Source organism: Tursiops truncatus, chromosome 12 (assembly GCF_011762595.2).
Source record: "Tursiops truncatus isolate mTurTru1 chromosome 12, mTurTru1.mat.Y, whole genome shotgun sequence".
NCBI lineage: Eukaryota > Metazoa > Chordata > Mammalia > Artiodactyla > Delphinidae > Tursiops > Tursiops truncatus.
The window spans coordinates 14,793,520-14,937,698 of NC_047045.1; the positions used below are offsets into that span (position 1 = coordinate 14,793,520).

At 38.3% G+C, this 144,179-nt stretch overlaps 1 protein-coding gene and 1 long non-coding RNA gene across 3 annotated transcripts; both read right to left on the reverse strand.

Annotated features, from left to right (window-relative positions):
- Window positions 1-5,007: 5,007 nt before the first annotated feature.
- LCA5 (lebercilin LCA5) lies at window positions 5,008-81,339 on the reverse strand. Of its 2 annotated transcripts, XM_019929332.3 has the most exons (9): window positions 81,166-81,339; window positions 72,172-72,203; window positions 70,331-70,720; window positions 65,584-66,113; window positions 20,089-20,226; window positions 19,072-19,168; window positions 18,219-18,361; window positions 15,534-15,666; window positions 5,008-7,791 (listed from the first exon to the last, which is right to left on the reverse strand). In XM_019929332.3, the coding sequence occupies exons 3-9, from the start codon at window positions 70,527-70,529 to the stop codon at window positions 6,932-6,934; spliced, it is 2,100 nt and encodes a 699-aa protein (XP_019784891.2). In that variant the 5' UTR covers window positions 70,530-70,720; window positions 72,172-72,203; window positions 81,166-81,339; the 3' UTR covers window positions 5,008-6,931. The 2 variants fall into 2 exon arrangements, with proteins under 2 accessions (XP_019784891.2, XP_019784890.2); XM_019929331.3 differs by lacking the exon at window positions 72,172-72,203.
- Window positions 81,340-83,740: 2,401 nt separating this feature from the next.
- On the reverse strand, window positions 83,741-94,426 carry LOC141275983 (uncharacterized). Its single transcript, XR_012324703.1, has 3 exons — window positions 92,378-94,426; window positions 88,618-88,693; window positions 83,741-87,222 (listed from the first exon to the last, which is right to left on the reverse strand). It is a non-coding gene; the product is annotated as an uncharacterized lncRNA (long non-coding RNA).
- Window positions 94,427-144,179: the final 49,753 nt, after the last annotated feature.

The following is a 144,179-nucleotide window of genomic DNA, read 5'->3' on the forward strand; positions in this document are numbered from 1 at the left end:
TAAGCCCTGGAGAAACATGTTTCTCTGGAGCACACATTTGGAAACAGAGCTAATTTCATCACCGCTACGTCCTACGTCCTTCAACCACCAGTCCAAACTCCCCATAATCACCACCGTTATTCTACATGGCCTGATATTCGGCCCCATCTTTCTCTCTTTATATCTATATATGTTTATAACAGATTACACAGAAACAGGTCTGTCCGAGATGAGGTAGGGGATTTTTGGGTAACAGATGCATAAATCAAGGAAGCCAGAGAAAGACAGATGGAGACTTTGTACAGCAAACAAAATCCAAACTTGTGAAAACATGGCCTACTTTGTCTAGAAATAAAAACTTCCCCTGGATGTATATAGGCATTCTTGTTTATATACATGTCTTCAGCAATGCTAAGGAGTGGACATGAGAAATCTGAATACTTAGTTCTAATTTTTCTTTTATTTAACATATTCCCTGTATATAGGCTAATTTAGATAATTTTAATATTTCTTAAACCTCAGGCACAGAAAGCTACTTGCCTGGATCATCAGGTACACACACACACATACACACACACAAACACACACACACACACACACACATCTCAAACTCTGAGAAAGCTGAACTTTTAGATGTAATGTCAAATTTAAACCACATTGATTAGTTTTCCTTCAGGGAGTGCTGGAGGATGTTTGGAAAGTTTTTCTGGAAGCTTGGGGGTTATAGGCTGTGATGGAGGAATGACATATGAACTAACTAATCTTTTTGGTGCTGGTTGTTCCAAAGGCGTTTCTCTTTCCTGACTAGTTCAAATCTTCTGATATATTAGCCACAGAGAGCTAACAGACCATATCTGGTTATAGCCGTAAAGAAGTGGCTTATTTCTAGTCTAGGTGGCACGCAGTGTGAGGGGCAAAGGTGAGTCCAGATCCAGCACCTGCACACTGTAACCCCAAGCCCTCCGTGCTAAGATTCGAATTTGCAAAAACTTGCAGGCAGCCACTTCTGTCTCTGTAGGAACGTTTCCCCTCACCACCACCTCCTATTGTTAGCTTAGAGCAATAGTTCTCAAACTTCAGCTGCAGTGCGATCCCCTGGAGGGCCTCTTCAAATACAGACTGACCCACCCCTGGACTTTCTAATTCCAGAGGTCTGGAGTGGAGCCCGGGAACTAGCATTTCTAACAAGTTCCTCAGGGGACACTGCTGCAGCTCTGGGTGGGTTTGGGGACACACTTTGAGAACTACTGCCTCAAGTTTAAAGCAAATGTGTCTATTTAAATGATGCTGAATCTGTTCTTCAAGAGAAAAACCATGGTTATTGTTCAGAGAGATGCCATTATTTCCTGTTTAGAACCAAGGACTGCGTATTTATGATAAAGCTCGACTTCAGAGTTACGCGTGCCGTTGTTTCTGGACCCCGGTGATAATGTTTGAGGTGATAACATGACAGATGTTCCTGGCCCCTGTTCTTTGGTTCTACTGATTCTAGCTTTTACTGAAAATATTTTAAATAAAGAACAGATACGTGCTGATTAAGTCAAGGAGGTCCTCTGTAAGTGCTTAGGAGAGTAAATAGTACAGATATCATTTAAATTAGAAGCAAATATTGAAGTGGAATTTAAGATCTGGGGGTAAGTTCTTATAGAAGGACAAAAGGACTTCAATAAACCTTTGTTCCCAGGTGTACCCAGAAATTTTCAGTATCCACGATTGCCTAGGTAGGGTAACTCTTGGGTTCTTTTTATCAGGATAAAAAAAAAAAAGATGTGAAATCTATGATGTCCTGTTATATATATAGATTGTATGAAAAGTATGCCTAGCCAGGATCAATACCCACTGGGACAGGAGTTCTGAAATTTGATATTTAGGTCAGTTACACAGAGAGAGGCAAGGCAGCTGCTTTCGGCCATGCTATTCAGGGCAATCCTCGCTCTGTGGCAGGGAGGCTTCACCCTGAATTTCAATGCCCTGTCTTCAGAACACAATGTGGGCTCCGGATTTCCATCTATTCCTCCTCCATGGAAACGGCTAGTGAAGCAAAACTATGTGTGTAAAACTGCTTCTCCCACAGGCGGCTTGTTCGCAGAAGCAGCAAAGTGCCTTCTGTGGAAAAACTGTAACCTCCGCGTGGCTCTGTAAAGACAAGAGCCATTTCAAAGATGGCAGATTATAGGGTGAAATAGCATGTTTAGTTTTTAAAATTCCATATTAACAAGCATCTGCTATTAAACAAAAGTTTGGGGCGTTGATACGGAAGTAAAGTACTGACGAGGTGATGCTCTCCCTATGCTGACATGCCACTGTTTTACTTATTCTCTTCTCTCAAGAATACATCCTTTTATTAATCCTCACAATAACCCTTGTAAGATATGATCTGCCCTACTCCCCATCCGAGGAAGCTTAAGTCAAATAATTATAAGGTTGTAATTAGCAAGTGACAAACCCCAAAGCCTGTGTTCTTTCTACCCTACCCTGGCTACCTATTTCTAATTTTTGTTTTGTGCTGGACTGAGACAGAATGTCTTCATTTATATACAGATATAGATTTCGCAAATGTAGCATTTAGTATGGGAAAATATGTATCTGGATCTCTAAGCCTTTTCTATGAACGTAGAAAAGCGTAGTTTAAATGTCTTGCAGACTCACCTACCGCTGAAATTGCTCACCTTTAACAACAAAGTGAACTTCATAACACAAGCATGGTGAAATCCTATCTTATCACAGAAATGGCCTGTTCCTAGGAATAAGGCGTATGGAGTAAGCAGCTAAAGCTTATTCCATTAAGAGCCTTTCAATGTTTTTTTCTGTTAAGAGCCATTCATTTTTTTAATTAATTGGGAAATACAGTAAATATGGTTTTCTTTTTTATGCCCAAAGTGTCTTCATCAGGGAAAAATGCCTCCCCCACGCCACAGAAATACCAATCATTCCAGGAAGAGGGCTGAGTAGGGAGTCCACGCCTCCCATGCACATGCCACCAGCCCTACAGGCGAGCACGTAATGTAAACTAGCCAAGCAGACCTTTGCCAGAACTACAGGAAAGATTTTCTCTTTTTGAGGTGGGTGCCAGCTGAAGGGATGCTAGGGCTTGGGGCTGCCAATTGCAATACTGTCAGCAAATGCAGAAGTTATCTGGAAATGATACCCAGCAAATGATATGCTAAGAGGTGGACAGAGAAAGCACTACTGTTTTAACCTCCAGAGCAAACCACATTTTCTTGAGCTTTCCAGATTCAAGGCAAAATTAATTTCCTTGCTCTGCTTCAGCTAGTCTTATTTGGGTTTCTGTCACTTACCACTTAAAGAGCACTACTGCAAAACTCTTCCTAAAATACTTTATTTCTTTGGACTTCTTAAATTGAGACTATTGAATGCAGCCTGTTACCTGTGTAATCTATCATATATTACAACCCGTTAGTCTCAACTGTCAAATGGGAGCAGTAGTAAGTGCCTTCTTTAGAGAAAGCTTTGGGAGGACCACGCGGAAAAAAACACCAACCGCCAATTCTATATATAGAATTCAACAATACCACTTCATCCCCACTTTTCTCCGTTACCTTTCCAGAACATCAACAATTTGAGCATCAAATGGTTCTAAGTTTTTTCACGTAGGAACTCATTTACTGTATGCAACTACCATGAGGTAGGTACTGTCATTAGCCCCACCTCGTAGAGGGGAGGGGCGGTGTGGAGAGGCTTTGAACATATCCAAGGACACACGCAGACATTGAGGGGGGAAGGAGCTGGGCTACAAATGGTCACATTCTGCAATCCAAGTCCAGTGTTTTCTGGATTTCATTGTCTTTTTGCTATGAGGCTAACTCTCTACCTCTCCTTACGTCACTAAAACTGTCTTCGGAAAAGCTTTCCAAACCTTAGCTGTTCTACTTATTCTTTTGTAGATTAGGAAGCCAGCTCATCAGTCATACACAGTTAGTGCCGAATAAAGGGACATTCTAAGTGCAGACCTAAGAGGCACAATATATTCAGTACAGATATTGTATGTTAATTTGGAGGTTTAGAAGCTCTTTTTGCTTGTATCTTACTCAAAGTATAATGTCAATGTATTTTGTATACATTACCTATGCTCTATTTTTTCCAAGTAGTCCCTAAAGGAAACTCATAACAACTGTGATAACAACAGCTGATGTTTACTGAGTGCTTATAATGTATCATGCACTCTGCCAAACATTAACCTAAGTATTTAAGGTACTCCTCATAGCCACCCTAGGAAGCATTATAAAAGACTAGTGATTGCTAAGTAGCCCAAGGACGCCCAGGGAGTGGATGGAAGGGCAGGGATGCAGCCCGGCTGGCTCGTGTCCACACTGAGGGAGAGGCAGGGCCTTACTCTCCCGGCAAGGTAGTGCCGCGCACCCCGCGGGGAGCACGCAAACAAGCAGTCGGTGAATGAATACATGATGTGCTCTTTGCTCAAAACCCAGAACAGAAAAACACTTTCAAGTGATACGAAAGGGGACTTGAAGGTGAAAGGGGCATTTACTGTGTAGAAAGGAAAAAGCTTTAAAAGCAGATCCTTTCTTGACAATTTATGGTAACTTCTTTAATCCTAAAAAATCCACACTGTCACCGTAATACAAGTTTCCCATCCCCTTTTCACCAGGCCGACTTGCAGGCTCTACCCAGGTTAACACCCAGCCAGGGACAGCAGAAGTTTCAGCGTGTCTGAAAGTGAGGTGGGGATGAGCATCAGAAAGCCAGTGCGTCAGCCCTGAAGTGTTTATTTTGATTCAATCTAGTCCCCCTTACCGCCGCCTTTTAATATTATAAGCAACATATGCCATTATGACAGCTATTAAGCGTGAAAGAATTCATTAAGACTATAATTATCTGATAAGGCTAAGCATACTGTCTAACCCGACTGAGGGCAGATTCATCTACTTCAACTAAAAATACTGAATAGGAAAATTTAAAAAGGTGAATAATGAAATAAAAACCCTGCAGGTCCTATTTCCACTATATATTTCCCAAGTGACCTTAAGGAAGGTACCATTCAAACAAAGAGTCAGTGTGTTTTACATTTTTATTAATAAGAGTTCTGAGTGCAAATAAATTTAACTTGACATTTAGAAAAAAAAAGTTATTCACTAAGGTTTGTTCATAAAGAAAAACTTGTTCTGTATAATCTCCAATTTTAATGCTTAACACTATAATGCTAAGTCTATAACTTAATTTTAGGTTTAATTTAATAATTCTGCCTTATTGCATCTGGTTAGAAAGACTAGAAAATATCAGGTAGAAAAAAGCAAGAGACTAACTAAAATGACCTGAATATAAAACTTTACTAAAGGACTTTTTACAAAAGCCTTTAGAACCAAAAACCCCCTAAAAATTAGAATACTTTTGGCTGAAAAATTAGCAGCTATGAACAAAATTAACATTACATAATAATATTTTATCAAGAACTGCACTACAATATTGTGGTTTACATATATTAGAATGATTTACAATATACTAAATGCTTATTTATATCAGTCATAGAAAACTCTTTATTAAAAAATTTTTAATATACTTTAGCACTTTTGAGAGATTCAGTTCCCAGACAGGAACACAATTTAGAAGATGCTAGGTGGTAACATCTTTTAATTAGAGACCTAACCAGGTCAGTCTTGTCAAAGAATTATGAAATTATATTCAATAATAAGCATTTATAAGAACTCAAGATAAAACAGTAACTCTAGTCCCCTCATCAGTATGTATGCTTGGCATGAGAAATCATACTATGAGCAAATATGTAGTAAATTCTTGAAAACAACAGTTCACTTTAGAATTAGTGCCAATCAACATTATTTATTCTTCCCCTGATGCACTATTTCCACCACTCTTCATCTGAACTGTGTTTTCTCCTTGCTTGGTGGTGTATTACTGCTTCTTAAAGACCAATCATGCCCAACCCAATCAGCATAACCCAAGGTCATCAGCTCCTTTGCAGCTGAAGTGAGCTACAAACAGCAAAAGGCCAAACACTTTTCAACAGAAAATCAACCACCCTACTCCGCGAGGCAGGAGCCCCATCTCTTAAACAATTTTTACCAAGGTTGCTTTAAAATTAGCCCTGTAAGTCCAATAGTATCACACTATCGTTGTCTCTTTGGTTTGACAGTAAGTTCAAATCTTAAAAGTACGTATTAAAATTTCCTAGTTATGTTACTCTGGAAACATAATTGAGTTGAAAATCTTGCTATTTTGGGATGAAATTTCTTCTATTCCGTGTATTTGGTATGAACTCTCACATCTAGTCACTGAGATATAAAAAGCGTAGGAGATCAAGAAGACGAATTACTGATTACACTGCACCCAAGCCTCTGGGAGCCATGACAGGGAACTGTCCACCCAAACAAACATCTTCTGAATCCAACCTAGTGTATTAGCACAGTTGTAGGTAAGTGATTTAACGAGACTCTGTAATTGGGAAATGAGTAGCATTTAACTGTGGTTGCTTCCAGAGGAATGGGAAGTCCCCATGTTGTCACTGTTCCACTTAAGAGTACCCTCAGCCTTGCCACACTTCCCAACAGAGTCTCTCACTCTTCATTTCCATTCGACAATCAGCAGGAAGACTGTATTTAGCTCAGAGAGGATAGGGCCAAAAATAAAATAAATAAATAAATAGGGATAAAATAGAAAATGAATACGTACGCCAATGGAGTAAAACTCCCCACTGAGCTGATTCAGAGGTAAAACCTATTTGTAAAAAGAAAGTAAGATGCATCTCTATTTTCGGTTTCAGTCAAAAGAGCATGCTTCATTCTTGGCAAACTAGCTATGCGGTGTGATATGATCTACTTTCTATTTCCGCTGTATTTATACTTTAAAAACTATTGCTTAATAAGGACTTCTTAATATTTATTAAAAACTCTGTTTATAATAAATACTGTATTAAAACATTTTAATATTTACAATTGGAAAAAATATATACTCTAGTCAGTCATCTCAGTGCTACTTCTTCAATTTCATCTTCTACAGAATCACCTTTTACTGCTGGTTTAGTGTTTGCATGTTTTAATTGGTGTCTATTTGGATTAAAACTTCTTCCTTCGCTGAAGAAAAAGTCATTGTCATCATCATATTCCCTACCCCTGCTGCTTTTATCCCCAGGGAGAAAATTTAGAGGGTCAAAGTCTCCATTGGTGGCAGCCAGAGAATGTGGGTCACTGCTTTTAGAGGAAATGCTGCTGCCACCACTGGCACCAAATAGCTGTTCCATCAGATTAGCTTTTTTCTCTTTTCTTGTAATTAAATCGCCACTGTCTTTACTAAATTTCTCTATATTGTTTCTTTGGAAATCCAAAAGGCTACTCTTGTGGCTAACTGGACTTGACTTGCCTAATGTTTTCGCAAATGAAGGCACATAGCTACCAAATGCAAGCCCATCTGGAGAGGCTGGTTTTCTGATACTGCCCGGATTCTGACCATCGCCTTTTGTACTGAAAAGACTGATGTCTTGCAAATGATGCCCATTAAATAATCTCTCCGAGGATTCAAAGAATGTGTGTGTTTTGGGGTTTCTCTCTGGGGAGCGCAGTTTTGATTCCAAATCACGAAGCAATGGCAGAGAAGGATATTTTAGATTCCGAGAACCTTGGAGTTCTCTGCTGATTTCATTCAGTTTAGCAAGTAGCATTTCTCTCTTTAGCCTTTCTTCTTCCTCTTCTTCCAGTTTATCAGTATTTTGGATTTGGTACGTTTCCATTCGGTATCTTCCAGTTTCCAACACTGGCTTTTCTTCTCTCTCCAACAAAGATGTCTTTTCCTTTTGCTTTTTAGCAAGTTCTTCTCTTTCCCGCTCTGTATAAAATCAAATTTTAAAAATGGGATTTTACAGTAGTCAGTATTTTCAAATAAGAAAACTCAACTCTCATCTTTTACAAAACAATAGCTTTATCTAATTTGTGTATGATCAGTACATCGAGGGTGGACACCATAAATTTCATTTTTATACTTGATATTTAGGGTTTCAAAAAATAATATATACTTAACATATATTTAAGATTCACAATTATAGAAAAAATTTTGTTCTTCAAGTTAGGGGTGAGAAAGAAGGTTCTCTGCCTATTTTTTATACCTAATAGTGTGCTGTACACTGAATGGAGGATGGTGGGAATGGGTGGAGCAAAAACTTTTAAATTTAAAAATAAATTGAACCTTTGGATGTCATACCCTGAGAGGGACACAACATCACTTATGTAGTGTTCTGACAGAAGATGCAATAACCTGAATTTAATTAACAGAAAACTTCAGATAAAACCCAAACAAGAAACATTTTATTAAAAAAAGGGGTCGGTGTTCATGAAAAATGTTAATCTCACAAAATATTTTTAAAAGGCTGAGAAGCTGTTTTAGATGAAAGGAGACTGAAAAGATATGAGAACTAAATGCAATTCATGATCACATCCTAAAGGGAAGAAAATGCAGAGACGGCGAGGAAGATGGCAGACAAGTAAGACACGGAAATCACCTTCCTCCCCACAAATACATCAGAAATACATCTACACGTGGAACAACTCCTACAGAACACCTACTGAACGCTGGCAGAAGACCTCAGACCTCCCAAAAGACTCGACTGGTGATTGGTGTCTGAAGCAGGAGGGAGGGCAGTCGCAAAGGACCGAGCCCTGGACCCGTGGAATCTGATGCCATCTCCAGCCGTGTGGATGAAAGGCTCTTGGTGCTGCAGCCAGGAATCAGTGCTGTGCCTCTGAGGTGGGAGAGCCAACTTCAGGACACTGGTCCACAAGAGACCTCCCAGCTCCACATAATATCAAACAGCGAAAATCTCCCAGAGATCTCCATCTCAACACCAACACACAGCTTCACTCAACGACCAGCAAGCTACAGTGCTGGACACCCTATGCTAAACAACTAGCAGAAGAGGAACACAACCCCGCCCATTAGCAGAGAGGCTGCCTAAAATCATAATAAGTCCCCAGACACCCCAAAACACACCACCAGACGTGGACCTGCCCACAGAGAGACAAGATCCAGCCTCATCCACCAGAACACAGGCACTAGTCCCCTCCACCAGGAAGCCTACACAACACACTAAACCAACCTTAGCCACTGGGGACAGACACCAAAAACAACGGGAACTACGAACCTGCAGCCTGCAGAAAGGAGACCCCAAACACAGTAAGATAAGTAAAATGAGAAGACAGAAAATCACACTGCAGATGAAGGAGCAACATAAAAACCCACCAGACCTAACAAATGAAGAGGAAATAGGCAGTTTACCTGAAAAAGAATTCAGAATAATTATAGTAAAGATGATCCAAAATCTAGAATAGAGAAAATGCAAGAAACATTTAACAAGGACCTAGAAGAACTAAAGATGAAACAAACAACGATGAACAACACAATAAATTAAATGAAAAATACTCAAGATGGGATCAATAGCAGAATAACTGAGGCAGAAGAACGGATAAGTGACCTGGAAGATAAAATAGTGGAAATAACTACTGCAGAGCAGAATAAAGAAAAAAGAATGCAAAGAACTGAGGACAGTCTCAGAGACCTCTGGGACAACATCAAACGCACCAACATTCGATAATTTATAGGGGATCCAGAAGAAGAAGAGAAAAAGAAAGGGACTGAGAAAATATTTGAAGAGATTACAGTTGAAAACTTCCCTAATATGGGAAAGGAAATAGTTAATCAAGTCCATGAAGCACAGAGAGTCCCATACAAGATAAATCCAAGGAGAAATACACCAAGACACATATTAATCAAACTGTCAAAAATTAAATACAAAGAAAGCATCTTAAAAGCAGCAAGGGAAAAACAACAAATAACACACAAGGGAATCCCCATAAGGTTAACAGCTGATCTTTCAGCAGAAACTCTGCAAACCGGAAGGGACTGGCAGGACATATTTAAAGTGATGAAGGAGAAAAACCTGCAACCAAGATTACTCTACCCAGCAAGGATCTCATTCAGATTTGATGGAGAAATTAAAACCTTTACAGACAAGCAAAAGCTGAGAGAGTTCAGCACCACCAAACCAGCTTTAAAACAACTGCTAAAGGAACTTCTCTAGACAAGAAACACAAGAGAAGGAAAAGACCTACAATAATGAACCCAAAACAATTAGGAAAATGGGAATAGGAACATACATATTAATAATTACCTTAAATGTAAATGGCCTAAATGCTCCCACCAAAAGACACAGATTGGCTGAATGGATACAAAAACAAGACCCATATATATGCTGTCTACAAGAGACCCACTTCAGACCTAGAGACACATACAGACTGAAAGTGAGGAGATGGAAAAAGATATGCCATGCAAATGGAGACCAAAAGAAAGCTGGAGTAGCAGTTCTAATATCAGACAAAATAGACTTTAAAATAAAGACTATTAGAAGAGACAAAGAAGGACACTACATAATGATCAAGGGATCGATCCAAGAAGAAGATATAACAATTCTAAATATTTATGCACCCAACATAGGAGCACCTCAATACATAAGGCAAATACTAACAGCCATAAAAGGGGAAATCGACAGTAACACATTCATAGTAGGGGACTTTAACACCCCACTTTCACCAAAGAACAGATCATCCAAAATGAAAATAAATAAGGAAACACAAGCTTTAAATGCTACATTAAACCAGATGGGCTTAATTGATATTTATAGGACATTCCATCCAAAAACAACAGAATACACATTTTTCTCAAGTGCCCATGGAACATTCTCCAGGATAGATCATATCTTGGGTCACAAATCAAGCCTTGGTAAATTTAAGAAAATTGAAATTGTATCAAGTATCTTTGCTGACTACAACGCTATGAGACTAGATATCAATTACAGGAAAAGATCTGTAAAAAATACAAACACACGGAGGCTAAACAATATACTACTTAATAACCAAGTGATCACTGAAGAAATCAAAGAGGAAATAAAAAAATACCTAGAAACAAATGACAATGGAGACACGACGACCCAAAACCTATGGGATGCAGGAAAAGCAGTTCTAAAAGGGAAGTTTATAGCAATACAAGCCCAACTTAAGCAACAGGAAACATCTCGAATAAACAACCTAACCTTGCACCTAAAGCAATTAGAGAAAGAAGAACAAAAAACCCCCAAAGTTAGCAGAAGGAAAGAAATCATAAAAATCAGATTAGAAATAAATGAAAAAGAAATGAAGGAAACAATAGCAAAGATCAATAAAACTAAAAGCTGGTTCTTTGAGAAGATAAAATAGATAAACCATTAGCCAGACTCATCAAGAAAAAAAGGGAGAAGACTCAAATCAGTAGAATTAGAAATGAAAAAGGAGAAGTAACAACTGACACTGCAGAAATACAAAAGATCATGAGAGATTACTACAAGTAACTCTATGCCAATAAAATGGACAACCTGGAAGAAATGGACAAATTCTTAGAAATGCACAACCTGCCAAGACTGAATCAGGAAGAAATAGAAAATATGAACAGACCAATCACAAGCAATGAAATTGAAACTGTGATTAAAAATCTTCCAACAAACAAAAGCCCAGGACCAGATGGCTTCACAGGAGAATTCTATCAAACATTTAGAGAAGAGCTAACACCTATCCTTCTCAAACTCTTCCAAAATATAGCAGAGAGAGGAACACTCCCAAAGTCATTCTACAAGGCCACCATCACCTTGATACCAAAACCAGACAAGGATGTCACAAAGAGAGAAAACTACAGGCCAATATCACTGATGAACATAGATGCAAAAACCCTCAACAAAATACTAGCAAACAGAATCCAACAGCACATTAAAAGGATCATACACCATGATCAAGTGGGGTTTATTCCAGAAATGCAAGGATTCTTCAATATACGCAAATCAATCAATGTGATACACTACATTAACAAATTGAAGGAGAAAAACCATATGATCATCTCAATCGATGCAGAGAAAGCTTTCGACAAAATTCAACACCGATTTATGATAAAAACCCTGCAGAAAGTAGCCATAGAGGGAACTTTCCTCAACATAATAAAGGCCATATATGACAAACCCATAGCCAACATCATCCTCAATGGTGAAAAACTGAAAGCATTTCCACTAAGATCAGGAACAAGACAAGGTTGCTCACTCTCACCACTCTTATTCAACATAGTTTTGGAAGTTTTAGCCACAGCAATCAGAGAAGAAAAGGAAATAAAAGGAATCCAAATCGGAAAAGAAGAAGTAAAGCTGTCACTGCTCGCAGATGACATGATCCTATACATAGAGAATCCTAAAGATGCTACAAGAAAACTACTAGAGCTAATCAACGATTTTGGTAAAGTAGCAGGATACAAAATTAATGCACAGAAATCTCTGGCATTCCTATACACTAATGATGAAAAATCTGAAAGTGAAATCAAGAAAACACTCCCATTTACCACTGCAACAAAAAGAATAAAATATCTAGGGATAAACCTACCTAAGGAGACAAAAGACCTGTATGCAGAAAATTATAAGACACACTGATGAAAGAAATTAAAGATGATACAAATAGATGGAGAGATATACCATGTTCTTGGATTGGAAGAATCAACATTGTGAAAATGACTCTACTACCCAAAGCAATCTACAGATTCAATGCAATCCCTATCAAACTACCACTGGCATTTTTCACAGAACTAGAACAAAAAATTTCACAATTTGTATGGAAACACAAAAGACCCCGAATAGCCAAAGCAATCTTGAGAACGAAAAACAGAGCTGGAGGAATCAGGCTCCCTGACTTCAGACTATACTACAAAGCTACAGTAATCAAGACAGTATGGTACTGGCACAGAAACAGAAATATAGATCAATGGAACAGGATAGAAAGTCCAGAGATAAACCCACGCACATATGGTCACCTTATCTTTGATAAAGGAGGCAGGAATGTACAGTGGAGAAAGGACAGCCTCTTCAGTAAGTGGTGCTGGGAAAACTGGACAGGTACATATAAAAGTATGAGATTAGATCACTCCCTAACACCATACACAAAAATAAGCTCAAAATGGATTAAAGACCTAAATGTAAGGCCAGAAACTATCAAACTCTTAGAGGAAAACATAGGCAGAACACTCTATGACATAAATCACAGCAAGGTCCTTTTTGACCCACCTCCTAGAGAAATGGAAATAAAAACAAAAATAAACAAATGGGACCTAATGAAACTTCAAAGCTTTTGCACAGCAAAGGAAACCATAAACAAGACCAAAAGACAACCCTCAGAATGGGAGAAAATATTTGCAAATGAAGTAACTGACAAAGGATTAATTTCCAAAATTTACAAGCAGCTCAATAACAAAAAAACAAACAACCCAATCCAAAAATGGGCAGAAGACCTAAATAGACATTTCTCCAAAGAAGATATACAGACTGCCAACAAACACATGAAAGAATGCTCAACATCATTAATCAGTAGAGAAATGCAAATCAAAACTACAATGAGATATCATCTCACACCAGTCAGAATGGCCATCATCAAAAAATCTAGAAACAATAAATGCTGGAGAGGGTGTGGAGAAAAGGGAACACTCTTGCACTGCTGGTGGGAATGTGAATTGGTTCAGCCACTATGGAGAACAGTATGGAGGTTCCTTAAAAAACTACAAATAGAACTACCATATGATCCAGCAATCCCACTACTGGGCATATACCCTGAGAAAACCATAATTCAAAAAGAGTCATGTACCAAAATGTTCATTGCAGCTCTATTTACAATAGCCCGGAGATGGAGACAACCTAAGTGCCCATCATCGGATGAGTGGATAAAGAAGATGTGGCACATACATACAATGGAATATTACTCAGCCATAAAAAGAAACGAAATTGAGCTATTTGTAATGAGGTGGATAGACCTAGAGTCTGTCATACAGAGTGAAGTAAGTTAGAAAGAGAAAGACAAATACCGTATGCTAACACATATATATGGAATTTAAGAGGAAAAAAATGTCATGAAGAACCTAGGGGTAAGACAGGAATAAAGACACAGACCTACTGGAGAACGGACTTGAGGATATGGGGAGGGGGAAGGGTGAGCTGTGACAAAGCGAGAGAGAGGCATGGACATATATATACTACCAAACGTAAGGTAGATAGCTAGTGGGAAGCAGCCGCACAGCACAGGGAGATCAGCTCGGTGCTTTGTGACCGCCTGGAGGGGTGGGATAGGGAGGGAGATGCAAGAGGGAAGAGATATGGGAACATATGTATATGTATAACTGATTCACTTTGTTATAAAGCAGAAACTAAGACACCATTGTAAAGCAATTATACCCCAATAAAGATGTTAAAAAAAAAAGGGAAGAAAATGCTATAAAGGACAATACTGTGTCAACTGACAAAACAGTACTGTGGACTGCAGATTGAAGAAATGTGTTGTATCAAAGTTAAATTTCCTGAAGTTAAACTATACTGGAATGATAGAAGAGAATGTCCTTATTTTGGAGAAATACATATGAAAGTATTTTAGGATATGGCCATGAAGTATACAACTTACTCTTACGTGGTTCTCTGGCTATTATTGCCACTTTACTATAATTTTGAAAGGATTTCTAAAAGAAAAAACTAAAAATATTAAACATGTAAGAACACTATGCATTTGGTAACTTTATAAATGGCACCTATTCTCACTGATAATCAGATCATTCCACACAGACTCCAGGAAAAAAAAAATCAGTCAAAAATGACTAAGAAGTGACAGTCTTCTGCTACTTTATTCCTTTTCCTGGTTCCTAGACAGAACTGACCATAATACCTATTTTCTACTCTATAGTTTAATATGTTGCAAGCGTGTCTTCCTTTGTGGTTTAGCCAACATTGATATAAATGTGGCTTCTATTTCAACTGTTAGATTGTTTTAAATACACACACAAAAATATACATACTCTAAGCAATAATTAGGTCATGATTTTTTGTTAACTTTAAGGGAAAAACAGTATTTCTCTGTAAGCAGCTAATACATAATTAATAAAATACATGCAAAGGATTAGAGTCTGGGATCCTTCTCCCTTATACCTTTAAGACATTTTATCCAAATGGAAATGAATTTATTCCTGAACTTCATTTCCAGTATCTGAAACTATGTGAATTGGTTCACTAAACTTCCACATTAATGGTTGAATATGTTAAAGATTTATTTTATATATTAAAACTGAAGAAAAATTATAGGAATATATTCAAGGCCTCACAATTCATTGATTTTAATGTTTGGGCTGGTCTACAGACTAGACAGGCTCAAGGTCAAGCCAATAAACAGGGTTGTCTTTCAGTTATCTCTTCATCAGGCTTTAGTTATACATAAAGAATTTTTTCCCCTTTCAAATGAATTCTACTTTATCTGAATTTTCTGAAGGTAACTTGTTTCTATCCCCTAATCCCAAATAGCAACTGACTTACAGTCTTCATTCTTTTTCTTTCCTTAGTAACTTCATTCAAAGGTTTGTGACTGCTTGATAGACTCCCCCCACCACTGTATCAACCTTTTCTTGTTCTGTATAACCAATTCACTGTTCAGCTGGAAGATATTAGGGGATATTAACCCTTTCTTTTCCAAGGCATGCTGACTTACCATCCTCCAGCTTCTCAGCCTCCTGTTTCACAGCATGGAGTCCTTGATCTTTAACAAATTTGTCTTCTCTTTCCACAATTGGGTTTAGAATCCCTGCTTCTTCATGATCACCTCTCTCTTGAGATTCCAGATGCTATTATACATTTTTTTTAAAATGCAAGTTCACATGCAGGAAAAGGGGGAAAAAGCAATTTAAATATCATAGATTTATCTCCCATTAAGCACAATCCCAACTGTTAGAAATTAAAGCAAATTTTCCATTTCTAAAGCAGCAAGCTACAAGTTACCACCTTTGAAAGATTTTCAAAAGCACACAAGATCATTTCTTACTTTAGTTAAAATTTTTAAAGAGGCATTTGGAAAACATATCAGAACCAATATAATGGAAGCAAAGCCAATGCCCTACATAAAATTCTTAAGAGATAAGTATCAGAAGTATCCTTACTGGGCTTCCTTGGTGTCACAGTGGTTAAGAATCCACCAGCTAATGCAGGGGACACAGGTTCGAGCCCTGGTCTGGGAGGATCTCACATGCCACAGAGCAACTAGGCCTGTGCGCCACAGCTACTGAGCCTGCACTCTAGAGCCCACGAGCCACAACTACCGAAGCCCACGCACCTAGAGCCCATGCTCCGCAACAAGAGAAGACACCGCAATGAGAAGCCTGCGACCGCAACAAAGAGTAGCCCCCACTCGCTGCAAGTAGAGAAAGCCTGCACGCAGCAACGAAGACCCAACACAGCCAAAAATAAATAAAATAAATGTTTATTAAAAAAAAAAAGAGGTATCCTTACTTTGCATATTTTACAACAAAATCTGATGAATTCAGTTAACCAATAAAGGCTATTCATCAACTATTAAAGGCCAAGTGTTATGGTGCTGAGCTGTAACACCGACAGTGACAATGGCATAGAATCTTTCAAGTTTATACTATGCCCAAGGTCTCCAATTAATAAATCTTATAATATTTAAATCAAATAAAAATGTAAACTTAAAATTTATTGTTTCTTATGGTCCCTTTCACGTGTGTGTGTGATTTTTCTTAATAAAAGTAAAATTTATTACTAGTGGATTTGTAGAGAATTGTCTCCTAGTATCCATTTTCCCCTTCTTCCTCTTTGTTACAGAATCCCTTAAGTTTTAGCAGAGCACAGGGTTGCCTAACTGGAGACCACATTTGCTAGCCTCCCCTGCAGCTAGACAGGACCAATGGAATGTGAGTGGACGTATGTATGCAACTTCTGATCACATTTATAAAAACAAAAGCTGCTTGCCCTCCACTTCCTCATTCCTCCTTCTCCCAGGTATGATAAGACAATTGCAACCACACAGATGTGGTTACACGCTTCATGAGAAAAACAATGAGATAGAGAATGGCTACCATGGAACAAAGGTGTCTACCTATCCTGGGGACTACCCACTGACCTTCAGTTTATTACAAGAGAAAGAATCTTATCTCTTACTTGAGCCACTGTATTCTGGGTCTCTTTTCCAATAGCAACAGCCTATACTTTTACTAACAGAGCTCCCATTTGCTGGGACCCCTCAAAGTGACAGGATTAGTCTTAAGGGCTTTATAAACTTCGTGATTAGTTATTACCACAACCCTGAAGGGTAAGCCACCCTTGTTTTATAGATTAGGAAACTGAGGCTCCAACAAGTCACACAAGTCACTAAAATGTTAGAACTGTAATTTAATTAAAACGCAGTGCTAACTCCAGAGCTATATCCTCTTTCACTATATCAGGTTGCTGCTTCTGCTGAATCTTATAAAGGGCAAATTTTTTAACCCTTCTAAAATTAAGAATTACTTTGCTATTCCACAATTTGCCTTTTCAAAAAAAAAAAAAATTAACATGATCTAGTCTCAAGGATTTGTAAATATAGGAAGAAACACACTTAGCAGATACAGCTAACGTATCTAAATTGTAAAACAAAAACAAAATAAAGGAAAAAAACAAAACAAAACTAGAGTACACACAGGAATCAATTCAGTCCACACACAGGTGATCTCAGGATCCCTGGGATACTTACAAGTAGTATCAAAAATACAGCATTATATGAAATATGCAGGATCCCTCGTATATTGTTTTCTTTAGAGTTTCAACTGTAAACACTAAAGATAAAACCCTATTAGAGAAAAGGACCTTCCAGTACTCAGTATGAGTCCTTTTAAATGAAGATGCAACACAGACCTCCTGAATTCCACTCTAATTTGAATGATATAAAGTCAGATTCCACTGCAATTACTTTGCTCGACATTCAGCTAAACTATAAAATTCTCTTACATAGGAAGCCAAAAAAATTAAATGTAGTCAAATTCTAACAAATCATTTGAAAGCTACTATAACTTGCTATTAAACATAAAAGCCAGAAGGATTTTTAGAGACTATCTGGTAAGAGACATAAAAGGTAAGAAACTTAGATAATTTTTTCTTCTTCCTCCAACCTAGAGAGTACAATTGACATTTCTGAAGCATCTGAAAGATGCAGTGTTAACTAAGTCAATCCAAAGGAGTTTAATAAAATGCACAGATGTTATCTCTCTCCCTGTAAAAGGCTAGTTGCGTATTTATACAGCTATGGCACTAGCTTCATTGCTGAAATTTTAAAATGTTTGATATTGTGCATTTAGGAATAACTTCAAACCTAGAGTTTCGTACCTAATCATATTGCTAAACTCACCAAAGAAAGACGTTCAGGTTCTTTCCATTTGTTTTCATAACACATAACTGTTTGTGGTGTTATAGGATATTCCTCCAGCTCGAAGTCTTCACTGGTTTGTACTTCTTTTGTACACTGGTTTGTAAAATCACTCTGGCATGCAGCTACCATGAAAATTATAAAAGAATTTTTCTAATCGTATTGAACAGTGCTAAGATATATGGAATTCAATTGGTATATGTTCACCCTCTAAATGAGAAAATGCATGTTTCTCAGCTCCATGACTACTCACTATTACTGTTTTTAGTTCTAGGATTTACTGGCAATTTTGTCATTTGAGGACAACTCTGAGGGATAAATCTATTAAACTTTTACAAAGTTTATGTTTTTAACTTTTTGCAAACCAGAGAAGAAGGAAATTATACTTTTGTTTTTTGAAAAAGTAAGAATATGCATAAAAATAGCAAAGTATTTATGAGTGAAATGAAATGACAGCTGGGATTTGCTTTAAAGTACTCCAGAAAAAAAGTAGAAAAAATAGGTGAAATAAAATTAGTAAAATGTATAACTGTTAAAGGTGGTGATACCTAAATAAAGGTTTATCATACTATCATCTCCTGTTTAGGGTATGCTTATAGTTTTTCATAAAAGTTTAGAAAAATAAGTTATAATTAGAAAAAACATTTCAATTATGTAAAACATAACTGTAATGACCTCAAGGGAAAAAACTGAGAAAGTGAAAGGATTTCTGAAAAGTACCTATAAGGAAATCTATTTCAATAAAGTTCTTTCCCTTCATCTTCCTTCTACTTCAAAATTAATTTATTTTATTATTAATAACTACAATATTTTTCAACAATAATAACTACTATACCATTTTTTTTTGATGTAATTTCTTTTTCTTTCTTTGGAGAAGACTTTGGCAGACGATTAGAATATATGTTTTTTAAGTCCAGTTCTCTCTCCTTTTCCTGAAAACAAACCCAACACAATTAAGAATGTAGAGTCTCAGTTTAAAATAAAAAAAAAATCCTCATCTTTTCAACTGGTATTTTCCTCACCAAATTGGAATATACCTAAGTTCAGCTTCCCTTTGTAACTACCAATTATAGAAAGGAATGTCTTTAGGACATTTAGGTTACGGTAGAGCAATGATTCTCCATTGAAAGTCCAATATGCACTAGCAGTCATGAAAATCAGAATAAGGCCAAATTCATTTTCTACCCACTCCTACATGATATAGTAATGTCTTCAACTGACTTCCAGGCTTAGCCACACAAAGAATTTAATTAGCATCTCTCAAATGTGGGTTCCAAATTAATGGCGAGTTAAAAATTAGACCATTTTTTAAAACACAAGTGTTCTTCACCATTTTGCGGCTATGGCTTTCTCTGAGAATTTGATTAACAAAATGAAAATTCTATGCAAGATAATGCATAAACACTTAATGTTGCACAAAATTTCAACCCATCAATGACCTCTGGATAGAATTAAGAAACACCTACTTTAACAGAATTAATTAATTCTAATGCTTCTTCTAGACACTGTGAAAAGGAAGGGCATTATTTGGAACAACTTTAAAAATAATCAATCATGGGGTTATCTGAGGAAGAACACTGAACTATTCAACCATGCAACACAGAAAAACTCTAGTTCCCATAACTTTCTTGCAGGATTTTATAACTTTTTTCAGTTATATCATTCCTATTAGTGTATCTAATGTCTCATTTTAACAAATATTTTCTTTATAAGTGCCAAAGAAAATATTAGAATTTTGTAAATGATATTGTACCAAAGTTCCAAATATAAATGATAACAATGTTTTAAAATAGAGTCTTCATCTAATATATAACATAGGGAGAAATGATGCCATTTAAAATAAAGTGCTTACCTTTAATTTGTGATGTAGTTGTTGTAGCTCATTTTGAAGAATTTTATTTTCATCATGAGCCTCATATGCCCTTTTCCTTTCAGCAAGCAACTGTCGCTGGAAACTGTTAGTACTTAGCTCAAGGTTTCTTGATAGTTCCTATGATATGTGTATAAATACATTAAAAAATAGTATTTAAAAAATAATTCAACAGTAAAATACTGCACTTAGTGTCAGAATGACATTTTCAGTGGTACTAAACAAGACATACAAATCAGGTTGGCCTTAGTGTTCATAAACATACAATAAAACGGAATATAGATTTACCAACAATTTAGTAAGATACTTCACCTATTATTCCTCTCTGTTTTCCACAATGATTTGTAGATAAATTCTTAAGCAGTTGCATCCAGAGCACATGGATAGTCATTTAAGTTGGGAGCAAGAGACAGCCAAAGGATGTGATGAGAAGCACTGGCTTTTGGGAATCATTGTTTGGGCAAACAGAACCTGAGGCAGCCGTGTAAAATTACACAGCACTATTCAAGGTGCAGCGACCATCATCCCAGTTTTTACTTATTTCAGCTCTAAAGACACACAGGATCAAAGTGAAAGGATGGAAGATGATATTTTAAGCAAATAGAAACCAGAAGAAGGTGGGCATAGTCATACTTAGATAAAATAGACTTCAAGGCAAAAAGGGTAACAAAAGAAAAAGAAGGTCATTATCTAATGATAAAGTGGTCAACACATAAAGAAGACAACAATCATAACACATACACTCCTGGGACTTCCCTGGTGGTCCAGTGGGTAAGACTCTGCGTTCCCAATGCAGGGGGCCCTGGTTTGGTCCCCGCATGCATGCCACAACTGAAGTCTGCATGTCGCAACTAAGAAGTCCACATGTCACAACCAAGAGTTTGCATGCCACAACTAAGAAGTCCTTATGCCACAAGTAAAAGATTGCACATGCTGCAACTAAGACCCAGCGCAGCAAAAATAATAAATAAATAAATAAATATTTTTTAAAAAACACATACACTCCCAACACCCAAGCACTGAAACATATTAAGCAAATACTGATAGATCGTAAGGGAGAAATAGACAATAATACAATAATAGTAGGGAACTTCAATACCACACTATTAGCAATGGAAAGACTGTCCAGATGGAAAATCAGCAAGCAAATGTTGGAACCACACTTTAAAACAAATGGACTAACAGACATATACAGAACACTACATCCAACAGCAGCAGAATACACATTCTTCGCAAGTGCACATGGAACAGTCTCCAAGATTGATCATACTGACCACAAAACAAATCTTAGCAAATTTAAGAAGAATAAAATCATACCAACTATCTTTTCTGACCACAATGGTATGAAAATAGAAATCAACAACAAGAAGAAAGTGAAAAGATTTATAAATATGTGGAAATTAAACAACACACTTCTAAACAACCATTAGGTCAAAACAGAAATCAAAAGGGAAATTTAAAAATTATCTCAAAACAAATGAAAATGGAAATACAACATACCAAATCTTGTGGGATGCAGTAAAAGCTGGAAGTTTAGAGCATTAATGCATATATTAAGAAATTAGAAAGATCTCAAATAAACAACCTAACTTTACACTTCAAGAACTCGAACAAGTTAAGCCCAAAGTTAGCAGAAGGAAGGAAATAATAAAGATCAGAGTGGAAATAAATGAAATAGAGACCAGGAAAGCAATAGAAAGGATCAACGAAACTAAGAGCTGGTTCTTTGAAAAGATAAAATTGACAAACCTTTACTTGGACTAAGGAAAAAAGAGAGAATTAGAAGTGAAAGAGGAGACATTACAGCTGAACTACAGAAATGCACTGAATCATAAGCAACTAGTATGAAAGATTATATGCCAAAAAGCTATGTAACCTAGAAGAAATGGATACATTTTTAGAAACACACAACCTACCAAGACTGAATCAGAAAGAAACAGAAAATCTGAACAGACTAATGAGTAATGAGATTGAATCAGTAATCAAAAAACTCCCAACACGGAAGAGAAACACGGTGGAGGTAAGGGGACGTGGTGCTCACCTCCCCCCATGGACACATCAAAAATACACCTACAGGTGGAACAATTCTCACTGAAAACTAACTGGAAACTGGAAAAAGGACTGAATAAGGCTGTAAGGAAGAGGTAATCACACAGGAATGGAAGAAAAGCGATCAGGTAGGGACCTGTGCTCCTGGGAGGGAACTCAGAGGAAATAAGAAATTGCAAAGGTGGATACCCACCCTGGGTATCCAGGAGTGAGTGGGTCAAGCCACAGACTGGGTGTCCCGGTCCTGGGGTCCTATGTGGAGGAGACAAGCCTCCTGGACTGCTTGGACAGATAGAAAGGCTGGAGAAGCCTGGACTCTATTCATGAGGTGTGAGCACTGGCCTGCCTCTGAAGCAGGGTGAAGAGAGGTCTGCTCTAGCAGCTGCCGGATTTCCCACAACCGTGCCACTCTGGGCCCCACTGTACCACACCTCAACACCTCCCTACCCCATAAACGCAGAGAAACCATTCAGGCTCCCCTCCCCTGTAGAGCACAGTGGAGGCTGGGAACAGCAACCAGCTGTGAGGGGAAAAGGGGTCTTGCCTCTGAGGAGAGGTCTGGGTGGTTGCTGGGTTTCCCACAGCCACCTCACCGTGCACCAGTGAATGCTTTGGCTCTACTCAGTCTGTGCCACAGTGCGGCACTGGATGTGGGACAGCCACGACCAGGAAAAAGACTCTACCATGGGTTGCATCTGAAGGAGCCACAGACACCTACACAAGCAGTGCGTTGAACCTTTGTATGTGAAAGGCCCCACTTGCTTCAGCACTCCCTACTCTGGGGCAAAGGTCTTGGTGCTGGGAGAGAGAAAAACACACACGTAAAGGGAACAGAGGCAGCTTGAGCCTGACACAAAGGGCTTCTGCTTCAGCAACTTGGGATCAGACCCCGCCCCTGACAGAGAGGTGACAGCCACTGAACAGAGAGAAAGTCCCATCTCACACCAGGAGCCAGCTCTAGCCCCTCCATCCCCAGTCACACCCCACTACCAAGGTAAGAGCAGCCAGCACAACATCAGGAAAGATGTGACTGGCATCCACATCAAATCCAGCCCTCCCACCAAAGGCACTGGGCATGTGCAGTCTGCATAGGGACACTCCCAAATAAGAACACCCCTTCAAGTCCACAAAAGGTCACTGCTTCACCTTAGTTCATAGAAGCAGAGAAAAGTAAAATTAGGGCTTCCCTGGTGGCGCAGTGGTTGAGAGTCCGCCTGCCGATGCAGGGGACACGGGTTTGTGCCCCAGTCCGGGAAGATCCCACATGCCGAGGAGCGGATGGGCCCGTGAGCCATGGCCGCTGAGCCTGTGCGTCCGGAGCCTGTGCTCCGCAACGGGAGAGGCCACAACAGTGAGAGGCCCACATATTGCAAAAAAAAAAAGAAAAGTAAAATTAAAAGGCAGAGGAACTATTCTCAATTCAAAGAGCAAGAGAAACACCCTGAAAAAATAATGAAATGGAAATAAACAACAGATAAGTAATTCAAAGCAATTGGTAATAAAAAGCTTAACTGAATTAGGTAAAACAATTGATCTAAACACTGAACATTTTAACAAGGAATTAGAAACATAAAAAAAAACCCACCAATCAGAAGTGAAGAACTCAACAGCTGAAAAAAAACACACTGAAAGGAATGAATAGCAGGTTAATACGGATAATTGCATAATTGACCTGGAAAATATAATCATGGAAATCACCAAATCAGAACAGCAGAGAGAAAAACACATTTTATAAAGTGAAAGCAATCTAAGAGATCTCTCCAATAACATTAGGTGTTCCAACATTTGCATTATAGGGGTTCCAGAAGGAGAGAGAGAGAAGGGGATCAAAAATGGATTTGAAGAAATTATGGCTGAATACTTCCCAAACCTGAAGGAGGAAACAGATATCCAGATACAGGAAGCAGAGAGGGTTCCAAACAAGATGAACCCAAACAGACCCACACCAAGACATACAATTAAAATGGCACAAGTTAATGAGAATTCTAAAGGCATCAAGAGAAAAACAAAGTGTCATATATAAAGGAATCCCCATAAGGCTATCAGCTGATTTCTCTGCAGAAACTTTGCAGGCCAAAAGGGATAGGCATGATATATTCAAAATCCTGAAAGGGAAAAACCTGCAACCTATGATACTCTGCCCAGCAAGATTATCATTTAGAATAGGAGAGATAAAGAACTTCTGAGACAAGCAAAAACTAAAAGAATTCAGCATACTAAACCTACCCTAAAAGAAATGTTGAAGGGTCTTCTCTAAATGGAAAAGAGGTAAGAATCTGTAGGAAAGGGAAAATCCCAGTAGGAAAGTCAAATACACAGTAAGGATTGAAGATCACTTAAATAAGCCAGTATGTAGATTAAGACAAAAAAACTATAAAAGCAACTATAACTAAAATTAAATAGTTAAGGGATAATCAAGAAGATGTAAAATATGATATCAAATACACAAAATGTGGGTTACGAAGGTAAAACATGTAGATCTTTTAGAATGTGTTTGAATTTAAATGATTACCAGTTTAAAACAAGTAGATATAATTATGAGTCAACATATATGAACCCCATGGTAAGCACAACTGGAAAACAAGTAATAAAGTGGCAATAAGTATGTACCTATTAATAATTACTTTAAATGTCAATGGACTAAATGCTCTGATCAAAAGACATAAGGTGGCGGACTGGATTTAAAAAAAAAAACAAGACTCTTGAATATGCTGCCTACAAGAGACTCACTTCAGGGGTGAAGACACACAGAGTGTGAGAGAATGGAAAAAGATGTTTCATGCAAACAAAAATGACAAAGTGTGGGTAGCAATACTCATATCAGACAAAATCATATCAGACTTTAAAATAAAGACTACAATGAAAGACAAAGAAGGCCTTATACAATGATAAAGGGATCAATACAAGAGGGTATTACACTTGTTAACATAAACATACCCAGTACAAGAGCACCTAAACATATAATGCAAATACAGACATAAAGAGAGAAGTTGATAACAATACAACAATAGTATGAGATGTTAACACTCCACTGACATCAATGGACAGATCATCAAGACAGAAAATCAATAAGGCACAGAGGCCTTAAATGACACAACAGACCAGTTAGACTTAATTGATATCTATATGAGACTACATGCAAAAAAAGAATGCACATTCATATCAAGCACACATGGAACGTTCTCCAGTAGAGATCACATACAAAGTCACAAAACAAGCCTCAACAAATTTAAGAGGACAGAAATTATTTCAAGCATCTTTTCCAACCATAGCAATATAAAACTAGAAAATCAACTACAGAAAGAAAAGTGGATAAAGAACAAACGTGGAGATTAAACAACATATTACTAAAAAAACAATGGTCACTGACAAAATCAAAGAGGAAATAAGAAAATACCTCAAGACAAATGAAAATGAAAGCACAACTTTCCAAAATCTATGAGATGCAGCAAAAGCAATTCTAAGATGGAAGTTCATAGCAATACAGGACTTCCTCAAGAGCAAGAAAAATCTCAAACAACCTAACCTACCACCTTAAAGAATTAGAAAAAGAGCAAAGCCCAAAGTCAGCAGAAGGAAATAATAAAAATCAGAGGAAATAAAGATTTAAAAAACATAGAAAAAGATCAATGAAACCAGGAGCTGCTTTTTTATAAAGATAAACAAAATTGATAAATGTTTAGCCAGGCTCACCAAGAAGAAAAGGGAGAGGACCCAAATGAACAAAATAAGAAATGAAAGATGATAAATAACAACCAATACCACAGAGATACAAAAAATCCTAAGAGAACACTGAACAGTTATATGCAAACAAACTGGACAATCTAGAGGAAATGGACAAACTTCTAGAAACATAAAGCCTGCCAAGACTGAGTCAAGCAGTTTTTTTGTAATAAAAAAAAAAAAAACAGCAAACAAAAGTCCAGGACCAGATGGCTTTACAGGGAAATTCTACCAAGCATTTAAAGAACTTATACCTATCCTTCTCAAACCATTCCAAAAAACTGAAGAGGAGATAACACTGCCATATTTATTCCACAAGGACACCATTACCCTGATGCCAAAACCAAAAGAAGACACTACAGTAAAAGAAAGTTACAGACCAATATCTTTGATGAATATAGATGCAAAAATCCTCAGGCAAAGTACACGCAAACTGAATCCAGCAATATGTAAAAAGGACTACACAACATGATCAAGCTGGATTTATTCCAGGGTCACAAGGATGGTTCAATATTTGAAATCAATGTGAACACCACATTAACAAAAGGAAAGATAAAAATCATATAATCATCTCAAAAGACACACACAAAAAGCATTAAATAAAATTCAACATGCATTCATGATAAAAACTCTCAACATAATAATGGCCATTTATGACAAACCCAGAGCCAGCATACTCAATAGTGAAAAGCTGAAAGCCTTTCCACTAAATTTAGGAACAAGACAAGGATGCCCACTCATACCACTTCTATTTAACACAGTATTGGAAGTTCTAGCCACAGCAATCAGACAAGAAAAATAAATAAAAGGCATCCAGATTGGAAGAGAAGAAGTAAAACTGCCACTATTTGCAGATGACATGATACATTACATAGAAAACCCTGAAGTCTCCAACCCAGAACTATTAGAATTAATGAATTCAGCAAAGTTGTGGGATACAGGATACGTATACAAAAATACATTGCGTTTCTATACACTAATATTAAACTATCAAAAAGAGAAAGTAAAAAAAAATCCTGCTTAAAATTGCATCAAAAATAATAAAGTACCTAGTAATGAACTTAACCAAAAAGGTGAAAGACCTACACTCTGAAAACTATAAAACACGAATTGAAGATAAAAAAAGAAATGGAAAGATATCCCATACTCTTGGACTGGAATAATTAATATTGTTAAATGACCATACTACCCGAAGCAATCTACAGATTTAATACAATCCATGACATTTTTCACAGAACTAGAACAAGTAATCCTAAAATTCATATGGAACCACAAAAGACCCCAAATTGTCAAAGTAATCTTGAGAAAAAAGAACAAAGCTGGAGGTATTACCCTACGAGATTTCAGATTATATTACAAAGCTACAGTAATCAAAACAGCATGGTACTGGCACAGAAACAGACACATAAATCAATGGAACAGAATAGAGAGCCCAGAATTAAACCCATGCGCCTTTGGTCAATTAATCTATGAGAAAGGAGGCAAGAATATACAATGGAGAAAAGACGGTCTCTTCAATAAGCTGTGCTGGGAAAACTACATGTAAAATAATGAGATTAAAACATTTCCTTACAACATATACAAAAATAAACTCAAATGGATTAAAGATCTAAATGTAAGACCTGAAACCACAAAACTCCTAGAAGAGAACATAGGTGGAAGCCTCTTTGACATAAATCCTAGCAATATTTTTTTGGATCTGTCTCTTACGGTAAAAGAAATAAAAGCAAGAGTAAACAAATGAGATGTAATTAAACTTCAAAGTTTAAAACTTAGAACCCATTCCATAGGTTGTCTTTTCATTTCAACAGAAATGAAACCACCAAAACCAAACAATCTGATCAAAAAATTGGCAGAATACCTGAACAGACATTTTCCTAAAGAAGACATACAGATGGCCAACAGGCACATAAAGAGATGCTCAACATCACTAATTACTGGAGAAATGCAAATCAAAACCAAAATAAGATATTGCCTCACACTTCTCAGAATAGCTATCATCAAAAAGAATACAAATAATAAATGTTGAAAAGGATGTGGAGAAAAGAGAACCCTTGGTGGGAATGTAACTTGGTGCAGCCACTATGGAAACCAGTATGGAGTTTCCTCAAAAAACTAAAAACAGAACTACCACATGATCCAGCAATTCCACTCCTGGGTGTATGTCCATAAACAAAAACACTAATTTAAAAAGATACATGCACCCAATGTTCATAGCAACACTTTTTACAATAGTCAAGACATGGAAACAACCCAAGTGCCCATCAACAGATGAATGGATAAAGAAGAAGTGGTATGTGTATATGTATGTATGTATGTGTGTGTGTATACATGCACACACATAATGGAATATTCCTGTCATAAAAAAGAATGAAATTCTTCCAACTGCAGCCATGTGAATGGACCTAGAGGATATTATGCTCAGTGAAAGAAGTCAGAGAGAGAAAGACAAATACAGTATGATACCACTTATATGTGGAATCTAAAAAACAATACAAATGAATGTATATGCAAAACAGAAACAAACTCACAGATCTAGAAAGCAAATTAGTGGTTACCAAAGGGGAAATGGAAGGGGAGAGGGCAAATTAGGGGTACAGGATTAAGAGATATAACCTACCATGGGTAAAATAGACAACCAACAAGGACATATTATATAGCATAGAGAATTATAGCCATTATCTTATAACAACTTTTAATGGAATGTAAACTGTAGAAATACTGAATTACTATGCTGTACACCTGAAACTAATATTGTAAATCAACCATACTTTAGTTTTAAAATTTTTAATTAAAACAAACCAGGGCTTCCCTGGTGGCGCAGTGGTTGAGAGTCCGCCTGCCGATGCAGGGGACACGGGTTCATGCCCCGGTCCGGGAGGATCCCACATGCCGTGGAACGGCTGGGCCCATGGGCCATGGCCACTGGGCCTGCACATCCGGAGCCTGTGCTCCGCAGCGGGGGGAGGCCACGGCAGTGAGAGGTCCACATACGGCAAAAAACAAAAAACAAAAAAACCCAAAAAACCTCCCAACACGGAAAACTCCATGACCACACGATTTCACCAGAGAATTCTACCAAACATTTAAAGAATTAACACCAATCCTCCTCAAACTGTTCCAAAATATCGAGGAGAATGGAACACTTCTGAACTCGGAAATTCTAAGAAGCCAGAAATATCTTGATACCAAAATTAGATAAGGATACCATATAAAAAAAGAGAAAACTATAGACCAATATCCCTCATGAATATAGATGCAAAAATTCTCAACGAAATATTAGCAAACTGAATTCAAGAACACATTAAAAGGATTATACACCATGGCTTAGTGAGATTTATCCCTGGGATGCAAAGATGCAAATACAAAGATGCAAATACATCACATCAATAAAATGAAAACTAAAATTCATGTGATCATCTCAAAAGATGCAGATAAAGTATTTGGCTACAATATCCTTTTATGACTAAAACCCTTAACAGATTGGGCATAGAGAGAATGAATGCATCTCAACATAATAAAGGACATATACAACAAAACCACAGCTAACAATATACTCAGTGTAGAAAAACTGAAAGCATTTCCTTTAAATCAGGATCAAGAGACAAGGTTGTACACTCTCACCCCTACTATTCAATATACTACCAGAAGTCCTAGCTAGAGCAATTAGGCAAGACAAAGAAATAAAAGGCTTCCAAATCAAAAAAGAAAAAATAAAACTGTCACTATCTCCTGATAATATAATCATTTATATAGAAGACCCTGAAGAGTTAATCAAAAAACTGCTGGATCTAATTAATGACTTCAGTAAAATGGTAGGATATAAAATCAATATACAGAAGTCAATTGTGTTCCTTTACACTTAAAATGAAGCAACTGAAAAAGAAATAAAACTATTCCATTCATAATAGCATCAAAAACAATAAAATACTTAGGAAAAAATTTAACAAAGGATGTGAAAGATCTGTACAATGAAAACTACAAGATTTTGCTGAAACCAAAAAACACACAAACAAATGCAAACATATAACATATTCATAGATTAGAAGAATATTGTTAAAATGGCTATACTACCCAAAGCCATCTAAAAATTCAATGCAACCCCCATCAAAACACCAAAGACATTCTTCACAGAAGCAGAAGAAACAATCCTAAAATTTATGTACAACCAAAAAAGAATCCAAAAAGGCAAAGCAATGCTGAGAAAAAAGGACAAAGCCAGAGATATCACACTTCCTGATTTCAAACTATACTACAAAGCCAAAGTAATAAGAACGGTATGGTACTGGCACAAAAACAGATACCAGGATCAATGGAACGGAACAGAGAGCCCAGAATTAAGTCCCAGCACATACGGTCAACTAATATTTGACAAGACAGCCAAGAACACACAATGGGGAAAGGATACTGTTTTGAACAAATGGTACTGGGAAAACCGGAAAAAAGACATGCAGAACAATGAAGCTGGACCTTTATCTTACACTGCTCACAAAAATTAAACTGAAACGGACTAAAGACTTAAATATAAGACCTGATACCATAAAACTCCTAGAAGAAAATGCAAAGAAGCTCATTGTTACTAATCTTGGCAATTATTTTTTGCAAATGACCTCAAAAGCGCAAACAACTAAAGCAAGAAATCAACAAATGGAACTACATTAAATTCAAAAGCTTCTGAAGAGCAAAAGGAACAATTTACAAATTGAATAGACAACATACAGGATGAGAGAAAATTCTGGCAAACCATATATAGGATAAGAGGTCAATATCCAAAATATATAAAAAACTCAGTCAACTCACTAACAAAAATACAAACAATCCAATTTTTAAAATGGGCAGAAGAACTAAATAGACATTTTTCTAAAGAAGGCATCAAAATGGCCAACAGGTACATGGAAAGATGATCAATAAGGGAAATACAAATCAAAACCACAGTGAGATATCACCTCACACCTGTTAGAATGGCTCTCAAGAAGGCAAGAGACAATAGGTGCTGGCAAGGATGTGATGAAAAGAGAACCCTTATACACTGTGGGTGGGAATGTAAACTGGTCCAACCACTATGGAAAATGATAGGGAGGATCCTCAAGAATTTAAAAATAGACTTACCATACAAACCAGCAATTCCACTTCTGGGTATATACCCAAAGGAAATAAAAACAGGATTTTCATGAAATACATGCACTCCAATGTTTATCACTGCATTATTCACAATAACCAAGATGTGGAAACAACCCAAATGTCCATCAGTGGATGAATGGATAAAAAGATGTGAATATATATACACATAACAAAATTTTTTTAGCCATGAAAAAGGAGGATATCCTGCCATTTGTGACAACATGGATGGACCTTGAACACAATATAGTAAGCAAGATAACTGAGACAGAGAAAGACAAGTACTGCACAATATCACTTATGTGTGGAATCTAAAAAAGTCAAACCTGTAAAAACAGAGTGTAAAATGGTGGTTACCAGGGGATGAGGGCTGGGGGGATAACTGACGGTGTTTAAGGGTACAAACTCGTAATGAGGAGTAAATAAGCCACAGAGATCTAATACATCATATAATGAATGTAGACAATAATACTGCACTATAATTATGTAACACTGATAAACATCACTACAGTGAGTCATATTACAATATTTAAGTGTATCAAAGTAACACACTATACACCTTAAATTTATTTAAATTTATTATACAATGTTACATGTCAAATTTATTCAATTAAAAAATTTTCTTTTAAATAACTTGTCAAGATACCATTTCTAACATCTGGATGAAAAAATGCCTTTTATTGATATAATTATAAAATTTTACTACAAATGTAATAAGTGTTTACTTTAAAATATTAAAAAATCACAAAGAATAGAAAATTTTAAAAAGTGACAGTCTATCACTCTGTGATAATCACTGCCACCATTTTGGTGTGTATAATTTGAGACTTTTATACATTTTTCTCAGTAAATAATATCATAAATGCCTTTCTATATCAATAAAAACACTAATATCACAAAAATTTTTAAGGAGGTAACAGTCTATATTATAGATTATCAAAATTTATTTAATCATATTCTGCTCAACATTTGATTACTTCCAATTTTTCCTATGGTAAACATCCTATTACACATAAATTTAAGCTTATTTTTTATTATTTCCTCAGGGTAAATGCTAAGAAATTAAGTTTCTGGGTTGACAGACATTTATACGATTTTAACGCTTTTCAAAAGCATTACCAAATGACTGCTGGAAAGATTGCAACAATTTACATTCTCTTCAAAAGTCTACTAGCCTTTATTTTACTATATTCTTGAAATAACTGGATATTGAAAATTTTAAATCTATTGGACTAGCAAAAAAGGATATTAATATTTTAATTTGTATTTCTTGGATTAATACTTAAGTTAATTTTTATGTTTATTGGCCATCCATATTCTTTATAAACTTTTTATATAGTGTAATAGGAATTTAAAAGATAATGACACAATAGGGGAAAAAACAATATTGAAAAACAAAACAAAAAGACTGAGAATTTTCCAGAAAGAAAAATATAAAAAGAAGATATAAAAAGAGAGAGCTGGAAAAACCATCACAATTAAGACTGGATCAGGAAAGAATCATCAATGGATGTTAAACTTTGATGGGAAATAAGATATATAAATTCCAAGTGGCTCACCACAGACTGCTTATTGGTTTCACTGAAGAGGAAAAATCGTAATTGTATATATGGTGTACAAATCAAGAAACATCGGTAAAGTGATCAAAATTAACATCAACAATAAAGGATACGTGAAGATCATGTACCTCCAGCTGTGATATCTTAAGAAGGAAATTACATCACCTATTCAGTATTCTAGCCAAGAATACAAAAACCTCAGTCTAACAATAAAACATCAGAGGGCTTCCCTGGTGGCGCAGTGGTTGAGAGTCCGCCTGCCGATGCAGGGGACACGGGTTCATGCCCCGGTCCGGGAAGATCCCACATGCCGCGGAGCGGCTGGGCCCGTGAGCCATGGCTGCTGAGCCTGCGCATCCGGAGCCTGTGCTCCGCAAAGGGAGAGGTCGCAACAGTGAGAGGCCCGCGTACCGCAAAAAAAAAAAAAAAAAAAAAATCAGAGAACTGCAAATTAAGAACATTCTATTAAATGAAAAGAGATGGGGTACCATATTCTTCAAAAATGTGAATGTTGTAAAAAAGACAACAAAAGTATGAGGAAATGTTCCAGATTAATGAAGGCTAAAGACATCTAGACAACCAACACACTACCTGACTCCAGACTGGACCTTGTACTGAAGGAGTAAAGTGGCATAAAAGACAATATTAAGTCAACTGAAAAAACTATATTGTGGAGAGATTCGAGAAAATTATTTTACAAATGTAAATTTATATCATAATTATACTATGTTTATACAAGGGCATATCCCTATTATTAGGAAATAAAACCAGTGTATTTAGGGGTAAAAAGCATGTTGTGTGGAACTTGCCCTCAAATCGTTTTTTAAAAATTTACACATGTACATGTATGTCTGTGTTCACATGACAGAGAGCATGTGTACATAAGACAAATGGGGTAACATGTTAACAAAAGGTGAATCTGCGTAAAGAGTATGAGAGTGTTGTTAGAACTACATATATATTTACAACTCTCTGTAACCTTAAAATTAATCCCATATAAAAAGTTTATTTAAATAAGTGTACCCTTCGATATTTGGAGGCAAAACAGGAAATCACTATACATAAAGAAAAAATGTTGAAAGCTACTGGAGTTAAAAAAAAATCAAGTTCTAAGTGATAATAACTGTCAACCTAGATTCCAAGACCCAGTAAAATTATCATTCAAGAGTGATACAAAGACTAGAAAATTTTACCACTCAGAAGCCCTCACTGAAAGAATCACCAAAAGATAAGAAAGACAATGAACCGTGAATGAAAGGTGCAGTAATGAGCAACGGTGATGTGCAAGTAACAATGGTGAGCAAAGAAACTAATGGTAAACCTCATAAGCATGGTTAAAAAATTGAGGAGTTTCAAAATAAGGTAAATTAAGACAGACAATAATAATGTGGAAGATGACATGAGAAGAGACTGGAGAAAGAAAGTGTTCTACTGTCCTGAGAGAATTTGAAAAAAAAAAAAAAGATATTAATTGCTTCAGACTTCCTTAATTCAAGTACACATATCTTAAAAATTCAAGGCTAAACTCTAAAAGAATAGTAGAATCTGTCATTCTGAAATCAATGGAAAGTCAGGGTAAAGGGTTAAGAAGCAGGAAGTAAAAAAAAGAAGCAGAGAGAAAAATGATAATTTTGTTTTTAAAGATAACCCATGTAGATCTAACAATCTCAGTAATCCCAACAAACGTAAATAAATAGTTTTGTGGAACGAGATATTCTTATGTTGGATCCTTTTTAAAAATGAATTTAGTCAAATATTGTACAAGCACAGAGATAAAACATTCACACACAAAAGGATGAAAGTAAGGGGCCTCCCTGGTGGCGCAGTGGTTGAGAGTCCGCCTGCCGATGCAGGAGACACGGGTTCGTGCCCCGGTCCGGGAAGATCCCACATGCCGCGGAGTGGCTGGGCCCATGAGCCATGGCCGCTGAGCCTGCGTGTCCAGAGCCTGTGCTCCGCAACGGGAGAGGCCACAACAGTGAGAGGCCCGCATACCGCAAAAAAAAAAAAAAAAAAAAAGATGAAAGTAAAAGAAAAAATATATTAGGCAAAAAAAAAAAAAAAGTAGTGTAGATTAAATAGGCTTTAAGACAAAAAGCATTATTAGGGAGAGAGAGGAATTTTTATTCAACATTGAAAAAAAAAAATCACCAGAAAGGCAAAACAACCCTGAATATGTTTTAGTTTCAATTCTGAACCTATAAATAACACAGCTTCCAAACATGCTATGTTTTTTGGCAAGCTTTATCAAGAAAAAGAAGAGGTACATATTAACTACATTAGGAATAAGAGTGGGGTATGTAACTATAGAAGTGACAGAAATTTAAACATAATAAATACTATGAAAAACCTAATGCCAACAAATACAAAATCTGAGATAAAATGAATAATTTCCCAGAAAAATATAAATTATTAAAACTAAAAATATAAGATCTGAGTCAATCTACAAATGAAGTGAATAAGTAGAAAAAATTTAAAAAAACAAAAACAAACTAGATCCAGGTTTCAGAAGTGATAATCTACAAATTTTAAGACAGAGATATTTCCTATCTTTTATAATCTGCGAAAGAGAATAGAAAGAAGAAAAAGCTCTCCAAGTCATTCCCTGTGAGAACTTATATAACCTTGATGCCAAAACTGGATCAGGACAGCTTGAAAAAATACATCATTTTTACATATTATTTTTACATTTTTACATTTTCCATTCTTACATATGCATATTGCTGCAAAAATCCCAAATATTAGCAAAAGGAATTCAGCAATGTACAAAAATTACATCACAAGAAGCACTTCTCCCATAAAAGCAAAGCGTAAGAGTAATGTAACAGTAAAAATATATAAATGTAATTTTCCATGTTAATTAAATGAGAAAAAAATACTTGATCACTTTAATAGTCGCAAAAAAAGGCATTTGAACATTTGACAAAATTCTCCACTATCTGTGATTTAAAACAAAAATCTTAGGAAGCTAGTAATAGAAAAGCTAGTAATTCTTCATCTATAATACATATTATACACATACACAGAAAAGATCAAGAAGGATATACGGGCTTCCCTCGTGGCGCAGTGGTTAAGAATCCACCTGCCAATGCAGGAGACACGGGTTTGAGCCCTGGTCCGGGAAGATCCCACATGCCGCGGAGCAACTAAGCCCGTGCGCCACAACTACTAAGCCTGTGCTCTAGATCCCACGAACCACAATTACTGAGCCCGTGTGCCACAACTACTGAAGCCCGCGTGCCTAGAGCCCGTGCTCCGCAACAAGAGAAGACACCGCAATGAGAAGCCCATGCACCACAACGAAGAGTAGCCTCCGCTCACCGCAACTAGAGAAAGCCCAAGCGCAGCAACGAAGACCCAACGCAGCCAAAAATAAATTTTAAAAAAAAAAGGATATACACTAAAATGCTAAAACTGATGATATCTGGGTGTAAGAATGTTTTTATTTTTCTCAAGTTTTTAAAAATGTATATGTGCTACTTATACAAAATAAAAGGACAATTTCTAAAAATACATTTAACTGTAAAAAGTCGAATAGGAAGAAGATATATCAACTTCAGAATAGTTACTTCTGAGGAGGGAGAGTAGAAGAGAGATGTTTTGGAGAAAGTGTACAGGGGAACTTTAACATCTTATTTTTTTAAATATGACCTAAAGCAAAATTAACAAAATATCAAGTAGGTAGATGAATGTTTTAAATATTATTCTCTTTTTTATACGTTCAAAATATTTCATAAGAAAAAAAGTGCTTTAAGAAATTAAAGATATGGAATAGAAAAAGAAGAAAAATTTTTGGCTGGAAGGACTACGGGTGTTTTTCCCCTACTTCACTGTAAGTCTAAAAATGTCTTTAACAAACATTTTTATAATATAAAAAAAAGTTAAATAACTTATTTTTTTCCAAAATGAAAGAGCACAGAATTCTAACTGTTTAAAAGAGAGAAATAAAGGTTTACATAATTTAATTTTTGCAAGCAAACCCAAAGGATAACTGAACTTACCTTCACTTATTTTTTATTAATTAATAGAGCAATATATACTTAAATAACAACACTCCATTTGTTAAAACAGGTCTATAAATGTCAGTTGTTTTATTCATTGCTCAGTGTTACTGTAACTCAATTCTGAAGGCTTAGACCCTTGTATAAGCAAGGAACCTATAGCTGTGGTCCCCAACCTTTTTGGTACCAGGGACCGGTTTCATGGAAGACAATTTTTCCACGTACTGGATAGGGATGATTCAGGCGGTAATGTGAGCTTCACTCACTCGCCTGCCATTCACCTCCTGCTGTGCAGCCCGGTTTCTAAGGGGGCGGGGAACTCCTGCCCTATAGGAACAGTTTTTACATTCCTAGTAGGTGGTCATGCAGCCTCTGTACAAATACCTGTGGTGGCAGAAAAGCTCAATAACATAAAGGGTACTGATTTCATTATCATTGGACAATTCCAACTATTAGGAAGCTCTTGTTTATAAATGAGTGGAAACCTGCTTCCCAGAAATATCCATTAGGTTCATGTTGCCTTCAGGAACATCCAAAAGCATATCTGTTTCTCCTCTTTCACACAACAGCTCTTTAAATACTGAAGTTACATTTTCCCTTAATTTGAATCTTATCCATAATTTCATGCTTCTTCCACTGTTCCTTATATGCCAGTTCTTTGACCCCTTGGCTCTTCTGCTTGCTCTCTACAGGTCAGTTTGTTACCTAAAATTGGGTACCTGTTATCAGATGTGATCTGGCCAGTAAAATAAGTTATTATTACCTTGAGAGCCTAGGCACCACCATACTCAATTAACTTTTTTCTTTCAGTTATCTTTTTAAACAGTTATATGATTATAGGTTCCTCAACTGAAACCTTAGACTTTTTAAAAAACTGAATAACTTTCAAGCCAGGTCTCCCCATATGGTATCCATAAAATGAATGGAAAAAAATTGAGGACTCAACAGTTAACTTGATTAAATTTTATCCTGCTTGTTTTCTGCCAGATTTTGAACCTAAGGAGATCAATTCAATCTCATCTTCTCATCCATCAAATTAGCTGTCCCTTCTATTTGTGAACCTGTCCACGAATGCCACTTTATTTCATTGATCTATCCATCCATTCATTCCTTTAAGAGACACTAATTCTAGCCAGATAGTGTATCAAATGTTGCAAATACAAAATCAAATAAGACTTGTTCTTGGTCCTTAAGGAGCCCACTCAAATACACTGATAAACATGCTGAAAGGGGCAGGGCCTAACATGGCACCCCAAACACCCACCTAGAAATGTTCTCTCCAAGCTGACAGCTGTGTGTTTATTTGCACTCTTTGGGTTCAGTTACTGATCCAACTGTAATGCTTTCTAACATTATTTTCAACCAGTCCACATTTCTCCACTAAATCACAAATATGAAAGATTTACTGTATCTACTGTATATCAAGATATATTCTATTTATTATATATCAAGATATACCTATTAGAATCCAGTAGATATAGTATATACCTACAGAATATAGATGTATGTAGTATATATTATATACTATATAAATGGTATAGTATAATCTGTAGTATATATTGTATAGTATAGAGCATATAGTTTAGAATATGGATGTATACATATACTATATGTAAATAGTAGAATATAATAAAGTATACCTCACTGTACCAATCTACCAACCTCATGGGGAAAAAAGTGAGGATACTTCTAAGTGAGAAATATTTTCCAAAACATACTCAAAAATTTGGTAGAGACTGGCATTAAGTATACTGATTGATAATTTCTAACATCTACTTCCACCTGCCTTTGAAAACACTGGTACTTGTTTTTTGTTACTTTTCTTGCCTTTCTTACTCTTCCTAACTCCACAAAGAATACTGACAAAGATTCTGAAATCACATTCACAGGGTTCTTCAGTCCTCTGAGGTATAATTCATCTAAATCTGGAGACTGAGATTTTTAAATGAGTTACCCATCACTTATTATTTCTTCATCTGCCTCAAGCAGGAAAAGAAAGAAGCAAAACATAGAATCCAAAAGTTATGTTTCCTTTGAGCATTTCAAGTGTTGAGTTTTGGTAGAATTACTCTAATGAAACTTCTACTGTTTTCTTTTAAAATGTTTGCAAGCCTTTGCTTACTCTGAGTTTTTGTCTTCCAACATTGTTAGATTTTACTCCACAGTTAGCGCCAAAAATAAAACACATTTCCGAAGTGTTACCTACTCAACAAACTGCATATAGAAAGTTAATATGAGAGATTCTGAAAAAATGATTTGTTTCTTTAACAGCATGTGGATACTGATAAAACAGCCAAGGTTAATTTTAATCTTAATTCATGCTATCGTTAAAAATTATGAAAAAAACACAAATGCACTATAAGAGGAACATATTATTCAGCATTTAGATACATGATAAAATCCTAAGGCTTTTACTAAAATGATAATAAAATAATAGAGCAACAGAATGGGAGACAAAAGACTGCAGCTCTAGTTCCAGACATGTGGTCCTAATGACCTGTGCGACTCTATGTAACCTAGAACATGGTAAATAACATCTGTCTGTCATAACCTCCTCAACTGTAAAATGCTTGAGTTGGACTAGAGAGTGCCCCATGAAGGGGTTTCATGGGCTGCCTCAGATTGCTGGGCAAGTGACTTTCTAAAGCCCTCTCTGCAGCCTAACTCACCAATCACCACACAGAATAGTTCAAGTTCACCCTTTGTCTGGTTTTCTATGAAGAACTGCTAAAATTTGAAAAACCGATGGACCAAATCAGTAGTTGTAAACTTAAAAAAAAAAAAAAAAGAACGCTTAAAGTCCACTGAGCTCAATTTGAAAACCAATGCACTAAACCATTTCTATGGTCCTTTCAAATTGTAGGATACTAACTGTAATGTACTTATTTTTAAATAGTGTACTTTTCCCTCAGTGTATTTTTTCTTTTTCAATTCATATATTAGGTGCCTGATAAATACCAGGCACTAAGCCAGACTCTTTATGAATTTTATCTGTAAAATGGTTCATCACCACCTGCAAGGTTTTACAGACTGAAAACAGAGGTTCAGATAATCTAAGTGGTAAAGCACATCATAAAGCTAGCCCGGTATAGAACAAGACTTGGAACCTGGTTTATATAATGTATGTCCATAAAATTCCAAGTTTCATTAGGATTTAACAGCTTAAGAGGTAGGTATTAATTAACAGAATAATTAAAAGATAAATAATTGTTATGTGGCCTTGAATGCTAAGGCCATATTTTCTAACAACTAAGTTACAAAATTCAACAGTTTTCATATTAAAGATGCTTACATAAAAATGCATATGTTTTGAAATCTTACGTGATATTAATCACAAGGAAGGCCAATTTGATCCTTCAAAAAATAGAATAATTTACTTTATTACTCCAAGAAAAACAATTATCCAGCAACATTCTTTAGGACCTTATATTAACAAGTAGCAAAAATGATTTTTAAATGACTTACTGATCCAGAGACTTTAACTTGCAGAAATTTTGCATTAGTATACTTATATATGCATGCAAAGACTTATGTTCCCTGCCATGTATATTAGACTACCCCCAAAACAAGAAACTAATATATATATTAATAAGGGAAAGGGTCAACATAATATATATACACAATTGAATAATACAAAACCTTTAAAAAGAATGAGAAGTTTAGAATGACATAACCAAGATGATGACGTAAGTTGTTCCTGACTTGGCTCTGCTTTACAAGAAAAACAACTAACAACTATGCAAGAATAAGACATTACTTAGAGAATCTCAGAACACGGGAGTGAGGTTGAAGCACCTCTTGCACCACACAGACCAAGACAGACTGAATTCAAGGGTGAGAGAAACAGCTACACGCTGACCGCATGGCCCTTTCCCTGGGCCAGCACAGCACCGTGCCTACAGCTCCTCCAGTGGCAAAAGAGAACACAGCGGTGACACCCAGCACCGCCAGCACGGGGGTCACTTCATGGGAACCCCTACTCTGGTTTCACCCCATGGGGCTCACAGGAGCATCTGTGGGCTCAACCACTGGGAATCTCATTGTGATGGAGAAACGGAGGAGGGGCTTCCAACAAGCAGCACTCGGATCTTGGCAGACTGAGCTCCTGCCTGCAGAGCCCAAAGAGTCAACCCAACCAGCAGCTTTGCTCTTCTGCAGCCCATTTGGTGGCACAGTCTGACGACGGAGCTTGGTGGGGCGCAAGTCTGCCTGATTCGGGTCTTCCAATGAGGAGATCCGCCAGCCCTGGAGCCTGGTCTGCCCACGCCCAGCAGAAGAGCTGAGTCTTAGCTCCTCCCCCAGCCTCCCTACCAGAAATCCTGTTCAGAAAAAACTAGGGAGTTGCCTGAAGTGGGCTCTCCCAGTCCCATCCAGGCAGAAGTCTGGGTCACAGCCCCACCCACCAGAGTGTGTGGCCCCCAGCCCCACCTGGAGGAAGGGCTGACAGGAAAACCCAGAAGCTGCACAACCCAGCAGGTGAGTGAGCAGAACTGGTGGCCCCCAGAGCAAAGTCAGTAGCACTGTTCGGCCAGTGAAACTGGGGCACAGGTTGGCTTGTGTCAAGATGACAAAGAGCATTAGTGGCTTTGGAGATACTTACCTGATGAGCCCGGGTTGGGAAACTAACTCACAGCCCCACTTATTGCTGAAGACAGACTTCAGCCCGCCTGACCAGGGAACCTCACCAGAGCACACAGGGGGGCTGCAGAGCCCAGCCAACATCCCTGCTGACAGTGGCACTTGAACAGAGAGCACGGCCCGTGGCTCCCCCTGTCTGCAGAGCAAAGCTGATGGCCTCACCTGATTAGGATATTCAGCGCACACTCTTGCCTGATCTGGGTCCCCAAACAATGAGGCACCCAGGCATCCTGTTACCCCACCAGGGCAGGGCCGCTAATTCACAGTCCCATCCACTGCTGAGTGTATCTCCCAGTCTGTACTGTCTAGTAAGCCTCTCCAGAGAATCCAGGCAATAGCGAGGCCATCCTACAGCCTCACGTGGTCAGGGAACCAAGCCAGCAGGCCTACCCAGCTGCTCTCCACCAGTGGCACACCCCGCCACTCCTGACCCCTCAGAACTCAAGTAGTTGTCTCAGCCAAAAGTAGACCCTAAAAGCAGGCCCTGCCTGCTCAAGGATGTGACCAGCAGAAACATCCAGAAACCCAAACTGAGCTGACGGGTGAAGAACGGTCTCTGCCAAAGCAAAGCTGCAAAGTCTGGAAGAAGGCACCACTTACTCAAATGCACAGACAACCAATGCAGGAATCAAGGATCACACACACACACACACACACACACACACACACACACACACATCAGGTAAATATGACACCACTGAAGGGAACTATTAAAGCTCTAATACCTGACCCTAAGCAAACGGAGAGCTATGAACTGTCAGACTAAGAATTCAGAATAATCTTCTTAAAGAAGTTTAGTGAACTACAAGAACACACAGACAACTAAAAATATTAGGAAATCAATGCATGAACAAGACAAGAACTTTATCAAAGAAATAGAAACCATAAAAAACAAATGAACAAACTGAAATTCTAGAGCTGAACAATACAATAACTGAACTGAAGAATTCAATAGAGAACTTCAAAAGGAGAGTCGACCATACAGAAGAAGAAATTAGCAACCTGGAATTAGGACACTTGAAATTATCCAGTCATAGGAGTCAAAAGAAAAGGGAATGAAAATAGTGAAGAAAGCCTATGGGACTTATGGGACAAAATGAAAAGAAACAATATTCAAATTACGGAAATTCCAGAAGGAGAAGAGAATGAGAAAGGGACAGAAAGTACATTTAAAGCAATAACGGCTGAAAACTGCCCAAGCTTGTGGCGTGAAACAGACCTCTACATCTAAGAGGCCCCAAAGACCCCAAATAGGCTGAACACTAATAAGGCTAGACAGAGACACATTGTAATTATATCGTCAAAAGTCAAAAACAAAGAATTTTATAAACTCAACAACAACAAAAAAAGAGAGACGTTACAATACAAGGGAAACCCCACTAAGACTTCTGGCAGATCTCTTAACAGAAACTATTCAGGCTGGAAGAGAATGGAATGACATATTCAAAATATTAAAAGAAAAAAATCCCAACCAAAGATACTATACCTTGGTTATAGGTTATAAAGTTATCCTTCAGAAGTGAAGGAGGGAAAAACACTTTCCCAAACAAATGAAAGCTGAGGGAATATATGTATACCTGAATCACTTTGCTGTACAGCAGAAATTAACACAACATTGTTAAACAATTATACTTCAGTAAAATAAATTTTGAAAACAACTGAGGAAATTCATCACCAATAGACTTGCCTTACAAGAAATGACTACGGAAGTTCTTTGAGAAGAAGTAAAAAGATGGTAATTAATGTCATAAAAACAGAAGGTAGTAAAACTCACTGGTAATGGTAAATATATAGTCAAATTTGGATTCTGTAATATGGTAATGGTGGTGCATAATTCACTTACAATTCTAGTTTAAAGTTAAGGAAACAAACTCAGTAAAAATAATCATTACTACAATAATCTGTTATTAGTTACACACTATAAAAAACATGTAAACTGTAACATCAATAACCTAAAATGGGAGGTAAGAGAGAAGTGAAACTGTAAAGTTTAGGAATTTTACTCAAATCAAGTTGTTACTAGTTTAAAATACAATGTTATAACTTTAAGAAATTTTATGTAAGCCTAGTGGTAACCACAATAGAAAACTCTACATTTATTGCCTCAGAGAACATGATAAAGTCAAAGCATAATGATACCTCAAGATATCAAAACACACACACAAAAAAAGACAGCAGGATAAGAAACAAGGAAGAGTGGATCTACAAAACAACCAGGAAACAGTTAACAAAATGGCAATAGTAAGTCCTAACTTACTAACAATTACTTTAAACATAAACAAATTAAATTCTCCAATCAAAAGACACACAATGGCTGAAAAATTAAAAACAAGATTCAACAATATGCCACCTACAAGAAGCCATTAGCCTTAAAAGACACACATAGACTGAGAGTAAATAAAGGGATGGAAAAAAATATCTCAAGCAAACGGTAATAAAAACAAAGCAGGGGAGAGGGGGAAGATGGCGGAAGAGTAAGACGTGGAGATCACCTTCCTCCCCACAGATACATCAGAAATACATCTACATGTGGAACAACTCCTACAGAACACCTACTGAACGCTGGCAGAAGACCTCAGACCTCCCAAAAGGCAAGAAACTCCCCATGTACCTGGGGAGAGCAAAAGAAAAAAGAATAAACAGAGATAAATGAATAGGGACAGGACCTGCACCAGTGGGAGGAAGCTGTGAAGGAGGAAAGGTTTCCACACACTAGAAGCCCCTTCGCGGGCAGAGACTGCGGAAGCTTCGAAACCGCGGAGGAGAGCGCAGCAACAGGGGTGCAGAGGGCAAAGCAGAGAGATTCCTGCACAGAGGATCGGTGCCGACCGGCACTCACCAGCCCGAGAGGCTTGTCTGCTCACCCGCTGGGGCGGGCGGGGCTGGGAGCTGAGGCTCGGGCTTTGGTCAGATCGCAGGGATCGCAGGGAGATGACTGGTGGTGTGAACACAGCCTGAAGGGGTTAGCGCACCATGGCTAGCCGGGAGGGAGTCCAGGGAAAAGTCTGGACCTGCCAAAGAGGCAAGAGACTTTTTCTTCCCTCTTTGTTTCCTGGTGCGAAAGGAGAGGGGATTCAGAGCGCTGCTTAAAGGAGCTCCAGAGACGGGCACAAGCCGCGGCTAACAGCGCACACCCAAGAGACGGGCATGAGGCGCAAAGGCTGCTGCTGCCACCACCAAGAAGCCTGTGAGCGAGCACAGGTCACTATCCACACCTCCCCTCCTGGGGGCCTGTGCAGCCTGCCACTGACAGGGTCCCGGGATCCACGGACAACTTCCCCGGGAGCTGTGCAAACAAAGAAGGGAAAGGGAAATTTCTCCCAGCAGCCTCAGGAACAGCGGATTAAATCTCCACAATCAACTTGATGTACGCTGCATTGGTGGAATACCTGAAAAGACAACGAATCATCCCAAATTGAGGAGGTGGACTTTGAGAGCAAGATTTATTATTTTTTTGCTCTTTTTGTGAGTGTGTATGTGCATGCTTCTGTGTGAGATTTTGTCTGTACAGCTTTGCTTTCAACAATTGTCCTAAGGTTCTGTCCGTCCATTTTGGTTTTTTTCACTTTTAAAAAAATTTTTTTCTTAATAATTATTCTTTATTTTAATAACTTTATTTTATTTTATCTTACTTTATTTTATTTTATCCTCTTCCTTTCTTTCTAATTTTTCTCCCTTTTATTCTCAGCCATGTGGATGAAGGGCTCTTGGTGCTACAGCCAGGAGTCAGTGCTGTGCCTCTGAGGTGGGAGAGCCAACTTCAGAACACTGGTCTACAAGAGACCTCCCAGCTCCACATAATATCAAATGGCGAAAATCTCCCAGAGATCTCCATCTCAACACCGACACCCAGCTTCACTCAATGACCAGCAAGCTACAGTGCTGGACACCCTATGCCAAACAACTGGCAAGACAGGAACACAACCTCACCCATTAGCAGACAGGCTGCCTAAAATCATAATAAGTCCCCAGACACCCCAAAACACACCACCAGACATGGACCTGCCCACCAGAAAGACAAGATCCAGCCTCATCCACCAGAACACAGGCACTAGTCCCCTCCACCAGGAAGCCTACACAACCCACTGAACGAACCTTAGCCACTGGGGACAGACACCAAAAACAACAGGAACTACGAACCTGCAGCCTGCAAAAAGGAGACCCCAAACACAGTAAGATAAGCAAAATGAGAAGACAGAGAAACACACAGCAGATGAAGGAGCAAGATAAAAACCCACCAGACCTAACAAATGAAGAGGAAATAGGCAGTCTACCTGAAAAAGAATTCAGAATAATGATAGTAAAGATTATCCAAAATCTTGGAAACAGAATAGAGAAAATGCAAGAAACATTTAACAAGGACCTAGAAGAATTAAAGAGGAAACAAGCAACGATGAACAACACAATAAATGAAATTAAAAATTCTGTAGAAGGGATCAACAGCAGAATAACTGAGGCAAAATAACGGATAAGTGACCTGGAAGATAAAATACTGGAAATAACTACAGCAGAACAGAATAAAGAAAAAAGAATGAAAACAACTGAGAACAGTCTCAGAGACCTCTGGGACAACATCAGACACACCAACATTCGAATTACAGTGGTCCCAGAAGAAGAAGAGAAAAAGAAAGGGACTGAGAAAATATTTGAAGAGATGATAGTTGAAAACTTCCCTAAAATGGGAAAGGAAATAGTTAATCAAGTCCAGGAAGCACAGAAAGTCCCATACAGGATAAATCCAAGGAGAAACACACCAAGACACATATTAATCAAACTGTCAAAAATTAAATACAAAGAAAACATATTAAAAGCAGCAAGGGGGCTTCCCTGGTGGTGCAGTGGCTGAGAGTCTGCCTGCCGATGCAGGGGACACAGGTTCATGCCTCTGTCCGGGAAGATCCCACATGAGGCGGAGCAGCTGGGGCCGTGAGACATGGCCACTGAGCCTGCGCGTCTGGAGCCTGTGCTCCGCAACAGGAGAGGCCACAACAGTGAGAGGCCTGCGTACAGCAAAAAAAACAAAACAAAAGCAGCAAGGGAAAAACAACAAATAACACACAAGGGAATCCCCATAAGGATAAGAGCTGATCTTTCAGCAGAAACTCTGCAAGCCAGAAGGGACTGGTAGGATATATTTAAAGTGATGAAGGAGAAAAACCTGCAACCAAGATTACTCTACCCAGCAAGGATCTCATTCAGATTTGATGGAGAAATTAAAAGCTTTACAGACAAGCAAAAGCTGAGAGAGTTCAGCACCACCAAACCAGCTTTACAACAAATGCTAAAGGAGCTTCTCTAGGCAAGAAACACAAGAGAAGGAAAAGACCTACAATAACAAACCCAAAACAATTAAGAAAATGGGAATAGGAACATACATATCGATAATTACCTTAAATGTAAATGGATTAAATGCTCCCACCAAAAGACATAGACTCACTGAATGGATACAAAAAGAAGACCCAAATATATGCTGTCTACAAGAGACCCACTTCAGACCTAGGGACACATACAGACTGAAAGTGAACGGATGGAAAAAGATATTCCATGAAAAAGGAAATCAAAAGAAAGCTGGAGTAGCAATTCTCATATCAGACAAAATAGACTTTAAAATAACCACTAATACAAGAGACAAAGAAGGGCACTACATAACGATCAAGGGATCAATCCAAGAAGAAGATATAACAATTGTAAATATTTATGCACCCAACATAGAAGCACCTCAATACATAAGGCAAATACTAACAGCCATAAAAGGGGAAATCGACAGTAACACATTCATAGTAGGGGACTTTAACACCCCACTTTCACCAATGGACAGATCATCCAAAATGAAAATAAATAAGGAAACACAAGCTTTAAATGATACATTAAACAAGATGGACTTAATTGATATTTATAGGACATTCCATCCCAATACAACAGAATACACATTTTTCTCAACTGCTCATGGAACATTCTCCAGGATAGATCATATCTTGGGTCACAAATCAAGCTTTGGTAAATTTAAGAAAATTGAAATGGTATCAAGTATCTTTTCCGACCACAATGCTATGAGACCAGATACCAATTACAGGAAAAAATCTGTAAAAAATACAAACATATGGAGGCTAAACAATACACTACTTAATAACCAAGTGATCACTGAGAAATCAAAGAGGAAATCAAAAAATACCTAAAAACAAATGACAAGAGAGACACAACGACCCAAAACCTATGGGATGCAGCAAAAGCAGTTCTAAGAGGGAAGTTTATAGCAATACAAGCCCAAGTTAAGAAACAGGAAACATCTCGAATAAACAACCTAACCTTGCACCTAAAGCAACTAGAGAAAGAAGAACAAAAAAAACCCAATGTTAGCAGAAGGAAAGAAATCATAAAGATCAGATCAGAAATAAATGAAACAGAAATGAAGGCAATGATAGCAAAGATCAATAAAACTAAAAGCTGTTTCTTTGAGAAGATAAACAAAATTCATTAACCATTAGCAAGACTCATCAATAAAAAAAGGGAGATGACTCAAATCAATAGAATTAAAAATGAAAAAGAAGTAACAATTTACACTGCAGAAATACAAAAGATCATGAGAGATTACTACAAGCAACTCTATGCCAATAAAATGGACAACCTGGAAGAAATGGACAAATTCTTAGAAATGCACAACCTGGGCTTCCCTGGTGGCGCAGTGGTTGAGAGTCCGCCTGCCGATGCAAGGGACACGGGTTCGTGCCCCGGTCCGGGAAGATCCCACATGCCACGGAGGGCTAGGCCCATGAGCCATGGTTGCTGAGCCTGCACGTCTGGAGCCTGTGGTCCGCAACGGGAGATGCTGCAACAGTGAGAGGCCTGCATACCGCACAAAAAATTAAAATCTTCCAACAAACAAAAGCCCAAGACCAGATGGCTTCACAGGAAACTTCTATCAAACACTTAGAGAAGAGCTAACACCTAACCTTCTCAAACTCTTCCAAAATATAGCAGAGAGAGGAACACTCCCAAAGTCATTCTACAAGGCCACCATCACCCTGATACCAAAACCAGACAAAGATGTCACAAAGAAAGAAAACTATAGGCCAGTATCACTGATGAATACAGATGCAAAAATCCTCAAAAAAATACTAGCAAACAGAATCCAACAGCACATTAAAAGGATCATACACCATGATTAAGTGGGGTTTACTGCAGGAATGCAAGGATTCTTCAATATACGGAAATCAATCAGTGTGATACACCATATTAACAAATTGAAGGAGAAAAACCATATGATCATCTCAATAGATGCAGAAAAAGCTTTCGACAAAATTCAACACCCATTTATGATAAAAACCCTGCAGAAAGTAGGCATAGAGGGAACTTTCCTCAACATAATAAAGGCCATATATGACAAACCCACAGGCAACATCATCCTCAATGGTGAAAAACTGAAACCATTTCCACTAAGATCAGGAACAAGACAAGGTTGCCCACTCTCACCACTCTTATTCAACATAGTTTTGGAAGTTTTAGCCACAGCAATCAGAGAGGGAAAGGAAATAAAAGGAATCCAAATCGGAAAAGAAGAAGTAAAGCTGTCACTGTTTGCAGATGACATGATCCTATACATAGAGAATCCTAAAGATGCTACAAGAAAACTACTAGAGCTAATCAATCAATTTGGTAAAGTAGCAGGATATAAAATTAATGCACAGAAATCTCTGGCAGTTCTATACACTAATGATGAAAAATCTGAAAGTGAAATCAAGAAAACACTCCCATTTACCATTGCAACAAAAAGAATAAAATATCTAGGAATAAACCTACCTAAGGAGACAAAAGACCCATATGCAGAAAATTATAAGACACTGATGAAAGAAATTAAAGATGATACAAATAGATGGAGAGATATACCATGTTCTTGGATTGGAAGAATCAACATTGTGAAAATGACTCTACTACCCAAAGCAATCTACAGATTCAATGCAATCCCTATCAAACTACCACTGGCATTTTTCACAGAACTAGAACAAAAAATTTCACAATTTGTATGGAAACACAAAAGACCCCGAATAGCCAAAGCAATCTTGAGAAAGAAAAACGGAGCTGGAGGAATCAGGCTCCCTGACTTCAGACTATACTACAAAGCTACAGTAATCAAGACAGTATGGTACTGGCACAGAAACAGAAATATAGATCAATGGAAGAGGATAGAAAGTCCAGAGATAAACCCATGCACATATGGTCACCTTATCTTTGATAAAGGAGGCAGGAATGTACAGTGGAGAAAGGACAGCCTCTTCGATAAGTGGTGCTGGGAAAACTGGACAGGTACCTGTAAAAGTATGAGATTAGAACACTCCCTAACACCATACACAAAAATAAGCTCAAAATGGATTAAAGACCTAAATGTAAGGCCAGAAACTATCAAACTCTTAGAGGAAAACATAGGCAGAACACTCTATGACATAAATCACAGTAAGATCCTTTTTGACCCACCTCCTGGAGAAATGGAAAGAAAAATAAACAAATGGGACCTAATGAAACTTCAAAGCTTTTGCACAGCAAAGGAAACCATAAACAAGACCAAAAGACAACCCTCAGAATGGGAGAAAATATCTGCAAATGAAGCAACTGACAAAGGATTAATCTCCAACACTTACAAGCAGCTCATGCAGCTCAATAACAAAAAAACAAACAACCCAATCCAAAAATGGGCAGAAGACCTAAATAGACATTTCTCCAAAGAAGATATACAGACTGCCAACAAACACATGAAAGAATGCTCAACATCATTAATCAGTAGAGAAATGCAAATCAAAACTACAATGAGATATCATCTCACACCAGTCAGAATGGCCATCATCAAAAAATCTAGAAAAAATAAATGCTGGAGAGGGTGTGGAGAAAAGGGAACACTCTTGCACTGCTGGTGGGAATGTGAATTGGTTCAGCCACTATGGAGAACAGTATGGAGGTTCCTTAAAAAACTACAAATAGAACTACCACATGACCCAGCAATCCCACTACTGGGCATATACCCTGAGAAAACCATAATTCAAAAAGAGTCATGTACCAAAATGTTCATTGGAGCTCTATTTACAATAGCCCGGAGATGGAAACAACCTAACTGCCCATCATTGGATGAGTGGATAAAGAAGATGTGGCACATATATACAATGGACTATTACTCAGCCATAAAAAGAAACGAAATTGAGCTATTTGTAATGAGGTGGATAGACCTAGAGTCTGTCATACAGAGTGAAGTAAGTCAGAAAGAGAAAAACAAATACCGTATGCTAACACATATACATACAGTCTAAGGAAAAAAAACAAATGTCATGAAGAACCTAGGGGTAAGACGGGAATATAGACACAGACCTACTAGAGAATGGACTTGAGGATATGGGGATGGGGATAAGCTGTGACAAAGTGAGAGAGTGGCATGGACATATATACACTACCAATCGTAAAATAGATAGCTAGTGGGAAGCAGCCGCATAGCACAGGGAGATCAGCTCGGTGCTTTGTGACCACCTAGAGGGGTGGGATAGGGAGGGTGGGAGGGAGGGAGACGCAAGAGAGAAGAGATATGGGAACATATGTATATGTATAACTGATTCACTTTGTTATAAAGCAGAAACTAACACACCATTGTAAAGCAATTATACTCCAATAAAGATGTATTAAAAAAAAAAGCAGGGAGAGCTATACTTACATCAGACAAAATAGTCTTTAAACTAAAAATGGTAAAAATAAATAAATAAAAACTACATCAGTTTGCACATTCTAATCACTTTCCAGTATCAAAAGGGAGATTTTTACTTATATAATAGTCCTAGTGTATGCAGCTGGTAAAACCAGAGGCTACAATCCAGTATTACTGCTAAGAGACATTTTTCATCCACCAATGTTGATATGTATGAAAATGGTGTACAGTACAATAATGTAAATCCTAAAAGCACCACTATTTTAGCATAATAGAAGAAAGTCCGAAGAGCTCCTATACAGACTACTGTAGATGACTTCACTTCTTTGATACTTGTAGCTTATTGTAATTTTTAAAAAATAAATTCAAGGTCATTCATTGTAAAAAAAAAAAAAAAAAGACAAAGGTCGTAATATAATGAGAAAGGGTCAATACACCAAAAAGATATATCAGTTGTAAATATTTATGTACCCAACATCAGAGTACCTAAGCAAAAGGAGAAATAAACATCAATATAATAATAGTTAGGGACTTTAATAATGCACTCCCAACAACAGATAGCTCATCCAGACAGAAAATCAGTAAGAAGACCACAGATTTGAACAGTACTATAGACCAAATGGACCTAACAGACATACACAGAACATTCTACCTGACAACAGCAGAATGCACATTCTCCTCAAGCAGACATGGAAGACCACATGCTAGGGCAGACCACATGCTAGGCCACAAAACAAGTCTTAGCACATTCAAGAAGACTGAAATTATACCAAGTATCTTTTCTGACAATGGTATGAAATCAGAAATCAATAACAAGAAAACTGGGAAATTCACAAAACATGAAAATTAAATAACATTCTCCTGAACAACAGATCAAAGAAAAACTAAAGAGGAAATTTAAGTGTATCAAGACAAACAAAAATGGAAACACACCATACCAAAACTTACAGGATGCCCCAAAAGCAGTTCTAAAATAGAAGTTCAGAGCAATAAATGCTGACATTAAGAAGCAAGAAAGATCTCAATAAACAATATAACTCTATGGCTAAAATAACTAGAAAAAGAAAAAACTGAGCCCAAAGTTAGCAGAAGAAAGGAAATAATAAAGATTAGAGCAGAAATAAATGTAGTAGAGAACAGGAAAACAATAGAAAAGATTAACCAAACTAAGAGTTCGTTCTTTGAAAAGATAAAATTGATAAACCTTTAGCTAGACTAACCAAGGAAAACAGAGGATCCAAATCAACAAAACTGTATGAAAAAAAGGAGACATTACAACTGATATCACAGACATACAAAGACTCCTAAGAGGCTACTGTGAACAACTATATACCAACAAACTGGACAACCTAGAAAATGTACCAATTCTTAGAAACATACAAACTACCAAGCCTGCTAGAGAAACCTCCATACCGTTTTCCACAGTGGCTACCCCAACTTACATTGCCACCAACAGTGTATGAGTATTCCTTTTTCTCCACATCCTTGCCAACATTTGTAATTTGTGTTATTTTTGATGACAGCCATTCTGACAGGTGTGAGGTGATATCTCATTGTGGTTTCAATTTGCATTTCTCTAATGATTAGTGATGTGAGCATCTTTTCATGTGCCTGTTGGCCATCTGTATTTCTTCTTTGGAAAAATGTCTATTCAGTTCTTCTGCTCATTTTTTAATCAGGTTGCTTTTTTTTCACGTTGAGTTCTGTGAGCTGTTTCCGTAGATTGGATATTAACTAACCCCTTATTGGTCATATCATTGGCAAAAACTTTCTCCCATTCAGTATGCTCTCTTTTCATTTTGTAGATGGTTTCCTTTGCTGTGCAAAAGAATTAACTTTATTTAGGTCCCATTTGCTTATTTTTGCTTTTATTTCCTTTGCTTTAGGAGACAGATCCAATATTGCTACAAGTTATGTCAAAGAATGTTCTGCCTGTGTTTTCCTCTAGGAGTTTTACAGTATCCAGTCTTACATTTAGGTCTTTAATCCATTTTGAGTTTTTTTAATCAATATATAGTGCTAGAGAATGTTCTGATTTCATACTTTTACATGTAGCTGTTCAGTTTTCCAAGCACCACTTACTGAAGAGACTGTCTTTTCTCCATTGTATATTTTGCCTCCTTTGTCACAGATTGACCATAGTCTGTAGGTTTATTTCTGGGCTCTCTATTCTGTCCCATTGATCTATGTGTCTGTTTTTGTGCCAGTACCATACTGTTTTGATTACTGTAGCTTCGTAGTATAGTCTGAAGTCTAAACTACTATATGACTACCATATGACCCAGCAATTCCACTCCTGGGTATATATCCGAAAAAAACAAAAACACTAATTCAAAAAGATACATGCACCCCAATGTTCATAGCAGTATTTACAACTGCCAAGATATGGAAGCAACCTAAGTGTCCATCAACAGATGAATATATATATACCACATCTTCTTCACACACACACACACACAATGGAATACTACTCAGACATAAAAAAGAATGAAATTTTGCCATTTGAAGCAACATGGATAGACTTTGAGGGCATTATGATAAGTGAAGTAAGTCAGACAAAGACAAATACTATATGGTATCACTTATATGTGGGATCTAAAAAATACAACAAACTAGTGAATATAACAAAAAAAAAAAAACCACAGATTCACAGATATAGAGAACTAGCGGTTACCAGTGGGAAGAGAGAAGGGAGAGGGGCATTATGAGGGTAGGGGACTAAGAGATACAACCTATTAGGAATAAAATAAGCTACAAGGATATACTGTACTACATGGGGAATATAGCCAATATTTTATAATAACTATAAATGGAAATTAACCTTTAAAAATTTTGAATCACTATATTGTACACCTGTAACTTATACTGTACAGCAACTATACTCCAATTATAAAAAACAAAGACAAGGGGCTCCCCTGATGGCGCAGTGGTTGAGAGTCCGCCTGCCGATGCAGGGGACACGGGTTCATGCTCCGGTCTGGGAAGATCCCACATGCCGCGGAGCGGCTGGGCCCGTGAGCCATGGCCGCTAAGCCTGCAAGTCCGGAGCCTGTGCTCCGCAACGGGAGAGGCCACAGCAGTGAGAGGCCCGCGTACCGCAAAAAAACAAAAACAAAACTACCAAGACTGATTGAAGAAGAAACAAGTCTGAATAGACCGATTACTAGTAAGGAGATTGAATCAGTAACCAAACTTCCAATGAAGAAAAGCACACGACCCAGATGGCTTCACCAGTGAAGTTTGCCAAACATCAAACTCTTTCAAAAAATCAAAGCAGAGGGAACACTCCCAAGCTCATTTTACAAAGCCAGCATCACCCTAATACTAAAGACAGAAAAGAAGAGTACCAGAAAATAAAACTACAGATCAATATCCCTGGTGAACACAGATGCAACGATTCTCAATGACATACTAGCAGACCAAAATCAGCCCCATATTAAAAGGAACATTCACCATGATTAGGTGAGATTTATAGCTGGGATGCAAAGATGGTTCAATACATGCAAATCAATAAATGATATACCACATTAATAGAAGGAAAGAAAAAAATCATATGCTCATCTCAATAGATGCAAAAAAAAGGAGTTGAGAAAATTCAACATTTGTTCTTGATAAAACCTCTTAACAAATTAGAAGAATTATTCCTCAACATAATAAAGCCCATGTATGACAAGCCCACTACTAACATGATACTCAATGGTGAAAGCTTGAAACTTATTCTCTAAGATCAGGAATAAGACAAGGACGCTCACTCTCGCCACTCCTATTCAATATAGTACTGGAAGTCCTGGCCGGAGCAATCAGGCAAGAAAAAAATAAAAGGCATCTGAGGGCTTCCCTGGTGGCACAGTGGTTGAGAATCTGCCTGCTAATGCAGGGGACACGGGTTCGAGCCCTGGTCAGGGAGGATCCCACATGCCATGGAGCAACTAGGCCCATGAGCCACAACTACTGAGCCTGCGCGTCTGGAGCCTGTGCTCCACAACAAGAGAGGCCGCGATAGTGAGAGGCCCGCACACCGTGATGAAGAGTGGCCCCCACTTGCCACAACTAGAGATAGCCCTTGCACAGAAACAAAGACCCAACACAGCAAAAATACATTAATTAATTAATAAACTCCTACCCCCAACATCTTCTTAAAAAAAAAAAATTTCTAATTTCCAAATTAGAAAGGAAGAAGTAAAACTGTCTCTATTTGCTGATGACATGATTTTATATATAGAAAATCCTAAAGACTTTAGCCAAAAAACCGTTAGATCTATTCACTGAATTCAGCAAAGTTACAGGATACAAAATTAACATACAAAAAATCAGTAGCATTTCTATACACTAACAAATTAGCTGAAAAAAAAGAAAATAATCCCATTTACAATAGCATCCAAACAATAAAATACTTAGGAATAAACTTAACCAAAGAAGTGAAACATCTCTTCTCCGAAAGCTAAAAGATACTGACAAAGAAATCAAAGAAGATATAAGTAAATGGAAAGGTATCCAGTGTTCATGGAATGGATGAATTAATATGTTAAAATTGTCCACACTTACCCAAAGCCATATACTGATTCAATGCAATGCCTATCAATATTCCAGTGGCATTTTTTTTTTTACAGAAGCAGAAAAAGAATCCTAAAATTTATAATGAATGGCAAAAGACCCCAAATAGCCAAAGCAATCCTCAAGAAGAAGAACAAAAAGCAGGAGGCATCACACACATCCAGACTTCCCGCTAATACTATAAAGCTATAGTAATTAAAACAGTACAGTAGTGACATAAAAACAAAGAGATCAATGGAACAGTACTGACAGCCCAGAAGTAAACCCAAGCACACACAGTCAAAACTAATATTTGACAAGGGAGTCAAGAATACTCAGTGGAGAAAAGACAGTCTCTCCAACAAATGGTGCTGAGATAATTGGATATTCATATATAAAAGAAAGAAACTAGACCCCTATATTACACCACTCACAAAAATTAACTTGAAATGGATTAAAGACTTAAATGTAAGACCCGAAACCATGAAACCCCTAGAAGAAAACATTGAAAATAAGCTTCTTAATATGGGTGTTGGCAATAATTCTTTGGATATGACACCTAAAGCACAGCAACAAAGTAAAAAATAAACAAGTGACACTACATCAAGCTAAAAAGCTTCTGCACAGCAAAGGAAACAACCAAGTGAAAAGACAACCTACGGAATGGGAAAAAAATATATGTAATAAGAGAATAATATCCAAAATATATAAAGAACTCATTCAACTCAACAGCAAAAACCACAAATAATCCAATTAAAAAATAGGCAAAAGACAGTAATACACTTTTTTCCAAAGAAGATATATGAAAGGCAAACAGGTACATGAAAATGCTCAACATCACTAGTCATTAGAGAAATGCCAATCAAAACCGCAACGAGTTATCACCTCACACCTGTTAGAATGACCATCATCAAAAATTGAGACAACAAATGTTAGTGAGGATGTGGAGAAAAGGGAACCCCTGTACACTGTTAGTAGGACTATAAACTGGTACAGCCACTATGGGAAACAGTATGGAGGATCCTCAAAGAATTAAAAATAGAGCTACTATATGATACAGCAATTCTATTTCTAGGAATATATCCTAAGGAAGTGAAAACACTATCTCAAAAAGATATCTGCACCCCATGTTTGTAGCGGCATATATTTACAATACCCAAGACATGAAAACAACCTTAGTATCCACTGATGTCCATTATTCATCAATGGATAAAGAAGTTGTGGGGTGTGTGTATAAATGATCTTAAAACAACAACAACAACAACAAACAAACTCACAGAAAAAGAGATCGGATTTGTGGTTACCAGAAGTGGAGGTGGGGCAGGGGGCAGTGGCGGAATTGGATGAAGGCAGTCAAAAGGTACAAACTTCCAGTTACAAAGTAAGTACTAGGCATATGATGCATGTATAGGATGATGACTATAGGTAACACTGCTGTAGAATATACATGAAAGTTGTTTAAGAGAGCAAATCCAAAGGGTACTCATTACCAAAAGCAAAACAAAAAAAAAACCTTTTTTTGCTTTTTATTGTATCTATGAGATGATGGAGGCTAACTAAACTTGTTGCAATAATCATTTCACAATATATGTAAGTCAAACTATTTTGCTGTACACATTAAACGTATACAGTAATATATGTCAATTATATCTCAATAAAACCTGAAAAATAAAAATGAGGCCGATTTAATATATGTGTATATGAGTGTACACACATATATATATTACATATACATCCACAATGATATGTAAAGAACACCAAAATATGTGAAAAAAACACATATTAAGCAATGTGTATGGTACACTTTCATTTGTAGTTAGTAAAAAAGGGACATACACATATACATGTATGAATTTGTGCATGTAAAGACGATTTCTTAACAGTGATTACTTCTTGAGAAGAGGCCTACAAAGGCTAGCATAGAGGGATACTGATGTTTCACTGTATACCTCTCTGTATTATTTGAATTTTTAGGCCCTTTTTTTAGTACTTCTATTACTTTTTCGATAGAAGGTTTTTACTGTAAATATTAACACAAAATTGCTGTAATAATTGTTCTACCTAAATGGTTAGTTTCTAAGCACCCTACCAAATTTATTCTCTGCAATGGTTTTAAACTTTACCCTTCAATCACAGATCTCATAATTTCATTGTAAATCTTCTTCCACCAAAAATGATAAAAATTTTGTAAATAATATAATAAAATCTAGCCAATTAAGGATCTCAATGAATGCTATTTTATTTCACAATCAGTTCCTTTCTTCAACATTAGAAATCTTTCATTTCTCCAACTTCAATAATAAGCCTAATAAGGACTTAATTTTTTTTAATAAATACGGTTTACCATGCTAAAAATACTTTTGACACATGAAAGGTTTAAAAACATGATTTAGACTCTGATTCAGATTTCAGAACTGAGAGGGGCCTCAGAATCATTTAATTCTGCAAACAACGCAACCAAAATCTGGGCATTAAGAGGGCTGCACAACGTCAGAATAGGGCAAAAACTGAGCTGAGCTCCTTGTCTGACCTCCATTACTCTGTCCTAATTAGCATTTTTTTTTTTTTTTTTTAAGAAACAAAGCAGGTAGGCGAGGCAAAGGCAGGCCTTCTGGATTTGGGTTTCTGGAGGGTGAAACGGCAAAAAAAACATTTAGAGCAGAGACCTAGCCACTGGAGTAAGGTATGGCAGGGAAAGATACAGGAAAAGGAATCTACCTAGCCAACACTACACAGCTCAATTCTCATTCTAAATCAACTAGGAAGGGTAAGGGAAGACAAAGCTGAATCAATTCTTACTTTTGAAAATGATTTACAGTGGAGGACAATATTATTTTTTTATCGACAAGAAACAAATACCTACTTGAGGGCAGCTCTAGGGCCAAGGGAATTTGAATGCCAATCTGTTACAAGAAAAACTATCAAAAGAAAAAGAAGTCTATTCAAACTTCATTTTAGAGCTCTATGATATTCAGGCTACTCAAATCATTCCCCAAAATCTTCAGAAATTTCTAAAAAGTGAGAGAAAGCCTTGTTAACAGTTTGATTATATTTTTCTGACAAGGTAATTCACTCTGTGCCAATTTAACGTTAAAATAGAGTTGGATTTTTTTTTTTTTTTTTTTTGCGGTATGCGGGCCTCTCACTGTTGTGGCCTCTCCCGTTGCGGAGCACAGGCTCCGGACTTGCAGGCTCAGTGGCCATGGCTCACGGGCCTAGCCGCTCCACGGCGTGTGGGATCTTCCTGGACCGGGGCACAAACCCGTGTCCCCTGCATCGGCAGGCGGACTCTCAACCACTGCGCCACCAGGGAAGCCCTAGAGTTGGATTTTTTAATGCATTAAAATGTGTGCCCTACAGCTTACTGGAGTATTTTAATAATTATGCACATGCTATTACATTTATGATCTTTTCATAAAACTTAGTAGATAACTTCCCATTTAGTGATTAAGGATTCTTATGATAGTCAGCAATTCATGATATTTGCTTTATGACAGACTGTTGATCATATCTCTGACTAATCTGCTACTGCATCCTGAGATCGGGAATGCAACCCCAGCTGTAAGGCTTTCTTATGAGGGACAGGACAGAATCGGTGCCTTTACCTTCAGCCCCTACTGGAGGACAGTTCCAGGCCCGGTAAACAATGGTGCAGTTTGGCAGTCATCAATAGAAACTGCAAACTGGGGGAATCGCTAATGAAGTTGCTAACAAAGAACCACTGATACTCAATCAGTGATTCTCGAAGAGTGGTACAGGGACCCCTAAAGGTCTCTGAGACACTTTCGGGAGTTTGCAAGGTCAGAACTACTTTATAATACAATATTATTTGCTATTTTCACTCACTGTCATGAGTGTACGATGGAGCTTTCCAAAGGCTATATAACGTGATATTATATAATGAAACATGTCAATATTTGGAAAGTGTGCCTAATGCAATGAACGAACATTTTCCAAATAACGAACATTTTCCAAATGACTAATCCATGATATTACAAAATCATTCATGGGTAAAACATTCATTCAAAGGAGAAGACCGATGGATTTTAAGGCGACAGAGTACAAAAAATTCTTTGACACGGTTTTAGATTCCACATTGCAACAAACCTTTGAGAACACCACTTACTAAGTTTTGATGTAGTATCAAAGAATATCCAGTTATCTGAAAAGCTTTTAAATATTCCTCCATTTTCTAACTCCTATAGACATCTGTGTGAGGCTGAATTTTCTTTTATTTATCAAGCGTAACAACATATTGCAACAGATTGAATGCAGAAGCAGCTATGAGGACCCAGCTGTCCTCTATTAAGTATGACACTGAAGAAATTTGCAAATATATATCAATAAAATGATGCCACTCTTGTCCCAATTTATTTTGGGTTTAGAAAATAGATATTTTGCATTAAAAGATTTCATGATACCATTTAGTGAGTTATTGTTTATTTTAAATAAATTAAGAAATATTTTTGAATGTTCTCAATTTTAATTTCTAATATGGTAAATATCAATAGGTATAGCCATATAAACAAAAGCTCCTGTGGTAATGGATGGGGGGGGATCTGCAATAATTTTTAAGAGTATAAAAGGGCCTTCAGAACAAAAAATTTGAGAATCACTGCATTATATAACTAAAAATATTTTACTGCTGCAAATGTTAGCACTTTAACAGTTTTTTGCAGCTTTTTTACAATTTGTTGCAGTTTTATTTAAATATTAATATATATAGCTATTAATATTAAAATAAACATATTTAACTGGGGCTGCTACTTTGATAGGACCCGACTCAATAAACTTATTGAAGTAAAAGCCTAAATGAAGGTATAAAGCCAACCCTAAATAAAGTAATAAACATGTAGTCTGATTTAGCTGTCTGTACCTTTGTACAGAGCTCAACAAATTTAACCCTATCAAGCAGCTCTTCATTCCTGGTATAAGGCCCAGGATCCGGCAGACCACGGGGCACAAGGCTGGTGAAAAACAACTGCTACGGGTGATTGATTGTCCCTACTCGTATTTTAAGAGGTTGTTTGTCTAACCATGTGTCCACTTCTAAACCACAGTACTCTTAAATTACTCAGACTATGCATTCTGTCACTTCCATCAACTAACAAAATAAACTTGTATCCAACTTACCGAGGGTGAAGAGGGAAGTTTTTCACAGCTCAACTATTTAGAGGTAACCTTGAAGAATGCTTCCCCGCCGCCCCTCGCCCCCGCCCCCCCAGGAAGAAAATGTAACACAAGGGGAATAAGAATTGTGGCCTGAAATCCTTTCTGGGATAAGGCAATCTATAAACAAATAAACAAAGTTGCCTGTCACAAACTCCAGCTTAAGGACATATTCCTAAAATAAACAAACAACACCGTACAGATAGTCATCCTTAGTAAAGAATAGCACAAAACTTAAAGACAGCACTACTAGGATTTTACTGCAATTTCAAGGGACACTCGGGACTTTCTCAGGTTTTAGTTAATTTGCAAAATGAAACACCACAATTGAGCTCCTAGATTCCTCCCTTACCCTTAAAGTCAATGGTACTGAGTCTGAAGAAAAAAGATTAACTTAGTGTTAAATAAAATTTGAAAAACTGAATGAGGCATGAGAACAAAAGCTAACAAAAGCTAAACTTCACACTAAATTAAGACACTCAATAGTAAATATTTCGAATTCTGGATTGATTACTGAGATTATGAAAGATAATTTTCTTTCAAAATGAAAACTTTAGGAAGTATGAAAAGGTAAGCTAAAAAGCAGAGAATTACCCTCAGGTGGGTTGCAGAGGCTCCTCCATTCATAAGAGAGCTAGTTTGATATGACAGCTGACTTGAGATTGATTTGAGAGTAGGTTCATAATAACGTATTAAATGTTGATTCCAATATAATTTACAACAGAAATGAAGCAGTTTAGATCTCCCAAACAAACTTTGAGGCTTGGAGCTAATAAATTTAACATTCCTGAAACTTGCGAGTAAACTTCTAAAGCTAAGCCATTCCTTTATGTGCATTAAATAGTCATAATCCCTTGTGAAAATGATTTTTGCAATAAAAATGAGCTTTGAAATTTGAAAATAAAAGTTCAAAAATAATTTTCTCATCCAGAAAAAACTGAGACTATTTACAGTTGCTTCAAACAAAATGAAATATTTAGGTATAAATCTAACAAAACCTGTTTCGATCTGAATCCAGAAAATTAAAAAATGATGATGAAAGTAATCAAAAATGGAGAAATATACTGTGTTCAAGAATTGGAAGATTCGGGGCTTCCCTGGTGGACCAGTGGGTAAGACTCCATGCTCCCAATTCAGGGGGCCCAGGTTCGATCCCTGGTCAGGGAACTAGACCCCGCATACATGCTGCAACTAAGAGTTCACATGCCGCAACTAAGAGTTTGCATGATGCAGCTAAGAGTTTGCGTGCCACAACTAAGGGTCCGCATGCCGCACCTAAGAGTCCATATGCTGCAGCTAAAAGATCCCATGTGCCGCAACTAAGACCCAGTGCAGCCAAAATAAAAAAATAAAAAATAAATATACTAAAAAAATTGGAAGATTCAACATAATAAGGATGTCAATTCTCCACAAATTGATCCATGTTTAATGCAATTCTTATCAAAATCTCAGGAAGGTGTTGGTAGACAGAGACAAGTTTATTCTAAAGTTCATTTGGAAAGGCAGAGGACCTAGAGTAGCTAAAATAGGTAAAATTTTAAAAACAAAGCATAACATGAGATGAATCCCTCTACCATAATCATATATATACGGTTTACTATGTAGCCTGTAATGAGGAGAGTGTGGTATCGTCAGAGGGACAGACACATATATCAATAGAATAAAGAATCCAGAAATAGACCCACAAAAATAAGCCCAACTGATTTTTGACAAAGGTGCCAGATTCAGTGGAGGAAGAACAGTCTTTTCAACAAATGGTACTAGAGCAACTGGGCACTAAAAGGTGGGGAAAAAAAAAAATGAACCTCGACCTAAACCTCACAACTTATACAAAAATTAACTCAAAATGAATCATGGACTTTAAAACATAAAACCATAAAGCTTTTGGATAAAAACACAGTAGAAAATCTTTGGAGCTACAGACAAAGGGTACCAGGGATAGCAAAGAATTCTTAACTTGACACTAAAAAGCACAATCCATGAAAGAAAAATCTGATAAACTGGACCACATCAAAATTTAAAACCTTTCTTCTGAAAGACCCTGTGAAGAGGATGAAAAGACAAGCTACAAACTGGGAGAAAATATTTGCAAACCACGTATCTGACAAAGAACCTGCATTTAGTATATATATAAAGAACTATCAAAATTCAACAGTAAAAGCACAAACGATCCAATGAGAAATATAGGCAAAAAACAAACAAAATGAATAGGATTTTCTGATGGCAAATAAGCATATAGAAAGATGTTCAACATCATTAGCCATTAGGAATAATGCAAGTTAAAACCAAGAAATAGTGCTAAAAACCTGTAAGAATGGCTAAAATTTTAAAAAGTGATAACACCAAATGCTGGCAAGGATGTGGAGAAAGTGGATCACTTATACATTGCTGGTAAAAATGTAAAATGGTACTGCTGCTCTACAAAAGAGAAAGGCGGTTTCTTACAAAACGTGTGCTTATCGTATAATCCATCAAGTATACTTTCATGCATATATTCCAGAGAAATGAAAATTTATGTTCACACAAAAATCTGTACATGAATGGTCATAACAGCTTTATTAGGTAATAGCTAAAAACTGCAAACAATCCAAATGCCCTTCAACGGGATATACCATAACACTCTGTTGTATATCCATGCCATGGAATACTACCTGGGAATAAAAAAAGGAACACGCTATTGATATACGCAACAACTTGGATGGAGCTCAAGGGAAAAAATGAAATCTGCCAACCGCAAAAGGTTAAATACTGTATGATTCCAGTATTTATATTACATTCTTAAAATGATGAAATTATAGAAACAGTGAACAGATCAGTGGATGCCACAGATCAGAGAGCTGGGGAAGCCACGAAGGTAACTGTGCCTATAAGTTGGTAACACAAGTTCCCTGTGATGGAACTGTTCTGCATCTTGACCACGGTGATGGTCACGTGAATCTACACATGTGATAAAATTGCATAGAACTAAATACACAGACACACACACACACAGACACACACACACACACACACACACACACACACACACACACACACACAGAAACAAGTCCAGGTAAAACTGGTGAAATCTGAATAAGGTTGATGAGTTGTATCAATGTATTACCACCAATTTCCTAACTGCAATATTATATTGTAAGTATGCTATATGTTACCACTGGAGAAACTGGATGAAGGATCTATGCGATCTCTCTACATAATGTTGTTAAAACTTCATGTCAACCTAAATTAACCAAAAATAAAGTTTTTTTAAATTTCTTAACTCCACTAAGAAAAAAAAGTAAGAATTGAGGACACTATACAGTTAACAAGTATTTCAAAGACTTATCATCACAGATGACTGATTTTCAGCTCTCAAGTGGGTAGCCACATAATTCAACTCCATCTACAACTCAGAAACCACAGACTTATTCCATTTTTCCTCTCTTCCTTCTTTCTCTTCCCTCCTCTACCACTCCATCAACCCCCTTCCTAACTGGCTATAAGAGAGAACTGCAGTATGTGTGTGTGTGTGTGTGTGTGTGTGTGTGTGTGTGTGTGTGTGTGTGTGTGTGTGTGTGTGTGTGTGTGTACTGCAACTCCGTGTTCTCTCTAGTTTTATATTAACACGCACAGAGGTGTGGGTTGTTTTCAACCATACTTATTAATTAGCATTCTGTGCTCTTGGTTCCTAATTTTAAAATCCATTATGTGGCACATTTTATACTTCCCTTTAAAAATAATTAAAATGTCAGCTATTTGTTTATGACAATAGTTGCTTCCATCCCTACCCCCACCCCACTACATAGGAAAGTGGTCCTTAAAAAAAAGTTTTCGTATGTTGCTCCGAAGTTCGAGTTGATCACTGGTGGAACCTATACAATAAGATATCTTCTGTGCACTGAAACAGAAGTTAATGATTGCTAATTTTGGAGAATAAGCTAGGCACTTTTTCTGGTCACTGATATACACTCCATTTAATAAGCCACTGTCTCTGGGCATGGCATTGGTAGATTGAGCCTGGCATACTATACAGACTACAAAGTACTATTATCATACCATGTACTAAAAACATCTAATTAATACACTGCAGAAAGCTAGTTTATTTATAGTTCTGACTTTCCCTTGCTCAGAGAGCTCTCACAGCAGGCATTATTCTCATACTTTTTCCCCACCTTTGCTTTCTAAACTACTTTGTCAATTCTAAGTAATTCTAAGCCCTGACTCAGGGCTTCTGTTTGATACACACAGACACACACAGACACACAGACACACACACACATACACACACAGAGCACCACATTTCAGTGGATGTTTAACTCCATGGATCTTAGTCACTTGCGGAAAATATAATATTTGATTTGAGATATATATATGTGTGTGTGTGTGTGTGTGTGTGTGGGTGTGGGTGTGGGTGGGTGTGTGTATATATCTCACAGGTATCATCTAATATAAGTTTTCCATATAACAGTCATGGGGTAGGACTCTTTTCCTAATTATAAGAAAAAAATATTTTTATAAGATCTGCTGTATTCTCAGACCATTAACTCAACATCATTCCACCCACCTCTCACATCAGTTTTTATTTGGGGGAGTAGAGGCACACCCTGTCCCAAAATATATCTTTCACAAATGTTCAAAGAAATAAAAACAGAAAGTATTATTCATGTGGCATTTCTTACACAATGGCCCCAAAATGTCAGTTTTCTACACTATAGCTCTTATAGTATCATTTTCAATTTCAGAGAAACAATCACATAATCAAATAGTATATTTCCCCCAAATGGCCAATACCCATGGAATTAAATATCCATTAACATGTGGCCCATTAATGTACACAATCCTTTACATCTTGCTCTTAAAGATAAAATCTTAAGTTTTTCCTAATCTCTTCCTCAGAAAGGTAATACCAAAAAAATAGTTTTCATTTCCAAGCAATGCAGAACTGCAATAAGCAGTCTTAAAAGAGCACATTAAATGCCCAATGAAGAATAACACAAAACAGCACAATTAGAAACTGTAGAAATTTTACCTTAATTCTTCTCTCGGTGTCATCTAATTTTAACTCTGCTGAAACGAGTTTCTTTGCTAAGTCATCTCGTTCAGGTAGGTGTCTAGCTTCAGAAATCTTTTTCAGTTTCTGTAAGGAAAGTTTTGTCCTAAATAGTTCACCTTCTGTATCTTTCACCCTTTTCTCAGTTGCCCGTTCTTTCTCTCGAGATTTTCTTAAGCGTTCTTTGAGTGCTGTAATCTCATTGTTATGACGAGCAATAAGTTGTGAGATTTCATTTTCTGTATCTTCAAACTTATTCAGGGCTTTCTCCTGCCGATACTGAAGCCTTTTCAAAGCCTTATTTTCTTTTAGCAGCTCAGCTAACTTGACCTGGAGTTCAGTTACTTCATTCTGCAATTCATTGATTTTTAGCAGTCTTGCAGAAAGAACCCGTTTTGTAACAAGATCAGTATCTTTCCGAAGTGGCTCCCTATTGAGGCCCTGGGAGTGAAATCCCACTGGGACTCCCCTTCTGTTTGGTGGACCCTTAGGGCTTGGTTTCCTAGGGACTAAAAAAGAAACAGTAATAATGTAAAGTGAAAGCTGTACCAGATGTAGTATTATTTACTCATCCTAACACAAGTGGATCCACAACATTCTTTAGTTATCTTGTTTCCTTAAAAAATGATTTTACAATATTTAATTAGATATCAGGTTTTACCTAGAGCTCTTAATATAATGGTTTTATAAGAAAGGTTTGAAATCTTTTAAGAACGTTCAAGAATTATATTCTGATCCAGCAAAATAATATCCCCATAGTTTACAGGGAATTATTTTACCATTTTTAACTTTACAGATAAGATAGCCAGCCAGCATTTGAACACAGGCACCGTCAGCACTAGCATGGTGCCTAATAAATACTGGACAAAATATTGTGATACTCAAGTCATTTGTCCCAAGATATTTGGGATCATTATCTAAAATGTGGAAATGTATGGGTTTTTTAAATTAGTTAGAAATCTTTATTTGGGGAAAGAGGATGACAACATGACAGCAAGAAGATTTGCGACTCAGATTTACCACTTAATAAATCCTTGAGCAATTCAACTTAAACCTTTTCCAGGTCTATCTTCCCTACCCACAGAATAAGGATAACAACTCATTTGTTGTCGTGAGGATTAACTGAAGTTTGCATGTAAAACAGAAAGTTCTCCACAAATATTCTCTGTCAGCGACAAAAACTTAATCCCAGGTATCAGTGATTGGAAACAGAAAACACTTCAGCAGTACAGGTGTGATTCTAAATGCTTTCTCAGAGGCTTTCTTTTGTGTGATGTTCGAATCAAAAACATCTGGCATAATTTAAGAACAAGATAAACAAAAAACTCCACCCTAAAAAGTACAAGCATGTGAAATCTTTAAAGTTAACTAATACACATTAATCACAATATTTCACAAAAATTTGGAATGTTTTTTTTTCTTTTTACTAAAAGTTCATTAAACTTAAGCCTCAATATACAAAGCACCTGCCCTTTAAAAGAGGCATCTGGAAGTCTGCCACAGTTGAGAATAACGAACTTTAATCTCCAAGGTGACTGCATTTTTTCAAGAAGGAAATGCATTCCAGAGGGAAAAAAAAATGAAGAAAAACTAGAAAATCCAATGTTTCCCTACCCGTTTTACCAGCCATGGATACCCTGATTTCATTATGTAAACAAGGGTAAGAGTAATATTTACAATTTAACACTATAAAGTTTCATTAAAGAGATGGAAGTTTTATAGAAGCTATTTTGAATGTGTAACTGATTCGGGATTGCAGCTCTATAAATGCTTGAATATATGAAAGGAAGTGGTAATAAAAAGAAATGAGGGAAAACCTACTTGTAACTCTGAAACTATGCTATCCAATATAGTAGTCACTAGCCACATGTGCCTACTGAGAAACTTGAAATGTGGGTGGTCCAAACTGAGATACCCCGTAACTATGAAATACATACCAGATTTCAAACACTTAGTTTAAAAAAAAAAAGGAATGCAGAATATTCCACACACTATGTTTTATATTAACTATATTTAGAAATGATAATATTCTGGATATGTTGGGTTAAATAAAATATATTATTAAAATTAATTCCACCTGCTTTTCTTTTTAAATGTGGCAGTAAAAAATTGTATATGTGGCTTGCATTTGTGACTTGCATTATATTTCCATTGGAGAGATTGCTCCAGTTTTAAATTGGAGCACCCATCATTTCAATTCTCTTTCTTTCCCAACATACTGAATTAATAGAGTTTTAGTATCTATATGCTATTATAGAATATGTATTCAGCTCTTGGAGTGACAGAAACTTTATACATAAAAATGACTGTACATAAGGAAGAATGTTAATCATTCCAAATCTCTGATTTTTATGTATAAAATTATATTGCTCAGCAAACAAGACTTCATACAAATGGAAACTTAATTTGAAAAGTTAGAGCCTAGATATTATACGAATCAGGATAAAAATTTTCCACTAATATTTTATTGAACAATTTAGCCAGACAGAAAGGGCTTCCACAACCAACTTTTGACATCCTAAAAATCTGAACATTGATTTTTAGCATATTCTATTAGTACATCTACAGACAAAGTACACTTAACCAGAACTCAAAAATATTTCTTAGCGTTCATCTACCTCTTTCATTTTTAAAACTATCAAGATGAAATACAGGGCTAATAGGAGTCAGAACAAAGATGACTTATTGTTGTGTATATCATTCTTCATCTCCCCCTTGTTAAGTCACCACCAAAAAGAGGGTGGGCAAATAACTGCTTTTTTCCTTCCATCAGGTGTTAAAATTACGGTATGACTCATTTAAAAAACATGTAACAAAGATAAACTATGCATCTACCAAAAACTCAGTGTTTATATTACTGATAAAACAAGAAATAGAATAAGTATGTAATATGTAATACACAAAGATGTATAAATTATTAAATTTTATTATAACTTCTGATAGAGCACAAATTTTACTTCTGATAGAGCACAAATAACTTCTGATAGAGCACAAATAAAGCATGCTGAAATTTAAAAGGAGGAAGAATATGTTATCAAACATGAAATTCCACAAATTCAAGTGTTAAAGATGCTTTTTTAATCACATTTGTTCTTTCCTTAATTTAGTCTACACTGATGATTGTGACTTAAACCAAAAGGAATTAACTTAGTGTTTAAGGAAAGTTATCAGTTTGGTTATGTTGTTTGATCTAAGGTAGACAAATTACCACAGATTTTAATTCAAAAGATAATGCAAAGCAGAAAACAGTACAAGTCAGATTGAAGACAATAACCGAAATTTTTCTGGGTGATATTAGAACTGTTTCTCATAGCTTTTTCTCAATTATCTTCTTAAATAAGATAAGGCGTAAGAAGTTCTGACTCCTTAATTGGGTAGCCTCCTAAACTGCTTCTGGGTAACAAGTGAAAAAGTATTCTTGCCAGTAATTCCCAAGGTATGTAAATGATTTCTTGGGAATAAACAGTCATTTTCTAAGGTTCAATCCTAAGGTCTGTTTGTTCTTAATTATATAGCAAAAGTTTAATATCAGATCATGCTCTCAGTCACAAAATCAAAGCAAGAAAACTGCACTGAGACAGATTTGGAGGAAGAGACTAAGAAACCTGCAGCATTGTACTTGCAGGACAAACAGACAAACAGAAGAAGAAAATGCACCCAAATTGTTCGAAGTATCAACATCCCTGGGAAGCTAGATCAGGGATCCATGAGAGGGCTGCTTTCAAAAGGAACATACACTCTTCTAAAAAAGCAAATGTTACTTTTCAAAGTAAAAATCTGTAAAGGCAAATTTAATCAAACTCCTGAATAAAACTTTTCAATAGCTAACTATTCTCCTGTACAGAAACAGTCAATATCTTAACACAAGATTCCAGGTGTTTCATTGCCTTGCCCCTGTTTTCCTTTTCATCTCCCAAACTTACCACTCCCTGCCTTGCAATCTTACCATTCTAAGCTACTGCTGTTATATTGTGCTGTATTTATTAACATATATTATAAAACCTCATTTACCTTAGCTTACTTTTCTATGATATACTCCTTACATATTTTGTTACTAAGTACACATCAGGGTTTTCTTGACCAGGGATTTATTAAGATGAAGAAGAGATTTCTAGAACATTATCTCGTCAAATATATATTAATAACTAGTTCCAGACTAGTAACATTTTAGTAAGAAAAATTATTTCTAATGATTTACGTTGTTTCCATTACAACACAGCTTAATAGAAAACAGACTGGTGGACCCAAGCCCCAAATTCCAATTCTAGGCTGAATTTGAACTTTTGTAATAAGTAGGGAAAGTAATTTTACTCAATCTATAAAAATGCCCCTTAACCACTTTATATCAATGCTTCTCACTACTTTTTGAAATTGAAGATAAAGGAAGGTCCACGTGTTTTGTGGGGCTTTTTGTGGTTTTTTTGCCTTTACAGTACCTCACAAACTCCAAGATAATCATTTATTTAGGAACAAGAGAAAACAAAATGAGAAGCCTCAGTTATGGTTCTTTCTTTGGTATACCGTATGACTTTGAATATAACAAAGGATAATACACAGTACCATAAGCAACATTTATAAAAATATATCCTATTCTAAATGTAAATCATCCCATTTCCATGCACATATCCATATACATATTAATAGAAGAGTTTCATTCATACATGTTTTCCTTAAGCATTCAAAATGAATTTTCTAGATCTACTGGACTTTTTTAAAGGATGCTTACCTTGATGACGCATTTGGCTGTCTGAAATTTGTTTTTTAGGATTTTTTCCCTTAATACTTGCCGGTGAGGACGGATGGACCAGCGATGACCGGCCAGAAGACTGTGGTGTAGCTCCAAAATCAGATGAACAGTAAGAGTAATAATGTCTGCCTGCCTTACTTTCTTTACCAGTACCTGGACTTCTTTCTCTTTCCCCCATGGCTTTGAAAAATGGCCTCTATTCACATAATTTCACAGATTCTTTTCTTCAGAAAAATCCATGGCAATCCTGAAGAGCATTTTTTAGAGTCTTCAGATCCCGGGGATAATATTCATGTATGTGCAATTTGTTTTCTCTCTGTATCTGTGGTCCACAATTCACAGGAGGGACCAGAAAATACACTTTTTCCCCTACAATTAAGGAAGGGGGAAGGAAACTCATCATATTTCATGAAATAGATTTCTACAGTTAATTACAATGAAATATACTAAAAGCAAAATAATATACTGCTTATAATTTTTAAAACAGGCTGTAATTTAATTCATCTATATTTTCACACAGTTGTTTACAGTATTTGGAGAAAAGACAAACTGTCATAGCCTAGACAGAGAACATGTAAAGTACCTGACATATACTTGCTTCTGAATAAATGTTAACTGCACTTGACTCCCTTGAATCTTAAGATTTAAAATAAACACAAGTGCTGATTTTTAACAGGTGAATTATGATCAAATCACCGATTTCTTTCTTTTTTTGGGGGGTGGGGTGTTGGGGGATGGTGGTAAAGGACAAGACTGCTAACAAAACCAAAGAAAAATATCTAAAATTGCATAAAAATGTAAAACTGAAAGTATGTAAAAAAATTAATCAAATTAAAGCACTTGATGAAAAAACGTTTGCAGCACGACAGAAAAATGGTTACCACCCTTAACAATAAATACCTCATATCATGCCATAAGAAAAATATGAAGTCCAAAGATAAATGGGCAAATACATATTAAGACCCACAGCAAGCAATACAAACTATAGGCACATAATAACATTCAACCTCAGATACCATTTTTAAACCGATCAGATTGTCACAGATTTCTCAACACTCAATGCTTCCAGAATGGCTGTCAAGAAAATACTGGGAAAAAAGTTGGCAAAATATATTAAAACTTTAATTATGCTTTTAACCTTTGATCTGATAATTCCATTGCCGGATACCAAGAAAATTACCCTAAAAATAGGGGGAAAGTTTATGCACAAATATTTAATGCAGTACAATTAAAAAAAAAAAACCAAAAAAGGAAGCAACCTAATCTAACCACTGCAAAATAACTAACAAAATTAAGGAAAGTATTGAAAAAATCAATATAGCCTAGTATCATGCAACTGTTAGAAATGTTTACAGAAAGTTTGTGTTAACAACGAAGATGCTTATACTATTACAGTAAAAAGAAAAATTCAAACTGGTGTATAAATATGATCTCAACTACACACAGTCATTGAAAAATACTGAAAACACTGAGTATTCTTTTTAACTGAACTCAGGAACTGAAAAAAAATTGCAAACCAAGGTATACATAATATACCAAAATAACGTCTGGAATTGGATTACTTTTATAATTATAATTGTTCTTAATATTTACAAGAAATGAAAAGCCCATTGATGAAATTAGTGTTAAAAGTATATACCAGTAATAAATGAAAATGACACATGCACAAGGTAGCACTACTACTATTCATGTAGCACTTTTGTAGGGGCAAAGGACTAAAACAATCAAAATGACCATCAATAGGGAACTGGCTGCATACACTGTAAACCTCCACACAGTGAAGTACAGTACTATGAAGCTATTAAAGGAATGCGGATTACCTCTGTATATTCTCTGCAGTCTGAAGTGATCTCTAGATCAAGAAAAGGAAGAGGGAGAAAAGCATGTATAGTACGCTACCATTGAATGAAGAAGGAGGGTTATAAATTTATATACACAACTTTTTATATTTTTAAAAAGTAGAAGAACAAATTAAATAATGAACAAACAATGGGTTCTCTAGGGCAGGGCTGTCCAACAGAACATTCAGCAAGAATGGAAATGTTCTAAAATCTGTTCAGTATGATAGCTAGCCACATGTAGCTACTGAACACCTAAAATGTGGCAAGTGTGAATGAAGAACTAATTTTTAATTATGCTGAATTTTAATTAATTTAAATGTTAAAAGCCACATGCACTAGTGGTTAGCTGATTGGACAGTATAGCTGTAGAGGAAAGCAGGAAGCAGAGTTCAGGGATAGGGATAGGAGTTAGACTTCTTTATAACTTTTGTAGACTCAACTTTGGAAATAATAATTTTTAGAAATTAGATTTTTAAAAAGCATTTCCTATGAATCCAAAGAAAATGAAACAAATAAATGTAACTATATATACAGTTGGTGGCAGAACCACACAGATTAACCAATTCTAATGACTTTAAAACACAATCCCTAGTGAGATATATCCTACTGACAAAAAGGTACAAAATTTTTCTAAAAACTAGTTTCAATAATCACATTGTTGGCATTGTTATTCTCAGGCTACTACATGTGCACTGTGAGATAAAGCAAACAAGTAATTACATTGGTTCGGTTAGGTATTAGAATTTTCTAAAACAAACAAGTATAAGCCAATACGAGTTTTAAAATTCTGGAGCCCAAAAGGTGAATTTTGAGTATCAGTATGAATTTATAACGGATTTTACATTAAAAAAAAAAAAAACACTGTTTCCCAGCTCTGTCCACTGAAAAACCCTAGAAGCAAGAAACGAATTAATAGCAACAAACATTCCCAGCACTCAAATGTAGTGTCTAAATACCGTTTCCCTTAGAAGAAACTAGAACTCCTTGTACAACGTCTTATTCCACATCTAAGAGAGGAAACATACAAGATGAATCTAAAAATCTAGAAATTTGTTCATACTAGAGAGCGAGAAAGCTGTGAGGCACTCCTGATGGAGCATCAGAAGGGCTCGGGAGCGCACTCCAAGAAGCTCCGACTAGCCAACAGTGGGACAATTGCATCGTCAATAAGAATTATATCAGCAAAGGATTAAGACACATCAAATACGTTTAAATTCATGAGGTCATATGTTATTTTAAAAAAACTAATTAGTTACCTCTGAAAGACACTAGGCAACCAACTCATTCATATGAAATTGATACATAAAGAGAAAAAAATCAAACATGTATCCTACCTATACTGTTAAGAGCTGTATCTTAAAATAACAAAACAGTAGATAAGGGGAAGTATTGGGTTGGCCAAAAAGTTTGTTTCTTTACAGAATTATTCTAGCTAATAAATTAAAAAGGGAATATCAGAATGACAGAATTAGAATACTGCCACTTTGTAGCCACTAATGAAATAATGAAAGTAGACAGTGCTCACTAATGGCTGCTAACACCATAGAAAAGAAAGAATCAGACACTGTGTGCCTTCCAGATAGGACAAGGATACCTCTGAAGTAATCGGTTCCTCCTACAAGAAAAATAAAATCTGATTCTGGTCAAACTTCTAAACTGAAATGACAATTTATAGAAAATACAGGGGACAGAGGTACAAGGAAGCAATTAGCAAAATCCACACTGTGGCAAAGCCTATAGGACAAACTGGCTTCTTTAACGCATAAATTGCAAGCAGGAAAAGAAGAGATGGCGAGAAGGTTTCTATATTTTTTAAAAGTCTTAAGGAAAACAAACAATTGCAATCTATGAGCCTTGCTTCAATCTTGATTCAAACAAATTATATAAAAGAAAATTATAAGATAATTTAAACACTGACTGGATATTTAATGACATTAAGGAATTGCTATTGCTTTAGGTGAGATCATGATATTGTGATTACTTTATTTAAAGAGTCCTTATATTTCAGAGGTAGATGTTGAGATATTTATAGGTAAAATTAAATAATGTCTGGGGTTTGCTTCAAAATAATCCAAGGGGAAGGAGGTAAAAGTAGAGATTAAATAAGACTGGCCATGAGTTAATAAAACTATGTAAAAACTGTGGAGACTTGCAGCTTCACTATTCTACCTCTGCTTTCATATTGTTTCAAATTTTCCTTAACAAAAAAGATTTTTTCAAAATCAAGCAAACAAACTTAGAATTTTGTTTTACTTCCTGGTAGATTATTAGTGCCTGGCAATCTCAGTCTCTGTTACAATTAGCTATCTGATCTGAAATCAGCAACAAGTACTAATATTAAAAAATATATAAATCAGTCTGAATCTTTCACTTTGCAATCATGACAGAAAATATTTACACATTTAAAAAACTGTCTAGGAAAAAAGGATGATGGATTAAAGCAATTAAGTGGCTCTATCACTTATTAGCTGTGCAAACCTGGAGAAGCCACCTAACTTCTCAATCTAAATCTAAATCTCAATTTTCTCATCTGTAAAGTGGAAATAATAATGGTAACTTCCTTAAAGAATTGTTGTGACAATTAAATGGGATAATTCAATAACTATCACACAATAAGCACTTGGTAAATATCAATAATTGCATATTACAATTCAAACATACAAGATGCTCAGTAAATTCTGATTAATACTCTTTGTCAAAGACTTTCAGTTTTAACAGTATAATTAAAAGTTGATTATATGATATGGATGAAGATTATTTCTGTTTATATGCACATAGCAGCAGTAGCTCCCTATGACCTATCCCATGTAAGTCAGGGGTCCCACCTAACTTTTTCTTGCGAAGGGTAAGAATCCACAAAAACATTACCTGCCATTCATCTCATATACACCAACACTAGCTCTCGCCCCAACCCCTGCCCCAAACATATACATATTTAAAAAAAAAAAAAGGAAATATCCATTGCCCCGTTATCCAAATCCTGTTTCCTGGGACAACTATTTTAATGGCTTATACTTTTTGCTTATACTATTTTTTTTACTGAAGTACAGTTGATTTATATTATTGTGTTAGTTTCAGACGTACAGCACAGTGATTCACTTATGTGTATCTATCTATATATATTCCTTTTCATATTCTTTTCCCTTATAGGTTATTACAAAAATTGAGTATAGTTTCCTGTGCTATACAGTAGGTCCTTGTTGCTAATCTATTTTATATATAGTACTGTGCTTATACTATTTCTTGAATTAGCAATTTTAGACTATGAAAGATGAGGATTTAACTCACACCTCATTTTAAATGGCTGCAACATGCAACTACATGTTGGTTACGCAGAGGTTTTTCTCTAGAATTCCTAATTGTCCTTTTTTCTTGAGAGGAAAAAGCATCCTTCTTATCACATCACTGATATCTATCAGTTTCTTAGTCATTCTATCTATAGCCTGAAATCCATTATTCTTCCTCCTAAAAGACATTTTTCTTGGAGACCAGTAATTTCCTATTCTAATGTAAACCAATAACTTTCTACCCGCTGCACCACTGTCATTCTGGAATAACTTTTACCATACTTCTGAGTTAATCTACCATTTCTAGTGGCCCATGTCATCGTCTTTATTAGTTTTCATTGTATTTTACTGCTCCATATCCTCAAGCAGCTTCTTCCGAAAGGGTTATCCGAGGTAAAAGTTCTGAGTCTTTGCATGCCTGAGAATGTCTTTATTTTGCCTCATACTTGATAGTTTTCATAGGTTCCAAATTCTAAGTGACTCTCTCAGAACTTTGGAGACACTGCTCCACTGTCTTCTAAACCCTCAGAGCTGCTTATGAGATGTGACAGTCATTCTTTTACTCAACATATACTTTTCTTGAGCTCTCACTATGCAACAGTAATGAAAAAACAACAACGAAAGATCCCTGCCCTTATGGAGTTCACACTCTAGTTATGTTCATCTGATTCTCATTCTTCATAGGTAATCTTTTTTTTTTTTTTAACTCCCTAGGAACTTTTAGGATCTTCCCTCTTGCTATATTGAAATGTCACAATGATGTACGTAGGTGTGGTTCTGTTTTCATTGTGTTGCCCTTTTCTTTCCCTCTTCCTTTTAATGTGGAAACTTGTGTCTTTAAGCACGAGAAATGTTCTTAGGTTTCTTTTTTGATAACTGACTCTTCCTTTACTCTTTTTGAAACTTCTACTGGTTAAATAACAGACTTGCTCTCTTTGTCTTTTTGGACTATTTTCAAAGACATTTACTCACTCTATCTTCTAAATCATCCAGGAATTTTTTTTTTTAATTTGTGCAAACATCTTAATTTGCAAGAACTCTTTCTTGTTCTGATTTTTTAAAATAATTATTCTGTTCTTACTTTAATGAGGCAATACATTCTCTTTCCCAAGAACACTAAATAGAGATTTTGTTTGTTTTAAGGTCTCTTCTGATCCATAAATTATCTTCGTTTCACACAGTTACAGTTTTTCAGTTTGTTCATCTTAGGTTTTTTTATACACTGCTGATTTTATTTCTTTGAAGATAATTTTTAGTCACCCACTGATATTTAGGAAAGAAGAAAAAGAATGAACAGAAACCATGTACATGTGAGCGGGGCCTCCTGACAGGCACATGTTGCTTTAGGATGAACAGCAAAGAATCAGTCATTATGCTGGGGACTCCCTAAAAGTTAGCAATGAGAAGGGATTATCTCCAAACACAAATGTCCACCATGGCAACTCTACTTCTTCTTTAGTGTCATCTTTGTTTTTATTTCCAGGATAAATTACTTCTATGTTTTTTGATGGGAAAGAGAGTGAGGGGTGAAGGGCAGAGAGTATTACACTGACGGTCGCTGTGCATGAGCTTGGGTGGAAAAGGAGGCACAACTATTCCATTTATAGTTTTTTAATTATTCTTCCTCCCCATTTTCAATTTTCTTTTCTGACTTTTTAAATCCCAAGATACTCTGAGACTCTGTTGGATATATCAGAATATTTCTTTGCTGCAGTTCCCTCTTGAATATCTTGGGACATAGTTCTGTTCTAATCTATTCCACCCGTCATTTCTTTCATGTTTCAGAAATGTGTTGTTATCTCTCGTCTACTGAGAGTATTCTATCATTCTTACAATGTTATACGTTTATTCTCTTTTTTTCTTTAATATGATTTTAATGTCTCCAAGTAGAAGAGACAAATACATATGGTCAGATCTATATCTTTAACAGCAAATATAAGTCATCTTTAGGCTAATTATTCATAACAATTATTCTCGACCTTTCAAGACAACTTGATATAAGCAATCACTTTTCCAAAGTTCATGAAACTACTATTCAATTCATACACTTATTCAGTCAACAAAAATTACTGATGATACAGACGCCATTTTAGACAATGAGGAAACTAAAATGAGCAAAAATACACTATGAGTTCTTTTAGAGCAGCGTCTGGCTCTTCCATCAAAGAGAGAAGATTAGAAAAAACAGTCACAATAAATTATGTATGTATCCTTTATATATTCCCTGAAAATATTACATGTTAATTACATGAGAACACTTTAAAAGTGATAAATTCAAGAACAGCCCCCAGGACATATATGTGGAGAAAACCATAATTCAAAAAGATACAGGCGCCCCAATGTTCACTGCAGCACTATTTATAACAGCCAGGACATGGAAGCAACCTAAATGTCCATCAGCAGAGGAATGGATGAAGAAGATGTGGTACATATATACAATGGAATATTACTCAGCCATAAAAAGAAGGAAATAATGCCATTTGCAGCAACATGGATGGACCTAGAGATTATCATATTAAGTGAAATAAGTCAGACAGAGAAAGACAAGTACCATATGACATCACTTATATGTGGACTCTAAAAAAAAAATGATACAAATGAACTTATTTACAAAACAGAAACAGACTCATAGGCTTCGAAAATAGAAAATAAACATATGGTTACCAAAGGGGAAACGTTGTGTGGGCGAGGGATAAATTAGGAGTTTGGGATTAACACATACACACTACCATATATAAAACAGATAATCCACAAGGACCTAGTATACAGCACAGGGAACTCTACTCAATATTCTGTAATAACCTATGTGGGAAAAGAACCCGAAAAAGAATGGATATATGTATGACTGAATCACTTTGCTGTACACCTGAAACTAACACTACATTGTAAATCAACTATACTCCAATATAAAATAAAAAATTAAATTTAAAAAAAAGGAGAAGAATAGTCCCAGGAATGCTAGAGAACATTTTGTTACCTTTGCCAAACTTCTGATTACTTAGGATCTATGCTGAAATAAGGTAGGTATTTCTAATCCCATATTATGTTACAAACCTTCATGACAACAAACAAGCATTCCTTAGAAAATAAAGCAACCCAAAGATCTAAGCCTTCCTAGAAAATGGAAATTTAGACACTTGTGAAAATTTTCCTTTATAAAATTAGTCCTTAGTCCTTGTAAGAACACCGTTGCCTGGCTGTCAGTGGCTGCCAGAAAAACTGTTCAAACAAGCAAACAGGAAAACAAAAGTTAACAAGTTAAAGAAAAAAGAAAATGCATGAAATATTAGACCAAAATATGAAAGGAAGAAATGGATAAAGATGAGGTAAGACAACTATTAGAATAATAACTAATAATGTTTTTACGAAGTAAAAACAAATGAACTACTATAGTTCAATAAGATTACATAACAATTTAGCACTGGAAGGAACCCTGGGAAATCACTCCTTACTTTGAATAGATTAAGGAAACTAAGACCCAGAAAAACAAAGTGACTTACCCAAGATCCCAACTTATCTAAGGTCACAGACCTAAGTTAGTAAAACTGGAAATGGACTACAAGTTTTCTGACTCTTGGTTGAGGGACCTATTCAATATTTCAATACCAACCATCGATGAGAACTACCTCATCTTTAAAGCCACCTCCATGTGCATCTATTCCATAGTGTGGCGCTCCCCCTACTAAAACTGAAGCAGCATTTCTGCTCCTTTTTAGAGCTAAACTTTTCACCTGTCTTCCTTCCCACTCCTCTCCATCTCAAGGACTGTGCTCCTGCAATTCTGCCCTCTCTACAGGATCATTCCAATCAACAAAGAGGTTCTAGTAAAGCTGCTGCTTGACTCCATGGCCTATTGCATCTACAACCCAATTTCTCCACTCCAATTTTCCAGTAAAAGTTTTCGAAGAGTAATTTATAATCTAGAATGTCATCTCTACTTCCTTTCCAACAATGTTTTTCTGAATCCACACTAGTCAGGTTTTCATCCCGACCATTCCGCTGAAATAGCTTTTGTCAAAAGAGACAGTGACATTCAGCCTGGTGAAATCCAAGAACCAATTTTCTGTCCTCTTCACCCCTGACCCCCCAGCAGCATTGGACGAGACTGACCAGTCCCTCCTGCCTACAACACTCTCTTTTCTTACTTAACTTCCATAGCCACCTGCCTTCCTGGTTTTCTCATTACCTCATTGGCTGTCTCTTCCCAGTCTTCTTTGTTGAATCCGCCTCCTCTTCCTGACCTCTAAAGGTTGGAGTACACAAGGCACCACATACTTGGCCCTCTTTTCTTTTATCTACGCTCTCTCCTTAGGTGATCTCACCTAGACTTCATTTACCCTGCCTTTCGGATTCATATATTCACCTTCCTATGTGACAACTCCAGCTAGGTATCTAAACATCATTTCAACCTTACATGCCAGCACAAAATCATGATCTATCCCCTTTCTACTCCTACCCACTCTTTCCTATTTTTCTGATCACATTAAATGGCATTTCCATCTACTAAATTATCCATTTCACAAATCTAAGGATCATCCCGGATTCCTTCTTACTCTCACATCCCACAACCAAACCATCTGTAAAACCAGGCTGTTTTATCTCCAAAATATACTCCACATTTGATGATTTCTTACCATCCCCACTGCAACTGCCCTGGTCCAAGCCACCATCTTTTCTCACTTGAACTTCTACAACAGCCTCCTAACTGATATCCTGCTTTCATTTTTGTTGCCCCAGTTAGAGAAACCTATTGAAACTTGACAAAGAGATCAGACAGCATGACTCTCCTGCTTAATCCCCAATTTGTTACTAATTGATAGTTGTGGTTTGTCTGAGGCCACAAAGTGAATGAGAGGTTTAAACTCAGGTGAAAGTCAATGAGAGGGGTTTAAGCTCAGGTGGAAGTCAGTGAGAGGGGGTTAAGCTCAGGTGGAAGTCAGTGAGAGGGGATTAAGCTCAGGTGAACTGGACCCGTGCTCTTCACTACTGTTAAACACTACCCCGTGGTCCTGCCGACTTAAAACGCCAAGTATCTGAGCACCCACTCCGATTCACCGATGCCAAGAAGGCACTTTTTTTTTTTTTTTTGCCAACTCTCCCCTCCTCTCATCCCATCTCTGAAGGATGTGTAAAAATTTCACAGCCTGCACCAAAGAGCCGTTCCACTCCAATCAGTCTTAACTTCCTATCATTTATTAATTCCAGGGCTACAAAGAGCCTCACAGCCTCCTTCCCCTTCTTGCCCCGTCCCTCCTTTCCCATCTTCAGTGTCTGCAGGCCCCTAGGGCTTTCTAATAATTCCGAACCCCTTCTCTAGATCCTCCTGCAAGGCGCTCCCTTCCTTCTTTGCCTGATCTCCCAAAGCAACCCCTCCCGAACTCGTTCTCATCCTAACTTCCCAATCCCCCATCTCTCGGTCAACCTCCCCTCCGCCCAACCCCCTCCCAGCCGCCGGGCTCCAGATTTGTTTTCCGAGGACTTTCCTTCTCCCCGCGTCCCCCAGTCCTCCTCCATCCCTAATCCTTTAACAACTCCACTCGCACGCCCCCAACCTGCTTGGCGGGTCCCGCACAGCCCGGCCTCAACTCGCACCCTCAAGTCCCCCCTATCCCCACGCCCACCCCAAAGCCCACCTCCAAACCGCTCCCGCCCCTCCTCAACGCGGACGCGGCGCCCGCCTCCTTACCTTCTGTCCGCGGGGCCTCGGCGTCTGGCCGCCAAAGAGGGGGTGCCAGACTCGGCTGCGGGGCGGGCGCTCAGGGGGCTGGGGTGCGGAAAGTTTGAACACGGGGCTAAGGTAGGGGCAGGGACGTCAGCTCCTGGGTTGCAACGGCACGGCGACCTCGGCTCCAGGGTAACGGAGGGGGAGGCCCAGACTGCACTGCGGGACGCCCGCAGCCAATGATAAGCCCGCCCCCGACCTCCCATTGGCTTCTGTTGTTAGAGGGCTCTTTCTATTGGCTTCAGTGGAACCGGAAGGCGGGACGATGAGTACGAGACTAGGCGGCCATTGGTTGACCGCTCTGGCTGTAGAGGCTACGGAGAGAGGCGAAGTCGTGCGCACCGAAGCTCGTAGAAGCGCGCCCGGCCCTTTAAGCTGAGCGAAGCCAGGGGCGGCCGCAGAGGGTCTAGGCCCCTGGGTGGTGGGAGGTGAAAGGCGCGGGCGGAGAGGAGAGGGGTTACTTGACGTGAATTGTAGAAATGAGCAACTGCGTAGTTGAAAACATTGAAAATTGTCTCGAATCGTTTTTGGAAATCGCTTGGTTTTAAATTAGAAACAAATAGCTAGTCGCTTCTCTGTCTTAGCACTGAAATTGCTGATTTTCAGGAGGATGTGGAATAAGTGTACTGATGCGCCTGCCTCGAAGACCTGGCTTTAGTGAAGCACGAAAGTGCCCCGAATTAGGCTTAAAAGTGATTGTTGGGTTTTGGAAGGGGTTTGAGGTGGAATGACATTTGTGGGGCATGTCAGTAACCTATCGAGAGCTGCTTTAAGGCATATTTTCCCTTCAAAAATAATTGACAGTGTATATTAAATTGCATTAATTGCGGGAGGCAGGGAAGGTAAAAAGAAAATCCTCTCTGCGATGAAGTTTCAAGCCTTTCTGAGCCTTCTGATTATCATGATGGTTTAACACCATACTCCGGTGTTCTCGCCTTTGTTAATTTCTCTAGCACCTTCATTCTGCAGAGAATCTAATTCTTGAAGGCAAAGGCGTTCTAATCAATCTTCTGACCATGAATTACGGTAATTCCGTTTCTTGCTTGACCATGTGTTCGACTTGCACTGTTTCAAACCTTTCATTTTACCCTGTCAATATATTTTACTTCAAGTTAAAGATTAACCCACCTAAACAATACCATAATTAAATACAATCGTCTCTATGCGCAATAATCGGGAGAAGATAGTAATCATCTGTTAGTAAAAAAATCAAGATGAGTAATACCAGAAACTGCACTGAAATAGCTTTTCATTAATTTGTTTAAATCTGCTAATACTCTTCATTAAACTAGTTCACTGATTATTACTCCGTTAAAGTTAATACTATGTAGCTCAGTAAACGCATTGATGGATTACTTTTAAAGGAAGTTGCTATAAAGAGTCAAAAAACATCCTGTAACTAGATTAAAAAACAAAAACAAAAAGAGTCTCTCCCCAAATAGTCAAACTGGGGTTTGCTAGCACTCAAGGAGAGCTGAGAATGAAACGGTATTTATTTAGCACTAACAGTGTGCTAGTCAGTGTAATATTCTGGCTTCATTCAGGTTCTAGACTGGTATTGTTATTCATCGTTCTACCTGAGGAAACAGATTCTGAAAGGTTAAAGGATCTACCACTAGATACTAAAGTAGTAAGTGGTGGGGTCAGGATTCAAGCCAAGGTCAGCTAAGTTCCAGGTTTCAAATTTAAGGCCTTTAATGTGTTTCACCTACAGGTTAATAGAGTTGCTGGCGAGCAAGAAAGAATTTAAAAGTTCAGGAGTCTCCACAAAATTGTCTAATTGTATGTAACACATTTTCAAGATCTTTACAATGTACAGTTTTATTCACTCTATCGTATTTGGAATAACAATGACTATCAATTTGTTGGACCTAGGAAAAAGACCAAAAGAATTTATAAACCTACATAAGTTAAGAATCAGTTTATTGAACTAATTTTTTAAAAGGTTATCCCAAAATAGGAGATAATTTCAAATGTTTTTATGTGATTTTACATGGTTTTGATATGATTTTGATAGGGCTGGAATTTCCTAAGATTATACCATTTGCCATTTCATTTCACTATATACTACATAGAATTCTGCTTTTCAAAAAAAAAAAAAGGGAAACAAAGCCAACAAAATCACATCTTTACATTTCTGCCACTTGAAATTATAAGCAACAGGAACCAGACTTATTATTTTTAAAGATTATGTTTATGAAAAAATTTATGTTAATAATTATTAAGCACTTTGGAGTTTTATTTTTATTATTTTGGGGCTTATATTGTTATTGCAATATCTCCAGATTTAACTGAATGTTAACTTTTTGCAGGACTCTGATTGCCTTGTTTAATACTATGTGGCAACAGTGATACAGATGATATCAATTAAAATCTTCCTAGAAATGCTTACCAGTAGACTTATTCCCATTTTGCATATGGGGAAACTTAAGTGTTTGAACAATTTGTTAGAAGCTTCATAAAATTAATAGACTAGTAAGTAGACTTTCCAACTGTAGACAATCCAGAAATTACAATGACTATAATTTAAAATGGGCATACTAGAAATAATCACAACTTAGAAAGTACACCAGCATATAATTATTCTTAGCTAAAGTTCAGTTGTCCATTTAATACAATTCTTAAAAAAAAGAATATATATATAAGAATATATATATTCTTATATATTTTACCTTTTGTGATAAGTAGTACAAAATTCGAAAATTCTAAATCTAACTTTTTGGTGTCCATATTGCTAGAAAATTTTAAATTTATTTATAAATTCCAGGTAAATAGTGGGTTGCCAACACATAATATTAACTTTTAAACATTATCTAATACACCAGATGTTTAAAAAAATGGAATGGCTTAGGAAAACTTGAGTAGGGTATAAAGAACAGTAAAACTGGGGACACAGAAAGTAGTCTGCTCTTATAAAAACAAATTTAGTCTAATTGATTTTTGTTATTATTTGCCTTTGCAGTACAGAAAGCTGATACTCTTTGACTTACTTTCTTTAAAGGATAAATCTTATTTGATCACTTGATGAAATTTACAAGTTAATTATTTTGTTAGTGGAGAAAGAAATAAGGCTATTGAGATGTTTACTAGTATTTTTCTTTCATAATTGGTGAGTAAATCATTAATAGTTTCTCAATTTCTTAGAGTTTATTTGAATTTGGGGGGCTTTTGCTTTTGTTTTGCATAGAAAGAACTAAATCAAAAGCTGGTTTAAGCTAGTTTTTAATACATGTTTTCATATTTTGTTACTCCACAATTACATCTTTAAGTAAATTGACCTACAGGTCAAATGCTGTCTCCAACGCAGTAGGACTAACACTGAAGGAAAATGTAATTCTATTTGTATTCACATTGTTAGATTTGAAAGGGAGAATGTTAGTATAGTTTTCTTAGTAGATGATTGCCTGTTCTCAACTGAAAATAATCCACAGGAGATTCTATTAAAATCAGTGACTGTCTTTTTAATTGACAATAAATATCCTAGGTAAAGAAAAAAGTGTTTTTACTACTTGGGAGTTCCAGCATAATAGACAGGTATTTCTCCAGTGAAAACAGAAAAATGGCATAGCAGAGCTGCAATGGGAAATTTCTGAGGTAGAAACCTTCGTTCATTAAATACATATTGAGTACTTGGGGAACACAGAGATGAAAAATGAAGTCCTTGTCTTCCAGCTGCCTGCTGTCTAATGAACAAGAAAGATAAGTTTTTCTGATTGCAGGTCATCTATGTAATAAGGGCAATTATAAAGATATACCTAAGGTGCTAAGGGGACTTGGGGAAGGAACTCTTAACTCAGCCTGGTGGCCCAGATATGATTCCCAGAGGAAATAACTCTTGAATTAGAGCTTATGCCACATAAAGCTAACCAGAAATGGGAAGATAAATAAGGTAGAAATAAATCAGTATATCCCCAGGCAGGGCAGTATATGCCCAGAGGCAGGGCAAATCGTTTAGTAAACATCATGGGGGAGGGCATGGGGAAAGGTAGAGCATACACTGAGAGAGGGAGTAGCCCCTTCTCTCGCCAGTGTATGGTTGGATAGGAGGCAAAGGCTAGAGATGTTTAAATGCTTTTTTAAGCTTGTATTTAATCCCAAACACCATAGGTAGTGACTGATGAATTTTTGGACTGATATGATTTGATCTGCACTTTAGATAGATTATCCCAGCAGGGTGAGACTAGAAGCAGAAAGGTCAGGTAAGACCTTTAAAACTTCAGGAAGGGGCTAGTAACATAGGCAAGAAATGAGGAGGGCCTGAATCAACTAATATTGATCGAGGGAGCAATATTGACCAATATCAAGTGAGCATCTTCTATTCCTGGCCCTAGACATACAGTTTTACATACTCACTTTAATCCTTGCCGCAACCCAATTTAATCCTTACTACGACTCTGATATAGTATTATTTTTGTTATTTGTTTGTTACAAGTGAAGCCTGGGGCTGAAAGAGGCTAAGTGTTTTGCCCAGGGTTACAGTTAGGAAATAGCAGAGTAGGGATTTAAATCCCTGTCTGACTCTAGGACCCGGGCTTTCAACCACCTGTTTTTGTGGTTTATTAATGAATTATCAAATCAATTTATGGTTTGTAACCACATTTTTTAATGGATATAGAGGAGAACAGAAAATACCAGAGTATATTGTGTACAGGAAGGATAAATATCATTTTATGAAACTTCTGTTTCAGTGATTTTTATATATCTATTATGTGGTATTACTATGTCTCAAAGTAAAAAAAAAGGAAGTTTGAAAATGACTGTACTATGTTATACTGCAATTGTAGTAGGGAGAGAAAGAAAATGGGTGTGTATTACCTATGTTATAAGTTTGGGTGACTGATTGTATGTGAGAGGGTGATGGGGAAGAAGAATCCCAGGTTGACCCCAAATTCCTGGAGAAGACGCCTGGTACCCTTCACCAAAGACGGTGAGTACAGAAGGGCAAGTGTGAGATAAAGGACAGTAGTAAATGGTTTGGGGACCATGTTTGAGATATCTTTGGGACATCCAGGTGAAAATGCAGACAGCATTTCTTAGGAAGGTAAACATACATTTATAACATGACCCAGTAATTTCGCCAAGGTATTTACACTAGAGATATAAAAAAAAATTCAAAAAATACTTAATCAATAGCATTTATAGCAGCGTTATTCATATTAGGCAAAACAGGAAACAACCCAAATATCCATTAACATGAGAATAATACTTTTAAATACAGTATTATCCTTACAATGTAATGCTGGTCATCAACAGAATTAACTACTGGTCAGCATGGATGAATTTCAAAGGTATAATGTTGAGCAGAAGAAGTCAGACACAAAAGCATATATTCTGTATATTTCCACTAACAATCAGTTAAAAAACAGGCGAAGTTCATCTTAACTGGTGAAAATCAGAACAGTAGACTATGGGGGTGGGGTAGGGACGGACTGGAAAGGAGTGAAAGAGTGATGTGAATATACTATATCTTGACTGAGGAGGTAGTTAAGAGTGTTTCCTTTATCAAAACTCATCAAAATTTATAATTAAGATAGGTGTTTTTCACTGTATGTGAACTTTACCTCAATTTTTAAAAATGGCTTAGTAAAAAACAAAGAAGAATAGATTGTTTTATATGATAGAAAAATCTAGAAGTAAACCCAGCTCCAAATATGGTTGGATCCAAGTGCTCAATGTTATTGATATTAAATTTTTGTTTTCTCTTTGTCTCTTGCATGTACTTCTTTATGTGTAGGTTTTATGTCAGGCAGGCTTTCCCTGCCAAGTTTGACCACGAAAGCGCCAAACTTACATTCTATTCATCTAGCAACCCCGTAGGAAAAAGAACACCTCTTTTCTGATTGGTCCAGCAGAAATCCTGGTATTAACTCTGCTCATACCTGAACATGAACTAATTACTGTGGCCAAGTGGCTCCTTGGGGTGGGGAGGTGGAAAGGGTATGATCAAGTCACCTGTATTTTTATGTTCACCCAGAAGAGCTGAGAGAGGTGCTTCTCCAAAGGAAAACTGGAATGCCGTTACTAGAAGAAGGAATACGGGACAAAACCAACAGATGTCCCCAAAAGTGATAATAATTTTATTCAAATAGGTTCGGAGGGTCTGCTGTTTTGTAAAGTTCTTTTTAGAAAAGCACATGTAATTCTAAGATCCCCAGTCTGTAAATACAGATCAGATCAGCCAAATTTTGTTGTCCTTTGACCCCTTCTGACTTATAGTTGACCCTCCACTGTCAAAAGACTTCCCCACCAGTAATTTATGGGACTTCCCAGAGAGTGTCTCATACTTACAAACACCATTACCTTCAATGGTAATCCTTCTTAGGAGAGACAATAGGACCACTGCCCTATCATGGTTAGTCTCTCCCCTTTCTCTCCAGAACCCGGCAGTTTCCACTGGTGGCTGTTACTGAATCACTAAGTACCACCACTATGTCAGTGCCAAAGTTGAACTGGAATAGTGCCAGTTAAATGCCTATTGTTTCTCACTTCCTAGCCTGCCTTTCTGTATTCTATTATGTGATGCTGGTACTAGGACTTGGCTATCTGCATTTCCCAAACTCCCTTGTGAGTTGGCTCCCTGTCAGGTTCTGATAGCAGAAGGCATTGGGGAAAGTTTAGAAGGCAGGTGGTGAGCAGAGAGACATTCCTTCTCCAGCAGCAGAAGCAGTTGGCTCTAGTCTAACATGTCTTTTGCTGCTCCCAGGACTAGATACTTAGAGCTCTCTCCTCTGGGTGTAGATACCAGACCTGTGGGGCCTTCTCTCTGAGTCCCTAGGTTCTAGTGACCCCACCTCTGTGTTTATTCCTTTAATCCATACAGGTAATTGCTTTTTGCAGTTACAAATATCTGGGTTATCCTTTGTGATCTTTCAGCCTTTCAACACCTGTGTACCAGTTCCCTGTATTAAATACTCTCATTTATTTTATTTTATTTTATTTTATTTTATTTATTTATTGCCACACAGCACGGCTTGAGGGATCTTAGTTCCCCGACCAGGGATTGAACCCACGGCCTCGGCAGTGAGAACATGAAGTCCTAACCACTGGACTGCCAGGGAATTCCCAAATACCCTCTATTTAAACCTAGTGCAGTTTCTATTTTCCCAACAGCATCCTGACCTAGTGTTCTAGAGCCAAGGTTTGGAGGTGAAAGTGATATGCCCCCTTCCCTATGTGTCACTCTCTGTTACATGGATCCCAGTTAAGTGTTTCTTGCTGTTATAGACTGAATGTTTGTGTCTCCCTGAAAATTCATATGTTGAAATCTAATCCCCAATGTGATGGTATTATGAAATGGGGTCTTTAGGAGGTGATCAGGTCATGAGGGTGGAGCTCTCACAAATGGGATTAGTGCTCTTATAAGAAGAGGCCAGAAAGCTAGGACTCTGCCATGTGAGGCTACAATGAGACAGCTACCTGCAAGCCAGGAAGTGGGTTCTCACCAGACACCAGATCTGCTGCCATCTTGATCTTGACTTCTTAGCTTCCAGAACTGTGAGAAATAAATTAATGTTGTTTAAGCCACCCAGTCTATGGTACAGTATTTTTGTTATAGCAGCCCACACTGACTAAGACACTCATTATGCCCAGATGTTTTACATAATTTAATGAAACAGTGCTTTCATTTCTCTTGCCTCATCATACAAACACAGTAGGGAGCTGGACTGGCATGGATTTGAGTGCTGTAGTCAGACACTACCTTCTCTGACAGCTCTTGATCAAGGTAGCTGTACTTTACCCTTTTCCCCTTGGAAAAGTTCTTTCCCAGGAGGATTCTGAGGTCTATGGCTCAAGCTGAGATCCTCACAGCATGTAAGTATAGCATCTACCATTTATACGGTTCAGTACTGAGGCTGAGTTAACAGACTCAGTGCACACACAGAATATAAATGAGAAGACTAAGTGAATGTGCTCATTATTATGTTTGTAGCCTACACTATTACTTTACCTCCCCCTGCCCCACCCTCCAAAAACATATAAACAATAACAAAGAAAAAACTCCACAAAACTTTCCAAGGAGCAACTAACACAATGGGTGACCCAACAAGCATTAAAATGCCTTGGAGTAGGATCTTAGATTTGTGTAGCATTTTGCATAGCACTTTCACAAAGATTACCTCATTTGATTTTAAAACAATCCTGAGAAATAGAAAGGGCAGATACTTTCCCCTTTCAACAGATGAGGAAACTGACCCCAAGGTTAAGTCAGATTTGTCTAACAGACCCATAATGTGAGCCACATGTTTAATTTTAAACTGTCTAGTACTCAGGCTAAAATAAGTTTTAGACAATTCATTTAACGTAATATATCCAAAGTATTATCATTTTCAACATGCAATTGATATTTGAAAATTATCAATGAGATATTTCACATTTTTTTCTACTAAGACTTTGACACTTAAGTGTCTATTTTACAGTTACAACACATCTCAGACCAGCCACACTTCAAGTACTCAACAGTGGGTTGTGGCTATCCTATTGGGCAATATAGGGTTAGACTATTTACCCAAAGGCATGTAATAAGGAAGGTAGTCAGCTTCTGAAAAGGGAAATAATAGTCTGAAAACTTAAAGACCTGAATTTTAGACATGACTCAGCCTCTTACTGGTTGTGGGATAGAGGACAAGGAATTCTTCTTCTTTAAAACAAAGCAAATGGCATTAATCACTTGTCTTTACTCTGTTCCCAGTCTTCCTCTTTCCCCCATACACACATCGGAACCCTTTCCTCAAGGGAAATCTTGAATGGAAAGCCAATATTTAAAACATAAGATGTGCTTCTCTGTTGAAGGAGGAATGCCAATGGGGAGGGAGGGGTACAAGTGGCTCACAACCTGTTTAGCATACACACGTGTTTGTGCATACACATGCACACACACACAGAGCATCTTCTGAGAGGACTTGGATGAACCCCTTGGGCATATTTGAAACCCTTGGAGGAAATCACCTCTAAGTTCTTCTCATTTTAAAGTCTATGATTCCATGGGTACAACTCCACTCAGGTATGGTTGACTCTTTCAGCCACTGTTTAGTTTAAGATTTAACCAAGAAAAAGAAAGTACTATTGTGAGTACAGTACAATCCACAGACATCATTATATTTGTGTTTGACTCACATTTTTAGTTTCATAGAATCGTCAGTTTTCATTAATGGAAGGGAGTCTTTAAGATCAATTAGTCAAGTGGCTTTCTGATTATTTTCCCGTAGTAATAGAAGCTTCTTTTCAAACAGTAGGTTACACAGAAATCTAAAATATACTCTATGAGAAAAAGGAACCCTTCTACGCTGTTGACGGGAATGTAAATTGGTATAGCCACTATGGAAAACAGTATGGAGCTTCCTTATAAAACTAAAAATAGAGTTATCATATGATCCAGCAATCCCATTCCTGGGCATATATCCAGAGAAAACTATAATTTGAAAAGGTACATGCACCCCAATGTTCATGGCAGTACTATTTACAATAGCCAAGACATGGAAACAACCCGAGTGTCCATTGACAGATGAATGATTAAAGAAGATATGGTACATATATACAATGGAATAGTACTCAGCCGTAAAAAAGAATGACATAATGCCATTTGCAGCAACATGGATGGACCTAGAGATTATCATACTAAATGAAGTAAGCCAGACAAAGACAAATATCATATGACACCATTTATATGTGGAATCTAAAAAAAAAAAAACACAAATGAGCTTATTTACAAAACAGAAAGAGACCCACAAACATAGAAAATAAACTTATGGTTACCAAAAGGGAAGGGGGGGTGGATAAATTAGGAGGATGGGATTTACATATATACACTACTATACATAAAATAGATAATCAACAAGGACCTACTGTATAGCACAAGGAACTCTACTCAACGTTATGTAATAATCTATAAGGGGAAAGAATCTGAAAAAGAATATATATATGTATAACTGAATCAGTGTGCTGTATACCTGAAACTAACATGATATTGTAAATCAACTATACTTCAATTTTAAATAAAGGAAAAAATATATATATATACTCTATGATAGAGTCAGGAGGATAGCTGTGCAAAGGGGAAGTGCATATGAGGATCTCCCAAACCCCTCCCAGAAGCAGGCGCCCAAGAATCCTCTCTCAAATCACCAGGGCAAACCAACACAGAATTTTAACAACCAAAGTTTAAGTCCAGTTCCAACCCCTTCATCCCATGAGGAAACTGAGGTCTTGTGAGATGCTTGGAGTCCCAGGACAAGCTGGTGTCAGAGCTGTCACAGAAACCAATCAATGACCTGCGAGAGCTCGCTGGTACTGGCTCCCAAGAGCCAACTGTTAACATTTTCAGAAGGTTTGTAAGCCAGCTGACATCAGGACAGTAGCCGGAAATCAGGCATGGCGAAAATATTTAAACCACAGAAATCAGCAAACACTACAAATCAGGGCTTTCCCCAGAGAACCGGTTGTTATACCTTGACCAGCACACCTCCCAATCCAGAGTTTCCAAGTCCAGGTCTTTATACGCTAGGCAGCAACCTGAGAATAAGATGCACTCGTTGTCGCTTTATAGGAAACAAAATTTTAAGTTAATAAAAAATTTTAAATAGTAAAAATTGTGTCTGTTCATGAAGAAGAACTTAATACCTAGCAATTTTTTTTTTTTTTTTTTTTTTTTTTGCGGTACACAGGCCTCTCACTGCTGTGGCCTCTCCCGTTGCGCAGCACAGGCTCCGGACGCGCAGGCTCAGCGGCCATGGCTCACGGGCCCAGCCGCTCCGCGGCATGTGGGATCTTCCCGGACCAGGGCACGAACCCGCGTCCCCTGCATCAGCAGGCGAACTCTCACCCACTGCGCCACCAGGGAAGCCCAATACCTAGCAATTTGTCTCAATATTTACCACTTTGTATTGTCCTGTGGGCACTGGTCCCATTGAGTCTTTTCAGCTGTTATTTGGAGATTTCAGCTACTTTGGGGATTGAGGTGTTTTTGTTCTTGTTTGTTTGTTTTGACAGAGCCGCGCGCGGCATGCGGGATCTTACTTCCCGGACCAGGGATCAAACCTGAGCCTCTGCGGAGTCTTAACCACTGGCCAGGCAAGTGAAACCTTTAGAACATTAGTTAAAATTAAAGTCTAAAAATAAAATAAGGAGAACAAATGAAACTATCGAAATTGCCGTTTGAGTAGCGAATGATCTGATATACCTCTTCTCAGTCTTCCTCTGGTTCTGTTTCTGGCTAAGAAGGTATTTAAAGGTCATTGTAAACAAACGCTGGTCTCCAAGCTTCTCAGCTGGCCTCGTGCCTCCACCTATTCAATCCTCCCAACCGAACTTCTGATTTATCATTTTAACAATAACCCATTCCCTCTGCCTCTTCCTCCCCTCCCTTCGTGGCTTTTCTTCCAGTCCTTTGTGGCTCCGCTCCCCTCCCTGGCTTGTCTGGACATGCTTGTGATGTCAGATGCCTGCACTTGAGCTGTCCTTTTGTATCCATGGTGATGGATGAAAAGTAAGCTGCTTTGCAGTGATTTGAACTTTAATCCGTTCAAATGATGCATGCTTTATTACTCAGGTGATTTTTTTTTCCCCAATACTTTTGGATCACTGAAATCTTGAATTATTAAAGAAGAATTAACATGCTTTCTCTTTTCTTTCTTTCCTTTTTTTTTTTTTAACCTTTTTTCCCTCGGTAAATTCGAAGAATCTTTTTGATCTCAGCAACTGCACTTTTTTCTTGATAATTAAATCAATAGGAAGATAATTTCAAAAATATGATTCCAAAGGAAAAGGAATTATAAAAGATATTTAAAGTTTCTTCTCACTACATGTATATAAGGAACTTATACTAGGTTAAGTAAAGTTTGGAGAGCCTACATAACACTGTAAGAAAAGGGAAACAGACTCACAGATATAGAGGACAAACTAGTGGTTTCCAGTTGGGAGAGGGAAAGGGGGTGGGGCAAGATAGGGGTAGGGGATTAAGAGGTACAAACTATTAGGTATAAAATAAGCTATAGGGATATATTGTACAACACAAGGAATATAGCCAATATTTTATAACAACTATAAATGGAGTGTAACCTTTAAAAATCATAAGTCACTATATTGTATACCTGTAACATATAATCCTGTACACCAACTATACTTCAATTTAAAAAAAAGAAAAAAAGAACAGAAAACAAACAAAAAAACCCATAAAAATCTGGCACTCAGTGATCAGTGTAACCAGAGGTGAGTAAGCCTTGGGGACAACATTAATATCATATGAAATATCCAGAATAGGCAAGCTCAGAGAGACAGATAGTGGAACCGAGGTAATCAGCAGCCAAAGGGCAGGGAGAGAATGAGAGTTACTGTCTAATGGATACAGCATTTTTGTTTGAGATGATGAAACTTTCTGGAAATAAAAAATGGTGATGGTTATACATTTGAATTTACTTACTGCCACTGAACTGTACACTTAAAATGGTAAATTTTAGGGCTTCCCTGGTGGCGCAGTGGTTGAGAGTCTGCCTGCCGATGCAGGGGACACGGGTTCGTGCCCCGGTCCAGGAAGATCCCACATGCCGCGGAGCGGCTGGGCCCGTGAGCCATGGCTGCTGAGCCTGCGCGTCCGGAGCCTGTGCTCCGCAACGGGAGAGGCCACAACAGTGAGAGGCCCGCGTACCGCAAAAAAAAAAAAAAAAAGTAAATTTTATATATGTTTATGTGTATTTTGCTACAATTTTTAAAAATATTGCAATTCATAGCTGTTCTTATCCTTGGTGAAAGAAGTTTTAGTGAACTGGCATGGGCAGAAACTAGTGATAGATCACAATCTAGCATTAGAGTTTAGGGAAGCTGACGTGCACAGGATGCCCTTCCTGAAAATTCAGAGGCAAAGCAGGACACCCAGGGCAAGTCCAGGCTGTGGATGAGCATCAGTAACAATGCAATTCACCATACCGGATCCTGAGATAAGAACGAGGGACCTGGCTGTGAAAGCTCAGGTAAGAAATCAGACAGCAGGGAGCAACATCTTGTCAAAGGCATAGTGGCGGGCTTCCCTGGTGGCACAGTGGTTGGGAGTCCACCTGCCGATGCAGGAGACACGGGTTCGTGACCCAGTCCGGGAAGATCCCACATGCCGCAGAGCGGCTGGGCCCGTGAGCCATGGCTGCTGAGCCTGCGCGTCCGGAGCCTGTGCTCCGCAACGGGAGAGGCCACAGCAGGGAGAGGCCCGCGTACCGCAAAAAAAAAAAAAAAAAAAAAAAAAAAGGCATAGTGGCCAGTTGCCTGCTCCTAGTCACAGGACAAGAGTGGGATTAAGGTCATGGTATCTGGACCAGGTAGAAGGTTAGGGAGAACAGGGTAGCCATTTCATAAGCTTTGGTCCAGTCTATAACACCAACATTAGTAACTGGGAACAGACACCAGGCAGACTCTGACACTAGGACAATACCTAAGACATTTAAGAAAACTGCAAGAGTTGGATGAATTGAGAAGACTTTTCTTTTCAGATAATAAAAATTAAGTAATACAAATAGTGGGGTAAAAGTTATTAAACTTGAAAGTGTCTCTAGTCTTCCCCTTACCCACTTCCTGCTTAGTGACATGTTGCATGGGATTTTTTCCTGTTGGTCCAGAATTGTGGCTACTTCCCAAAGCTGAGATCATTCTCTAAAGAGCCATAAATAATTAGGACTCAAAACCTTCTACCAGTGCTTTTTAAAAAGTATAGAAGCAATCTTACCACTACCAACCACCACCCTAGGAAACTCCTTTCTTTGTCTTCATCTCACCAAAGGAAAGGCCTTTGGGCCTTTGGGCCTCACCAAAGGGGTGAGGGGAAGAAATCCAGGAGAACAATTCACAGGTAACTTGAAGAAGAGGAGACTAGCATCTTGCTCCCTGACTGACGCCTGCTAAGTTGCAGCCCCTTTGTAACTTTGTGCTGCCTTTGGAATAAGGCATTTGAGATGGCTGTGGGAGCATCTTCCATTGTTTATGGGGCATGCATAGAGACTAATGTCCATTTCTAGTCTAGAAATGTCTGAAGCTGAGAGTAGAAAAACCACTCCCAATAAGGCTTGAAGATACAGTATGCCTAGAAGAAGGTGAAGGCTCCTGCCCCCAATCAGTTGGCCATGATTTTAAAGGACATGGCAGGGACACCCGAAGTCTCATTATTCCAGGGAAGGAGTGGAGAGTTAGAGGAGAAGCAGAAGAGCATGGAGGCAGATGTGTGGTAGATGCACAACCCATAGAAGCTGGGAGGGCAAACAGCTGGGCGACCTGAAGGAAGTCTAGTTTGCCCTTCTCTTCCCCACAGCAACAGAGGGGACCACAGCATTGCCCCAAGGGACCCACACTTCACCTGTCTGGAGACCATCTCAGCCTCTGAGGCATTGGCATCGGACGAGAACACGACGAACCAGAGAGAGACAAGTGATGTCTCCCCACCTGTGACCCATGGGCCATTCACAAAAGGAGGTGGATGCTGACCGCCTCCATTGTCCAGAACCAGCTGTACGGCCTCCCCTACTTCTGTTGTGTTCAGAGTTCCAGCTTCTACTGTACGAGGGAAGGAAAAGAAATTGAATCAGAAATGAGACTGAAGGTTTAAAACTAGACTATACTTCAAAACCTGAAAGTAACCACAGTGTTATGGAATCTGTCCAAGATGTTAATCTGGAATTGAAGAGAGCACAGTTGAAAGCAGTGATACTGTTGTATTTTTGAATATTGAGACAGCTTAATTAACGTACAGAATCAAACTATGTACACAATTTTATACGTGATTTTTTTTACTTATAACAATTTTCTCATCATCTTAAAAAAATCTTCACATGCTCAAAAAACTTTATAAATATTATTTATAACAGCTGCATATTTCCATTTTACAGATATGTCACAAGTTTTTAACCATTACTCTGTTGTAGGACATAGATGTTGCCTTCAAATTTGAATTATAATATTTTTTTGTTCTTTTAATGTGATAATTATTATTATTTTTTTTTACAGTACGCGGGACTCCCACTGCTGTGGCCCCTCCCGCTGTGGAGCACAGGCTCCGGACGCGCAGTCCCAACGACCATGGCTCACGGGCCCAGCCGCTCCGCGGCACGTGGGATCCTCCCGGACCGGGGCACGAACCCGCGTCCCCTGCATCGGCAGGCGGACTCCCAACCACTGCGCCACCAGGGAAGCCCAATGTGATTATTTTTATCATTATTAAATATCCACTGACTACCTAGTAATTCATTAGAACAGTTTGGGATATCAGTAAGCCAGCCAGGAGTTTCGATGATGTGTTTACTAAGCTGGCAGCATTACACATTTTATCCTTCTAGTGTTTGCCAATTTGTGTGGAGCTGATGGCTGCAGTCCTACAGGATATAACATGTCTCTGCCTTTTAGAATATAAGCACCACAAGGGTGGGTGTTTGTCACTGTTTCATCCTCTGTCGTATGCCTGGTACCTTGAACAGGGCCCAATAAGGGAAGGTGCTGAATAAGTACTTAAAAATAAATTAATGTAGTTTTAAGTAGGAATGGGACATAATTACTCCTCAATTTCCCTTCAGTTTTTGCAGGGTGCATTTATGGGAACCACATAGGAGGCGGTTAGGATAAGAATGGATCTAACAGAAGAAAATGAGAGGAGGCAGAGCCACTAGCAGAAGCAGAGACGAAGGGGAAGAGGGAGCTTTGGGTCCTGGCATCTGAATAAATATCGACATGATCCTACATGGCGTGATCTTGTTTGTATTAAGATCTAAATTAAGTTAATTCAGTTAGTAAGATATTAGGTTTACCATAATATGGCTGAAACCACCCATTGCCATACAGGGGAAGTTATTCCTAGTGTTGCCAAGTGGTGCACTGAACATACACATTGAACCCCCTGCTCCCTGAAGTCCCAGGGAAATAACAGAAGAGCCATCACATAGATTTTTTAAAAATATTTTTGAAGATTAAAAATATAATATATCGGGCTTTCCTGGTGGCACAGTGGTTGAGAGTCCGCCTGCCGATGCAGAGGACATGGGTTCGTGCCCTGGTCCGGGAAGATCCCACCTGCCGCGGAGCAGCTGGGCCCATGAGCCATGGCCGCTGAGCCTGCGCATCCAGAGCCTGTGCTCCACAACGGGAGAGGCCACAGCAGTGAGAGGCCTGCATACTGCAAAAAAAAAAAAAAAAACCCAAAAAACATAATATATCTCCGTGGGATGGAGATAGCTAGCAGCTGACCAGAAGTTTGCAGAAGTCCTAGAAGACAGAAACTAATTAGGATCAGACTGAAGGGGCAAAAAGAGTGAAAAACTACAGTCCAAAAGTTCATAGGTAAGAGGAGTCCTTTCTAAAGGAGGCCCAGAGAAATTCCAAGTTCAGAGGCAACACTGGCAAAAGTCAGTTCAGGATGGGGATATTATCAGTGTAACTAATTAAAGAAGTACTGAGAGGACTTCCCTGGTGGCGCAGTGGTTAAGAATCCGCCTGCCAATGCAGGGGACGTGGGTTCGATCCCTGGTCCGGGAAGATCCCACATGCCGCGGAGCAACTAAGCCCGTGCGCCACAACTACTGAGCCTGCGCTCTAGAGCTCGTGAGCCACAACTACTGAACCCCTAGAGCCTGTGCTCTGCCACAAGAGAAGCCACCGCAATGAGAAGCCCATGCACTGCAACGAAGAGTAGCCCCCGCTCACTGCAATTAGAGAAAGCCCGCGCGCAGCAATGAAAACCCAATGCAGCCAAAGATAAAAATAAATAAATAAATTTTAAAATAAATAAATAAGAAGCACTGAGACTGTTGGGTCCTCCCCACTCCCTTTTCCCTCTCTTTCCCCTGGGTTTATATTTCCAAACTCAACCTATAAACACAGCATGGAAGATCTCCTTAAAGCCACGAGACAATATCAACATTATAAATGTCAACAATTTAAAAAATTTAACAAACTCAGGAAGGACAAAGGCAGAGTATCCATAGGTGTTCAATTTCCTCATCTTTCATGACAAGTTGATGAATACTACCTATAATTAATAAGTCAAGAAATACAAGTGATGCTGTACACCTGGAACTAACACAACATTGTAAATCAACTATACTTCAATTTTAAAAAGTTGTTTTTAAATTTTAAATTAAAAAAAATACAAGAAATCGAAGTGAAATGTATTATTTGAGGTTAAGGAGTAACCACCACAAACAAACAAAAATCCCTTACAAACAGTGAGTGGACTACTGATGAAAATGATTATCCAGGAAGTGACACTTGGCATAGGAGGTGGGGGGAGTGGCAAGGAGTCTCAGAGAAGTTTGTATAATTTAAAAGGTTTTCTAAGTTTTTATATTGCTTTAATAAAAACAAATGTTTAAATGCTTAGTAAGAGGAAAACAGCAAAAATACACTAAATTGTTAATAGTGGTTGTTTTTGAACGATAAGAATTATGGACAATTTTGGATTTTCTACAATTCTACATTCCCCAAGCTTCCTATCTCTATTTCTTCTGTCATAGAAAAAAAAATCATTATTAGGAAAATGTCATGCCTACCGTATAGCACAGGGAACTATACTCAATATTTTATAATAACCTACAAGGAAAAAGAATCTGAAAAAGAATAGAGATATATCTATGTATAACTGAATCACTGTGCTGCACACCTAAAACTAATACAACATTGTAAATCAACTATACTGCAATAAAAAATAAAATTTAAAAAAATTTAAATAAAAATTTTAACTAAAAATAGATTTAAAAAATTTTTAAAGATAAGAAAAAAATAGGCTCTCAAAACACACACACACAAAGTAATGACCATGGGCTTGCTGTAAAGTATTATACATTCAGATAAAGAATTTAAAATAACATGTATCTGAAGGGAGGAGGCCAAGAGGGAAGGCTGGACTTTGCAACTACTGGTAGCTGGAAGAGGCAAACACTGGACCTGAAGAGAGGAGGCTGGCACTGGTTTCAGAAAGGAATGATTTCTGCACCCACACAAAATGGAGGGTGTGACCAGCCATGGGTTTACTGAGCCACTCCTGGATTTTCCCCCACTGAGATCCTCTGCTTCTCTAGATTTTTCTGTAGGATGAGACATGCATAACCATTTCCCCCCCTTATTTAAAACAACCAAGAGAAAAGCCTGACCACGGCAGAGACCACCAATGAGACCTTCCCCATTAGGACATACTCTTCCTGGAGCTGCTGCTTCCTACTTTTGCACTGGCTGGTCCTGTCTCACCCAAACCGGACATGATCTTACAGAGTTAGCTCCACGACCACCTGACGGCTGTTCCTACAAGTGGTCAAGTCAAGACCATGCAGGCTAAGGTCTTCTATGGGATGGTCACCACATATGGTGTGGTTAATGCAGAATATTATCAGAAAGTAACTGATTACCATAGTGGGTGCCTTTTCTAGCAGTTTCCATGCTGGCACAACTATCAGTGCCTCCAGCAAACCTGTCTTACTGGGACTTCAATGTCATGACCATGGCGTCTATCTCTGAGCCTTTCTTTTAATACTTTTTCTGCCAGTGTCCCAGAAGAGCATATTCTTTTATGCAAAATCCAGCAAAGATTTTCTACAAAAGTCAGTAGTCAAAGATGCAGTGTTAATTGAACATCAAAAGGGAAGCATGTCAGCCTACCACAAAGAGGCCCTTTAGAAATATCTATCATTTCAAGGCACCCTGATGAAGGCCAATTAAGAATATTTTTGCAATGTTTCAAAATCTGAAGGACTGTTACGTTTTTCCCCCATTGCCAAGACTTTATTTATTTTTAATTTTTTATTAAGGTATACTTGATGTACAACATTATGTAAGTTTCAGGTGTACAACATAGTGATTCACAATTTTTAAAGGTTTTACTCCATTTATAGTTTATAAACTAATGGGGACTGTTACTTTTTTGAAGGACTTTTTTACTGATCCTCTGGTGTGCTTTTTTCATTGCAGGCTATAAAGAGATTTTAAATTATGTGCAAGTTCTTAGGAGTTACAAAGCCTCACCCCTCAAATTCTTTGCTATATAATGGAGCAGTAGAAGTTATTGAAATACTAAGGGAGTCATGACTACCTTCTCAGTGGTTTATCTAAATGTCAGCTGGGATTCTTTTGGCCAAGATCTTGCTTCTCAAAGTGGAGTCCACAAACAAGCAGTGTCAGTATCTCTGCACATCACTTAGAATCTCAGGTCCCACCCCAGACCTACAGAATAAAAACCTTCATCCAGGTGATTTGTACGCACAGTAAAGTTTGAAAAGTACTGGTTTAGGAGAATCCAAGCCTGCTTTGAGAATGTTCTCAGCTGTCAAAACAGAGGATCTACATCTATGAATTTTACAACTAACATCTGAGCGTGCTCTAATGGTTATTTGATATTTAAAATAGGTTACATGATTCTCATAATGATTGCAGTATTTCAGATTGCAGTTACTCTAAGCATGAGATGCTACGCCAAAAGACGTGCAATCAACCCCTCATTGCCTTGGTGATTCAGACTCTTTTAATTGTGCTGCGGTAGACCAGAGAGACTCCCATCTCCCAAAGAGTATTCAGTTTGGGTATGGAAGCCACTTCTCAGTCACTGCTGGAATTTTCCTTTGAGAAGCATTTATAGTCTAAACAACCAAGTGAAGAAAGAAAAGATGGAGTTCATAGCTGATGCAAGTCAAGCAACAAAGTTCTAGTTTTACCGTCTAATCTGCCATGGCCTCTGAGTTCGTACCTGCCAGTCCCAATGTCTCTCTGATCAAAATTACAGAATGTTGAGGAAGAGAGTGTTTGTATGTTTTCTTACACGTGGAAATATTTTGCAAGACTGCGTTCTAAAGAATCTGTTCAAAATCACAACAAAACCTCAGTTTTAGACAAGATACACACATGTTCAGAAGAACCGAGTGCAAAAGAAAAAGTTGACCATCTAAATAAAGATAATCCGGGCTTCCCTGGTGGCGCAGTGGTTGAGAGTCCGCCTGCCGATGCAGGGGACACGGGTTCGTGCCCTGGTTCGGGAAGATCCCACATGCCGCGGAGCGGCTGGGCCCGTGAGCCAGGGCTGCTGAGCCTGCGCGTCCGGAGCCTGTGCCAGAGGCCACAACAGTGAGAGGCCCGCGTACCGCAAAAAAAAATAAAAGCTAATCCATACTTGTGGCCCAGTGAAAAGAAGGGACCCAAAAATTCAGTGTATGTTTTGGTTTGTTCGGTTTCTTTTTTACCACGTGCACAAGCATGCAAACATGATATATCAAAAATAAGAACGGTGACTTTTGCAGCCATGATGGACAGAAGCCATCAGAATACCAAAGATCCTGGATGACTTAATCTTGTAACACGGAGCCATTTTCCTTCCTCTTTCATTAAGTATCTTTGATAATGAACAGGTTTCTGAGAAAATTATAAGGTCTGGTCCCATTTTTTAAGGACTCTTCTTCATTCTGAAGAAATGCTACAGTTATTGTTCAGAAGCTATTATTTATCATGCATTTCTTAATGGTCATTTTAAATTATGTGGTCAATTAAGCTGTGTTGAGCTCATGAGCATAATTTTCAATGGCCTTTGAAGAGGCAAATGACCTGTCTTTCCCTCTTATTTCTCCTGTTGTGACCATAGTAGGTATATTAATACTGTGTCATTATGATAGCTGTCTAATGTATAACAAAAAATTAAATAGGAGTTTCTGGAAGTGTCTAGAAGCTTTTTGTATATAAGAAATTCCAGGGGTGGGAGAGAGAGACAAAATTTTTAAATCACAAAGTTTGTGCTAAGGACATAATACGTGCAAAAATATTAATAGAGCCTTTCTAATCTTCTTTTGACAAGTTCTACTGACAGTCATTTGAGAATTCTTGTTTCTGGAGTATTCTTTGAAATTCAATAGAGATTTATTGAGGAGTCTGCAACAGGGAATAAAGAATGCTGACTTGAAATTTGTAAGTCAAATGTGCTTTCCTCTCAATCCTAAAATTCAGTCCATCAGAGTATAAGTCAAAAATATAAAATGGAATAACTTTCCTACTGCAGTGTGGTGTGGTTAATAGCACAGACTTTGAGGTCAGAGGTCAGAGAAACTTGGCTCTGTCACTCAGAAGCTGCAAACTGGGGCAAGTTACCCAAATGCTCTTAAGTTTTAGCTTCCTTACTTGTAAAATGGAAACCAAAATGTCCACTTCCTCAGACTTTTTTGAAAATTAAATAACATAATTGTTTAGTAAACCCCAAGTAAACCTCAGTGAACATAGGTATTATTATATTTTTATTAGGTACCTGGCAATATCTAGTTGGACAATGAAAGAGATAGATATTATTATATAGATAAATATTGTTATTACAGATATTGTTATCAGATATCTACCAATATCTGGCTAGATAATGTAGAAGACAAGATAGTTCATTCACAATAGTTACATTTCATGACCTACATAAAGAAAAAGCTAAAAATATACCATGTCCCTGGAAAGGAAAACTGAATAATTTAAAGGTGTCAAATCATCCCAAATTGATTTATAGGCTCACTGATAGTCCAAAACCATTTAAAAAATTTTTTCAAAAGGATCTTAAAACATATTTAGATGAATAAACATGCAAAGTAAGTTTAAAAATGAAAAATAATAATTATGAGGAGAAATATAACATGTTCAAACATTAAAATGTTAGAGTCCTACCACAATTTTTATAATAGTACTAACACAAATTAAAATATATGATAAGGAAAACTTCTCAAATCAAAAAAAAGAAAGAGGGGCTTCCCTGGTGGCGCAGTTTGAGAGTCTGCCTGCCAATGCAGGGGACACGGGTTCGTGCCCCGGTCTGGGAAGATCCCACATGCCGCGGAGCGGCTGGGCCCGTGAGCCATGGCCGCTGAGCCTGTGCGTCCGGAGCCTGTTGTCCGCAGCGGGAGAGGCCACAACAGTGAGAGGCCTGTGTACCGCAAAAAAATAAAAGAATTATTCATTAAATGACTCTAGGGAAAGTCACGGGCTTAGAGATCATTATTTATAACCCATACCTTATACTATTTCATTAAATGCATATCAAATGAATTTACGAATTAAATGTAAAATTCAAAATATAAAAAGCAAGCATAAAATGAAATATTTATCAGATTTCTGCAAGGAGGAAGCTTTCTAAAATTAAAAATAGTGAAACAAGTCTCCAGTAAACATATAAACAAAAGATATGAATAGACAGTTGCCCAAAGAGAAATTAATGCATGTTAGAAATATAGAAAAGTCTAACGTCATTAGAAGGCTTTAAAATTTTTTCAGAATGAAATGATTAAATCCAAGTAGATTCTATTTTCATCCCTCCACTTATTTCTTATTTCAAGAATAAAAATACTGAATGCTGGTAAGGAGGTATTAAAACAGGCACTCTCAGACTCTCTGGTAGTATAAACTGGTTTAAACCATTTTGTTAGTAGTACATCAAAAATCTTAAAATGACTGTATCTCTCAACCCAATAATTCCACTTTTAGAATTATTCTCCTTGAAGAAATTCCTATATACAAAACTTGTAATGTGCAAATGTACAATAGTCACAAAAATATTTTAAAAAGAAAATTGAAGATAACCATAAATAGTAATGTGATTAAATATCATGGTATATGATTAAACTTTGGAAACACTAAAAATGTAAAATTTACAATGAGGAGAGGAAATAATATGATAATTTTTAAAAAGAAACAAACTTCAATACAAAAGCATAATAAATGTGCAAAAATATTAACTGTTTTTGGATGATGGAACTACTGGAATTTTCTGTATTTGTTTTTTTTAAATATATGTTCTGATTTGTCTATTATGAACATGTTTAACTTTTATGATTAGAAAAAGATAAAGTAGTTTGAAAACTCAGAAAGTAACATATTTGTTTTTATAACAATTCATGCTTTTCTGCCTATGTGAGAAATATATAAAATAACAATTGCCAATTTATATTTCTTCCCGGACCACATGCATAATTATAGACTCCTAGGTGTCCAAGTAGAATGCTATTATATACATTGCAATAAACTTTGATTAAAAAACATGATTTGGGGCTTCCCTGGTGGCGCAGTGGTTGAGAGTCCGCCTGCCGATGCAGGGGACGCGGGTTCGTGCCCCGGTCTGGGAGGATCCCACATGCCGCGGAGCGGCTGGGCCCGTGAGCCATGGCCGCTGGGCCTGCGCGTCCGGAGCCTGTGCTCCGCAGCGGGAGAGGCCACGGCAGTGAGAGGCCCGCATACCGCAAAAAATAAATAAATAAATAAACATGATTTGTTTGTTTAATCAGCAGATATAAAAGAGTACCTGCAATTTATATTTATAATATTTTATAGATAACTTCAAAATTAAATCATGATAAATAAGATGATTGGGAAAAGAAGATACACAGAATTATAATATGAGTCACATTTTAATTTTTATTAAAATTAATACCTATTTATTTCTTTTTCCTTTTTAGTTCATGATCATTTTAGTGGTTCGTGACACGAAAAATTAAAATTGATGATTATGGAGAAGATGTTGAGTTTTCCAAATTATTATTAAAATATAAAAGGTTTAAAATTCTTATTGAGCAACAAAAAGCATCCAGCAAAGATTTTCAAAAACATCTGTAAAATGGAAAAAAAAAATGTGGGGAGCTATTAATAGAGAAATAAGAGAACTGGAGCTATCCCACTGGGAATGTTCCCAGATTGTAGCAAACATTACCATACAGTAACCTTCTGAGGGTAATTATGTTTGGAATATTTACATTTGGACTAAATGAGCACTGAAGGAAAATGCATTGTAATTAGTAGTGGATAAGCTTGCTAGGACACAACTTGCTTCAGCCAGCAAACATTAGCTATCCAGAAAATACCATGTTTAAGTCAATTTTAATATTTTACAAGACAATTATTCATTTATGTGTCCCATTTGGCATGCAAAACTTTTTCCAGAATGCTTCCAGGAGAAAAGTTACCCTGATTGTGGGGAGTTTGGAATTAATCAGGCTGGAATGGACAAACAATTATGTATATTACAGTTTATTATTTTGAACGTCACTGATTTAAGACATGATCATTCAAGTCTGACTGGGCTCTTGTTTTCCTTGGAATCATCAAGGGAGAAAATGTTTACAAGGCAAATGAGTATCATAAATGAGAATCTCCTAAATAAGAAAACTAATTTTAAACACATCAGCGAATTGACTTGCTATGAGGGTCAAATGAGTTTCACTCGAATGAGCCACACCTGCGAGGAAGGAGACAGCATAGCCCTGAGGAATGAACAGCAGATGAGAGGATGTGTGTGGAGTCTGCTGCTTTAACTCCTGCAGACAGCTCAGCTCTGGAGATGGGTGGACTGGAGAATCAGCATGGTTTGAACACAGGTCATCTACACACAGAAGGGTCCACCACTGTCAAATAGGCAATGGTTGAGGGTGTTGCAAATATAAGGATAAAAACTATATCCTGGTGTCAAGACCAGCCTTCCACGGTTGCATAAATGCATAATATAAATGTGAATTTTAGAATCCTTTTTGAAGGGAGGAAGCAATTTATTTGAGGATACTTACATCACAGAATCTGTTAACTACATATAGTCATATATTCACTTTAAAAAATGAAAAAGGAACTCTCCTACCCTGTTGGTGAGAATGTAAATCGATGCAGCCACTATGGAGAACGGTATAGAGGGAGGTTCCTTAAAAAAACTAAAAATAGAGTTACCATAGATCCAGCAATCCCACTTCTGGGCATATATCCGAAGAAAACTCTAATTCAAAAAGATACATGCACCCCAATGTTCATAGCAGCACTATTTACAATAGCCAAGACATGGAAGAAACCTAAATGTCCATCGACGATTGAATGTGGTATATATACACAATGGAATATTAGCCATAAAAAGGAATGAAGTAATGCCATTTGCAGCAACATGGATGGACCTAGAGATTATCATACTAAGTGCAGTAAGTCAGACAGAGAAAGACAAATATCATATGATATCAGTTATATGTGGAATCTAAAAAAATGATACAAATGAACTTATTTACAAAACAGAAATGACTCACAAACATAGAAAACACACTTATGGTTACCAAAGGGGAAAGGGTTGGGGGGGAAGGATAAATTAGGAGTTTGGGATTAACAGATACACACTACCATATATAAAATAGATAAACAACAAGGTCTTATTGTATTGCACTGGGAACTATATTCAATACCTTGTAATAACCTATAATGGAAAAGAAGCTAAAAAAGAATAGAGATATCAGGACTTCCCTGGTGTCACAGTGGTTAGGAACCTGCCTGCCAATGCAAGCAGACACGGGTTCAATCCCTGGTCTGGGAAGATCCCACATGCCGTGGAGCAACTAAGGCTGCACACCACAACTACTGAAGCCCAGGTGCCCTAGGGCCCACACGCCACAGCTACTGAGCCCACGCACCACAACTACCGCAGCCTGCACACTCCAGGGCCCACATGCCAGAACTACTGAGCCCACATGCTGCAACTACTGGAGCCCGCGAGCCTAGAGTCCGTGCTTCGCAACAAGAGAAGCCACCGCAATGAGAAGCCCGTGCACCACAACAGTTGGATAACAAACTGAGGTGACTTTATAAGATGCATTCTTGGCACTTGGGGTGTTTTTTTAATTTAACTTTTTATTATGAAAATGTTCAAACATACATAAAAATAGAGAGACTAGTATAATGAGTCTCCATGTATCTATCACCAAGTGAAAACGATCAATATTTTGGTGGCATGGACTTTGATTAGAATTACCACTGCAGGGTGTGTCTCTTTCACCTTATTATCTGGAATACCAAGCATAGTCATGACACATATATAAATGAGTGACTTAATGAACAAATTTCAAATGAAAAGAAAGTAAAAGGGAAATTCCCTGCCGGGCCAGTGGTTAGGACTTCGAGCTTTCACTGCTCTGGGCCTGGGCTCAATCCCTGGTTGGGGAACTAAGATCCCTCAAGCCATGTGGTGTGGCCAAAAAAAATTAAAAAAATAAAAGTATTTAGTTCAGAAAATTGTAACAGGAAAAAAGAGCTAAATCACTACTAGAAGAATACTGCACTCTAGCAGACCGATTTGATATAAGAACTGGAGAGATGAAAGTGTGAAATAGAGTAAATCACAATCCAACCATATACCCACCAAAAAACAAAAGAAAAGTAGGCTGATCCGCTTTCCAGAGCCCAGAAGGAAAGGAGAAAAGAAATAAGTTAACATGTATCAACTTTCCTAAGAATAACAGACAACCTATTCTGGATCTGTAGAAGAAGGGCAAATCAGGAATGAGGGTTGGGATTGGTACAGTAATGGTGTACTGCAACTGCAAAAAGAAAGCAAACAGGATGAAAGAATCAGAAGCAGGTAGGGATGACTCAGATAAATGGGAGAAGATGGATACTTTTAAGGAAAAGAAACAGGAAGAGCTCTGTCAAGTGAAAGGGCCCTGGAAGCAAAACAACAAGTATAGTGAGTGCCAAGACCTTGTTCTCTAATGTCATTCCCTACAGAAAGGAAGGAACCAGGGCTTCTAAGAGGAATGACTGATTCCAGGGCTGGCGTGCTATCATACTGAATCATATAGGCGTAGTCTATTCCCCTTGTTTCACAGACTCGTAAATGTGCACCCAGGGAAGTTATGTAACTTTTAAAAAGTCATAAAGTTGTTCAGAGGCAAAAATCAAAAGTAAAATCCACATCTGATTACAAGAAAGTTGCCTTTGCACTATGCCATATTATTTATGTGTGTATGTTTATATTTATAATATTGATATTTATTTTATTTAGTTAATATTTTATTTTATGTTTATATATTTTATATTTACACTATTATATTTATTTATTTAAAAACACATTTAAAAATGAATACTATACTATCAATACAAGCTCCTTGAGAGCAGGGTTTTTTTTTTTTTTGATTCATTCACTGACATTTTCCCAGTGCCTACAAAAGTAATGACGTATATTCAGTGCTTACGAAATATTTCCTGAACAAATGAATGTAGGGGCAAACAGTTATAAAATGTCAAAACCATTAGTTATGTGATATTTTAACTAAGCTGGTACTACATGAAGGCAAGTACTATCTTTTGTTCACTGTCCTATCTTAGGCACCTTGAACTTGGGCTGATATCAAATATTTAATTAACACTTTGAAATCGCTATGAAATGGTGATTGATTTGTACCACAAACTTTATTTTGACCAGAGGCAGCATGATGTGGTAGACAGCACTAGTCCAGATGGGTGGTCTAGGTTAGGAACTCAACTCTTCAATTAACTGGCTTCATAGCTTTGGATAAGTAACTTCAGCTCTCTGGACAGTGCTAAAATGAAAGGGTGAACATATTTCCAGTCTCTAATTCACCTCTAATACACTAAGATGAATCTCCCCGCACCTTTGGCAAAAAAATATTAATAATTTTGCAAGACTCTAGATGTAACAGCTTAGTAACTCACTGATTTTCAAATGTATGACATTCTTCTTCTGAAAACTGTCATGTCAGATAGGTCGTGAGGGAGCGAAGATATAAAGTTGGGTTACAACTGCTCTGAGCAATTTTCATCATCTAGATCACAGAGGTAAAATGCTGAAAAACAGACACCTTGGCAGTGGCATAAAACAGATCTAGTAGCAAAATCTTCTAGCCCCTGCAGTTAAGTGTGAAATGCATCTAAACACAGATGTTTCTTTCAATTTCAGAACATCAGAATATGGAGAGTTACGGAATGTCACTTAAGCATAGAATAGAGTACCTAACAAAACAGGTCAACTACTATCACTGGCTAAACCATTTTCTGCATAAAACCGACCATCACCAATAAACTTTACTTAGTCATTGGTTCCCGTTCTACTCAGCTACGTAAAATCCATCATAGGCCACAGAGTCCATTTTTTCAAGGGTTTCCACTGGTGTGCTTCACGGGTTTCATATACCGCCCACCACCATCGCCACTCCCAATCTGACTTGTCTTGAATGGAAATAATATTAATCATTCATTTATTATGTGTCTGTGAGTTGAAATTTTATCATATTTAGAAAGTGATGACAATAGAAGTCTGAAAGGCAAGGTGTGTCAACTCCAAACATTGCATTTTCTTACTGTCCTCTTCATGATTTTTAAGACTTCTTCTATTAGCATAGGCAAATGGGTTGGAATTCAAATTTGACATTTAAAAATATAATCTAAGTTCTATTTCAAAGCTTGACACATGCAAGGTTGAACGGTGGCACTATGAAGAAAAGGCAACATCACGTATTTTCAGAGCAGGTTATGATGTTTAGTCCTCCATGGCTTTGAACATACTGCTCCCTCTTTTTGCGATAAATTTCCCTCCTGCCTCTCTATCTGTAAAATCCTGTGCATCCAAAACCGAGCTCAGGCATCACCATCTGTCACAGGTCGTTTACAACATTTCTCTCCTTACACCTGGTGGTCACCTCCCACACTAACTTGCTTGGCCAGTGAGAATAACAAGTGTCACACAAGCAAAGACTTGAAAAGGATTATGAATTGAAACTTACTTTCTCTTGCTCTTTTGGGTATACAGCAACAGTGTCAAGAAGCCTCGGCTTCCCTGCTACATGTTGGAGACATGTAACCCAATTGTCCCTGTGGCTCCTGCCATCCACCACACACGTGAGTGAGACCGTTCACAAACAACCAGACCCCAGTGACACACCAGCTGATCACATGAGTGAGTCCAGGTGAGACCATCCAGATACATCCGGCCAAAATCGCTGGTCTACAGATTTGTGAGCTAGTAACCGATGATCCTTTTCAGGGACTATGTTTTGGAGTGATTCATAACAAGCAAAAATGAGCTGATAGAAAAATGTGTTTCTATAAGTGAGGTGTTGCTATAAAAAATATCTAAAAGGTGTGACAGCGGCTTTAGGGGTAGGCAGCCAGCGGAAGCTGGAAAAGCTGTGGACCAAGGCTGTTCGCAAAGACTGGAATAGTAGCAAGAAAGCCGTTAGCAAAGGCTGGAAAGAATGCTGAACCAACTATTAGTGAAGACTGGAACGACAATAAGTAAACTGCTGCAGCAGGCTGAAAACATGGTGACCCATTAGTATAGTAGTCCAACAATTCACAGCTGTCACCTGTGGTACTTTGGAAGATAGCAAATATACCTAATAAACTTGTGGAGCTCTTAGGGAGATTTCCAGGCAGTACCAACTGGTTTCTGCTAGCTGTCTATTAGAAGGTATTGTAAGTCTGGAAGAGAGTGGATATATGTATATGTATGGCTGATTCACTTTGCTGTACAGCAGAAACTAACACATTATAAATCCAACGTATATACTCCAATATAAAATTAAGTTTTTAAAAAACTACTGTTAAGAGAGAGATGAGCTAAAGAAGGAACTGCTCAGTTTGTAAATAGAATTTAGAAGACAATGACCTTCATGCCCAGCAGGAGAAACTTTAAGAAAGTGGAAGTGCATTATGTTTTATTCAATTTAAAAATTTTTTATTCAATATTAATTTGTACTTCCCTTGAGTTTGCAAATTCTTTTACTAATTCTGCCATGATGCTTTATTAGAAAAAGCGAATCTCTGAGGTTACAGAAGCTATTTACCCAATTACACAGCACGTAGTAAAGCCAGGATTTGATCTCCAGCTCTCTGGATTCAAAATTAGTACTCTTTCCTTCTTCCCTGTTTCCCTAATTCTATCAATCAAGAGAGCCTTCCAATTTATGAGTTATTTAACTTAAAATAAAATGTATCCTATTTTTTTCATGTATAATGATTCTCAAAATATACACAAGAGTTTCACAGAACTGAATCTTTTTAATATTCAAGATGGGTGATAGAATGATACATTATGTATGAAGGGCTGTAATATGCTTTTTTAATTATAATAGAGAGGAAATTACTACGGTGTCCCGATAGCTTGTGCTGTTGAAGGTGGACTCTCTTTGATATCTGACCCGTAATGCTCCCCTAGTATATCTTCTGCTGTTTCTGGCTTAGCTTCTTCCTCTTTTTCTGGATAAGCTTTTTCTCTGTTTTTTTTTTTATTTGGAAAATTCCCATTTAGATTAATGAAATGGAATTTTCCCTGGCAGGAGAACAAGGAAGAAATGAATGTTCAACAGCAGGAGGATATAATATTAAACCTACTTAGAAAGGGAGGAATACATTCAGTTAAGATGATTGTTCCCTTTTTTTTTTTCCCTCCACACAGAGAACTCTATTCTTGGAACAATTTATATGTTATTTTCCCTGGAATCAGGGAACACATAATAAATTTCTTTAAGTCTTTTATTCTTTGAATTTTCTCACAATCTCCGTTCTCCTGGGATTTGGAAATGAGAAAATTCTCCATCTTTTAAAAACATGAATACAATAAGAATTAAGCCTCCTACAATGACCTTTAAGTGTGGCAGAAGAAACTTCAAGAATATAAAACTGCACTGTATTTTATTTAATTTTTAGAATTTTATGATTCAACATTAGTTTGTACTTTCCTTGAGTTTGCAAATTACGTCTTTTACTACTTTTGCCATGATGTTAGATTTCAAAATTAATGCTCATCAAATGCAGTTGTTTTTGTCATGTATCAAATATCTTAAATATTGTAGAAGAAAGAGAATTAGAACATAACTCATAGTTTATCATATTATTTGGTATCGTTATAATGCACGGTTTCTCACTAGAGGCACTATTTAGTAGCATTTTGGCCAGAAAGATAATTCCCTGTGTGAGATTGTTCTGAGCATTGCATTAGTTTATCACGTCTGGTCCCAACACACTAAATGGCTACAGGACCCCAGAGTCATTGGGAGAAGCAAAAGTGCCCACACACATTTACAATTACCCTTTGGGGGTGTCGTATTGTCCCTGAGGATATTCATTGATACAGTGCAGATCTGAGACATCCCAAACTCTTTTTCCCCTCTACATCTCTCCCAATGAATTATAGGAGTCCCTAGGGGGTATCTCACTTGTGCTCATGGAATAGACCTGTCCTCTCCTACATGACAGCAGCTAACTTCCTTCCTCCTGCTTCAGCTTTCTGCAGTGATGTCCATCTCATCATTGCTGGTGCTTTTTCCTGCGACAGCTCTTTCCAGATACACACTGGTACCACTGTCTTCTCAGAACCTGCCTGTTTCCTCCACATTCTGACAGTTGTGAACGAAAATATCACCTGCCATATCAGTAAACAAAGGATGTTGCAGCCATCAAGCCTGACGATGAACCCTGAGGGAACTCAGGGTGGAGGCAGGATGCCCCCCCATCCAGCAGTCAGCTGCTGCAGCCACCCCTACGTTGCACCCTGAGAGGACTCAGGATGAGAAAACACAGGATACTGGCCCCAGACAGCTGAGGTGCATATCAAAGGAATAATTTCAGTGAGCCCAGTCTCTTGCATCTTCCCATATATAGAAAAGTGCTAAATTTCTTAACTTGAGATGTCTGGTTTTCTTTTATTAGTAGTAAGCTTTTAACGTTCCAACTACCTGGTCTTTTGTTGCAAAAACTCTGATGTATCCTGGCTCCCCCCTTGCCTCTTCAGAACAGTTTCTCAGCGTTATTTGAGATGCTATGTCCCGGGCTTGAAGTCCTCAGAGTGCCCACCGAATAAAACATAACTCTCAACTTTTACGTTGTGCATTATTTTTCAGTCGACCTAGTATTAAGTGAGATGAACGGTACGCTTTGGTAAGTTTCGGGGGGAGGAGGTTGGAGCTGAGAGCTCTAGCCTTTCATCCCAGAACCTGTATGTAACACTCTCCTCCCTTAGAATGAGTTACTTCCCAAGAGCATCTCAGCCCCTACCGGATTCTGGATTCCATGAGAGCAGGGAGTTTTGAGGAACAATACCTGGCTTATTGCCAGTGTCAAATATTTAGAGCTTGGATTTATCTTGAACTCGTGTATTAAAGTTCCTGAATTAAGCAGCAGCCTCTGCTAGACCTCTAGATATACTCAAAAGTGTCGCATCTAAACCCTATTTAAATTCCCAGACTGAGACACTCCTCTATAATTTTAGCTTTTAAAAACTTAGTTGAAATCTTAACTGTGTGCTCATCTTATGCTTCCAAATGCTTATATTTTTCTGTTGTCCCAAACTCAATATGTCCAGAACAGAAGTATTATCTTTCCCATCAAACCTGCTAGAAAGTCTTTCCAACTTCTTAAATTTGTGGAGGAGGGGAGAGGAATCAGTAGTATAATCATACTTCATGAAAAACGCTGAGGTAATCTTTGACTCTTCCCTTTCTTATTTTTATTAGATACTAATTATTACATGTTAGTAATTCCTTCTTAGTGACCTAATATGTCACTAATTTCAACGATCCCTTTATAAATTAAAAAAAAACTTTTTAAATTAATTTATTTAGTTTTGGCTGCATTGGGTCTTCGTTGCTGCGTGTGGGCTTTCTCTAGTTGCGGCGAGCGGGAGCTACTCTCTGTTGCAGTACGTGGGCTTCTCAATGGGTGGCTTCTCTTGTTGCAGAGTACAGGCTCTAGGAGCACGGGCTTCAGTAGCTGTGGCACGTGGGCTCAGTAGTTGTGGCTCATGGGCTCTAGAGCGCAGGCTCAGTAGTTGCAGCACGCGGGCTTAGTTGCTCCGCGGCATGTGGGGTCTTCCCAGACCAGGGCTCGAACCCATGTCCCCTGCATTGGCAGGCAGATTCTCAACACTGTCCCTCCAGGGAAGCCCCCTCCTTTATTAATATTTTCTTAATTCTCCAATTACATTCTTTCCACGTTGCCATGACACTTTTTTTCCGACCTTTATTGCCTTGAACTGGATTAATCAACTACCTGTGACTCAGTTTCTCCTTGATTTATTCTGCCCTCTACCCTATCAAGTGAATTTTCCATCGGACCATATACAGCTCTGTACCTACTTGGTCAACTATTCCTTGATGTCACTCATTTTACAAATATTTATTGGACACCTATCATGTACCAGACCTTGCTCTTCCTTTCCTTATTAAAAAAAAAAATCCTACTTATTTAATATGAAATTTATCCTGATTCCTTTAATCCACAGAACTCTTTTCTCTGAACTTGTATTCCACAATAGCTCATAGTCAGAAGTACAAAGCTCGGAATTTTATTAATAATCAATTGTTTTCACAATAAATTATAAATCCTTGGAAGACATACATCATATTTTACTCCATTTACATATTTTTATATTATCTGGAACAGGGCTAGGTACATTATAATTGATTATGAATAAATACTTGTTCACAATTTTTGTTGAAAGCTTAGATTCTCCCAAAAATGAGCTATCTGGTATAGAACATATAAAATCTCCATTCATTGATCTTGGCCGGTTTCCTATAGGCTGTGATGTTTCTTGTTTTTAAACAAAATAAAGTCTTGCTAATTAAATTTTTTAGGATGGATGTTACTGAGTTAACTCATTCCTTAATCTCTCAGCACTGCTTTAAAATGATTTAACACTTCTTTGTGCAGTGTCTAACTTACTTAAGTATTTAACATTTATTTTCCTCCTATGTTATAGAAAAATTATAATTAATGAGAGTACACCTGCAGAAAAAGTTTATTAAATTGCTTTTGTGAAATGTGATAAGTGAATTGAAATTTTACACGAAAAGAGCAAAAGAATGAGAATAGCCAAGGAGAAGAAAGAACAGCCAATACACTACTGAAGAAAAAATGTGCATAGATGGAGAAGAGAATTGACCTACTAGACTTCGAGGCTTACTTAAAGTTTCACAAGTGTCTTAGTGGTGCAGAGATACACAAATATACCAAAGCAACAAAAATAGGAACCAAACCTCAGAGACAGACCTTCACATATGTATATGAAAGAAGTCAGAGCTGCAGTTTTAGAGCAATGTGGAAGGAATGGACGACTTAATAAATAATGGATGGAGAGTTTGCTTTCTATATGGACCCGCGTCATAACCAAAAAATAAATTCCTGATGATTAAATACACATAAATGTCTAAACGTTCTGAAGAAAATATAGATTATCTTTGCAAACTTGTGTCACAAAAGGGACTTCTTAAGACCGAAAAACAGCAAATACAAGTCTCTTAAAATAAGAACTTCTGTTGATTGGAAGACACCATTTTTAAAATGTAAAAAGACAAGATATAAACCAGGGTAATATATTTCCAACACATTTTAGTTAGAACAAAGTGTTAGAATCATATACGTCTATAAAACGTCAGTTAAAAAAAAAAAAAGCCATGCAAACCAATAGAAAAATGGACAAAAAGCATGGGTACCCATTTCATAGAAGATGAAAAGCCAATATTAAGTAAACATACAAAAAGATGTCCAGCTTCACTTGTAATCAGGAAAAGCCTGAAATATCATTTTGCACCCAAAATATTGGCCACAATTTGAAAGCCTGACAGACCAACGTGCTGGTGAGGATAAGGGAAAACAGAAATTCTTAAATACGGCTCATGAGAGAGTAAATGCGTCCAACCTCCTCTGAGAATAATTTGACATTATCTAGTAAAGGTGAAGATGTACCCACCTAACAGCTAGCAATTCCAACTCTAGATAAATACCCTAGACTACAGAAACTCTCATATATATGCAACAGTACACAGGGGCTAAAATATTCATTGCAGTACTGGTTTTAATAGTGAAAACCGGAACCAACTCAAAAGATCATTGACAGGAGACTGGATAAATAAGTTGTGGTAGATACATAAGGTGGAATACTTAATTTATAGCAGTGAAAACAAATGGACTAGAGTTTCATGCAGCCAGATGAATGAAACAATGCTGATGAAAAAGAAAGTGACAGAAGAATACATAGACTGCAGTTCCATTTATAAAAAATGTATATAGAAACACATACAAAACCCCACAAACATATTATTTAGTGATACATACGTTTTTTGGAACTACGAAGAAAAATAAAGAAATAACACCCATAATTCCAGATAGTGGTTACCCAGGAAGCCAGGAGTGGAGTAAGTTGGAAGGCTGGTGATGCTTGGTAATGCTAGGATCAAAAATATGTCACGGTTTTCATTCTTAAGCCGCGTGGTACGTAGAGGTGTTTATTTTTCTTATTTATACTGTGCATATGTATATTATATATTCTTTACATATATAAATAATTAAATGAATTTGTTGTTACCATATGTAATAGGCGTTTAGTGAACTAACTATGTTCCTGGTTTACAACCTGATTCTAAAGTGGGTTTGTTTGCCTAAATTGTCTGGATATGTACCTGCAGTGGTCACTTTAAGCACAATTTCTGCTTTGTGTGCATGGTTCCAATAACCGAATGTAAAGAGGACTCGCTCTTTACGGCTCTGTCTTACTTCCTCGAGAATTCACATCCAAACTCTACGGAGTAAGTCCATCCATGGGAACAAGCAGAAAGTCGGGGTGGTTGTGATGAAACTGGGGACTGGGATTATTTCTATTCATTCTGTATATCAATAATTTGGGAGATTTCCACTTTGCTCTATGCTGAGTGGTAACGGTCTACATGCCTACAATTTCAAAATAACATTTTCAAAAATAATCCCCTTCTTTTTTACAACTCTCCCCACACTCCGTATCTTCAGGAACATATGGTAGTTGCCAGAAAAAGCCAAGGGAATATCTGAGACATTAATGCGCCCTGCTGCTATGATCACAAGAATAAAGAAAACTGGGAATCCAGCAATCTCCTCACACAACCACTGCCTCCTGCCAGCTCTTATAGCAAATAAAAACCATCACTTCGGGGAAGGATGGTTGCACGGTGACTAAGCAGACAGATGGCAGGTGTGAGTCAAAACACTCTGGGGCGCTAGCTCAAAGCATTCTGCATTACTCACTGCTGGAGAAAGAGAGAAGCAAAAAATCCATCGCCGAGTGGACGAGGAGTAAAGTGCTCAAAATCCAACCAATAGACACAAATACAAAAGGTAGAGGAGACAGCCAAGGTTTTAAGCGTTGTAACTTCTTACCAAATTCTTCAGTCCTGCCCTTTGATCTTTCTCTGCCTTCATCTGATTTAAGCCTCTCCCACCTCGCTGGCTGGTGTTCCCTGTGAGGCACAAAGAGATTATTGTTTCTCCCCGTTACTGCCCCGCCTGGGCTGGGACCACCTGTTAGAGAGGTTAGCCTGCTGCATTCCTGGAGGGCACTGTCCCAAGGCCACAGGAACGATGTGAACCACATCCTCGCCTGGTCAGCATCCCCCATGGCCATCAGAGCCTTAGCTTTCCGTTCCTGTCGTCGGGAGGAACCAAACCTAATTTGTCTGTGCTGGATGCTCAGAAGAAAACAAAGATTTCAACCACTCTCTCTAATTTGCATAACTGTTTTTCCTATTGCCGTCCCAAAGATTAGCTTTCACGAGTATGAATGTAATTACAGAAAAGGGCCCTAGGTGGAGCCTCAGTACTGGTCGCCACAAATGCAAGAGCGAATGAGAAAGAACATACATCAAAGTCCTCTAAAAATGCCACAAAGAATGACAGCATTTTATCCCCAGACTTGTGCGTTGTTGATATTGTGCTTCCGGTATAGGAAAAAGATGAATATAGAAAAATATATGTTTCGCTTAAGAATAACTCTCAAAAGAGTGTGTTCCCTAATAAAGAATGAAAGCACATTATTCTGGGGTGAGCGGATGTAAGCTATTATGTATAGGATGGATAAACAAGGTCCTACTGTAGAGCACAGGGAGCTATATTCAATATCTTGGGATAAACCGTAATGGAAATGAATATGAAAAAGAGTGTATGTATGTGTAATTGAATCACTTCGCTGTATAGCAGAAATTAACACAACACTGTAAATCAACTATACTTCAATTTTAAAAAAATAACAAAAAAACAAGCACATTCATGCCGCTGTGGGTATTCTGTCTCAGGGGGTTTCTAAGAGGCAGTGTTTGGGCGGGAGGGACTGTCCCTAACCTCTTAGCATGGTCTCCCCACCATTTCTCCTTGCTCCTTAGAGGGACACCACCACTAACTTATTTTTAGGGTAAAAAATCTCACATTATAAGAGAAATAATCAGAATTATTTTAAACGACTTTAATAGGTTACAAACGGAAACTGCAAGATGTCAAAATTACCTTTTCTGGGGGGCTTCCCTGGTGGCGCAGTGGTTGAGAGTCCGCCTGCCAATGCAGGGGACATGGGTTCGTGCCCCGGTCCGGGAGGATCCCACATGCCGCGGAGCGGCTGGGCCCGTGAGCCATGTCCGGAGCCTGTGCTCCGCAATGGGAGAGGCCACAACGGTGAGAGGCCCGCGTACAGAAAAAAAAAAAAAAAATTACCTTTTTCTGTATTTTTTTTTAAATCTTTGTCACCATCACCAAAGAATCCAGACAGACTTATTTGATTTTGAAACCTTATTGTATTCTGAGGAATCTATACAGCACTTAGACAGAAAAACGTATTTGTTATCACATGTAGAGATTATTCATGCAAAAGTGAGATTTGGAAGATTTTGCCAGCCAATGACAAATAAGTGGTGGAAAAGTGGTAAAGTGAGAATGCCTGCCTAAATGCAGGATTTCTGCATTCTGGGTAGAATTCTTTGGGTCTGCAGTTGGAATTCAGGACATACATACTGATCCTCTCTATTTAAAAATCTTGATATTTTGCTCATCATGATTCGTTTTGCCTTAAATTTTAAAAATACTTTAAATATTGTAAATATTTTTGTAAAATTTTGATTTATTAAACATATTAAAATTCTTAAAAATATCTTGATAACCGAGTTTTTGGGTGCTCCTTAAATTTTGCAGTTGAGGTGATGGCTTTACTCACCTCATCCTGGTGCTAGACCTGATCTACAGACAATTTTTTTTTTTTCTTGCGGTACGCGGGCCTCTCACCGTTGTGGCCTCTCCCGTCGCGGAGCACAGGCTCCGGACGCGCAGGCTCAGCGGCCATGGCTCACGGGCCCAGCCGCTCCGCGGCATGCGGGATCTTCCCGGACCGGGACACGAACCCGTGTCCCCTGCATCGGCAGGCGGACTCCCAACCACTGCGCCACCAGGAAAGCCCTACAGACAATTATTATTTTCAAAAACTTCTAATTGAAACTTAGCATTTCCTTTTCCTTTTCTTTTTTTTTTTAGCATTGTCTTTAACTATAAACTTAGGCAACAAACTATAACAGTATAAGTATTATCTGTGACTTCGAGGCCAGTAGAAATTATAGATGACTTCATGTGACATTATGATTGTTGCAAATATCACCAAATATCATTTATGTTCATCACTACTTTCAAATTATGATAGCTATATCTGCAGTATATCTTGTTATTCAATGCCTTAATAAGCACACATTAATATACTACAAAAATTTTTAAATAATTTATAACTATATTTTAATATAATTATTTTCTTTTATAATCTTATGTAATTATTTTATTCATTTAAATGCGCTATTCTGAAAAGGGATCCACAACTTTCCCAGACTGTCAAAGGATGCAAAGTACAAGAAAGTTTAAAACCCATTATAGGATAGCTACCTAGCTGGCTAATAATCTCTTGGTCAAGTTATCTCTCAGCTGGGACTACTCATTAATTCAGGTAACCTATAACTCACATATACATACATTCATACTCACATAAAGTATACAGATAGCTAGATAAAGAAAGAGAGAGAGAGAGAGAGACATAGAGAGAGATAAATAAGAAGTTTTTTGAAATCATTCATGCTAAAATAAACCAAATCAGTTTAATTACGTAGACATACTCTAAATGGTATAAGAACACTTAGTATGCTAAAAGTCCAAGTTCTAGGTCTTACTTGAACTCAAATCTCTTGGGGTCTTGGGCCTAGAATCAAACTTCTTTGTGAGCTTCCTTGAGTTTCTGAATCAGATGGTTGTTGTCCTAAATGTGCCTCAAATTCCAATCCTTAGAGGTTACTACGAGAGGTCATCAAGACTTCCAAACCATTTAGAAAAGAGTATTTTTAAAACTTTCTGTACTTAGTACTGCTTCCTTTCCTTTCCACTTTTCTCTCTCCCTCCATCCTTCCCTTCCTTGTTTCCTTCCTTTTAGAGAAACTGGCTTTTAAAAAATTATCAAATATTCTAAATAATTTAAAGGGAGAATTTCATAACAAAATCTGTATGTGTACACACCATCCAACTTAAGAAATTAAACACTGAAAATAAAGTTTAAATTCTGTCATTAACTTTTCTGATCATATGCCACTCCCTCACCTTCAAGAAGTAATTAATATTCAGAATTTGGTGTTTATTATTCACATACATATGTACGTCTCATGAAATAACACATAATACGCTGAATGCTTTTACATTTGTCTATTTGGACATATTGCATGTGTCATCTTCAACTTGCTATTTTCTCAGCATTACGTTTGTGAAATTTATTCATAATGATATAAGTAGCTCTATTCATTCTTTTTTATAAACTCTTTATTTATTTATTTTTTGCGGTACGCGGGCCTCTCACTGTTGTGGCCTCTCTCGTTGCGGAGCACAGGCTCCGGACGCGCAGGCTCAGCGGCCATGGCTCACGGGCCCAGCCGCTCCGCGACATGTGGGATCTACCCGGACCGGGGCACGAACCCGTGTCCCCTGCCTGTATCGGCAGGCGGACTCTCAACCACTGTGCCACCAGGGAAGCCCAACTCTTTATTTTGAAATAATTTTAGACTTACAGAAAAGTCAGAGGGTAAAGAGCCTACCCACACATCACCTCCTCAACTTTTCCCAGTGGGTATTTCACACAACAATGGTACTTTGTCCAAATGAAGAAATTAACATTCATACATTACAAATAACTAAACTAGAGACTTTATTTAGATATGACCAGTTTTTCCACTAATATCCTTTTTCTGTTCCAGATTCTAATCTGGGATACCATATTGCATTTAGGATCTTCTTTTTCTACTGCATGATTATACTAAAATTTATTTCTCCATTCTTATATTTATAGACAAATAAGTTGTTTCCATTTTTTTCATTAATATACCTGATGATATCTTTGTGTACATGTATGATGTCCTTGTGCACATACATGTAACATGTATTCTTCAAAGCAGTTACACCAACATATATCTCACAAAGAAGTGAAAGTTCCCGCTGCTCCAAATTCTTTCTGACGTTTGGTATCTTCAGCCTACGTTGTTAACAATTTATGGGTGTAAGATAGTACTCATTTTTATTTAAATTTACATTTCCTTTACTACTGGTGAGACTGAGTATTTTTCTTGTGTTTCCTATTTTGTGAAATGCTTGGTCATATCCACTGCTATTTGATTTTTTGGTACTGATTTATAGATATTTATATTCACACACACATACTCTACAGCTCATGAAACTGAAAAGTATAATTTACTAAAACTGACTCATATATAACCGTATAAGAAATAATCTCTAAACATTAAGGAAATGGAAATGGTCATTTAAAATTTTTCCCAGAAAAAAAATGCCAAGCCCCATAAAATTTACAGGTGAATTCTATCATATGATCCCAACTTTACACAAACCCTTCTGCTTATGAACATAACTGTAAAGTCTTGGCAAAGTATTGATGAACTGAATCTAGGTGAGTATTAGATTTATAATATATTATGACCCCAAATCACCTGAAGATGATTAAGTTTGGGGGCTATATGACAAAATTTAAAGTGAGTGGTATTGGTAAAGCTACATAAATAGATCAATGGAACCAAATATACAAATTTGAAACACACACATTTAGAGAAACTTGATTTACGGTATCATAGGCATTGCAGGTTAAGTGAGTAAAAGAGAGTCTAAGATAATTATCTTAGCCTGGATTCTTGGAAACTAGAGCCTAGGGGAAAGCTTAAGGGCTTTTACTTTACTGGGAGATCTAATCCTAGGGCAGCAAAAAGTGATTTAAAAAAAAAAGCTGGCCAGGGGGCGGGGGAAGCAGTGAGGCTGTGAAGGAGGGGAAACGAATATATTTCTGAGCTATCCACAGCTTCACATAAAGACATGGTTGTTTGCTCACTGCTCAGTGATGCTGGACATTTTAAGGCAGGTTATTCAGATCATCATGGATGGTTCACAGTAGCCTATCAGTGGGAAGACCGGGGAGAGAATTGATCTGCTGGTTCTCTCTCGTCTTCTATTCCTCACTGGTCAAAGTCTATCTCCGAAACCATGAACCCCAGCACAATTGCAGGCAGTATCACTTGACCTCTTTGGGCCACCTCTAGAACACTCACGCCAAGATCTCATACCTTGTAGTGTTGGATTTTGTCCAGAGTGGGCAGAGGCAGGAGGAGCCAGAGACTCTATGGGTCCATTTGGTTTGGGCCCGTCTTGGGCTGCACCCTGCAGGCCTGCAAGCCCTGTACTTGCCCAGCCTCAAGACCAAGAAAGAGCCCAGAGTCAGCAACAGAGACATTAATGGTTTAATGGATGGGAGATCTTACATGTCTAAAGCAAGGTCCTGCAGCAACACCCCACCGTGTGCAGCAGACGGCAGGCAGGACGTGGCAGTAGTCTTTGCTATGGGGGTGGTGGGGCGGGGGTGTGTACAGGGGGAATTGACATCAGGTTGGCTCATCTATTACCAAGGAAACCGGCCGAGGAGCTTGCCCTTCACCATCCCTTTGATAAGCTATCGTGGTGGAGATGTTCTGAACAAAGATCAGAACAATCACCAGCTGGGCCAGGGGCAATGTATTGAGAGGGAAGGTCAGTCATGTGAGCAGGATATAGGTGAAGCAGGGACTGGTCCAGCAGGGGATGTACAGAGAGCAAGAGAACAGCCATCTTGAGTGGCCTGACCATACAGCCCGGGTTCCAGATCTACTGATGTTCCCACAGCAACAGACATGATGGGGGCAATGCTGGAGCTGCCACTCTCCATGGGTAAGGTCAAGAGAGCTGCAGTGCTGGTAGAGGAGGCATTAGGAACAGCAGACGAGGAGCTCCCCAAGCACCATCAGCGGAGGACCCTGGGCAAGGTGAGGCTGAGTGAATCTGAGGAGCCCCACTTATTGGCCCCAAACAATGGGACAATATGACATCTGATCCTACCTCACACCTAAAAAAAAAAACAATTCTAGGTGGGGTCAAGATCTAACTGTCAACAGAAGACAATTCAGGAGAATACACTTATTTCCTGAGGAGACAGATTTCTTTAACAGGTCTCCAAAAGTACAAACCATAAAGATTTAAAAATTGTATATAACATTTATGGTTAAGAATCTACTGTTCATCAAAAGACTTCATAAAAAGACAGAAAAGACAAATGACAAATGTGGAGAAAATTTTTGCTACACTTATAACTGAGAAAGATATTTAGGCTATATAAAAAAAGTATTAAAATCAGTAAGAAAAGGACAAACAACCCAGTAGAAAAAAAGGCAGATGCTATGAACAGTATTTAATAGAAGAACACAAATGGCCTGTAAACAAATACTCAAACTTAACATCTGAAATCAATCAATGTAATACATCAAACAATATAGGACAAAAACCACATGATCATCTCAATAGATGCAGAAAAAGCACTTGATAAAATTTTATCCTTCATGATAAAAACACTCAATAAACTAGAAATAGAAGGAAATTCCTCAATTTGATTAAGGGTATCTACGAAAAGCTTCCATCAGACTTAATGATGAAAGACTAGATGCTTTCTCCTTAAGATCAGGAACAAGAAAAGAATGTCTGCTCTTGCCACTTCTATTCAACATTGTACCAGCTGTTTTAGCCAGGGCAGTTAGGCAAGAAAGAAAATAAAAGGTCTCCTGATAGGAAAGAAGAAAAATTATCTCTACTTGCAGATGGTATGATCTTTCTTGTATACAGAAAATCCTAAGGATTCTATTTAAAAACTATTAGAACTAATAAATGAATTCAGCTAGGTTGCAGGACACAAGATTTATATACCACGGGCTTCCCTGGTGGCGCAGTGGTTGAGAGTCCGCCTGCCGATGCAGGGCACGCGGGTTCGTGCCCCGGTCCGGGAAGATCCCACATGCCGCGGAGCGGCTGGGCCCGTGAGCCATGGCCGCTGGGCCTGCGCGTCCGGAGCCTGTGCTCCGCAACGGGAGAAGCCACAACAGTGAGAGGCCCGCGTAACGCAAAAAAAAAAAAAAAAAAAAAACAACAACAACAACAACAAAAAGATTTATATACCACAAAATTTCTAGATAGTAGCAATGTACAAACCATAAATGAAATTAAGAAAACAATTCATTTTACAATAGCATCAAAAAGCATAATATATTTAAGAACAAATTTAACAGAAGTACAAAAAATATACTCTGAAAATTAAAAATCATTGTTGGAAGAAATTAAAGAAGACCTAAAATAAATGGAAAGACATTATGTGCTCACAGATTGGAAGGCTTAATATTGTAGTGATGGAAGTACTCTCCAAATTGGTCTACAGATCCAATGCAATCCCTATTAGAATCATGGTTGGTTTCTCTGCAGAAATTGACAAGCTGAACCTAGAATTCATATGGAAATGCAGGGAACCCAGAAGAGCCAAAGCAATGTTGAAAAAGAGCAGAGTTGGAGGGCTCACACTTCCCAATTATAAAACCTACTACAGTCCTGCAGTACGCAAGACATGCGGCACTCAAATACAGGTCACTTGAATAGAATTGAGAGTCAGAAATAAACTGTCATAGTCAGGGCCAATTGATTTTCAACAAGGTGCCAAGACAGTTCAATGGGGAAAGAGCAGTCTTTTCAAGAAACAGTGCTGGGACAACTGGGTATCCACAAGCAAAAAAATGAATTTGGAGCCCTACCTTATGCCATACACAAAATGTAATTCAAAATGGATCAATCTAAATGTGAATGCTAAAACTATAAAACTTTTAGAAGAAAGCATAAACATAAATCTTTAGGACCTTGAACAAGTCAGTAGTTTCTTAGCTATGATATTAAAAGCTCAAGCAACAATAGAAAAAAAATGATAAATTGGACGTCATCAAAATTTAAAACTTTGTGCTTCAAAGGACACCTCAAGACAGTGAAAAGACAACCCACTAAATGGTAGAAAAGTTTTGCTAATTCTATATTTGATAAGAGACTTGTGTGGAGAATATATAACAAACTCTCACTACTCAATAATAAAAAGACAGTTAACCCATTTTAAAAATAGGCAAAGGCTCTGAATAGACATTTCTCTAAAGAAGATATAGATATATTGCATATATAATACAAATGTCCTATAACCACATGAAAAGATGCTCAACATCAATAGCTATCAGGAAATGCAAATCAAATCAAACTGAGATACCACTTCACATCCAGTAGGATGAATATAATGAAAAGACAGATAATAAATTGATGAAGATATGTACAAACTGGTGAGAATGTAAAATGGTAATGGCAGCCCCCATGGTAAAACAGTCTGGCAGTTCCTCAAAAGGTTAAACATAGAGTGACCATATGACCCAGTAACTCCACTCCTAAGTGTATACCCAAGAAAAATAGAAATATGTATCCACACAAAAATTTGTACATGAATATTTAAAAGTATAAACAGCCCATATAGTGTATTTCCATTTAACATTAACTGATGAATGGATAAATAAAATGTTGTACATCCATACAATGGAATATTATTTGACAATAAAAAGGAATCAAGTGCTGATACTGATACATGCTACAATATGGATGAAGCTTAAAAACATTACGCTATGGCTTCCCTGGTGGCGCAGAGGTTGGGAGTCCGCCTGCCGATGCAGGAGACGCGGGTTCGTGCCCCAGTCCGGTGGGATCCCACGTGCCGCGGAGTGGCTGGGCCCGTGAGCCGTGGCCACTGGGCCTGTGCGTCCGGAGCCTGTGCTCCGCAGCGGGAGAGGCCGCAACAGTGAGAGGCCCGTGTACCGAAAAAAAAAAAAAAAAAAAAAAAAAACATTACGCTAGTGGAAGAAGCCGGTTTATATGATTCCATTTATAGGAACTGTCCAATGTAGGCAAATCTATAGAAACAAAAAGTTACCAGGGTTTAGGGTCTTGGGAGGAAATGAAAAATGACTGCTAAGGGGTACAGGGTTTCTTTTAGGGGTGATGAAAATATTCTAAAATTGCTTGTGGTAATGTTTGCATAACTCTGTGAATAAATCAGAAAGTATTGAATTGTACACTTTACATGAGTGGATTGTAAGTTGTGTGAATTATATCCCAAGGAAGTAGTTATAAAAAATTTAAAAGTGCTCAACCTCATTCGATATCAGATAGATACAAATTAAAACCACAATGATATTTTATGGCAAACAAGTTGGGAAAATTCAAATATTGGAAAGTGCCAAGTGTTAGCACGATCACAGAACAATGAGACTCTCATCCACGGCTTATGGGATGCAAATTAGAAGCACCACTTTGGAAAAAACTTCGGCAGTAACTTGTTACATATCCTATGACCTAGCAAATCCCCTCTCTTGCATATAAACACCAGGAGACCTATGCAATAATGTTTATAGCAGCTTCTACCACAACAGCAAATAACTGGTACGACCCAAACGTACACCCACTGGGGAATGGATTCAATTGGCTGGGACAAGGCAGACACCTTACCAATCGTCCCATGGGAACTGCCCACAGTAGTAGAGGGGACATTCTGTAAATGGAAATTGGGTGCTATTAGGAAAGGAGAATGGCCAAAAGCAACCATCACCACCACCATGAAACAAATACCCTCTACACACCAGGGTGTCTTTTTTTTCAATTGGTTCAGAACCCACAGGTAATATGGGTATGATTACCTAACTCCCTCAAATTCCTAAAAAGCAATGCACCCTATTATTAGCCCAGCATGAGCCCGGAATCACAGAAAGAATTAATGAGGGTAGAGAAAATGGGGGCTTTGTTGACTGTTTTCAAAGGTTCAAGATGGGACTCTGTGGGGTGAAGGCCCCCCTCTCTCTTGCTATGCATAGAGAAAAAGAAAAAGCAGGCAGAAGGCAGCTCTCTCTCTACTTGTCCTCTGGCTACACCGCCCTGTCCCGGAGAATCAGGAACAGGGACAGAGGAAGCCACTGGTCCTTCCGCTCTTGAGCTGGTTCAAAACCTGCATTACACACATTAACCACACTCCCCCAGGCAAGGGAGAAAACCACACTGACCCATTCCTATCTCCTCTGGTACAGAAGTAGATGCTGTGTGTCTTCTTACTGCTGAGAAAAGTACTTCCTTCTTTCACCTGAAGTGGGTTCCCAGCTTCTCTGGCCACTAATCATTTGTTTTCTGAGTGGGACATCTTCCCAGTTGTCCTTTCTATTAATAGATCCTCAACTTGTCCCACCATCTTCCCAGGTGACACTGGTGTCACTGATTTGCTCCATCATCCCAGCTTCCTCTGAAAGCATCTCAGGAGTTCACCCTAAAGCACCCACTCCTCCCCTCCACCAGATGTAAACAGATCTCAGTGTCAGTTGAAGGTTTTCACGCCCTGAATCTGCAAACTTGAATCATCTGGCAACACTGTTCACCTAAGGTGGTAAAACCCATAAATTGTGACTTTTAGGGAGGTTTTTCTTCCTTAAAAAAAGGTGGCAGGGAACCCACTAAACCACAGAGAGAAGGAGTTTTAGGTGGGTCTGCAAGAAAAAAAATTATATATATGTGTGTGTGTGTGTGTGTGTATATATATATATATATATATATATATATGTCTTGTAGTAAAGTCATGCTTCAGCAATTCAAGTGGATTTTACACTTTAAAAATTCAACTATTTCACAGATAAATGTCATCCGTTGTTTATGAAATATTTACTTATTCTCACTCAATACTCTATGACAGCTATGTCACAGGCCTGTAGAAAGGCCTTTCCAATTTTCTACAAATACATTCAAAGTTTCTTTGGTCACCGTTCACATCAGTATTGAGAGCTAACCATTCATACTACACATCATTCTCTCTGTGAGATTCCTGAAACATCATTTTACTATGAAGGACCCTATCTTTATTTATTTATTTATTTATTTATTTATTTATTATATGGTACTTGCTTTCAAGAAGATTTTTGAGGTGGCTTGAAACATAAAAATAATGCAACTACAATAGTAAAAGAAATTTAAAACCATGCAAAAGAAAGGAAACAAATATACACAAAAGGAAGCAAATACAGCTACACTGATTGAGCACTAACTTGAGCTTTCTAGCAGCTAAAGTAAAAAGGGAAACAGAAACCATACCAACACTTGAATTAGAAAGACCGGTTTGGTTTCGTTTTACAACCAAATCTAGAGGGAGTTTATCCAAAAGGAAACATTCATTAACTTATTTGAAAAGTATTTATTTAATGCTTACAATAAGCCAAACCCCGCAGAAGATAATGGGAATATAATTGTAAACATTTCCAAATGGTCTCTTCTCTCATAGAATTTAGAGTCTCTTGGGAGCGACAGACAATAAACAAGTAATCAAATAAGTAAAAATAAATCACAATTGAAGACATGTACAGGGAACTGAGAATAGCCAAGATTCAATCAGGAAGTCCTCCCTGAAGGGGTGACATTTAAAAAACAAGTAAGAACAGACTTGTGGTTGCCAACGGGGAAGGGGCGTAGGGGAGGGATGGATTGGGAGTTTGGGATTAGCAGATGTAAACTGTTATATATAGGATGGATAAATAACAAGGTCCTACTGTAGAGCACAAGGAACTATATTCAATACCTTGTGATAAACCATAATGGAAAAGAACATGAAAAAGAATATATATATTTATAACTGAGTCACTTTGCTGTGCAGCAGAAATCAAACACAACGTTGTAGATCAACTATACTTCAGTAAAAATTTTTTTAAAAGTAAGAAGAAAAATGTCATTTCTGCATAGAGGAAAGGCCCTAAAGTACTTTCACAGAAGATAGGATTTTTAAGGGGCAGAAACTCAGAGTGTGATTGTCAGATATATCCTGCTTAGACATATCGGAAGACAGGCTCTAGATTTTTAATTAACATACCTATTTATTTTATTTTTATTTTTTAAAATGTTTATTTATTTGGCCGCATCAGGTCTTAGTTGCAGCAGGTGGGATCTTCGTTGTGGCGAGCAGGCTTCTCTCTAGTTGTGGCATGCGGGCCCCAGAGAGCATGGGCTTAGTTGCCCTGCAGCATGTGGGATACTAGTTCCCCAACCAGGGATAGAACCCAGGTCTCCTGCACTGAAAGGTGGATTCTTAACGACTGGGCCACCAGGGAAGTCCCCATACCTAAATATTTTAAATTAATATACCTAAAGATATACCTAAGTATATTTGTAATATTAATATACCTAAATATTTTAAATTAATATACCTAAATATATTTTAATTAATATACCTAATTTTTCATTAATATTCCTAAATATGGGATTGAGAGTCAAGGGAGACTTTTAACGTGAGGATGGCTGGAAGTTAGATTTACCTAAAGAAGGAGCAGAATCTGTTTGCAAGAGTCCTAAGGGTACATGTCTGCTTACTTAGACTTAGGTGATTTTGCCTGAACTCAAAGGTTAAGAAAAATGGTTTCATTTTGGTAACTTCTTGCTTTATAATTGCTTTCCTTCCCCTATCTCCTCCTTAAGTAAAAGAGAGATAAGTAAGAAATGCAGTTTTACGATGGAAACATTATAATTCAGATTCATATTTGAAGTTTGAATAATTTAGAGACTGAAAAACCAAGAGGAATTTATATGAAATGTCTTCATTCTTTTTTAGGCTGCTGAGAGAGTAGGGGCAGAGAGGGAGAGTGCAGGGGAGAGGAGAAAAGGGGCAAAAGCGGGAAGAGTAGGAAGAATATGTGTGAGAGAGCCTCTGCTTTAGAAGGAATATGATGCTGAAAAAAGCTGACAGGCAGAAAACACGCCTAAGTGGTGTTGCTATAGTTACCGTACCATCTGTGTTCCTGCCTACCCCACGCCAAAGAGTTACATAACCTTGAAACTAGATAAATATGAAAATGGACTTCACAGTGAAACCCGTTATTTTTGTTATTTTTAAAAAGGGTGGTCCTAAATCAAAATGAAACACTGCACAAATGCTTTTTACGTCTACTTCCACGCGAAATACTCTAGGAGGCAAGAACAATTCCCCTTGAGGGCATCAAGGAATCTCTGAAGTACTGCAGTGGCCCTGATTTTAAAGTCTTTGAGAGGCTATTGTGCTTATTCAATTTACAATTAGGTGATGTCTCAGCAGTTGATATATTTATATGTTTTCAACTGCAGTTGATTTACAAATAAACAAATAAACTAAAACACAAGAACTGTTCTCTACAAGGAAATGAGACTCCATTGACCCAAAATCCAATTTTCCTCAAATGTGGGCGTGTCCAAAGAATATACTCTCCCAGGCACAGGGAAGAGAATATTCTAAATTCATATCTCTCACTAGAAATGGAGCATTTTTGTGCAAGTTTACAGGAACTGTGATCCAAATTGTTGTATCACAACTGGCAGAAAAACCATCCCTAACCCAGCCCACCTACCCACGGGCCCACAACATGATATTGATATAATAGAAATGCCAGCCACAAATGAGCAACTTGCAACCATGACAAGTGAGAATTGGGTGGCTGTCGGATTTTGTCAGAGTTTCATCCCCAAACTGCTTCTCAGTCTCCCTGGGAAAATTCGTGTTTGGGTCCCATGAAGGCCAATCATTCCTAAGACTGTATGTCCAGCCTTTAGCTTCTCCCAGTAGATATCCTGCAGGGACCTCAAAATTCGCATGTCCAAGGATTAATTTTTCCATCTCCTATCACTTGTTCCACTTTCCCTATCCCAGTTAATATCCAAGCAGAAAGTTCAAAGCTACCTTCAGCTTTCCCACCTCCCAACACTTGAGCCATGTAACTTAGGTGAGTTATCTCACCTGTCATGACTTAGCCTGAGTTTCCCTCAGTTGCCAAAAAGGTACCTTTCTTCTCAAGTTAGTGATGAAGGTTAAATAAGAAATTGTGTGGAGAGTGCTCAAACAGTGCCTGGCACTAGTAAATGCTCAGGAGATGGTGGTGGTTTCACGAGTATTCCTCACTGGATGACTGCATGGGATTCTAATCCATCGTCCTGAGGGCAGAACTTTCCCACTTTTTCCATGCTTACTCTCTGCTCCATTTAGGGCCTGGGAGGGGGCACAGTATATAATCATTTACCTATTGTAGTTTTCCTGTCCTTGTGTTGTCACTGTGTGTTGGGTATGTGGGGAGCAGAAAACTTGTCTATTTTTTTAATCAATTTTTTTTAATTGAAGTATAATTGATTTACAATGTTGTGTTAGTTTCTGGTGTACAGCAAAATGATTCAGATATCTATATCTATATATTCTTTTTCAGATTCTTTTCCATTATAGTGTATCACAAGATATTAAATATAATTCCCTGTGCTATACAGTAGGACTTTGTTGTTTATCTATTTTATATATAGTAGCGTACATCTGCTTTTTTTTTGCCACACACAATATATTAAATGAAAAGTGTACATTATAAGACAGTATAAATAGTATAATCCATTTTTTAAAAGTTTGTAAATAAGCATACTTATGCATACAGAAAATCTGAAAAGTATATATGCCAAATATAAAGTGATAATTGCTCATGGGGTAGACTGTGGGAGATTTTTTTTCCCTTTCTGCTTCTCTGTGGTTTCCTAAAAAGACAGTGGTGCCCCTGGGCTGCTCTACAGCCCCAGGTACTAGAGGTGTCCTGCTGTGGAGCCATCCAGGCCCTGCTTACCCAAACCCAAGTCAGGTGGCAGGGACATCTGAGGCCACTGGGCATGCAGCCCTGGGAGATCCAGGCCAGGGGGGTCCTTTCCCCACTCTGCAGCACCACTCCCTTTCCTCTCCTAATTTATCCCTCCCACCCTTTGGTAACCATAAATTTGTTTTCTATGTCTGTGACTCTGTTTCAGTTTTGTAAATAAGTTCATTTGTATCATTTTTTAGATTACACCTATAAGTGATAGCATATGCTATTTGTCTTTCTCTGACTTACTTCACTTAGTATGATCATCTCCAGGTCCAACCATGTTGCTGCAAATGGCATTATTTCACTCTTTTTTATGGCTGAGTCATGAGCCATGGAGAAAAGTGGCGACTAGTGTATTCTGCATGGGGCTGGAACGTGAACTGTGTTAGGAGGTGGAGTATAGTAGATGGTTTCCCAAAATGGCGGCATCAATATTCCCCATCCCGCGAGCTTTTCACAATGTGATTCTGCCACTTCTCTCCTCAAGAGGTAGTGCCTCTGTTCTCTCCTCTTGAATCTGGGCTGGCTTCGTGACTTGCTTTGACCAATAAAATGTGACAGAAGTGACATAAATCTTATAGTTTCACGTAAAAGATTTTATAGCTGAAATCCTCCAAGAATGTTGCCTTGAGCCCACCATACTGCAAGCAATGTGGAGAGGCCACCTGCGGTGAAGATCAATGTGCCGTGGCCGACAGCCTCCGCTGAGCCCAGTCCCCAGCCCATGCGCCATATGGGCACAGCCCCGTGAACGATGCCGGGAGAGATCGGTGGAATCACCCAGGCAACCCACAGAATCGTGAGGAAAAAAATAAGCTGTTGAATGATTAGTCATGTGAATGAATACGTCCATTATCTTGTTCCCATCTTCTTACAGTTTAATTTCCTACCCCTTGCCCTTGACGTTGCATAAGGAATTATTTAGACAAATATTAAGATTTTAAGTTTCTTCATAGAGTATTATCCAAAACCACCTTGAATTTTCAATGTTTTGGTAAAGCCGTAATATTCATAGCGAATTTTTAAATGTGGGGAATGGAGACAATGAATACCCAGATGTTAAGTGCCAAGATGAAATCTGTGGCGTGGGGATTCAAACAGCTGAACAAGCAGGGTTATCACCCGTTGACTGTGGGCACCCAGGAGAGTCAAAATGTGAAGAAAACTTTGAACATGTGTCGTTGATTATATCAGTTTGATCAAACACACTCAAAAGAGAGATGATTCCTGCTGAGCCAATCAGGAAACGAAAACAAGTGTCTGAAAACATTACGGCAGAGTTGGTCACTAGGAAGCACATTTCACCTTGAGATGCAATCTTGGTGGAAAATTTTAGTTTGTACTTCTTCTCCTGGACATAAAATTGCTGACTTAATCATATTAATCCCCAGTGGAAAGAAACCAAAGGCTTCTCATTTAAAATAAATAATAATGTAGTAAATGTTTGAGAGTACTGTTGACTTGGTCTTCAAAACCTGACTTTGCAGGTTGGGGAACTGATGCTGAAGGGCCTTTTCAGAGGTGGGAGGTGGGCGGGTAGAGAGGCTGACTGAGGAAGCGCTCACAGATCACTGGGCATTCCTGTTGATCTGGGGTGGAGGCTGCAGAGAATCCTTTCTGCTATAGGAGAAGACAAGTCTGCCCTGCCTAGATCTCCGGGTATCCAACCCGGAAGCCTCAGGACAATCCTTACACACGATTTTTAGGTTTTAGTTGGTGGGGCATGTATTTTGTTTTCTTAACTCTTCTTAGACACATACATACCTGTAGCTACCTTCTTTCCTATTCTTGGGTCTCTGAAAACTTATTTTCTTCATGTTGGGCATTAGATACCCTTGCTGGAGGAACTCAGACCTTTCTGCTGTCATGATAAGGCTTACACTGCATTTCCCTTGCCATGCTGAGAGCTGCTGAGTAGTTATAACTGGGGTGAACGCTAGTGCATCAGAAAAACAACCTGACCTTCGGTGTCTGGCTGGCTGGCTGGCAGACCCTTTAGAAGTCATCTGCTTTTTGGTTAAAATGTCACAAGTTACTGTGTCAAGGAAATTTGATCTTTGGCTTTTTTGAAATCAGAAACCCAGATTCCCCCTTCTTTTCACTAAGTACCATATTTTTTGGTCAGGAGAAAGTTCCTTTTTCAGATGAGTTTATATAAATGAACATCTTTTGTCATTTACTTACACACCAAAATCTGGATGGGAAGTTCTGCTAGTAGTAAACCTTAAGTAATGCCATTACTTATTACCACATTTTTTTTAAAAAGAAAAGAAAACTATTTCAGTTTTAGACGTTTATTATTTTCAGAATTAAACTTTGGGCTCCAGTTTTGAGATAAACATAAATTTTTTTTCTAATTGTTTAAAAGGAAAACACAGATTGCTTCTTTATTGGAATAGAGAGAAACAAGCACCCCTCTATCTTTAGAATTCTTCAGGCCTTTTTTTTTTTTTTTTTTTGCGGTACGCAGGCCTCTCACTGGTGTGGCCTCTCCCGTTGCGGAACACAGGCTCCGGACGCGCAGGCTCAGCGGCCATGGCTCACAGGCCCAGCCGCTCCGCGGCATGTGGGATCTTCCCGGACCGGGGCACGAACCCGTGTCCCCTGCATCGGCAGGCGGACCCCCAACCACTGTGCCACCAGGGAAGCCCCCTTCAGGCCTTTTAAAGAGACTTAGCTGCTAACTTTACTATGAGAATCCCATCCATCTTTCCCCAGCACTCGTTTTATAAGAATGTAAATAACCTTGCTTCCCAACACGCCCTACTGCACAGAGGCCTGGGCAGTTCCCTGACTCACTCTGATCTCTGTTGATGCAGTTTGGTTCAGCTGGTCTTAAAATTCTCTGCAGTTTGGAGCTTCCTCCCCTTGGCTGATTCCCTGTAGTTTCAAAACCACAGCAGTGGACCTCTAGCCTTGCAACAGAGCATGCATAAACAAAAAGCCAGCAGCCTGACGGACAGATCCAGGGCTGGAAAGCAGAGGGCTGGAACCTTAGGCTCAGATGCACAGCTGGACAAACAGCACATGCTGGGCTCCCAGTGTACCTGGCAGAAGGGAGAATTCCTGGCTCTCCTGATTTCTTTTTCTCTTCATTAGCATCATCTTCCTCCCTTCTTTAAACCCACAATCCTGTTGAGCACTTCCTCCATGGACCTATGGCCTGAATGGCTATTCCAGCCTTTCTTCAATTCTTCCCTCAGAGGCCGGGAGGCACTTCCATACAGCTCAACCCTAACCTTCCTGGGACAGCTGCACCTAGCACACAGGTACTGCACCCTTGGGCATTCCATCCATTATGAGACATGAAAAGTAGCAAGAGACTGGAAAAGGGTCCTCCCTGGCCTCCTAGGAAGACAGCAACATCACCTGGGTCAAGGTGCCAGGATCAGCTCTTCAGTACCTCTGGCTCTTTCAATCTGTAGTTCATCAGCTGATTATTCATGTATAAGAGTCTCATTTTCCATAGTCTAGATTCAGTGTCAGCTTCCTGTAAACAGGAAAATTGTCTAACCCACTGAGTTGCCCAAAGGGCCTGGCATATGGTAACTGTTCAAGGCATTCTAACTTAACAGGATCCAGAGACTCCTCCAGAAAGACCACAGTGTAAATTGAGAGTAGGACCGTAATCACATGCAGCATCACAACAGTGGTTTTTATAAAGATTCCTAAACTGTCTCAGCCGTCATTACTCAGGGGGAAAATTCTCTTATAACTTACAAAATCTTTCTTTTGATTTTACTTTTTTTGTCTCTATTTTTTTTTAATTGAAGTATAGTTGATTTACAATGTCGTGTTAGTTTCAGGTATACAGCAAAGGGATTTATCTATACTCTTTTTCAGATTCTTTTCCGTTATACGTTATTACAGAATATTGAATACAGTTCCCTGTGCTACACAGCAGGCCCTTGTTCATTATTTATTTTATACAGCTTTCGTCTTTTTCTTCCCCACAGAATTCAACCTAGGAATCTGGCTTCCCATCCTGGCTGTAGGTCAGAACCACCTGGGGTGCTTGCCAGAACCGCAGCTGCTCTGCCCCGATCCCCATTCCCCTCACCCCCGATTTTGAGGCGTTAGATACGGGATGCAGTTGGAAAACACGCATTTGTTTTAAGCTGCCCAGGTAATTGTCTCACGCCTGGCAAAGGTTTGGGTCCACCGGCCCCAGAGAACGCTGAAATGCAGCGCCGTGTGCTAAACCTCCCACGGCCTGCAAAACTGCTGGGGAGGCCGAGGGTGTAGCACTCGTAACAATCAGCTTCCTATCAGGGTTGGCACAGGGAGGGCTGGAGATTCAGGTAGATCATTTACACTAAACATACATTTACTGTTGGTGCCTCCTCACGGGTAGGCAAGAGAATTTTCCCTCGTGAGATAAGCGCCTTTCCAATTCATGGCATTGGACGTTAGGATGTGTATTTGAAGCTGGTGGACTGAGTCAAAGGAATGAGTTAAGGTTGGTTGCAAAATAAAAGTTCTATGAGGAGAAAATGTTTATGAAGGGCAGGAAGCATGTACTATTTGAAAAGTCTCTGTTTGCCCACCAAGGCAAACTACTTAGACACATCCAGCTGAGTCTGACTAGAAGACAAGCGATGGCCATACTGGCTCTGATTCCACAGTGTGTCTGCCTTTCCAGGCCCAGGCTCCTAACCAGCAACCGGCCCTGGCCTCTCCCTGCTGACAGGCATCTCTCCCAATTAGAGGAGTCTCTTTTTTCATTCCTCATATTTCTGTCCAGCCTCATCCATCCCTCAACAGCACGGTTAAGTCAAGAGAGCCATCTGAGTTGGCGCAATGCTTCTTCTATGGTGATTATTAATGATTCGTTCATACACAGTTGACCCAATAGCCGTATTGATCTAAGCAGTCACACAGCTCTATGTCCATTAGCTGTTAGGATTCCCAAACACTGAATCAGTCATGTCTCAGCCTGGCAGCCTTTATTATATAGTCTTATATTCCACTAATGCAGCAAATATACTTGTGGACACAAAGTTAAAAGAGACTGGCTGGAATCTTATCATCCATTTAGCCACCCAAGAAAGGCAGGCCAGTTAAGTCTCATTTCTCATGTAGCCCAGCAAATGGAGTGATTATTGCATTTCTGCACATGGAAGCCACATTTCCAATGTCAAATTAGAGAATTTTAGAAATGTCATTATGCAACCTGCTACGGTTTTAGAGATATGCTGCCTGAGTTAATGTCTGCCTTTCCATACCCTAACTTTACGTTTGCTTCTGCAAAGACTGCAAGACATTTTGCTGACATTCTTATTCTGGAGCAAAGGAGGGCACAATATTACTTCTCTTTTTTATACTGTTGAAAGATTCCGAAGCTAATTGGGAGAATGAAATAGAAATTGGATGGAAGTCTACAAGTCCAAGTGTTCCCAAGTCCAAGCTCGTACTGCTTGCTGTATGACAGGCCAATAAATCAATGTGTTGGGACAAGGAATAGTGATTTTATTTGGAAAGCCAGCAGACTGAGAAGATGAAGAACTAGTGTCCCAAAAAACCATCTTACCTGAGTTAGAATTCAGGCTTCTTTTATACTAAAAAGAGGGGAGTAAAGTCAAACATTTCCTAGTTCTGGTCAGCCTCTGGAGGGGATGTGTTCATTTCTTCCTCCCTGCAGTTATTCACAGGTGGGCCTGGTCAGGATGTTTCCTGCACTCTAAGCAAAGGTATTTTAGGGCTTCCCTGGTGGTGCAGTGGTTGAGAGTCCGCCTGCTGATGCAGGGGACACGGGTTCGTGCCCCGGTCCGGGAAGATCCCACATGCCGCGGGGTGGCTGGGCCTGTGAGCCATGGCCGCTGAGCCTGCGCGTCCGGAGCCTATGCTCTGCAACGGGAGAGGCCACAGCAGTGAGTAGGCCCATGTGCCGCAAAAAAAAAAGGTATCTTAGCTTAATGTTCATTACCTGGGAGGCAGGGCTCCCAGCAATGGGCCATTACCTATATTTAAGCTTATAGGCAACATCCCTCTAGCGGTTAACTTAGAATACAATGGTTCTTCCCTATTACACAAGATTGCTGCTAACTAGTTATTTAACTTTGGATGGTTACTTAACTCATTGTGCTCACCTTTCTCAGTCATGCATTTTTTTCATTCAATATACGTTTCTTAAATTATGTGTGAATATTTAGAGCCAAAAGATCTCATAAATAAAGTGGTTCAGGGACTTCCCTGGTGGTGCAGTGGTTAAGACTCTGCGCTCCCAAAGCAGGGGGCCAGGGTTTGATCCCTGGTCAGGGAACTAGATACCACATGCATGCCGCAACTGAGAGTTCGCATGACACAACTAAGGAGCCCACAAGCCACAACTAAGGAGGCAGTGAGCTGCAACTAAGCAGCCTGCGAGCTGCAACTAAGGAGCCCACCTGCCACAACTAAAACCCAGTGCAACCAAATAAATAAATAAATAAAAATAAAGTGGTTCAGGGGTTCACGTGGAAGGACATGGAAGGACAGAGAGGGTCTCATGCATTTAAGACCAATGTGGAGGCTGCACCCTGGGCCTGCCTTGTGCCTGGTGAGGTCACTCTTATCTTCAGAAATGTTCCCAGCAGTTCACGACTTGTGAACTTGATGAATATGGCCCTTTGTTATAGAAACAGATGCTTTTCCTTATTCTTATTAATTGCACTGAAATAAATAGTCCAGTGAGGTTCCAGTCAAAAGGCTCGGACTTCATTTTGTGCAGGACAAGTCACTCCAAAAAGTCACTCACAATGGTATTTTTGACATTCACATTTAGGATCAAGTGATATCTGATGTTCCGGCTCCTCTCTGGCTTCACAGCAGGTCGAAAATGTTTCTCACTAATTATGTCTCAGTCCCATGACTTAGAGCTCATGGTTTGGCCACATACAGCCTTCTTATACAATGTCTGACATGTCCTGTCTTCCACACAAGGCCTGATAGTATCCAGGAATTGTGTGCGTATCTGTCGTATTTCACAGTTCAAGAAAGGACCGGTGTCTGGCACACAAGTAGACCCCCAACAGTGCTGGATAGTATGAAGAAGGAGTGCATGAATGGACACAATTCCTGCTCCATTCCCTGTCACCACCTGTTTCTTCAGGCCACAGGATCCTCTCCTGCAGAAGGAGGGGTGAGCTTCATGATCTTGGGCCCCATGTCCTGCTTCTACACACAGTCTGACAGAAAATGTTCTGGGTCTGGGAGATGGGAGACCTGGCCATGCATAGCACATAGGCATGCACATGAAAATGGATTCACTGAATGGAGCCTGCATTCTAGTCTTGGATTTGTAACTAACTAGATCTTGTGTGATTTGGGGTGTAAGGTTCTAAATCTAAGTTTTCCCACATGTCAAATAGAGGAGTTAGACAAGGTCACCTTGACTACATTTTTTGGCTCTAAGATTCTATCACTTTATGATTTTATAGCCTATCTACCCACAGCTTGGATTCATGGCCTGATCTTCCTGTATGGAGCCTGATAGCCAGTGAACTGCTGCATGAGCGAGTACTAGGGAACATCTCTGAGTCTCATTATTGTCGCGTACAAAGGCGGACAGCAATCCTTCGGCTGTTTTGTGGCTTGAATGAAATAAGGGACATGAGGTTCCTAGAAACATTTGTGACACATAGAAGGTGCCCAACAAATGAGCGTTGTTGCTGTTTTCATTATTTTTTTATTTTATTTTATTTTATTTTGCGGTACGCGGGCCTCTCACTGTTGTGGCCTCTCCCGTTGCGGAGCACAGGCTCCGGACGCGCAGGCTCAGCGGCCATGGCTCACGGGCCCAGCCGCTCCGCGGCATGTGGGATCTTCCCGGACCGGGGCACGAACCCGTGTCCCCTGCATCAGCAGGCGGACTCTCAACCACTGCGCCACCAGGGAAGCCCAATGATTAAATAACCATTTTTCCTCCGCTCTTTTAGCTAATAGAACTTTGCTAAATCAACTGGCCTTAAATTAACTAGAGTATATAGCTCCGGTCTCTACTCTAAAAATATTCAGTCATGGACTCCAATGTTGGGCAAATCCAGATTCTAATAATAGCTCAGCCACTTCCTAGCTGTGTAACCTTAGACAGCTCGGTTAACCACTCAGAACCTCAGTCTCTTCATCTGTAAATGATGTATTATTATGCTGCTTCTGCTGGTTTTCTGTGAGGATTAATGGTATGTAAAGAATCTGGCATAGGAGTGGCTCAAAAATACCAGCTATAATTGCAAGTCCATGGTGTTAGGCAAGGCTGGGCTCAGGTGTTTTAATAACTTCACCACGCATGGGAGAAAACAAGCGTAGTCTATTAAATTCCATTCTTCTTACTGCAGCCTGCCTGCAATGATTTCTAGCAGCATTCCACATGATGGTTTTATTCCTCTCACACCACCTTATCTGGGAACTTCCAGATTATTGTCAAGGATCTGACAATAAGTAGGTGAGAAAATTTAACCAGTTCCAACAATAAGGATAGTTAGTGCAACCTACTCCCTGTTACAACGCCTAAGTAATCCAAACCAGTTAGTAATACAAAAAATCATTTTGATTTGACTTTGACACGAAGCTTGGATGTTATGGCGACAAACTTCCTCTCTCATCAAGTTCTGCTGGGTATAAAATCAACTGTCATTGCCTGAGTTCACAGCAACTGAAACAAGGAAGCAGCAGTTCAAAACCCTACTTGGTTTCAGAGAAGCCCAGCTTGCTCCGTGTTAAATATTTGCTACAGAAATCCTCCAGCAATCCACGAAATGCACAGAACCAAAACTGTTTACTCATCAAGTGGGAAATGCGTGGAGAATTGACTCTATGAATTCAGCCACTGGCCAGTCCCACTCACATGCATGTGATCTTCCTGGCCATCTAGAGCCCTGGGGGCAGCCGTCAGGGACGGCTGTGAGCGGCTTTGCCCAGGGGACCTAAGGCTCTCTGCTGAGAAAGGCCAGATTTACTGGGACTCTCTTTACCTAAGAGGCGGGTGCGGGGATACCTCTGCAGGGCGGTTAACCCAAAGGCAAGCAGCACTCTGTTTAGCCCGCAGCTAATAAAAGATCAACCAGGCTGCCCTTTTTTAGAATCATAAATGAGAAGAATCAAGTACATCTCTCTTCGTTCTTATGACAGCCTCAAAACCCACATCAAAACCCAGCTGTTCGAATAAAGATGCAGACATAGAGAATGGACTTGAGGACAGGGGGAGGGAGAAGGGTAAACTGGGACAAAGTGAGAGAGTAGCATTGGCATATATACACTACCAAATGTAAAACAGACAGCTAGTGGGAAGCAGCTGCATAGCACAGGGAGATCAGGTGTCTTGTGACCACCTAGAGCGGTGGGATAGGGAGGGTGGGATATGGGGATATAAGTATAGCTGATTCACTTTGTTATACAGCAGAAACTAACACACCATTGTAAAGCAATTAATCTCCGATAAAGATGTTAAAAAAAAAAAAAAAAAACCAGCTGTTCAAGGGCTGGGAGAAAGCTTTGGTCCTGAAAGTGCCTGAAATAGTTAAGCAAGGACCTAGAGAAGGAAAGAGCCACATTCCCTTAAGTGAGTGAAACTGACTCTTTTAAAAAACATTATGTTTTAGTTTATAGTATATTAAATTATAATCCATAATTTCTGAGAATATTTGGGGGCAATAATGTACAGAAAGAGTCATACTCTTTTTAAGCACCTGACAGTATTTGTACTCTTTTTTTTTTTTTAATTTTATTTATTTTGGGCTGCATTGGGTCTTCGTTGCTGCACATGGGCTTTCTCTAGTTGTGGCGAGCGGGGGCTACTCTTCCTTGCGGTGCGTGGCTTCTCCTGCTGCAGAGCACGGGCTGTAGGCGCACAGGCTTCAGTAGTTGTGGTGCACAAGCTCAGCAGTTGTGGCTCGCGGGCTCTAGAGCGCAGGCTCGGTAGTTGTGGCGCACGGGCTTAGCTGCTCCTCGGCACGTGGGATCTTCCTGGACCAGGGATCGAACCCATGTTCCCAACACTGGCAGGCAGATTCTTTACCACTGCACCACCAGGGAAGTCCAGTATTTGTACTCTAGAGATAAAGCTTTTGTGTAAACTTTAGGAACAATGTTTGCATGAACTTTGGAACCCACACCTGTCAGATCATTCTACCTCAGTTACTCATGGAAAACAAATTATTTTGACTTGATTCTCTTCATGACATTATTGTGCTTTCCCTCAGGAAGATGGGTTTGGAGCATTAGGTGATGTGAGACAGGGCAGCTGGAACCTGGGTGTCTGGCCCCAGTCCCAAGCCAGGGGACAGTGAGAGGGGAGAGGCCACATCTGCCACCTCAGTTTCCAGGGGACACTCTGTGCACGTAGATTGTGGTGGGTGACAGTCTGAGCTGTTCAGTTATGTTTTTTCTCCGTAGACATTCTCTGTTCTCTCCCCCTGCCCACTTCTCCCCAACACAGGGCGAGATGGGAAGCAGAAGGGTCTGCAGGCCCTGCTGGCTTTTGCTTTCCAAAAGCCAAACCCATGGAAGAGGACAGGTTTTGAGGCAGAGGCCGACCCCTGGAGGACCTTGGAAGGAGGTAATTAGGCTTAAATTAGGCATGAGATGGGACTCTCATGATGGGACTAATGCCCTTTTAAGACGAGGAAGTGAGGCCAGTGTGATCTCTCCTTCCAGCGCACGCAGCGAGGACAGGCCACGTGAGTAAGAAGGCGGCTGTCTGTGGCTGCAGAAGCGAGGCCTCACCAAGAATCGAATCGGACAGCACTTTGATCTTGGACTTCCCAGCCTGTAGAACTTTGAGAAATAAACATCCGGTGTTTAAGCCACCTAGTCTATGGTATTTTGTTATAGCAGCCCAAGTCGCCTAAGACAGACAGAGAGGTCTTCAAAGACCATTATTCGGAGAACTTTTCATCATTTTTAGCACTCTGTGAGCCTCCCTCCCAGACTCGAAGGCAATGGTGGGAGAGGAAGGGCCCCAATACTGACTAAATGAAGCCCAGGTCTGTTTGGGTAGAGGCCTGAAGTAGAGATTAAGTTGATGAATAGATTATAGAAAAAGAGGGACCTCCCTGGTGGTCCAATGGCTAAGACTCAGTGTTCCCAACGCAGAGGGCCTGGGTTCAATCCCTGGTCAGGGAACTAGATCCCACATGCCACAACTAAGAGTTCGCATGCTGCAACTAAAGATCCTGCAGGGTGCAACGAAGATCCCGCGTACCACAACGAAGACCCGGTGCAGACAAATAAGTAAATAAATAAATATTTTTAAAAAGGTTATAGAAAAAACCCCAATATTTCTTGTATAAATGCATTTGTGGACAGAATCGTTTCAGCAAGCATAGATAGTGCTATGGTCTGAATGTTTGTTTCCCCCTGCCCCAAATCCACATGTTGAAACCCTAATCCCCACTGATGATGGTATTAGAAGGTGGGGCCTTGGGGAGGTAATTAGGTCATGAGGATAAAACTCTCATAGACAGGATTAATTCTTCTATAAAAGAGACGCCACAGAACTCCCTAGCCCCTTCCACCATGTGAGGACACAGTGAGAAGTCTGTGACCCAGAAGTGGGTCCTCACCTGACCCTGCTGGCACCTGATCTCAGACTCCCAGCCTCCAGAACTGTGAGAAATAAATTTCTGTTGTTTATAAGGTACCCAGTCTATGGTATTTTGTTATAGCAGTCCAAACAGACTAAGACAAGTGGCTTTCTAGTCTCACACCATCCTGAATTTTAATTTTGATTTACACTGATCAGAAGTAATAACAAACGGGATTCTACTCTATCCTTTGTATTTTACCAAAAAAATATCACATTCATCTGGAGCCAGTGCTCTCGGCACCAGAATAAGTGCTTTCCTGCTTTTTGTTCTGCCTTTTAAAAGACATACAAGGGGCTTCCCTGGTGGTCCAGTAGGTAAGACTCCGTGCTCCCAATGCAGGGGGCTCAGGTTCAATCCCAGGTCAGGGCACTAGATCCCACATGCATGCCACAAGTAAGAGTCTGCACACTGCAACTAAAAGCTCTGCATGCTGCAGTGAAGATCCTGTGTGCTGCAACTAAGACCTGGCGCAGCCAGAATAATTAAATAAATATTTTAAAAAATAAATTAAAAAAATAAAAAGAAATACAAGGTCGGGCAGTTTATTTAACCTCCCTAACCCCGTAGTTTTTCATCTGCAGTATTAAGAAGGCACTTATTGACCTGACAAGAACCATGCACCAATGGGGTACTGATAGTCAGTCTCTGGCTGTGTCATTCCTGGTCTCTACGGCTGTGTCACCATGAAATAGTTTCTTTACCCATGTTTCGTCAGTGCTGAGTGAACAGTGGGTACTTGACAGACAAATGATGATGAAGAAACTTCTTACTGATAATAATGTCCTTGAACATTTGTCAAGTGTTCTGT

Excerpts from the sequence above, each read along its gene's own strand:
- LCA5 (XM_019929331.3), bottom strand. The coding sequence starts at position 70,529 with ATGGGGGAAAGAGAAAGAAGTCCAGGTACTGGTAAAGAAAGTAAGGCA. Across the intron at positions 66,114-70,330 it reads CAGCCAAATGCGTCATCAAG|TCCCTAGGAAACCAAGCCCT; the intron begins GTAAGCATCCTT and ends TTTCTTTTTTAG. Across the intron at positions 19,169-20,088 it reads AACTACATCACAAATTAAAG|GAAAAGGAGAGAGAACTGGA; the intron begins GTAAGCACTTTA and ends GTTTGTTTTCAG.